At 39.0% G+C, this 113926-nt stretch overlaps 3 protein-coding genes across 3 annotated transcripts; 2 read left to right on the top strand and 1 right to left on the bottom strand.

The window, feature by feature from the left end:
* Positions 1 to 598: 598 nt before the first annotated feature.
* LOC137003129 (zinc finger protein 208-like) lies at positions 599 to 113653 on the bottom strand. Its single transcript, XM_067363174.1, has 9 exons — positions 113596 to 113653; positions 111412 to 112193; positions 104511 to 105098; positions 85216 to 85745; positions 84561 to 85167; positions 84246 to 84336; positions 81999 to 82196; positions 79153 to 79931; positions 599 to 6217 (listed from the first exon to the last, which is right to left on the bottom strand). Exons 1-9 carry the CDS (start codon positions 113651 to 113653, stop codon positions 4910 to 4912), a joined length of 4941 nt encoding a protein of 1646 aa, XP_067219275.1. The 3' UTR covers positions 599 to 4909.
* On the top strand, positions 31974 to 34249 carry LOC137013867 (zinc finger protein 239-like). The gene is made up of 2 exons (XM_067377898.1): positions 31974 to 32031; positions 33513 to 34249. The coding sequence occupies exons 1-2, from the start codon at positions 31974 to 31976 to the stop codon at positions 34247 to 34249; spliced, it is 795 nt and encodes a 264-aa protein (XP_067233999.1).
* LOC137017064 (oocyte zinc finger protein XlCOF6-like) lies at positions 42891 to 45434 on the top strand. Its single transcript, XM_067380989.1, has 3 exons — positions 42891 to 42948; positions 44567 to 45298; positions 45433 to 45434. Coding segments are annotated over exons 1-3 (792 nt in total).
* Positions 113654 to 113926: the final 273 nt, after the last annotated feature.

Genomic DNA, 113926 nt, shown 5'->3' with positions numbered 1-113926 from the left:
CAATACCACATGCACAAAATATAAAAAATACAAAACACTTAATACAAAACTTAAAATATTCACAAAACCTTTAAAAATAAAGATCACCAAAGCGGTATAGGCTTAGACTAATGCTCCAAGTGTAAAGCGCTTTTCACATTTATCAATATTATCATTTTTTGTATAGATATATTTAAAAAGTCTCACATCCATCTGCAAGATGTCTGTTAAATTGCGCTTCATCTGGAAAACAACGATTCCCAACAATTCCCCTCACAGATCTCAAACTTTGACTTTTTTATTTAGTTGATATTCAATAACAGTTCTCCAAACATCGACACACACACACACACACACACACACACACACACACTCAAACAATCGCTCAGGTCTGAATGAATTCAACACATTTTCCTCACATGTTTGCTGTTGTTTGTTTCAATAGAAAGACGTCAGAAAAGACGCACAAGTAGCGCTGTGCTCGATAACAACAATTTTGTACAATAATAAAAAGATACTGTTCACAACCACAAAACATTAACATAATCACACAAACATAACAAGAATTACACCCGCTTATCTGTTTCAGCTGCTCTCTTTCTGGTGGTTGTTGTGTAAAGCAATGGTGAGATTGAGACTAGATAATTAAAAAAAGAAAAGAAAAAACATGTTGGTTAAAGTTTGTTGCTCTTCATGGTGTGAATGAACATCAAAATGACTAGAACAAACTCTTTGAAATACAGTGGCAAGAAAAAGTATGTGAACAACTTGCAGAATCTGTTAATAATTGTAATAAAATAAAGGGGATCATACAAAAAAAAAAAAAAAAAAAACTTTTGTTGTTTTTCATTTATTACTGCCCTTTGGAAGCAACAGAAGATACGTTTTCTTCCGGGAAACATGTAAGTACAATTCAGACATTCAGAAGTTTTCACCCCGCCAACTCTTAATGCTCCACATACCTTTGAACTGGGTCAGTTTAATAAATTCAGCTGTTTTTTGTTTTATCTTATGGACTAAATATAATCATATTTTATATAAAATATCTTATTCAGCATAGTACTAAATAAAAAATAACATGCATTTTGAATCGTCTCTTTTATTTTGTTAAAATTATTCACATTTTCAGATTCTGCAAGAGGTTCACATACTTTTTCTTACAACTGTATATGATACTGGACATCAAGGGTGAAACTGTTAATAATGTAGACAGACAACAATCACATTCAATGTCCGTCATGTGCGTGGTTAAATATAATTTATTAGGCATTTTAAAAAACGAAATTTAAAAAAAAAATAGCAGGTTCAGTTTCACAGACTTAAGCTTTAGTTCAATTAGGATATTTAAGTAGCTTTTATAAATGTACGCAAAATAACATTACTGATGAGCATCTTGAGACAAAACAATGGCTCTAACATATTTTAAGTTTCTTTCAGTTAAAACAGCTCAAACATGCAATTTAGTCTAGGACTAGCTTAAGCCTTGTCTGTGAAAAAAAGGGGATTAAGCTCAAAAAGCAAATACCTTTCAGAACTCAAATTTTGAAATTATTCCTGGTTGAAGCAGAATCAGCAGGAAATAAAAATGGACAACAACATGTACAGTAGTCTAATGTGTTTAATCAATCATTACATGAAGTAAATACAAGTAAACATGAAAGCAAATGAGACAGATCTCTCTCTTACTGACTTCAGAGCCAAATCCAAAGAGAAGAAGACAAGAAACATGTCCAGTTTCAAAGATACATGAAAGTATATCTTGCATTTTTCATGAAAGAGTAGAAGTGGATGAGAAACTAAATGTTCTAATGAAAAACAATGAACAAATTAAAAATTACTGATTCAGATTCACGTCTCTCTTAAAAGTATTATGGCCTCTACTTCAGCAAAACTATTACTTTCCTTCATAAAAGAGTGATACAAATTCATTAAGAAAATTGACACAAACTCCTGAAGATGATCTTTGACGACTTTGGATGATGCTGACTCTATCGTAATTGCTCGGTCAATTATTCTTCTACTCTGAAATGAATTGAATGAAATGAATTGTATTTTTGAGGTCCCAATTATGCTCAAAAACTCAAAACTTTGCATACGCATCAGAAGCAGGGAAAATTGATATGGGTTTCAGAATTAGGTGTGGCAAAATGGCTTGATAGCGCCACCTACAAAATTTCAAAGTTTCACATACAGGTATGAAATTCATGGGAGCAAGATATGAGAAAAGACATTTTTGCAGTTTTTGCCATTTCCTCATAGAGATTTTATCAGATCAACGTCATATTTGGTCAGCCTAATCTAAAGGCTTTTGCGATGTTAAATTGCGAAGATCTTGAGTTTTCGCTGAAGGGCGTGTCCGTGGCTGCCTGACAAAATTTGATGTTTTGCCATGAAACAGGAAGCTATTGTAAGTCAGGCATATATAGTATATATTTATAGAGTTATAGCGCCACCTGTTGGCAGCAGGAAGTGTGGCACATCAAAATGACTTTGCCATATTTCTCCAATATTTACATGCTTAAATTCATGTTGCCCACTGTTGACTATTTTCCTAAGGCCTCCGGGTGGTGGTGGTCCCGGGTGCGAGGGCCCTTTCAATGCTGGGATGCTACAAAATCCTGCCACTCCACAGAGCGCCATGTACATTGTTTTACATTAAATTGATATTATATTTCTTTCAAATCGTTTTTAATGTACATACTGACTACACCCTGTGCTGCAAGATACATTACACAGCTTGAATAAAGTCTAAAAAGGCATATGTAATGTAACCCTGTCATCTTAAAACTCACCCATTGTGCAGCTCTTATATCAGGAGTCGAATCAAAATTGAGCTTGTGCTTATATAATGTGCGCGGCCGGTGTGGTAGGGTGACCAAACATCGGAGGATGAGGAAGAAAAACAGGATGAAGAGGAAAACAAGGATGAAGAAGAAAACTAAGATATATATTTTTTGTTAGTTTTTGTAAGTTTGTGAGAGCTATTTTGTTAAATTTGGATTGCTAATATAGCAGAGGTATTTTTAGGTATTTATTATTTTTTTCTAATACAGAAGAAACATTATTTCTATCATTATTTCATTCATTAAACTTGTCATAATAAAACATGTTGAGTAACCTCTGAGAAGCCTATCTGAATTTGTGTCTTTGGTTATAGGTAGTATTTTGTAATATAACAATTTTCTGTCCATACAGAGGAGGCATACTTTAAATGTATTGAAATTATAAGGCATCTTTGAGTAAACTTTGAGCATCATTTGAGTATCTCATTGCTGGGCCGAGTGTCCTGGTTTTCGGTAATCAAAATATGGTTTCAACATAAAGAACAAATTCAACTTTCTAAAATTCAAAACACAGAAATTCAGAATGTACTAAAAGTATGTCAGAGATCAATTCGGGGTCCCACAGGGAAGAGTAGAAGTTCTTGGAAAAGCTGAACATCCCATTTTGGCCAATTACAGAGCAGCAATAATTCTCAGCAGGCGAGATATTCAGGTGGCCTCTGCTAGGCCTATTTGTTTGAGTATAAAGTATATTTAGTATGGAAGTGATTAGTATGCATAACAGTTACACATAACTCTATAATCCACAATCAATATTGCTGTCTTACTCAACAAAGAGGCTATTTCTTCCTCTAAAATCAGAGATGATTCCCCTTCTGCTGATTATTATGGATAAAACTCAGGGGTTTACTGTGCATGTGTACTAACTCGATGCTGCTCTCGCTCACTTGTGACATGGCGGCGCCATCTAGAAGCAGAGCTGGGGACTGCAGCTCTGATATAGAAAGTTTAGTTTTTGTTTCCTGTGCTCTCTGCACTTGGGGCATTGGGGAAACTGGTGTCAACTTCACAAAGGAACTGATCACGAGATACATTTTCTTGTGAACAATTACTCTCTTGTTTGGAGGGGGAAAAATTACTCTCTCTTTGAGAGAGGAAACAACAAATACTTCATGAATGCTGTTGCTCTTTTATCCTGAACATAAAGACAAATTAGGTCAAATTAGTGCCTGCCGTTTCTTCCCTCCTTTACCCCCTTTCAGCATGAACCGAGTGCTAGTTCAGAGCTAGTGCTAGTGTCAGTTCGGAGTTGGTTCAACTGAAGAGCCATCTAAGAAGCGGTTTGCTGGAGAGCAGCACAGAGCCAGGATTTACGTCACTGTATACATCTCATATTTCACAGCAAAGCTAGCGCTGCAGCGCCAAACACAAACACACCAGGCTTGTTTGAGATTCATCAGCTTCCCACAGAGCAATCGGCGCATGATATCAAAGCACCGCGTGAATGATCCAAAAGCACATCTCGAACAAGGCTCATGGCTTTGCGAACTTACAAACCTACAACCTACAAAAACCTATGGGCATCCAAACATGGCACGCCATAATTTGTATATAGACAAGAGATAACAATCAAGCTGCTATTTCAAAAATGGCAGTCTCAAGTTTCTTGTTGGTCATGGTAACCTCGCCCCCAGCCCCTGATGCAAGCGGTTCTTACTACTAGCCCAGCAATGTTTTGGTGCTACTTACAAACCACTTTTCCTGGTTCGGGGCTGGTGCTTTGGGTGTCGAAAGACAAAGAACTGATTTGAAACAAGGCTCTGGCTCCGAACCAGCACTCAAACTGCCTTGGTGAAAAAGGGGTACCTGAGGGTTTTCTGGCTGGCATCTAGCTGTAGCCACTGCGTTTTGCCCTCAGCTGAGCTGACTTGGTTGGTTGCGGCTCAATCTGCTGAGGGTGAGAATTTCGGGGGGCTCTGAAGGCATATGGGGACTGCTGGAATAAGATGTTTAATGGGTGGAGCATGTGACTGCAGTCTCTTGCCTTCCTAGAAATCTCTCTCCATTCCCTGGCCTGTCTGCTCTGAATGCCAGTCAACAGAGAGTTTCATTCCGGCACACTTCAATAGGTTGTGACCTATTTGAGGTCATCTAATACTTTGGTGATGTGGTTTCTCCACTGCATGGATCTTCTTGTGTATCTTCAGGTGACTTTTAAAAGCAAAACTTGTTCCACACTGATCACACGTGTGCGGCTTCTCTCTGCTGTGTGTCCTCTCATGTTTTTTCAGAGTTGATGGCTGACTGAATCTCTTGTCACAGTTTGAACACTTGTGAGGTTTCTCTCCAGTGTGGATCCTCATGTGCAGCTCCAGGTAGCGTTTAACAGCGAAACTCATTCCACACTGATCACACGCATGCGGCTTCTCTGTGCTGTGGGTCATCTCGTGCGTTTTCAGTTGTTCTGACTGACTGAATCTCTTATCACAGTGTGAACACTTGTAAGGTTTTTCTCCAGTGTGGATCCTCTCGTGTTTTTTCAGATTTGCTGACTGACTGAAGCTCTTGTCGCAGTGTGAACACTTGTACGGTTTCTCTCCGGTGTGGATCCTCATGTGTACCTTCAGTTGAACATTAATAGCAAAACTCTTTCCGCACTGATCACACGTGTGCGGCTTCTCTCTGCTGTGGATCTTCTGATGTTTTTTCAGATTAGATGGCTGACTGAAGCTCTTGTCACAGTGTGAACACTTGTAAGGTTTCTCTCCAGTGTGAATCCTCTGGTGCAGTTTTAAAACGCTCACTGAAATAAAAGTCTTCCCACATTCAAAGCACACATGATCTCTTACACTAGTATGAATTTTCTCATGTACATGTAAATATGGCCGCCATGAAAAACTCTTCCCACATACAGAACATGAATATGGCTTCTCCTTCCTATGAACTGTTAGGTGTGTCCTCAAGGCTGATGCCCAAAGAAACGTCTTCCCACACTGATCACATGTGAACGGCTTCTCTCCAGTGTGGATATTCTTGTGCTCTTTAAGGTGTGCTAATTGTGTGAAACTCTTCCCGCATTGATCACATGGGAACGGTCTTTCTCCAGTGTGGATCCTCATGTGAACTCTAAGATTTTCTTTGCATGAGAATCTCTTTCCACACTGAGTGCATGTGAACGGCTTCTCTCCAGTATGAACTCTCATGTGGATCTCTAGATGTTGTTTGTTTGAGAATCTCTTTTCACACCAATTACAAGTGAACAGCTTCTCTCCGGTGTGAACTGTCATGTGAACTTTAAGACTTTCTTTGTACGGAAACCTCTTCCCGCATTGATCACATGTGAACGGCTTCTCTCCGGTGTGCACTCTCATGTGTTTCGTGAGGTGAGATGACCGCATGAAACTCTTCCCACATTGATGGCATACATTTGGGTTATCTCCGGTATGAACTCTCATGTGATTCTCAAAATTTTGTTTATACACAAATCTCTTTCCACAGTGAGTGCAAGTGAAACGTTTCTTGGTTCTTCTTTTCTTTAAAAATGTGTTTCTAGACTTTAAGCGACCCAAAGGTTTTTCTCCAGGTTTGATATGAAGTTCGTCCTCTATTTCAATCAGTTCTTTACTCTCCTCACTGTCTTCCATCAGGTCTGAAATGAAAGAGAAAGAAGAAAGAAGGAAGTCATATACACCTAGGATGGCTCAAGGCCGAGTAAAGCTTGGGGTAATTTTTATTTTAAAGTGAACTAATCCTTTAAAGACAGATTATCACAGCAGCCCAAAGAGGGCAGATACACTTGATATCACTGTCTAGACCAGTGTTCGCCAACCCTATTTCTGGAGGCACACCAACAGTCCACATTTTGGATGTGTCCCTCATCTGAGTCTCTACTGATGAGCTTGAGTTGATTCAGGTGTGTTTGATTAGGAAGAGTTGGAAATCGTGTAGTGTTGGTGTGCTTCCAGTAGGGATGGGCATTTTTCCAAAATATTGTATTCGAATATTTGGGCTCGTAAAAAACAAATATTTGAATATTTGTTTATTTAAATTACGTTAAATGAGAAAGATGTTATTTTTTATTTTCATCAAGATTTTGTAACCATTTCTGAACTAGCTTTCGATTAGGCAATAAACAACATGCTTTAATTATATATTAAGGTTTTATTTTAGTTGAAAGCATTAAATATGTGCAAACAAAAAATATAAGGAAAAAAAGCATTTAAGCTAAAGCAGCGCAAACGAGAAAAATGCTAATAAAGCAGACAGCGCCAAGTATCTTACAAAAAGTGACATACATAATACACTCGAGTGGGGCTGGGTATCGTTCTAAAATTTTCGATACCGAGACGATACCGATACCTTGACTTCGATACCGATACCTAAACGATACCTTTTTCGATACCAATTTTATAAAATCTGTTTAAACAAGATTACATAACCTCAAAAAAAATCTTTGGTTTTATATTTTAACTTTGTTGACTTTTTTTCAGACTCAAAGACTCATCTCCTGAGCCACTGCGGGGAATAAAAAAAAGCACAAATTAACAAAATTTACCCAACACAATAAATCAGTGCAAATAGTTTTAATAAAGTTTAGTTTTCAATGCAAAAAAGCATTTCTCCGCCCCTCTACTCGGCTCCATTCTGAGGTACCGAAATTTGGTACCGAATGACAAGACACTTTTCGATACTCTATGGTATCAAGGCAGTTCGATCGGTACCGAAAAAGTATGAGTTCGGTACCCAGCCCTACACTCGAGTCAGTATATGGTTATCATGTTCATATTGTTTCACATGTTCATGTTGAGATAAACAATAATATCCACATGTTTGGGTGAGAAAACGAGCTGCAGATAATACATAACGGTATGCCAAGCTAAGTTTCTAACAGCAGCACTTTGTGTTTTCTGTTTGTAAGTATATCTCCCTCGATGAAACTTAAAGTAAGCATATGTCCCAAATAATTCTGCTATCAGATAAGTTATCATTTTGGCTTACTCTGGGATAGCTTACAGCTGCGCTTACCTGTCGTGAATGTAGTGATGGACAGCTGTCTGTCCTCATTCAACGGGTGTTTTGATTTCATGTGCTTTCTCATTATGGTGTTGATATTATAACTCAGTTTCATTAATTCATTTGATCAAAAGTAATTCCAGTTTGTAAGATCATTTTCATCAAAGTAATTCCAAACTTTGTGAGACAGGCGACTACATTATGCGACAACCAAAAAAACAAAACTTGTTAAACACGCTCCACACCGCCACCCGGTGCATTTAGTTGATAACTGTCTCAATGCTTGAGACTTATCATGGATTCACTGCATTTATGGCCAGCAAAGCAACATAGTAAAATTTGAATAGTATTTTTTATTTTTCTAATATTAATTACAGATCGAATATTCAACTATTTGAGCCTCCAGGAACAGGGTTGGAAAACACTGGTCAAGACAGAGCTCAAGTGAGCAGAAGTCTTAGCAAAAACAATTCTCAGGATGAGAAGAGACCAAGCCAAACTCAACCTTACAGATTAAGCTTATCATAGTGGCCCACAAAGAGCCAAAAAACTAGATATGAGCCATGCCATCCATCCCAATGTCCATAATATCCATCCAAAATAATATGTGAGATTTAAATAAGTGTGTCTCATAGCATAGTATGTTGAAAAGAGTATGCCAAATGGTTCCAAATGGTCCACTATTCAATTCAATTCACATTTATTTGTATAGTGCCTTTCACAATACATATTCTTTCAATGCAGTTTTTCAAAAAATACATGTCAACATTACAATTTAGAGTAATCTGATATCAGAGTTGACTGTGTCCAAATTATGTAATTTCAGAAACGTACATATACAGTTCAGGCAGTTAGAGCCTGAAGGCCAGCCAATGACATTGTTGAGTTTGAATCACATGCTTCAGACACCGGTCACGCTGCAGGCATTCCTTATAGTGTCCACTATAGATGCAGTACGAGTTCCCATTCACAAGGGAACTTCTTTTATTTGTGAGATTTATTATTTAGTAACTACGAATCTGGTTTGCTTAAGTTTCTCAAACCTTGCTTTACTAATCATTTGTTGAAAACAAAAAAAACATTTGTACCAATTTCATGTTGCTGCTAAAATCTTTCTGACATGAATGTTGTTCAGCATCATGAATGAATGAAGAATAAACACCAACCTCTTCGTTCTTCAGTATCTTCAGTGTGTTTCATTCTGCAGGGTTCTGGATCACTCATGTTCTCACTGTCCTCTTTAATAAACTCAGTCTTTGCAGATTTCAGCTCTTCCTGATGATGTGATGTTTGTCTTCACTTGTAGGCCGATGGGAATATTGCAACATTTCTTGCTGAATTACTGTGGCAGAAGCTGATGTGATAAAATAAAATATATATCAGTTCCTGAAGTTGTTTTTATACTGTATGTCACATCTAAGACATCTAAGTAACTGATGTGAATGCGTAACTTCCCTCTCCTGCTTCTTCGTTAAAATATAGGCAGATATCTAGAAATAGAAAAAAAAATAATAATATAAACATCGTAATGAAATGCCTTCCAAATATAAACCCTGGTCAAAAATTTATTTAGTGTCAATTTACAGCAGAGTGTTTTCAGCAGTTTCTGTGTTAATATTGATGCATCTAAATAACTGTCATATACTTTGATTTAATTTACTACATTCATTGCACTAATGCTTAGATCTGACAATGATAATAAAAACCTCATCATAAACTCATGTTTTTGGCAGTATCTGTTCCAGTGTATTTTAACAATGTAACGTATTAGATTTTATTTGCTAAAGATGAAATAAAATGGCAGCAACAACAACGGATCGATTCCCATCAATTCCCCTCACAGATCTCAAACATTGACTTTTGACTTGACATTGAGTAACAGTTCTCACTCCAAACATTGAAACAACCACATAAAATCACTAGGTTTGGATGAATTCAACATATTTCCCTCACATCCTCGCTGCTGCTTCACTAAATTTCACTTAAGTAGGAAGACGCCAGAAAAAACGTAACACAAAATATGTATGTAAATTGTCGCTAAAACGAACTAAAGTGTGTTTGATGCTTGTGTAAATATGCGAAAACAAAGAACTGCTCTACTTACCGACTCTTCTTCTTCTTCTTCTTCTTCTTTATTGGCAGCTTGTACTCTCACATAGAGCATTAGTGCCATCTGCTGGGGTTTATGGATTCAGAGACTCATTTTACTTCTCTAGCGGGACTCGATGACGCTGCATTCCTTTCGCATTCCTCTGGGAGGAACGAGAGGGAACCCAAACACACAAATATCACGTGACGTGTATGAGCGGTTTTCAGATGATAGCCAATGAGCTGCGATCACGTGAATGTAGTTTCACTTTCACTTTAGGCTCATTTGTGTTTCCTGAAGTCACACGATCCGATACTGAAACAACATGAAAGTGAAATATTAAACTTCTGGTATATGCCTGAAATAAAAAGCAAAACAAAAGATGAGCTATTTTAATCTTACTGGAAATGTCATCATAGCAACAGCAGCAGACCTCATATGCAGCTGTAAACACTGTGACTTGTTTATTTTATTAGAAGCAACAATTTCCAAATTTGCAGAGTTTTTTTTTTTGCTTTAAAAAAACAATAATAATATTTTACTTGAACCACAGAATAAACAGCAACATGTTTAATTGTCCAAGAACAGAACAGCTCATGTCAATACAAACACATGATTCTGTACCTCATCAACATCAAGCCTGCATTAAATTCGAATCTGTTAATAATAATAATAATAATAATAATAATCTGTTCACCCAAAAATGAAAATTTGATGTTTATCTGCTTACCCCCAGGGCATCCAAGATGTAGGTGTCTTTGTTTCTTCAGTAGAACACAAATGATGATTTTTAACTCCAACCGTTGCTGTCTGTCAGTCAAATAATGCTAGTGGATGGGAACTTCTACAATAAGAGTAAATAAAACTTGCTTAGACACGTCCAAATTAAACCCTGCAGCTCGTGACGACACATTGACCCAGCTAACCAAAATACGTGACTGTTACGTAACTGCACCGTAATTTGGTGACCAAACTTTCCTCGTGGCGATGTAACTAGTTACGTTGTGGCAACCGGAAAAGTGAAATTCCCGGATACGTTGCCACAACGTAACTTTGTGAAGTTGCCAGTTAGTAACTGCGACGTCGTGGCAAAGTTGTGTATCAATAGTTGTGTGTTGGTCATCAGTTGGTAATTCTTATATTTATTTATTTTTCTATGGGCGGACATGCAGTAGTTTAACCTAATTTATGTCCTCATTTGCCCAAACTAATTTAAAGGCTATTCCAACAGCTGTGAACAATGAATGCAGAGCTCAAAATGAATTAAATTCATTTATTTTGAAAAACACGCAGAACATGACAAAATCCAAATAAAAATAATGAAATACACCCAAACTATAAATAAAAACATATCGCCTACAGCGAAACATAAAATAAAAGCATTCAAGAAGACGTTTTGCACTCAGTATAATTAAAAACATATGCTAGCGTAACATTTTGCCAACATATATTTCAGACGTTCAATCACAGAGGTAAAAATATTAACATAAAGTACTTAAGGTAGACTGTGGGTAATGGTACTTAACCAATCTGACGCAGTTGTTGAACTTTATTGCTATAAAACTGACGAGAAACACGGAGAAACGCCACTGCGGTAAAGTGGGCCGTGCGTCGAAAATACACGGTCAAGCCAGCCGCTCTTTTTTTTTTTAGTTTGCGCGTCTATTCCTGCACTTACGGTATGGGTGCTGGAAACGGTCTAAATGCATTTAAAGACGGCAGTTTCCTTTATACTCTTGCAGTTAACCGTAAAAAGGGCAATAACATAAAGAGACATCAGATAAGTTATTTTTATATAAAAATATATATATACTTTTATATACTTTATTTTATTGTAATTTAATGTTTGTATATGCTATATATCATATATTAATGTTAATGTTAATAGTAATGGTAATAATTATGAACCATTTATTAATTTTAATGTTTTATGTATATTATACAGTAATTATTATATAGTATGAATATAAATTAATGATAATATAAATATATATATATATATATATAGATATATATTATATATATATATATATATATATATATATATATATTGTAATTAGTACCTTTATAGGTTAGCTCATTTTGTCAACTGATATTTATTCAGGGTCACCCTGGCTATTACTGTACTCTTTTTCATATCATTTTACTGTACAGTTTGGGAGAAAATTAAAGTCAAACTCACCCCCACTATCAAAGTGCATTTTAGCACTTGCACTGTGGCCCATATTCAAACACTCATAAAAATATTTTCTTCATAGGTAAGCTCATTCTGTCAACTGATATTTATTCAGGGTCATGCTGGCTATTACCGTACTTATTTTCATACCATTTTACTGTACAGTTTGGGAGAAAATTAAAGTCAAACTCACCCACAATATCAAAATGCATTTTAGCACTTGCACCTTGGTCCATTTTCAAACACTAATAAAAATCTTTTCTTTATAGGTTAGCTCATTCTGTCAACGGATATTTATTCAGAGTCACACTGGCTATTTCTGTACTTATTTTCATACCATTTTACTGTACAGTTTGGGAGAAAATTAAAGTCAAACTCACCCATAATATCAAAGTGCATTCAAGCACTTGCACTGTAGCCCATATTCAAACACTCATAAAAATCTTTTCTTTATAGGTTAGCTCATTCTGTCAACTTATATTTATTCAGGGTCACACTGGCTATTACTGTACTTATTTTCATACCATTTTACTGTACAGTTTGGGAGAAAATTAAAGTCAAACTCACCCACAATATCAAAATGCATTTTAGCACTTGCACCTTGGTCCATTTTCAAACACTAATAAAAATCTTCTCTTTATAGGTTAGCTCATTCTGTCAACTGATATTTATTCAGAGCCACACTGGCTATTTCTGTACTTATTTTCATACAATTTTACTGTACAGTTTGGGAGAAAATTAAAGTCAAACTCACCCACAATATCAAAATGCATTTTAGCACTTGCACCTTGGTCCATTTTCAAACACTAATAAAAATCTTTTCTTTATAGGTTAGCTCATTCTGTCAACTGATATTTATTCAGGGTCACCCTGGCTATTACTGTACTCATTTTCATATCATTTTACTGTACAGTTTGGGAGAAAATTAAAGTCAAACTCACCCATAATATCAAAGTGCATTCAAGCACTTGCACTGTAGCCCATTTTCAAACACTCATAAAAATCTTTTCTTTATAGGTTAGCTCATTCTGTCCACTGATATTTATTCAGGGTCACGCTGGCTATTACCGTACTTATTTTCATACCATTTTACTGTACAGTTTGGGAGAAAATTAAAGTCAAACTCACCCACAATATCAAAATGCATTTTAGCACTTGCACCTTGGTCCATTTTCAAACACTAATAAAAATCTTTTCTTTATAGGTTAGCTCATTCTGTCAACTGATATTTATTCAGAGTCACACTGGCTATTTCTGTACTTATTTTCATACCATTTTACTGTACAGTTTGGGAGAAAATTAAAGTCAAACTCACCCATAATATCAAAGTGCATTCAAGCACTTGCACTGTAGCCCATATTCAAACACTCATAAAAATCTTTTCTTTATAGGTTAGCTCATTCTGTCAACTTATATTTATTCAGGGTCACACTGGCTATTACTGTACTTATTTTCATACCATTTTACTGTACAGTTTGGGAGAAAATTAAAGTCAAACTCACCCACAATATCAAAATGCATTTTAGCACTTGCACCTTGGTCCATTTTCAAACACTAATAAAAATCTTCTCTTTATAGGTTAGCTCATTCTGTCAACTGATATTTATTCAGAGCCACACTGGCTATTTCTGTACTTATTTTCATACCATTTTACTGTACAGTTTGGGAGAAAATTAAAGTCAAACTCACCCACAATATCAAAATGCATTTTAGCACTTGCACCTTGGTCCATTTTCAAACACTAATAAAAATCTTTTCTTTATAGGTTAGCTCATTCTGTCAACTGATATTTATTCAGGGTCACCCTGGCTATTACTGTACTCATTTTCATATCATTTTACTGTACAGTTTGGGAGAAAATTAAAGTCAAACTCACCCATAATATCAAAGTGCATTCAAGCACTTGCACTGTAGCCCATTTTCAAACACTCATAAAAATCTTTTCTTTATAGGTTAGCTCATTCTGTCCACTGATATTTATTCAGGGTCACGCTGGCTATTACTGTACTCATTTTCATATCATTTTACTTTACAGTTTGGGAGAAAATTAATGTTAAACTCACCCACAATATCAAAGTTAATTTTATCACTTCCACCGTGGTCCATTTTCAAACACTAATAAAAATCTTTTCTTTATAGGTTAGCTCATTCTGTCAACTGATATTTATTCAGAGTCACACTGGCTATTACTGTACTTATTTTCATACCATTTTTCTGTACAGTTTGGGAGAAAATTAAAGTCAAACTCACCTATAATATCTAAGTGCATTTTAGCACTTGCACTGTAGCCCATATTCAAACACTCATAAAAATATTTTCTTCATAGGTTAGCTAATTCTGTCAACTGATATTTATTCAGGGTCACCCTGGATATTACTGTGCTCATTGTTGTATCATTTTACTGTACAGTATGGGAGAAACTTAAAGGCAAACTCACCTCCAATATCAAAGTGCATTCTAGCACATATGGCCCAAATTCGAACACTAATAGGTTTGCTCATTCTGGCATATCATTTTACTGTAGAGTTTGGGAGAAAATTAAAGGCAAACTCACCTTCAAACATCAAAAGTCATTCTAGCACTTACATCATGTCTTATTTTCAAACACTCATAAAAATCTTTTCTTGATAGGTTTGCTCATTCTGTCAACTGATATTTATTCAGGGTCAACCTGACTATTACTGTACTTATTGTCATATATTTTTACTGTACAGTTTGGGAGAAAACTAAAGGTGAATTTACCCTAAATATCAAAGTGCCATCTAGTACATCTAGTGCCAACATATCCCATCAGATGGTTGATGTGCCAATTCATCAAGGGAGTCACCCATGAGCTGAAGGCTATTCTGCAGTCACACAGGGCCCCAAACCCATCTTGGAGATGTCTGTCATGACCACTTTCCTTCTGGAAACAGAGCCCAGCATTATCCTGTTCTAATAAAAATGGGACGATTTCAAGGGGACCAAGAACACAGTGGTGGCGAACTCTAAGAAGGTGCAGGCCTGTGTGCCACTCACGAGGTGGAACACGTCTTTCAACCAGTGCTGTAGTGGTTGCAAATGGCCTTGCCGCTTCTGAAATCTATTGAGGGGAAGAATAGACCCCAACTTGAAAAAGGCTGCCATGCTCCCGATTTTCTGTTCTGTTGCAAAAAAGAGAGGGCCGCATCTACACACTTCATAAAGTTATGCGGAGCTCTAGAGAGTATGAATGGAAGGAATTTAGGAATTCGTATACCACTCCCTCAAAGGCAAATCTCAAGAATGGCCTTTTGTGGGGGGCTTTCTAGATATGAAAGTCAAAGTCTTTCAGATTGACCAATATAAATTAATCTCATGAGGATCCGGTTCAGACGTCACAGATCAAGAATGGGCCTGAGACCGCCATCATTCTTTGGAACGAGGAAGTAGCAGCTGTAAAAGCCTGACTCTCTGCATTCTGAGGGAACTATCTCCACATCACCTTTTTCTAGCAGAGACTGCACTTTGGCTTGGAGGACATGAGACCTGTTGCCTGAGACTGAGGAGTAAATCATGCCCAAGAAGCGTGGTGGTCTGCGAGCGAAATGGAGCTAGTAGACTCGTTCTGTTATTTCTGATATCCAGCTCGACAGCATGGGGATGGCCTGCCATGCCCGGAGTTGAGTGGCGAATTATTAAAGTGCTACTGGCTGTGTTTCGCACTGAAGCAAGTAAGAGGCACCTGTCACAGCATTGAGAGGAGGGGAATGCTATTTTCGTGAGAATGCCAAAATTTTGCTTGATGTGTTACAGGCTGCATCTCATGCTGGAGTGGGAGAGCGGCACCTGTTATAGCATTGAGAGGAGGAGGAATGTTCTTTTCAATGACATTTGTCTTTTTGATGAACACAATCAGAGTTATATTAAAGGGTTAGTTCACCCAAAAATCACATTTGTTTCATGTCAAATTATGATATTTATGCAAAATCCAAGAGGTTTTTTCATCCTCCATTGAAAGCAACAAAGTTGCAACAGTCAAGGTCCAGAGTAGTAGTAATCTATTACTATTAAGTAGTAATAGCATCAATAAAATTGTCAACATGACTACAGTGTCACATGTCTGCTGTGTTGTGTTTCTTAGTTTGAACAGTCTGTTAATTATGTAATTAGTTTCCTCCAGTGTTCATTTACTCCCTTATTAGTTCCTTTGTTTGACTTCACCACCAGTACCACTCCAGTGCCAGAGGCCAGCCAACCACCACCAACGATGAACGATGTGACGGAGATGCTGTTTGAGCCCACCGCAGACAGTGGAGACCGGCCACCATGAGAGACACGCCCATACCAATGATAAGGACAGAGTGTTTTGTAGCTCAGACCACCTACAGAGTCTTACCAGGTGTGCAAGCTGGCAACACCATTCATCACTGAGTTAGTGATTGTGGAGTTTGAGGGCTGGGAAAAAAACTCTGCCCACAACACCACTGCTGTGGAAATGTGTATGTAAAACTCTGGCAAATATTTTGATGAACTGAAGGATTTGTTGAAGTGATCTTGATAGACTTGTTTGGAGAGGTGATTCTACCCTGTATTTCCAATGGGGCGCTATTCTGCCTCCCACCTGCGACTCCACCCTGGGGCCTCTTCCTGTCTGGTCTCTGGTGTACCATCTGTATCTCCAGCACCTGTATCTGTAGTGTCCCTTGTATTTCCTGAATTCCCACCCAGCCTCCCTCTCACACCTCTTCATTCAGCCAGTTCCTCAGCCCCACCATCACCTTCTACATCCTCCACATGCCAGCAAGAGATGCCAAGTGTCTTCAGGCCAACAGCTCCTTCTCGCACAGAAGATCCCCTGTTTCCACCTCCAGCCTCTGTGCCCACTGCTCCACTTCGGCCCTTCGACACTTCAGATCCACTATCGGCCATGTAGCTTATCTGGGTTCCCTCATCCCTCAGGCTCCCCATTGGTCAAGCATTGACCTGCCTACACCTACAGCTCCATCTGGCTCTACCTTCCCCCCAGCTCTGCCTCCATCCTCAGTCCCATCGACTGGGTGCTGCAAGAGTTAGAATGCACTTATATAGTGGAGTTTTGCCTTTAATTTGATCCAAAAATGTACAGTAAAATGACATGAAAATAATTACAGTAATAGCCAGTGCCATTCTGAGCAAATATCTATTGACAGAATGAGAAAACCTCTAAACAAAAGATTTTTATGAGTGTTTGAAATCGGGACATTATATGTGCTAGAATGAACTTTGATGTTTGGGGGTGTGTTTAACTTTAAATTTCTCCCAAACTGTACAGTAAATTGATAAAACAATGAGTACAGTAATAGTCAGGTTAACCCTTGTAGTGAACAGCACATTCTAGGGCCCAGTTTATGGCCGGGCCCCTCTCTATCTGTAACAGTGGACAAAGGTTTGCTACATTTTTATTGGATCTTGGTGGCCTAACACATACAAACTGTCCAACGCCATCAGATAAAGATGTAAGGACAACATCCAGACCTCTCTTAGAGGGCAAGAAGAAGACCTCTTGTACCAAGCCTTGGAAGGACAGGACTTCTCATTGGTCCATAGGCAGTTTCAGCCCTTCACCCATCTAGAGACTACTTCCTAAGGTTGGCCACAGACCCGCCATAAAAATTCCTCGGGACCTTAGCAGTAATGGGTGAAACAAAGAGAGATCACAAAGATCCATCCAAATCCATTCAAAACTATGTTTGAAAACCTTAGAACTGATGCAAACTACACATGTCACGGTGCACACAAAAACAAGAAGATAGGATCCAATTGCAGCGGTTGTTTATTGGGTAATCCAAGGTCGTATTCCAAAAACAGGCAAAGGTCAGAATCCAGAAAGGCAGTCCAAACAAAACAAGCACAAGCAAAAAAACAAGAAAACACAAGGAACAGAAGTGTGTGTAACATTAAACAACGAACCACAACCAAAGACAGAAACAGCTCACTATATATAGACAGACACTAATGACATGATACAAAACAGGTGAGTGCAATGATGTGAGATGATTAGTCCGGGAAGTGTGTATTGGGATATGTAGTCCATGTAACAGGTGGAAATAAGAGTCCGGGATGGAGTGCCCTCTAGTGGCTGAAAGGGCACTCTCACTGGTGATCATGACATTACCCCCCCTCAAAGGAGCGGCTACCAGACGCTCCACCAGACAAAACACAAAAAAAAAACTCAGGAGGGAGGTGGACAGGAGGAGGATCAGGGGGAGGGACGGCGGGCCAGATCCAGGGTGCCCCCACTGAAATCCAGGGCGGTGCTGGAGGAACTGACCAGGCTGGTACCGGCAGGTCTGGAGTCCCGGCTGTTTGCCAGGTCGGCGCTGGAGGAATTAACCAGGCGGGCACTGGCAGGTTTGGAGTCCCGGCTGATTGCCAGGGCGGCGCTGGAGGATTTGACCAGGCGGGAACTGGCAGGTCTGGAGTCCTGGCTGTTTGCAAAGGCGGCGCTGGAGGAACTGACCAGGCGGGCACTGGCAGGTCTGGAGTTCTGGCTGATTGCCAGGGTGGTGCTGGAGAAACTGACCAGGCAGATTTCAATGGTTCAGGCGGCCTGGGCAGAGGTAGCAGGGAAGAAGGCTTGGGCGGTGGTGGCAGAGCAGAAGGCTTGGACGACGGCGGCAGGACTGGCGGCCTGGGCGGCGGCGGTGGCGGCAGGGCTGGCGGCAGGGCAAGGCGCTTCGTTGGCGCCGGCAGGGCAAGGCGCTTCGTTGGCGCCGGCAGGGCAAGGCGCTTCGTTGGCGCCGGCAGGGCAAGGCGCTTCGTTGGCGCCGGCAGGGCAAGGCGCTTCGTTGGCGCCGGCAGGGCAAGGCGCTTCGTTGGCGCCGGCAGGGCAAGGCGCTTCGTTGGCGCCGGCAGGGCAAGGCGCTTCGTTGGCGCCGGCAGGGCAAGGCGCTTCGTTGGCGCCGGCAGGGCAAGGCGCTTCGTTGGCGCCGGCAGTGCAAGGCGCTTCGTTGGCGCCGGCAGGGCAAGGCGCTTCGTTGGCGCCGGCAGGGCAAGGCGCTTCGTTGGTGCCGGCAGGGCAAGGCGCTTGGAGAACCCACGAACAACCCCTAGAGTGGTCTCCAGGCCTTGTAGGACAGAGGAAGCCCTCTTCCTCCTTCTCCTCCGCTTATGAGGGTGAGGCGGTGGCTCACCCAAAATGGACTCACTGGCTGGAGCGAGCTCTGGAGCGGACTCGCTAGCTGGAACGGGCTCTGGAGCGGACTCACTGGCTGGAGCGGAATCACTGGCTGGAGCGGACTCACTGGCTGGAGCGGGCTCTGGAGTGAACTCACTGACTGGAGCAGACTCACTAACTGGAACGGGCTCTGGAGCGGACTCACTGACTGGAACGGGCTCTGGAGCGGACTCACTGACTGGAACGGGCTCTGGAGCGGACTCACTAACTGGAGCGGGCTCTGGAGTGGACTCACTGACTGGATCAGACTCTGGAGTGGACTCACTGACTGGAGCGGGCTCTGGAGTGGACTCGCTAGCTGGAACGGGCTCTGGAGCGGACTCACTGGCTGGAGCGGAATCACTGGCTGGAGCGGACTCACTGGCTGGAGCGGGCTCTGGAGTGAACTCACTGGCTGGAGCAGACTCACTAACTGGAACGGGCTCTGGAGCGGACTCACTGACTGGAACGGGCTCTGGAGCGGACTCACTGACTGGAACGGGCTCTGGAGCGGACTCACTAACTGGAGCGGGCTCTGGAGTGGACTCACTGACTGGATCGGGCTCTGGAGTGGACTCACTGGCTGGAGTGGACTCACTGGCTGGAGTGGACTCACTGGCTGGAGTGGACTCACTGGCTGGAGTGGACTCACTGGCTGGAGTGGACTCACTGGCTGGAGTGGACTCACTGGCTGGAGTGGACTCTGGAGCGGACTCACTGACTGGAGTGGACTCTGGAGCGGACTCACTGACTGGAGTGGACTCACTGACTGGAGCGGGCTCTGGGGTGGACTCACTGACTGGAGCGGGCTCTGGAGTGGACTCACTGACTGGAGCGGGCTCTGGAGTGGACTCACTGACTGGAGCGGGCTCTGGATTGGACTCACTGACTGGAGCGGGCTCTGGAGTGGACTCACTGACTGGAGCGGGCTCTGGAGTGGACTCACTGACTGGAGCGGGCTCTGGAGTGGACTCACTGACTGGAGCGGGCTCTGGAGTGGACTCACTGACTGGATCAGACTCTGGAGTGGACTCACTGACTGGAGCGGGCTCTGGAGTGGACTCACTGACTGGATCAGACTCTGGAGTGGACTCACTGGCTGGAGTGGACTCACTGGCTGGAGTGGACTCACTGGCTGGAGTGGACTCACTGGCTGGAGTGGACTCACTGGCTGGAGCGGACTCACTGGCTGGAGCGGACTCACTGGCTGGAGCGGACTCACTGGCTGGAGCGGACTCACTGGCTGGAGCGGACTCACTGACTGGAGCGGACTCACTGACTGGAGCGGACTCACTGACTGGAGCGGACTCACTGACTGGAGCGGACTCACTGACTGGAGTGGACTCACTGACTGGAGTGGACTCACTGACTGGAGTGGACTCACTGACTGGACAGGACTCTGGAGCGGACTCACTGACTGGAGTGGACTCACTGACTGGAGCGGGCTCTGGGGTGGACTCACTGACTGGAGCGGGCTCTGGAGTGGACTCACTGACTGGAGCGGGCTCTGGAGTGGACTCACTGACTGGAGCGGGCTCTGGATTGGACTCACTGACTGGAGCGGGCTCTGGAGTGGACTCACTGACTGGAGCGGGCTCTGGAGTGGACTCACTGACTGGAGCGGGCTCTGGAGTGGACTCACTGGCTGGAGTGGACTCACTGGCTGGAGTGGACTCACTGGCTGGAGTGGACTCACTGGCTGGAGACTTCTTCCTTCTCCTCCTCCTCCCTTTACCGGGGTGAAGCTGAAGCTCAGTGCCCACCTCCCCTGTGCCTTCTGAAACGGATTCATGGGCTGGAGCATGCACACTGCCTGGTTGACTCGGTGAGGTCCATTCTCTCCGATGGCGGAGATATGCGGCGAATCTCCAGAAATCTAAAATCCGTAGCCCTTCCATCTCACATTGAGGCAGAGGATCGTCAAGGCAGCAATTAAACACATCCTTCAAAGCCGCGTCATTGTAACCCAGCCCCACCGCCATCGTCCAAAAGACCTTGGCGAAGCATCCTACCTCCCATTCCTCTTGGCGTAGAGCCCTCAACGCCCGCAGTTGATCCAAACGCTCCCTGGTAGTGGCTGGAGGAAGGATTCGGAACCCCACACTGCTGGATCCTTGCATGGGTGGTTCGTTCTGTCACGGTGCACACAAAAACAAGAAGATAGGATCCAATTGCAGCGGTTGTTTATTGGGTAATCCAAGGTCGTATTCCAAAAACAGGCAAAGGTCAGAATCCAGAAAGGCAGTCCAAACAAAACAAGCACAAGCAAAAAAACAAGAAAACACAAGGAACAGAAGTGTGTGTAACATTAAACAACGAACCACAACCAAAGATAGAAACAGCTCACTATATATAGACAGACACTAATGACATGATACAAAACAGGTGAGTGCAATGATGTGAGATGATTAGTCCGGGAAGTGTGTATTGGGATATGTAGTCCATGTAACAGGTGGAAATAAGAGTCCGGGATGGAGTGCCCTCTAGTGGCTGAAAGGGCACTCTCACTGGTGATCATGACATTACCCCCCCTCAAAGGAGCGGCTACCAGACGCTCCACCAGACAAAACACAAAAACACAAAAAAACACTGTGCCTTCTGAAACGGATTCATGGGCTGGAGCATGCACACTGCCTGGTTGACTCGGTGAGGTCCATTCTCTCCGATGGCGGAGATATGCAGCGAATCTCCAGAAATCTAAAATCCGTAGCCCTTCCATCTCACATTGAGGCAGAGGATCGTCAAGGCAGCAATTAAACACATCCTTCAAAGCCGCGTCATTGTAACCCAGCCCCACCGCCATCGTCCAAAAGACCTTGGCGAAGCATCCTACCTCCCATTCCTCTTGGCGTAGAGCCCTCAACGCCCGCAGTTGATCCAAACGCTCCCTGGTAGTGGCTGGAGGAAGGATTCGGAACCCCACACTGCTGGATCCTTGCATGGGTGGTTCGTTCTGTCACGGTGCACACAAAAACAAGAAGATAGGATCCAATTGCAGCGGTTGTTTATTGGGTAATCCAAGGTCGTATTCCAAAAACAGGCAAAGGTCAGAATCCAGAAAGGCAGTCCAAACAAAACAAGCACAAGCAAAAAAACAAGAAAACACAAGGAACAGAAGTGTGTGTAACATTAAACAACGAACCACAACCAAAGATAGAAACAGCTCACTATATATAAACAGACACTAATGACATGATACAAAACAGGTGAGTGCAATGATGTGAGATGATTAGTCCGGGAAGTGTGTATTGGGATATGTAGTCCATGTAACAGGTGGAAATAAGAGTCCGGGATGGAGTGCCCTCTAGTGGCTGAAAGGGCACTCTCACTGGTGATCATGACATTACCCCCCCTCAAAGGAGCGGCTACCAGACGCTCCACCAGACAAAACACAAAAACACAAAAAAAAAAAACTCAGGAGGGAGGTGGACAGGAGGAGGATCAGGGGGAGGGACGGCGGGCCAGATCCAGGGTGCCCCCACTGAAATCCAGGGCGGTGCTGGAGGAACTGACCAGGCTGGTACCGGCAGGTCTGGAGTCCCGGCTGTTTGCCAGGTCGGCGCTGGAGGAATTAACCAGGCGGGCACTGGCAGGTTTGGAGTCCCGGCTGATTGCCAGGGCGGCGCTGGAGGATTTGACCAGGCGGGAACTGGCAGGTCTGGAGTCCTGGCTGTTTGCAAAGGCGGCGCTGGAGGAACTGACCAGGCGGGCACTGGCAGGTCTGGAGTTCTGGCTGATTGCCAGGGTGGTGCTGGAGAAACTGACCAGGCAGATTTCAATGGTTCAGGCGGCCTGGGCAGAGGTAGCAGGGCAGAAGGCTTGGGCGGTGGTGGCAGAGCAGAAGGCTTGGACGACGGCGGCAGGACTGGCGGCCTGGGCGGCGGCGGTGGCGGCAGGGCTGGCGGCAGGGCAAGGCGCTTCGTTGGCGCCGGCAGGGCAAGGCGCTTCGTTGGCGCCGGCAGGGCAAGGCGCTTCGTTGGCGCCGGCAGGGCAAGGCGCTTCGTTGGCGCCGGCAGGGCAAGGCGCTTCGTTGGTGCCGGCAGGGCAAGGCGCTTGGAGAACCCACGAACAACCCCTAGAGTGGTCTCCAGGCCTTGTAGGACAGAGGAAGCCCTCTTCCTCCTTCTCCTCCGCTTATGAGGGTGAGGCGGTGGCTCACCCAAAATGGACTCACTGGCTGGAGCGAGCTCTGGAGCGGACTCACTAGCTGGAACGGGCTCTGGAGCGGACTCACTGGCTGGAGCGGAATCACTGGCTGGAGCGGACTCACTGGCTGGAGCGGGCTCTGGAGTGAACTCACTGGCTGGAGCAGACTCACTAACTGGAACGGGCTCTGGAGCGGACTCACTGACTGGAACGGGCTCTGGAGCGGACTCACTGACTGGAACGGGCTCTGGAGCGGACTCACTGACTGGAGTGGACTCACTAACTGGAGCGGGCTCTGGAGTGGACTCACTGACTGGATCAGACTCTGGAGTGGACTCACTGACTGGAGCGGGCTCTGGAGTGGACTCACTGGCTGGAGTGGACTCACTGGCTGGAGTGGACTCACTGGCTGGAGTGGACTCACTGGCTGGAGTGGACTCACTGGCTGGAGTGGACTCACTGGCTGGAGTGGACTCACTGGCTGGAGTGGACTCTGGAGCGGACTCACTGACTGGAGTGGACTCTGGAGCGGACTCACTGACTGGAGTGGACTCACTGACTGGAGCGGGCTCTGGGGTGGACTCACTGACTGGAGCGGGCTCTGGAGTGGACTCACTGACTGGAGCGGGCTCTGGAGTGGACTCACTGACTGGAGCGGGCTCTGGATTGGACTCACTGACTGGAGCGGGCTCTGGAGTGGACTCACTGACTGGAGCGGGCTCTGGAGTGGACTCACTGACTGGATCAGACTCTGGAGTGGACTCACTGACTGGAGCGGGCTCTGGAGTGGACTCACTGGCTGGAGTGGACTCACTGGCTGGAGTGGACTCACTGGCTGGAGCGGACTCACTGGCTGGAGTGGACTCACTGGCTGGAGCGGACTCACTGGCTGGAGTGGACTCACTGGCTGGAGCGGACTCACTGGCTGGAGCGGACTCACTGGCTGGAGCGGACTCACTGGCTGGAGCGGACTCACTGGCTGGAGCGGACTCACTGGCTGGAGCGGACTCACTGACTGGAGTGGACTCACTGACTGGAGTGGACTCTGGAGCGGACTCACTGACTGGAGTGGACTCACTGACTGGAGCGGGCTCTGGGGTGGACTCACTGACTGGAGCGGGCTCTGGAGTGGACTCACTGACTGGAGCGGGCTCTGGAGTGGACTCACTGACTGGAGCGGGCTCTGGATTGGACTCACTGACTGGAGCGGGCTCTGGAGTGGACTCACTGACTGGAGCGGGCTCTGGAGTGGACTCACTGACTGGAGCGGGCTCTGGAGTGGACTCACTGACTGGAGCGGGCTCTGGAGTGGACTCACTGACTGGAGCGGGCTCTGGAGTGGACTCACTGACTGGAGTGGACTCACTGACTGGAGCGGGCTCTGGGGTGGACTCACTGACTGGAGCGGGCTCTGGATTGGACTCACTGACTGGAGCGGGCTCTGGATTGGACTCACTGACTGGAGCGGGCTCTGGAGTGGACTCACTGACTGGAGCGGGCTCTGGAGTGGACTCACTGACTGGAGCGGGCTCTGGAGTGGACTCACTGGCTGGAGTGGACTCACTGGCTGGAGTGGACTCACTGGCTGGAGTGGACTCACTGGCTGGAGTGGACTCACTGGCTGGAGTGGACTCACTGGCTGGAGACTTCTTCCTTCTCCTCCTCCTCCCTTTACCGGGGTGAAGCTGAAGCTCAGTGCCCACCTCCCCTGTGCCTTCTGAAACGGATTCATGGGCTGGAGCATGCACACTGCCTGGTTGACTCGGTGAGGTCCATTCTCTCCGATGGCGGAGATATGCGGCGAATCTCCAGAAATCTAAAATCCGTAGCCCTTCCATCTCACATTGAGGCAGAGGATCGTCAAGGCAGCAATTAAACACATCCTTCAAAGCCGCGTCATTGTAACCCAGCCCCACCGCCATCGTCCAAAAGACCTTGGCGAAGCATCCTACCTCCCATTCCTCTTGGCGTAGAGCCCTCAACGCCCGCAGTTGATCCAAACGCTCCCTGGTAGTGGCTGGAGGAAGGATTCGGAACCCCACACTGCTGGATCCTTGCATGGGTGGTTCGTTCTGTCACGGTGCACACAAAAACAAGAAGATAGGATCCAATTGCAGCGGTTGTTTATTGGGTAATCCAAGGTCGTATTCCAAAAACAGGCAAAGGTCAGAATCCAGAAAGGCAGTCCAAACAAAACAAGCACAAGCAAAAAAACAAGAAAACACAAGGAACAGAAGTGTGTGTAACATTAAACAACGAACCACAACCAAAGATAGAAACAGCTCACTATATATAGACAGACACTAATGACATGATACAAAACAGGTGAGTGCAATGATGTGAGATGATTAGTCCGGGAAGTGTGTATTGGGATATGTAGTCCATGTAACAGGTGGAAATAAGAGTCCGGGATGGAGTGCCCTCTAGTGGCTGAAAGGGCACTCTCACTGGTGATCATGACAACACATCCATTTCACGGAAATAAGTATTCTCAGTGACAGCTATTTGTAGTGCAACCTCTGATACAAATCCAGCTGTTAACGTACAATTGAATGACAGTTCAATCTTTTTCTATCTGTTTAGAATATTGCCAAATGTATTCTGGTGGTGGTTTGGAAAGTGAGAAATGCATAGGTAAACTTTAAAGACACTGTAAAGACTTCCAACTTTGTGCTTTATGCAAATGAGTTCCACAGGAGAAAGAAGGGTGGGCCACACTCTGTGTGTCCCCTCTGATGCCAACAGCCAATCACAGCACTCGAATGGAGAAGCGCCAAAATGCAATCTCCTCCTCATCAGAAAGGGATAAAGGGTACCCTCTCAACAGACACTCCTTGTTCTGAGTCTTCCATCGGGTGAGACACAACAGATATGCCGTTCTGAGTCTGTCCTGCATGGAGACAGACATTAACAGACACAACACCATTCTGAGCCTCTGGTCCATCCAGAAGAGACAACAACAGATCCTGTCGATCAAGTAACGAGTAACGACATCTGCAACAAGGTTAAGCTCAGGAGAGCAAACCTTCACTACAAGGTACCTTCGTCTGTGTGTTCCAGATTGTTAAGGACCTTCTGCACCTACACCAGGGCCTCATCTGCATGTTCCAGATTTTAGGACCCTTTGGTGCTTCAGGAGATCAGCATCCCACAGAGCTTCGTGTTCAAGACTGTTGAAACAGATTCTGGCTCCTCTCCCCACTGCATCGTCCCCCAGCACAACCAGTGGAGGACGTCAACGTCGTCGGACTCAACCAAGTGGCACGTATATATCATTTAACCAAACCTCTTTCCAGAGACCTTGGCATTGTTGTATATTATCAGTATATAATTTCCTAATTTCCATTAGATGTAATATAGCTGATGTTAGTTAATAACAAATAATCTTTCGTTTATTTGTTTGGTGCATAATAAGGTTCTCCACCTTATTATTTTCAGAGAAACACTTTATCTTTCCATAAGATAACGTAACTCTTCCATAGCCACACCCAACTTAATCACTTGTATTCTATGTATCTTATGCACTTTATTCCTTTATCATTCATAGTATTCATTTAGTAGTTGTGTTAGTTATTCTTGTTTATCTTTTTGTTAATAAAATTTATTTTATTACACTTGTGTCTTCCTTGTGTTGATAATACAGAAAAGGTTCTACAAGGTAGCAATATCACCAATCTTTCAGATAAATCAGCTGACCACTTTACATTAATTCTAAATGAATGAAAGCCCCTGCTGGGAGTGTTCTCATACTGCCAAGGTAAAACACCTTGACTGGTGCCCTGAACTAGGTAAAAAGGGGAAGTGGTCATCTGATGTACTCATAATCACCCCTTAAGTGACGTGTGGTCCTAAAATCACAACGTCAGCGGTGACGTGAATACCAATCCCTACTTTACTTCGTGTCCTTTGATGGACGAAGTAAAAATCACTAAACCCTGAATAAAAATTAATTGAAGGAATGAGCTAACCTATAAAGAAAAGATTTTTATGAGTGTTTGAAAATGGGTTACAGTGCAAGTGCTTGAATGCACTTTGATATTATGGGTGAGTTTGACTTTAATTTTCTCCCAAACTGTACAGTAAAATGATATGAAAATGAGTACAGTAATAGCCAGGGTGACCCTGAATAAATATCAGTTGACAGAATGAGCTAACCTATAAAGAAACGATTTTTATTAGTGTTTGAAAATGGACCAAGGTGCAAGTGCTAAAATGCATTTTGATATTGTGGGTGAGTTTGACTTTAATTTTCTCCCAAACTGTACAGTAAAATGGTATGAAAATAAGTACAGTAATAGCCAGTGTGACCCTGAATAAATATCAGTTGACAGAATGAGCTAACCTATAAAGAAAAGATTTTTATGAGTGTTTGAATATGGGCTACAGTGCAAGTGCTTGAAGGCACTTTGATATTATGGGTGAGTTTGACTTTAATTTTCTCCCAAACTGTACAGTAAAATGATATGAAAATGAGTACAGTAATAGCCAGTGTGACCCTGAATAAATATAAGTTGACAGAATGAGCTAACCTATAAAAAAAAGATTTTTATGAGTGTTTGAAAATGGACCAAGGTGGAAGTGTTAAAATGAACTTTGATATTGTGGGTGAGTTTGACTTTAATTTTCTCCCAAACTGTACAGTAAAATGATATGAAAATAAGTACAGTAATAGCCAGGGTGACCCTGAATAAATATCAGTTGACAGAATGAGCTAACCTATAAAGAAAAGATTTTTATGAGTGTTTGAAAATGGGCTACAGTGCAAGTGCTTGAATGCACTTTGATATTATGGGTGAGTTTGACTTTAATTTTCTCCCAAACTGTACAGTAAAATGATATGAAAAAGAGTACAGTAATAGCCAGGGTGACCCTGAATAAATATCAGTTGACAAAATGAGCTAACCTATAAAGGTACTAATTACAATATATATATATATATATATATATATATATATATATATATATATATATATATATATATATATATATATATATTGTATCATGAGATACCTTCCTCAGATCGATATATATATATATATATATATATATATATATATATATATATATATATATATATATTTATTTATTTATTTTTCTAGCTCAACTGTCACAGAATGGAAAGCACAGGATTGTGGGATATCAAAGGCAGCTAAGGATACATCTATGCTTCCTATATATATATATATATACTTATATACATTAATATTAACATTAATTAATATTCATACTATATAATAATTACTGTATAATATACATAAAACATTAAAATTAATAAATGGTTCATAATTATTACCATTACTATTAACATTAACATTAATATATGATATATAGCATATACAAACATTAAATTACAATAAAATAAAGTATATAAAAGTATATATATTTTTATATAAAAATAACTTATCTGATGTCTCTTTATGTTATTGCCCTTTTTACGGTTAACTGCAAGAGTATAAAGGAAACTGCCGTCTTTAAATGCATTTAGACCGTTTCCAGCACCCATACCGTAAGTGCAGGAATAGACGTGCAAACTAAAAAAAAGAGCGGCTGGCTTGACCGTGTATTTTCGACGCGCGGCCCACTTGACCGCAGTAGAAAAGCCGACGCTGTCCTCTCCAGCAGCTTGAATGTTTTCCCGGTTGCCATGGCAACTATAACGGCCACAAGCACTAACGTAAACATAACAATAAAAAAAAGGTTTTGCGTCTTTCCAAAGTTAACTTTATACATTTTTATAAAAGCCATTTATTCGTTGTCACCTCGGAAAAATAAATTCTTCTCAGAAAAATTAACTACTCTCTTGTCAACATACTGTGCGCGCGGCGCGCACTCCATTTGTGGAGGCGCGCGCTGTATGTCACTCACTATAAAAAGCAATCATTCGGACTTGGTGAAAAGAAACATTTTTTTTTCTTAAGGGACATTTCAGTCTTGTGTCTGAGGTTTAATTACACGTTTTAAATGGCAAATTCTGGTAATAATAACATATAAAGAACGCGTAAATTATGTTAATGAAATTACCAGCACATGACGTTGCTGTAACGTTGCCAGTAAGTCATGGAATGACCATTATATTACGAATAGAGTACGTATCTTGAACGTCCTTGGTAATCTTGTAACGTTAGGAGAACGTACTGACGACGTTGTGATATGGTAATTTGATGGCAATAATGTTACGGGCATACAACGTTGTAGTTACGTTACTAGTAAGTCATGGAATGACCATTATATTACAAATAGAGTACGTATCTGGAACGTCCTTGGTAATCTTATAACGTTAGGGGGTCGTACTGACGACGTTGTGAGATGGTAATCTGAAGGTAATGAAATTACTGGCATGCGACGTCGTAGTTACGTTGTCAGTTAGTAGGTCATGAAATTACCAAAAAGTACGAATACATTACGTAACTGTTACATCGTGTGTTAGCTGGGGATGTCCTAAGACACGAAACGATTGGTTTGTGCGAGAAATCAAACAGTATTTATATCATTTTTTACCTCTAATACACCACTATGTCCAACTGCATTCATCACTCGATTCCTTTGGTCTGATCGCGCTCTGACAGCGGCAGTGATGTCTCGCGCATATACTTGAATGAGAGCGAGACATTACTGCCGCTGTCAGAGCGCGATCAGACCAAACGAATCGAGTGATGAATGCAGTTGGACATAGTGGTGTATTAGAGGTAAAAAATGATATAAATACTGTTTGATTTCTCGCACAAACCAATCGTTTCGTGTCTTAGGACATCAATGTGTCGTCACGAGCTGCAGGGTTTAATTTGGACTTGTCTGTCATGTTTTATTTACTCTTATAGTCCAAGTTCCCACTGACTTGCATTATACCACTGACAGACAGCAACGGTTGGAGTTAAAAATCATCATTTGTGTTCTACTGAAGAAACAAAGACATCTACATCTTGAATGCCCTGGGGGTAAGCAGATAAACATCAAATTTTCATTTTTAGGTGAACTATCCCTTTAAAACTAGACAAAAGATTATGCAAAGAGTATGAATACAATATACAGACTAAGCAAAAGGGTATGTGAAAAAACATAATCATCCATACATCGTCTTATGAATTACTAATTCAGTGTGACTTTATTTCTGTCAGACATCTGCATCTAGCTAGTGGCATAATTTGGTTCTTCAAATGAATTAGTGGATTTTATCAAAAAAATGTCTTCATTAAATGTCTTCATTAAGTTGTCTGTTTTTGTGTTTATTTTAAACAGCAAATGTATCAATACTCAAAACACAAGTACTGATAGATGTGTTTAGTACCTTTCTGGACATTGACAGTGTTTAATTGTGTTCCGAAAATGAATTACAGAAATTTCATTTTTTTTCAACTAATCCTTTAATTACCAACCCTTGTGCTGGTCCACACCCATAAGCCCTTTGTTCATCTTCGGAAACATAAATTAGCAGTCAGATGAGACCAAACATGTTAGAAGACACTAGTAGATCAATAGTATGTAGTGAAGAAGCATGTGTGTCCTGTGAAGAAAACAGCACAGATTAAAGGTGTAAGAGACACAACAGTCCTCAATCAGCATAATGATGATTCCCTCGCATCTGATTCAGAGCATTAGCATACTGTGATAATGATGAAGGCCATTTGTTTAACTCTCATGAATACTTTTAAAGTGATAACTGCTGTACTAGGACAGTAAATAGGCCAGTTCTACCCATATTTCATGTCAATAGTTCCTATTTTCACTTCATTTATTATGCTGATGTCTTCAGATCTGCTGTAAATTGACACTTAAAGCTCATTTCATTGGTGTAAAATGACTGTGGGTGTTTGTTGGTTTCAAATGTACATGTTTTCACTGTTATACATAATGGGACTCAATTACACATCTCCTGAATGAGTGCAGAATCTCCCAATTAAAAACAGACTCAGATACAAATTCAGAAAAACAGAAACAAGCAATCTCTAAGCAGATGCATATGAAAATGAATATGATCATCAACATAAAACAGCTTATAAATAAAAACTACCTGATATTTTCAAGTGAAATGTTGATCCAGGAAGTTTCTGCAAGCTTTGAGGGTGGAAGTGATATATGACATATATGCTTTGATCATCATGCTTAATCTGATCCAGATGCAGTCTTTGAGAAAAGCTCAAAATGTTGCTTTTTATGAAACTTAAGCTATTTACATTCAAGTGTTAATAAAAATGACTGCTTAAAAGTAAAATAAAGATATTTGTTTGAAAGCAGAGGCTGTTCTTTATTATGATGTACTGCATGTTCAGATATTAATGCAACAACATATCCTGACGGCCATGAAAATTCAGTGAAAATGATCAAAAACGCTGGTGGAAAAAGAATTAATGAAGAAGAAGGATAATATGCTGCAAGCTAGCCATACAATTAATGTGTGAATTAGCATCAGTTACTTTATGACAGACAGATAACATAACATAAATGCTTAGATGTGACATTTACTATAAAATTATCATCAATGAAGCTCCTCCCACATCAATCACACCATCAGTGAAGCTCCTCCCACATCAGTTCTCCAATAAATGCTGAAATATTTCCATCAGACGAGCATCAGAGCATCAGGAAGAGCTGAAATCTGCAAAGACTGAGTTTATTAAAGAGGACAGTGAGAACATGAGTGATCCAGAACCCTGCAGAATGAAACACACTGAAGATACTGAAGAACAAAGAGGTTGGTGTTTATTCTTCATTTATTCATGATGCTGAACAACATTCATGTTAGAAAGATTCAAAAACACTTCTGCACATTTAGTTAGTCTTAAAGGATTAGTCCACTTTTAAATAAACTTTTCCTGATCATTTACTCCCCCTAATGTCATCCAAGATGTTCATGTCTTTCTTTCTTCAGTCAAAAAGAAATTAAGGTTTTTGGATGTTTTTCCATATAGTAGACTTGAATGGGCACCAAACAGTCGAAGGTCAAAATAAGTTTTATTGCAGCTTCAAATTGTTCTACACGATCCCAGACGAGAAATAATGAAAATAAAAGTCTTATCTAAAGAAACAATCACTCATTTTCTAAAAAAAAAAAAAGTTTTATACATTTTAACCATAAATGATCATCTTGAACTAGCTCTCTTCTTCTTCTCTATTTGAATTCCAGCAGTGTAGACACTGATAAGTGTATTACTGCCCTCCACAGGTCAAAGTTTGAACTAATTGTTATATACTATCGAACTAGCATATTGCATATCCTGTGGAGGGCAGTAATGAGCGATAGTTTGAAGTCCACTGAAGTCAACTATATGGAAAAAAAATCCTGGAATGTTTTCATCAAAAACTTAGAACGAAGAAAGAAGAAAGAAAGACATGAACATCTTGGATGACATGGGGGTGAGTAAATTATCAGAAAAAAAGTTTATTTAAAAGTGGACTAATCCTTTAAGAGCTCTGAAATAAAATAAACTATGAAACGGGTACAGAATTTTATTATGATTATTATTTTGATTTTGAATTAATGGTCTGTAAAGGGAAGTTTGACACACTTAGATAATGATTGTCAACATCAGGACACTAAATATTTTAGTTGTTTTATTTATATTAACATTTATTTAAATACACAGTTTTTGCAAAAGTGTTGGACATTTCTCAATATAGTTTACAATTTTTTAATCTTTGGAGTGAACAGGAAATACCAAACTGTCTCAAGCAAATTCACTTTCCAGAATGGCTGACAGTTTTAAGAAATGCTGTATTTTTCAAGGAAAATAATGCCAGAAGTAACAGGTTTGAGTGAAACATGTAAGACAAAGATAATGCTAATAGAAGTTGTTAATATAGTTAAGTTGTACACACACAAAACACACACATCAAAATAATCATAATTATCGTTATCAAAAAAATAGGATTTTTTTTTTTAAAATTTTGCACATCCCTAGACACTGTTGTATAAATGTTAATATTACGTTAGATAATTGTCATTATTCAGATATATTTAATAGTCCTCACTTCAGAAACATGCAATTTGTGCCTAAAATGTTTTGAAAGTAACTGAAAGATCAATGTTCCTCATTCATGCAATTAATTTATTAAACCAATCTAGAATGATCATAATATTTTATAGAAGTTGTCTATTACTGCTATTACATCAGGGCTCTCTTTCATATTTCTCTCTTTGAAATATTTTGGTGATTTTTTTTCCTTTGATTTCAGACCTGATGGAAGTGAAGGAGGAGAGTGAAGAACTGAATGAAGTGGAGGAGGAACATCATGACAAACCTGGAGAAAAACCTTTGAGTCGGTCAAAGACTAAAAACACACTTTTAAAGAAAAGAAGAGACAAGAAATCTGCAACCTGCACTCAGTGTGGAAAGCGTTTCACAACCAAACAAAGTCTTGAGGTTCACATGAGGATCCACACTGGAGAGAGGCCGTTCACATGTGATCAGTGTGGGAAGAGTTTCAGTCAATTATCAGACCTTAAAGATCACATGAGGATCCACACTGGACAAAAGTCATTCATGTGTGATCATTGTGGAAAAACATTTATACGGGCAACAAACCTGAAGGCACACCTGACAGTTCATACGAAGGAGAAGCCACATTCATGTTCTGTGTGTGGAAAGAGTTTTCCACTGCTGGGAAATTTACATAAACATCAGAAAATACACACTGGTGTGAGAGAGTACATGTGCTTTGAGTGTGAGAAGACTTTTATTTCAGCAAACTGTTTAAAAGTGCACCAGAGGATTCACACTGGAGAAAAACCTTACAAGTGTTCACACTGTGACAAGAGATTCAGTCAGTCATCACATCTGAAAACACATGAGAGGATCCACAGCAGAGAGAAGCCGCACACGTGTGATCAGTGTGGAAAGAGTTTCTCTTGTAAAAGTCAATTGAAGCTTCACATAAAGATCCATACAGTGGAGATACCACATCCTATTTGACACCTGATGTCACTTGTTGGAGTTTGGGTTTCTTGGCGCTGTCACCTTTGGCTTGCTTAGTCGGGGACACTTGACATTTGATATTCAACAGTGCTTTGATCTGCCTGCATTTACACCATTTTCTTTAAGAGCTGCTGTGCAGCCAAAATGATATACCAGTTATCACTGTAAAGCTGCTCTGACACAATCTGCATTGTGAAAAGCGCTATATAAATAAAGGTGACTTGACTTCTAACTATTTGGGAGAGGTTCGTCCAGTTATATTCTTTATTTACACATATTTGTTTGACTTTTGGTGTGAAACGATGATCTGTCAACAATTGTTCTCACATTTTTGCATAGTTTAGAGGCCTATAAATAGGTAAAGCAATGCTTTTCTTCAACATTTTTCTTTGAGCAGCTTACAGCAAACACTGAACCACTATTTCAATATCGAACAAGCAAGTTCATCAGCTTGAGTCTTGAAGGAAATGATGTGATATCTTACAGGTTACATGTCAAGCCTGAGCCATCTAGAGTTTCATGACCAAACTAGTGATTTATAACACAAATCATCTTCATGACATTAAAATAGATCATAATCGTGACACAGCAGTTGTTGATGGGATTAAAATGACTATTGAACTCATCATGAGCTTTGAGCTTCACTTTTCCTTTCTCATTTGTCTCTCATTTGAAGTCACTTGATTTAATGTTTCTTTTACACCTGATGGATGCCAAAAAAACTGCCCCCTGCTTTCAGTGTAAAAAACGTTTCAGATGTAAATCAAAGCTGAAGATTCACATGAGATTCACACTGGGAAGAAGCAGATCAGTGAAATCAAATCTGCCTTCTCATCCTGAAGAAAAACAATTTAACTGTGATCAGTGCGGTGAACATTGAGCATCAGTCCTGAAGAAACAACTGAAGATTCACACAAAGGAGAAGATTAATTCGTAATATTACAGTAGAGAAAAAACATGGCGCTATATGTTGGGGTGCTGTGTGTACATTAATGAGGAAAAAAAAAACATAAATGATTTTAGCAAATGGATGCAATATAACAAAGAGTGAAAAATTTAAGGGGTCTGAATACTTTCCGTACCCACTGTATATATATATATATAGCTCAAATTGAGTAAAGACCGTTTTTTACAATTTACCAGATTGTCCGACCTCCTCACTCACTTTCTTTAAAGCAAGATCCTTTTTTCTATAAAAGTATGAAGATGTACAGCAACAATGATTTTGTCTTCAATTGTTGTGTCGGATTTCTGACGCTTGCTACGTCATGTCACTACTAGAGCAAGCTCCTGGCGCGAAATTTCGCCAAAGTTCAGATTTTTCAACTTGCGTGATTCGCGTGAATCTCGTGTTATGCACGTCAAACGCCCAAAACTCTCAATTCGTGCCGCATCATTCGCGCCCTTCGCGCCGCTGGATCTATTCACGTCTTTGCATTGACTTAACATGTAAATCACTCGTGTTTAATGCTTCATTCGCGTCTGGTGCGAACGCACCATAACCGTGCTGAATCGTGCTGAATTCTGTTGCCTGGCTACCAGTTTCTTCATAAGCACTCTATTTGAGCGACGTAAACACAAATTAATGATACAATTAAAAGAAAAATCGAATCATTTGCTATAACACAGTCGTTATTAATAATAAGATGGTCGGTTTAGCCAGTCTGTCTGCTTCCTGACCTGGGCCATAGTTTGTCGTGTTTCAGTTCTAAGACTATGTGCCATATTAATAGAGAGAAGAGCAGTACCATCCCGGGAGGGATGAATACCATCTCTTTTCAACAGGTCATTTCTGCCCCAAAAACTTTTCCAATTGTCTATGAACCCTATATTATTCTGCGGACACCACTTAGACAGCCAGCCATTGAGTGATGATAATCTGCTAAGTATGTCATCACTCTGGCAAACAGAAAGGGGCCAGAGCAAATTACAGTGTCTGACATTGTCTACTCTGAGAGCTAAGTGTGGTAGATGGGTCGTGAAACCTGTAAGGCTTAACCTATAAACAAATTGTATTTTACTATTGCACTATTGTGGACAATGCACTACCACTTAATGTACATATTTGTAAAGAAAAAAACTGAGAAATTGTTCAAAAAGCAAAGAAAAATGTTGTAAATGCCTGTTTTAGAATTTAGGAGAATGCAAGATGGCGGCTCGTTTGTAGACGTGTGTTTGTTGCTCTGTCTTCTTATTCGTTTTATTTCTAAAACAAACGGCTCCACAATTTTATTATTGTGTTATTCAAGGTCAAGTTCAGTGCATTTAAATTTTTTTAAACATGAGACTATTTATACAAATATTTTATTTATACTGTGGCCTGTTACTGGGGACTTTTACGACTGGTGTGCCATTCGATAAGGAGGGCTGCTATAGTTACAATGCCGAGAACAACTGTGAGGGAACGTTTTTTTGGAGGGGTGTAACTTTGATTATAGAGGATTGCACCGGTGATAACGAGAAGAGTGATTGGGAGGTAGTGACGATGGGATGTGGACACAGCCAGCAGCCATATCACCCTGGGAAAACCAGGTAGCTGCTGGAAGAGGTGTTAGTGAGGCCAGCAGGGGGTGCTCACCCTGTGCTCTGTGTGGGTCCTAACGCCCCAGTATAGTGACCGGGACACTGTACTGTAACAAGCAACGTCCTTTGGATGAGACGTTAAACCGAGGTCCTAACTCTCTGTGGTCATTAAAAATCCCATGGCACTTCTCGTAAAAGAGTAGGGGTGTAACCCCCAGTGTCCTGGCCAAATTCACTCCATAGGCCCTTACCAATCACGGCCTCCTTATAATCCCCATCCCTTGAATTGGCTCTTTCACTCTCTCTCCTCTCCACCTACAGCTGGTGTGTGGTGAGCGCACTGGTGCCGTTGTACTGTGGCTGCCGTCACATCATCCAAGTGGATGCTGCACACTGGTGGGGGATGAGGAGAGACCCCTGATATGATTGTAAAGTGCTTTGGGTGTACAGATGTACATATGAAAGCGCTATATAAATGCATCATTCATTCATTCATTCACAGTGGCCGGGTCGGTTTACTGGGATGGCTGCGGGTTTGCTTAAGACATGGCACTCAGCTTCTCTGTAGAGGTCTTGTATCTGAACTCCAGGCCTCTTCTCAATTGACTTCGCGAGGTCTACGCTGCCTGTGGTCACAAGGAAACAGGAGTCTTTCACCCTACACATCATCGGTTGTTCGGAAAGATTCTTCAGTGGGCGCAGAGTGGAAAACATAGTTTTCCTTTTGCTTTTATTATCAGGAAACGTCCACCCAAATCCAGGTCTTGAGGTAATCCTACTTCAAACACCCAATGAGTGTAAATCTGCAAAAGGATTGAGGTTCCTACATCTGAATGTGCGGAGTTTGGTCAATAAAATTGACTTTTCACGAATTTGGCAGGATATGACTGATGCAGATGCACAAATTTTTACAGAGACATGGTTGAAAGCATCAGTTATTAATGATATGATCAATATTGATGCTTATAATATTTTTAGGTGTGATCGTGCAAAGAAGGGAGGAGTCGTCGCAATTTATGTTAACCCTTAAATGCATGACTGTTTCACCTATCATTTCGCCTTACATATTCATGTCTTTTTCGACCCAGATCTATATCTAACATGGAAGGATCTCTACCTGTCGTGATAATATAAAACTCTTCTGATAATAGAGTAACAATTGCAAAAGAATAAAATAAAGCATGTTTTGTTACCTTTTGGAGCTTGAAAGGGCTCATTCTGAGCAGATGTTTTATGCCATCATCACTGTCCTCGTTAGAGCTCATTTCCCAGTAAATTCAGCAAATAATGGGCTAGTTTTATGTTTGAGGTCACAAATATGAGCCCATTCGCGATCTCAAACGTATTCTCAAAACTATTTCATTTTCAACATCTTCAAAATCAATATTTCTATCACTAACAGCTTCACCAGATCAATCCAGTAACAGTTACAGTCATATTTGATTGCGTTCAGTACTTGCTCTGCAGTAAATCACTGAGCCATTTCATGTTGTTATTATTATTTCGTTTTCTGTTTGAATGAGTCGTCACTTCAGCATTGTGTATCAGACATTGCCACCTTGTGGAATAAAGGTGAATCGCACTTATTCCGTCATCTAAGATTAAATTATTGTTGTGCAGAAAAATATACGTACACTCACACACACCTCGGGTTGTTTGCGACCCTATACAATTTTTACAAAAAATGAATACAAAAATAGGCATTCTTTTATGATTTTATGATTTTTTTCTTGTTATATTCTTTATAATGAATTGATTAAGGAATACCAAGAAAGTTGATGTCTAACTTTAAAAAATGAACGAGGAGGAGGGTAGTGAATGACGTCCCGGGTCACAAAAGACCCGAGGTATGCATTTAAGGGTTAAATTATATTTGTCGGGGACCCCCCAAATTCCAAAAATGAATTCTTATGGGGGGTCCCTAATGACTTATGGAGGGTCCCTTTACTGGACTTCATTTTAACTAATGCATCTCAAAAGTTTACTGCAGTTGGTGTTTTTTGTAATGACATAAGTGATCATTGTGCTGTTGTATGTGTGAGAAACTGCAAGATTTCTAAGACTCCTCCACATTTTATTTATAAAATAATTTTTAAGCACTTTAATGAACAGGCTTTTATGCATGATCTGTATAATATTGATTTATTGATATTAATAATATTTATTATTTCATAAATGCCAGATATCAACCTAGCTTGGGATTATTTTAAAAAGGTTTTTCTAACAATATGTGATAAGCATGCTCCATGTAAACGTTTTAGGATAAGTGGCAAAGACAATCCTTGGTTCAGTGATACTCTCTCTACACTTATCAGACAGAGAAGTGTTGCCTGGGCCAAGGCAAAGAAATCAAATGATTTACTAGAATGGAGTTATTATAGAGCATTACGAAATTCATGTACTAAATCAATAAAATATACAAAACGTGATTATTATCTTTCTATGGTAAATAATCCTATTAAATTCTGGAAGCTAGTAAAATGTACTTCAGGAACGAGTTTATCAATTAAAGTTCCAGATCATTTAATTGTTAACCAAACTATTGTTAAGGGTAGAGAGAATATTGCTGAAACTTTTAATAGCTTTTTTTTTTTTCTGCAGGCTCAAGTCTACTGATTTAGGTGTCTCTACCTCTACAAAATTAGTTGTTCCTGATAAACATTGTCCCAGGCAGGTGTTTGATTTCTCTCCTATTACAACATCCCAGGTTTATAATGCTTTAGTGAAACTAGATGTCAAAAAATCTGCAGGGGTTGATAAAATTGAGCCTTATTTTCAAAAATGGCTGCTGGTGTTGTAGCAGAGCCATTTGCATCTATTTTTAATTTAAGTCTGATTTCAAATATTATACAGAGAGTGTGGAAGTCAGCATCAGTTATTCCATTATTAAAAAGAAGATCCTTCAGATCCTAACAATTATCGTCCTATTTCTAGATTACCAGTTTTAGCTAAAGTATTCAAATCATTGATAAACGATCAATTAAAACAATTTTGAACAGATAATAATATTCTTAATGATCACCAGTCAGGTTTTAGAGCAGTACCCTAACTGCAGCTCTGTTAGTTACTAATGACCTTATAAATTCCTGAGATTGTAAAAAGTCCTGTGCCGCATTATATGTCGACCTTTCAAAAGCTTTCGACTCTGTTGATCATAATTTATTGCTACAGAAACTTAGATCTATAGGTATTAGTGAAGCTGCTCTAAAATGGTTTGACAATTATCGATCTGAACGTATACTCAGTGTGTGAATTTAGAAAATTATAATTTTCCTTTTCTTCAAGTTAAAAAGGAGTTCCTCAAGGATCTATTTTATCTCCTATTCTGTTTTCTGTTTTTATCAATAGGTTTTGGAGGAGACTCCGCTAATGTACATCTATTTGCCGATGACACAATTATTTATACAGCAGCATCATCTGTAAACTAAGCTCAGTTGAATTCACACAATGCATTTAATGTTATACAATATCCGTTGACTAAATTAAAATTAGTTTTAACCCTTTAAGACCTGATAGAGGGTTTTTTTTCTTTTTCTGAGCAACACACACACAAGTAAAGACTCATAACTCCAAAACTGTAGCAAGGAAAGTCAAAAGGTATAGGTATCATTTGATATAACACTTTTTAAATTTTAAGAAAACATAAAATACATTACATTTGGACATTTTCTTGCTGAGAAACAGCTGATAAAAGACAAAAAAATAAATAAAAACAAAATATATATATATATATATATATATATATATATATATATATATATTAACATTTAATGTTCATATTGATAATTTGCTGAAGAAGCTTAAACCAAAATTGGGGTTCCTCTATCGTTTAAAAATTTGCTTTCCCTAAACTTTCTTTGAACTATGTGTGTTGCTGTTTTGACCAGGTCTCCCTGCTCTGTGGGCGTGGATTATAATGATGCCCCAAAATAGGCAGTTAAAAAAAGTTTATAATGATGCCCCAAAATAGGCAGTTAAAAAAATTTATAAAAAAAAAAAAATCTATGGGGTATTTTGATCTGAAACTTCACAGACACATTCAGGGGACACCTTAGACTTATATTACATCTTTTAAAAACATAATCTAGGGCACCTTTAACGCACCGCTGTACAGTTCAAAACAATGAACTAAGAGCACACAGACACCTCGCTCGATTAAAACTAGACAAAAGATTATGCAAAGAGTATGAATACAATATACAGACTAAGCAAAGGGGTATGTGAAAAAACATAATCATCCATACATTGTCTCAAACAGAATTAAACAGAACAAGTGTGACTTTATTTCTGTCAGACATCTGCATCTAGCTAATGGCATAATTTGGTTCTTCAAATGAATTAGTGGATTTTATTAAAATGTCTGCATTAAGTTGTCTGTTTTTGTGTTCATTTTAAACAGCAAATGTATCAATACTCAAAACACAAGTACTGATAGATGTGTTTAGTACCTTTCTGGACATTGACAGTGTTAAATTGCTGTCTATGGAGGAGTCATTTTGATTTAATCAAAAATATCTTAACTTGTGTTCCGAAAATTAATTGTGTTGTTCCACACCTATAAGCCCTTCGTTCATCTTCGGAAACATAAATTAGCAGTCAGATGAGACCAAACATGTTAGAAGACACTAGTAGATCAATAGTATGTAGTGAAGAAGCATGTGTGTCCTGTGAAGAAAACAGCACAGATTAGAGGTGTAAGAGACACAACAGTCCTCAATCAGCATAATGATGATTCCCTCGCATCTGATTCAGAGCATTAGCATACTGTGATAATGATGAAGGCCATTTGTTTAACTCTCATGAATACTTTTAAAGTGATAACTGCTGTACTAGGACAGTAAATAGGCCAGTTCTACCCATATTTCATGTCAATAGTTCCTGTTTTCACTTCATTTATTATGCTGATGTCTTCAGATCTGCTGTAAATTGACACTTACAGCTCATTTCGTTGGTGTAAAATGACTGTGGGCGTTTGTTGGTTTCAAATGTACATGTTAATGGGGCTCAATTACACATCTCCTGAATGAGTGTGTCATGATCACCAGTTAGCCACCAGAGGGCACTCCACCCCGGACAATTGCCTCACCACTTCAGAATTCATTTCCCATAACCCACTTCCTGGACTTGTTATCCCTTCATTGCACCCAGCTGTCTTGAGTTTTGTTATTAGTGTCTGTCTATTTATACTGAGTTTGTTTCTGCCATTGTTGTCGAGTTTTAGACTATTGTTACCGTCTTGTTTTGGTTTTCTTGTTTCATGTTTGGACTGTATTATGGTTTTTGACTCTTGCCTGGATGTACAACGATTTTGGATTACCCTGAATAAATGCTGCAACTGGTCTCTGTGCCTTCCATCTCCTGAATGAGTGCAGAATCTCCCAATTAAAAACAAACTCAGATGTGGAAGACACAGAAACAAGCAATCTCTAAGCAGATTCATATAACAATTAATATGATCATCAACATAAAAAAGCTTATAAATAAATAAAAAACGACCTAATATTTCCAAGTGAAATGTTGATTCAGGAAGTGATATAAGTTTCTGCAAGCTTTGGGGGTGGAAGGTGTTTTTTTTATTTTTATGAAACTTAAGCTATCTACATTCAAGTGTTAATAAAAATGACTGCTTGAAAGTAAAATAAAGATATTTGTTTGAAAGCAGAGGCTCTGTTCTTTATTATGATGTGTTGCATGTTCAGATATTAATGCAACAACATATCCTGACGGCCATGAAAATTCAGTGAAAATTATCAAAAACGCTGGTGGAAAAAGAATTAATGAAGAAGAAGAATAATATCCTGCAGGCTAGCCATACAATTATGGGTGAATTAGCATGAGTTACTTTATGACAGACAGATAACAAATTATTAGATGTGACATTTACTATAAAAACAAATCCAGTAACTGACATATTTTTGATTTTGGCAGATGAGCTCCACCCACACTGGAAATCATCATCAATGAAGCTCCTCCCACATCAAACACATCATCAGTGAAGCTCCTCCCACATCAGTTCTCCAATAAATGCTGGAATATTCCCATCAGACGAGCATCAGAGCATCAGGAAGAGCTGAAATCTGCAAAGACTGAGTTTATTAAAGAGGACAGTGAGAACATGAGTGATCCAGAACCCTGCAGAATGAAACACACTGAAGATACTGAAGAACAAAGAGGTTGGTGTTTATTCTTCATTTATTCATGATGCTGAACAACATTCATGTTAGAAAGATTCAAACACTTCTGCACATTTAGATAAACAGCAAAACAAGGTTTGAGAAATGTTCGTAGCAATTGTCAACATCAGGTTTTATTTTACATTTATTTTATATCTGCTTAAAAATATTCAACAATGTTACCAACAGACATGTTTCAAAAATAGTTTACATCAGTATTTTTTGTAGGCATGAACAGAAAACATCAAACTGTATGAAGTACATGAAGTTTCAGAATGTCTGTCAGGGTTGTAAGCATAAATTAACCAAAATCTGATTTAAAGTTACTGGAGAAAAACATATTTTTCATAAATTTAATAAGTTATTCACAGTTGTCGAGATTCTTCTTCTTACTGTAACTTTGGTAAGGGGGTTGATGAATGTGATCAACACTGTACAGTTTGTGTAAAATCTGAGACAATCAATTGAGATTATTTTCTTGTCCTCTCATCATGCTGTAGAAAGAGCCCAAATGATGTCACTTCCTCTGTGTCATAATTTTAAGAAATTCTCAGTTTTAAAAGGAGGAAAATTCAAAAGTCAGATGTAACATTGTTGAGGAGTTAAGTAATATTAATAAAAATTGTTAATTTAACAATAGTTAAAGTAATGTATTTATAGAGATTTGTAACTATTATTACTCACAATATGTATTTATAAGAACACAACATGCTATTAATATCTGAATTACTAAAATGTCATTGTAACTATAATATAATAACATTATACCAATGCTTATGCCAATCTTTATGCATCTAATGTACATTCATGGTAACATACGACTGACTAATTAATACTTACAGTGTATAATAAATTGTTATGATATGCTGGTGTAGAGATGAGGCTGATACGGATTTCCACAATTAACATAGAACTTTAATCAAACAAAGGCAAGGAACGCCAACATACACAGCAAATAACATTCAAGACGGACGAGGAGTGAAGGGAGTGAGTGCAATATAAAGGGAGTGCTAACAATAGAGTCCAGGTGCAGGTGATGAGTGATGATGAGGAACTGACGAGGGAAGTGAGTGCAGGTGTGGAGAACAGGAGGATATTGGGATATGGAGTCCAGGGAAACAAGGGATCTGTAACATAAATTATGAACACAAGAATTGAAAAAGCAAATGCATGACTTATAAGTAACAAAAAATATTATAAATTTAACTATAATCTTATAATGCAGTATAGGCCCTAATGAGTCTTTATAAATATGTTTATAAATTAATTCATTATACAGATGGTCTTCATAGAAAGTGTTACCAACACATTTGATAAAAAAAAAAAAAAATCTAAAAGCTAATGTCAAAATATGATAGTAATATATTTAATAGTTTTCACTACAGAAACATGAGATTTGTCTGTAATGTTTTAAATATAATAACTGGAAGATCAATGTACCTCATTCATGGAAAGTTTCAGGGACATATAATTAATTTATAGAAAGGTATCAAAGTTATTATTATATTTTATAGCAGTTTTCTGCTTTGTTACCTGAGAGTTCACTTTTATGCCTTTTCACTTTAAATTCTTTGTTTTTTTGACTGTTCTGAAAATGAAGTTTATTCTTTGATTTCAGACCTGATGGAAGAGAGCGAGGAGAGTGAAGAACTGAGTGAAGTGGAGGAGGAACATCATGACAAACCTGGAGAAAAACCTTTGAGTTGCTCAAAGACTAAAAAGACATTTTTAAAGGAAAGAAGAGCAGAGAAATCTACAACCTGCACTCAGTGTGGAAAGAGTTTCACAACCAAATGTCATCTTGAGATTCACATGAGAGTTCATACAGGAGAGAAGCCATTCACATGTGATCAGTGCGGAAAGAGATTCACGAACAAACGTAATCTTGAGCTTCACATGAGGATCCACACTGGAGAGAAGCCGTTCACATGTGATCAATGTGGGAAAACATTTATTGGGTCATCAGCCCTGAAGAAACACCTGACAGTTCATAGGAAGGAGAAGCCACATTCATGTTCTGTGTGTGGAAAGAGTTTTTCACGGTGGTCATATTTACATGCACATCAGAAAATACACACTGGTTTGAGAGAGTTCATGTGCTTTGAGTGTGGGAAGACTTTTATTAATGCAAAACATTTAAAACAGCACCAGAGAATTCATACTGGAGAAAAACCTTACAAGTGTTTATACTGTGACAAGAGATTCAGTCAGTTAACAAATCTAAAAACACATGAGAGGATCCACACTGGAGAGAAACCGCACACATGTGATCAGTGTGGAAAGAGTTTCACTGTTAAAAGTCACTTGAAGCGACACATGAAGATCCACACTGGAGAAAAACCTTACAAGTGTTCATACTGTGATTCAGTCAGTTAACATATCTGAAAGCACATGAGATGATCCACACTGGAGAAAAACCTTACTGTGATAAGAGATTCAGTTGGTCAGCAACTCTGTAAACACATGAGAGGATCAACACAGGAGAGAAACCACACACGTGTGATCAGTGTGGGAAGAGTTTCACTGTTAAAAGTCACCTGAAGCGTCACATGAGGATCCACACTGGAGAAAAACCTTTCAAGTGTTCATACTGTGACAAGAGATTCAATCAGTCAGGACATTTGAAAACACATGAGGGGATCCACACTGAAGAAAAAACATACTGTGACAAGAGATTCAGTCAGTCATCAACTCTGAAAAAACATGAGAGGATCCACAGTGGAGAGAAGTTGCACACGTGTGATCAGTGCGGAAAGAGTTTCTCTTGTAAAAGTCACCTGAAGCATCACATGAAGATCCATGAAGTGGAGAAACCACGTCACTACAGTCTGAGATCACGGTGAGTAGTTCATCTATATGAGCTGAGCAACAAACATTTCTGCCGATAATGGAGTTTCCAGTGCTCCTTTTCTCATCCTGTTCCTGTTTTTCCAGCAGCATCAGCCTGATCTGATCTTTCCTCTCAGGAACCTGATGAATTTGGATCTTCATCTGGAGACCCTCCTGAAACTACAACAGAACGATCAAGTCACAGTTAAAACACTGTATGGATTCTTCCCTTAAGATCAGCGTGACAAACTAATGGCTTACACTTAACAAACTGCCATATGTTTCAATATGTTAATGTAATTTACAACATAAACAACAATAAAACAACCTTGACAATATTGACTTTGCTGTCACTCCTCTTAATTTGTTCTGTTGGATGAACAGTTTAGGACCCTCGACCAGATTTGTTGAATGAGATAACCAGGAGTCAGAAGTGCAATTAATTGAAGAATTGACTAAAGAATAATTTGCAGTTTCGTCATATCTTTAATCTTTTTAAGCACAAAAGAGTGACTGAGTCTAATGTGCCGGAAAAGGTCAATAGTTTCTGTTTCGAGGTCTTCTAAGCTGTCTGGTACACGTATCCAAAGTATAATTTTTCAAAATAGTGCAGCAGTTTTAGTTATATCCAAGCAGTGCTGTCGGAGTTGTATATCCTCTTGGTATTGTCATTGTAGTAAATCTCAGGAACAAAACTTTTAGCCAATGCCACGACGATCCAACAACGTGTGTTCCGCATGCGAGCACATGTACACAGACTGACATCTGTCTCGAGTATGCAGCAAGCCATATATTGTATAAAATAATCCAGAAAAAGGCACAAATACGACTGAGATGCCAAATTCAGTGGCTGAAATGAGCTGCTGAGGTAACATGACGGCTCACAGACAGCAGCGCAATCTACCTGTCACTCAAGTGACCACGCCCTTAATTATGCAGAACTTTAAGGCTTAATATAATTTAAACGGATGAGCTATAAAAAAATTCACCCCCCTCAGAGTTGTCATGAAGGGCAAAATTCGCAGTATAGACCAAAACACAATTTGAACCAGACTTTAAACATGTTCTTTTCTGCTGTAAACTTGGCCGATTTAACATGATGGTCAATGAGATTTTGCTCACTTCTGCAGCCTGTCCCTAGCGGACAGTCGATGAATTGCAGTTTAATTCACTTCCTTATTGGCTTCACGAGAAACAGGGGGAGGTTGCTGCTTGGTAAATATGCGAAAACCGAGAACTGCTCCACTCACCTACTCTCTTCTTCTTCTTCTTCTTTATTGGCAGCTTGTACTAGAGCATTAGTGCCATCTGCTGGGGTTTATGGATTCAGAGACTAATTTTACTCCTCTATCGGGACTCGATAAGGCTGTATTCCTGTCGCATTCCTCTAGGAGGAACAAGAGGGAACCCAAACACACAAATATCACATGCATAAGCGGTTTTCAGATGATAGCCAATGAGCTGCGATCACGAAAATGTAGCTTCATTTTCACTTTAGGCTCATTTGTGTTTCCTGAAGTTACACGATCTGATAACTGAAAGTGAAATATTAAACCTCTGGTATATGTCTGAAATGAAACGCAAAACAAAAGAGGAGCTATTTTAATCTTACTGAAAATATCATAATAGCAACAGCATCAGACCTCTTCTTTTGATTTGCACATGCAGCTGTAAACGCATAGTGAAGTTTTTACTGTATTTTATTAGAAACAACAATTTCCAAATTTACAGATTTTTTTTTTTTTTGCTTTTAAAACACAATCATAATATTTTACTTGAACCTCAGAAAATCCAAATAAACAGCAACGTGTTTAATTGTCCAAGAACAGAACAGCTCATGTCAATACAAACACTGTTCCTGATTCTGTTCCTCATCAACATCGAGCCTGCATAAAATTCATCCGTTACTTTAGACAAACAGAAATATTTTGTCAAAGACAGATATTTATTTTTAATGTAAAATTCTGGCATGTTTAGCAATTAGACATAATGTATTTTTAACGCACCGCTGTACAGTTCAAAACAATGAACTAAGAGCACACAGACACCTCGCTCGATTAAAACTAGAAGGTTATTCAAAGAGTATGAATACAATATACAGACTAAGCAAAGGGGTATGTGAAAAAACATAATCATCCATACATTGTCTTAAACAGAATTACTAACCAGTTTGACTTTATTTCTTTCAGACATCTGCATCTAGCTAGTCGCATAATTTGGTTGTTCAAATGAATTTGTGGATGTTATTAAAACGTCTGCATTAAGTTGTCTGTTTTTGTGTTCATTTTAAACAGCAAATGTATCAATACTTAAAACATGAGTACTGACAGATGTCCTTTTTGGACCTTGACAGGGGTAGTTAAATTGCTGTCTTGAAAAGTCATTTTAATCTAATCAAAAATATCTTAATTTGTGTTCCGAAAATTAATTACAAACCCTTTATAATTATTACCAACACTTGAGTCGTTCCACACCCATAAGCCCTTCATTCATCTTTGGAAACATAAATTAACTTCAGCTCAATTCTGTTCAGTTTATAAGCAGTCAGATGAGACCAAACATGTTAGAAGACACTAGTAGATCAATAGTATGTAGTGAAGAAGCATGTGTGTCCTGTGAAGAAAACAGCACAGATTAGAGGTGTAAGAGACTCAACAGTCCTCAATCAGCATAAAGATGATTCCCTCGCATCTGATTCAGAGCATTAGCATACTGTGATGATGATGATGAAGGCCATTTATTTAATTCACATGAATACTTTTAAAGTGATAACTGCTGTACTAGGACAGTAAATAGGCCAGTTCTGCTCATATTTCATGTCAATAGTTCCCGTTTTCACCTCGTTTATTATGCTGATGTCTTCAGATCTGCTGTAAATTGACACTTTTTTCATTGGTGTAAAATGACTGTGGGTGTTTGTTGGTTTCAAATGTACATGTTTTCACTGTTATACACAATGGGGCTCAATTACACATCTCCTAAATGAGTGCAGAATCTCCCAATTAAGTTTCTGCAAGCTTAGGGGGTGGAAGTGATATACAACATATATTCTTTGATCATCATGCTTAATCTGATCCAGATGCAGTCTTTGAGAAAAGCTCAAAATGTTGCTTTTTATGAAACTCAAGCAACCTACATGCAAGTGTTAATAGAAATGAAAGCTTGAAAGTAAAATAAAGATATTTGTTTGAAAGCAGAGGCTCTGTTCTTTATTATGATGTATTGCATGTTCAGATATTAATGCAACAACATATCCTGACGACCATGAGATTCAAACACATTTAGATTTTGAGAAATCTTCATAGTAATTGTAAACATGTTTTATTTTACTTTTATTTTATATCTGCTTAACAATATTCAACGTTACCAACAGACATGTTTCAAAAATAGTTTACATCAGTATTTTTTAAGGAATAAACTGAAAACATTAAACTGTATCAAGTACATGACGTTTCAGAATGTCTGTCATAAATTTAATATGTTATTTATAGTTGTCGAGATTATTCTTCTTACAGTAACTTTGGTAAGAGGGTTGATGAAAAACTGTACAGTTTGTGTAAAATCTGAGACAATGGATTGAGATTATTTTCTTGTCCTCTCATCATGCTTTAGAAAGAGCCCAAATGATGTCATAATTTTAAGAAATTCTCTGTTTTAAAAGGAGGAAAATTCAAAAGTCAGATGTAACAGGGTTGAGGAGTTAAGTAATGTTAATAAAAATTGTTAATTTAACAATAGTTAAAGTAACATATTTATAGAGATTTGTAACTATTATTACTCACAATAAGTATTTATAAGAACACAACATGCTATTAATATCTGAATTACTAAAATGTCATTGTAAATATAATAACATTATAGCAATGCAGGTTGCATCTTTATAAGTACATTCATGGAAACATACGACTGACTAATTCATACTTATAAATCAGTGTATAATAAATTATGAACACAAGAATTGAAAAAGCAAATGCATGACTTGTAAGTAACAATAAAATAATATAAATGTAGCTATAACTGTTCTTATAATGCATTACAGGTCGTAATGAGTCTTTATAAATATGTTTATAAATTAATTAATTATACAGATGGTCTTCATAGAAAGTGTTACCTACAGATTTGGTAAAAACAAATATCAATCTAAAAGTTGATGTCAAAATATGACAGAAATATATTTAATAGTTTTCACTACAGAAACATGAGATTTGTCTGTAATGTTTTAAATATAATAACTGGAAGATCAATGTACCTCATTCATGGAAAGTTTCAGGGACATATAATTAATTTATAAAAAGGCATTAAAGTTATTATTATATTTTCTAGCAGTTTTCTGCTTTGTTACCTGAGAGTTCACTTTTATGCCTTTTCACTTTATTTCTTTGTTTTTTGAATGTTCTGAAAATGAAGTTTATTCTTTGATTTCAGATCTGATGGAGGAGAGCGAGGAGAGTGAAGAACTGAGTGAAGTGGAGGAGGAACATCATGACAAACCTGGAGAAAAACCTTTGAGTTGCTCAAAGACTAAAAAGACATTTATAAAGGAAAGAAGAGCCGAGAAATCAACAACCATCATCAGACCTAAAGAAACACTTGACAGTTCATAGGAAGGAGAAGCCACATTCATGTTCTGTGTGTGGAAAGAGTTTTTCACGGTGGTCATATTTACATGCACATCAGAAAATTCATACTAGTGTGAGAGAGTTCATGTGCTTTGAGTGTGGGAAGAGTTTTATTTATGAAACCAGTTTAAAACAGCACCAGAGAATTCACACTGAAGAACAACCTTACAAGTGTTCACACTGTGACAAGAGATTCAGTCATTCATCAACTCTGAAAAAACATGAGAGGATCCACAGTGGAGAGAAGTTGCACACGTGTGATCAGTGCGGAAAGAGTTTCTCTTGTAAAAGTCACCTGAAGCATCACATGAAGATCCATGAAGTGGAGAAACCACGTCACTACAGTCTGAGATCACGGTGAGCAGTTCATCTATATGTGCTGAGCAACAAACATTTCTGCCGATAATGGAGTTTCCAGTGCTCCTTTTCTCATCCTGTTCCTGTTTTTCCAGCAGCATCAGCCTGAGCTGATCTTTCCTCTCAGGAACCTGATGAATTTGGATCTTCAGCTGGACACTCTCCTGAAACTACAACAGAATGATCAAATCACTGTTAAAACACACTGTATGGATTCTTCCCTTAAGATCAGCGTGACAAACTAATGGCTTACACTTAACAAACTGCCATATGTTTCTATTGTTAAAGTAATTTACAACATAAACAACAATAAAACAACCTTGACAATATTGACTTTGCTGTCACTGTCACGTGAAAAGAAGACTGGATGCAATAGCAAGTTAATCACTTTAATAGTGCTTCACGCCAGGTTAGTCAGATATATTCACACAGTACAGTCACAACACAGACAGCAGGAGAGATGGTAACACAGGGACTGGATGGGCGCTGGTGTCCGTGGTGAGTGGTGCTCCGTGGTGAGAATCCGTGAGATGAGATGAACAAGGTAAATCCAGAACGAGTATCCAGGGGAACAGACAGGAAACAGCAACGAGAACTCCAACTCCAGGAAACAAGAAACACGGTAACACAAGACAACACCAGGACTCCAAAACAACGATCTGACAAACATGAGACGAAAGACAAGGCGTTAAATAGGCAAGATCTAATAACCACCAGCTGCCGCTGATCAGTAATCAGCGGCGACGCCCACACAGAACAATAGGTGACACACCCCACAACCCACACACAGACAACAGAATGACACAGTGGATCTGCGAACCGTGACAGTACCCCTCCTCCTAGGAACGCCTCTCGGCGTTCCCACCACTCCTTACCTGTTGATTGTAATCATCAATAAGGGAGTGATCCAGAATGTCCCTCGCAGGTACCCAACTTCTCTCCTCCGGACCGTAACCTTCCCAGTCCACCAAGTACTGGAATCCGCGTCCCCTCCGCCTCGAGTCCAGAATACGATTAACCGAATAAGTTGGTTCCCCGTCTACGAGACGCGGCAGTGGAGGAACCGGAGCAGGCGGATTAAGTGGTGAATGATCAATCATAGAGAGTTGTTGGCTCCAGGAGGAAGGATTCTTGGACGCCAAACATCGCAACATTCGCTCTAAATCCTGGTTGGCTCTCTCGGTCTGACCATTGGTCTGGGGATGGAACCCAGAGGAAAGACTAACCGTTGCCCCCAGTAACTTACAAAACTCTTGCCAGAATTTGGACACAAATTGGGGACCCCTGTCAGAAACCACATCCACCGGGAGGCCATGTAGCCGGAAGACATGATCAATGACAGTAACCGCTGTCTCCTTAGCAGAGGGTAATTTGGCTAAGGGTATAAAATGGGTCACCTTCGAGAACCGGTCCACAACGGTCAAAACAACCGTATACCCTTGGGAGGGTGGGAGGGCGGTCACAAAATCTAGCGCGATATGGGACCAGGGTCTCGAAGGGACAGACAGCGGTTGGAGTAACCCATCTGGAGGGCGGTTGGAAGTTTTACCAGTAGCACAGACCGAGCAAGCCAAAACAAAATTGCGAATGTCGCGAGCCATACCTGGCCACCAGAATCGTTGCTTGACCAAAAATCTGGTTCGATTAACCCCTGGATGGCAAGCCACGTTAGAACAATGACCCCACTTGATGACGCAGGACCTTAACTCATCCAGCACAAACAAACGGTTCGGTGGGCATGCGGGCGGAGGCGTTACCCCTTCTAAGGCCGCCAGGACCTTCGATTCGATCTCCCATGTAAGAGTGGAGACCACTAATGTCTCGGGAAGAATACACTCGGGAGTAGACGGGCGTTCGGAGGGATCAAAAATGCGAGAAAGAGAATCGGGTTTGATGTTCTTGGAGCCCGGGCGGTACGATAGAGTAAAATCAAAACGACCGAAAAAAAATGCCCACCGAGCCTGCCTGGAATTGAGTCTTTTAGCCGATCGTATATACTCTAAATTCTTATGATCAGTCCAAACGATAAATTATGATATTACCAATATCATAATTGCGTTCAGCGGGAGACAAACGATGAGAATAATACGCGCAAGGGTGCATCTTGTTATCTGAGGGAGAACGCTGGGAGAGAACTGCACCTACCCCCACCTCTGACGCGTCGACCTCCACCACGAACTGACGCGAAGGATCAGGGGCTATCAGAATGGGGGCCGAAACGAAGCGGCCCTTCAGTTTGGCAAATGCAGCCTCGGCTGCATCTGACCACCTGAAGGTCGTTCTGGAGGAGGTCAAAGCGGTCAGAGGTGCGGCTAGTTGGCTGAAATTGCGAATAAAACGCCGGTAAAAATTGGCGAACCCCAGAAACCGCTGTAGGGCCTTACGGGAATCTGGACTTGGCCAATCCACCACAGCCTTAACCTTGTCAGGATCCATGCGAATTCCCTCAGACGAGACGATGTACCCTAGGAAAGAAACAGATTGTGCATGAAATTCGCATTTCTCCGCCTTGACAAAAAGCCCATTCTCTAACAGCCGCTGAAGCACTCGTCTGACGTGTTGAACATGCTCCTGGAGAGACGATGAAAAAATCAATATGTCGTCCAGGTAGACATATATGAACTGGTCAACCATGTCTCTCAACACGTCATTGACGAGTGCCTGGAAGACCGCGGGCGAGTTGGACAGCCCGAAGGGCATGACCAAGTATTCAAAGTGCCCTCTAGGGGTGTTAAAAGCGGTCTTCCACTCATCCCCCTCCCTGATGCGGACCAAATGATATGCGTTTCTTAAGTCCAATTTAGTGAAAATGGACGCTCCTTGCAACCTCTCGAAGGCTGAAGACATCAACGGCAAAGGATAAGTATTCTTTACCGTGATGTTGTTCAGCTCCCGGTAATCAATACAAGGTCGCAAAGACCCGTCCTTCTTCCCCACAAAAAAGAACCCCGCCCCCGCTGGAGATGAGGAAGGGCGGATGAACTTGGCTGCCAGGGAATCAGAAATATATTTCTCCATGGCCTCCCTCTCGGGAACAGATAGAGAGTACAACTTGCCTTTAGGCGGAGACTTACCCGGAACTAAGTCTATTGCACAATCGTAGGGACAATGCGGAGGGAGAGAAGCAGCTCGGGACTTACTGAACACCTCCTTCAGGTCAAGGTACTCCTTGGGCACGTTAGACAGATCCACCGCCTCATCCTGCAAAACAGAAACAGACACCGTGGGACAAGCAGACAAAAGACAAGACTTGTGACACTGGGTGCTCCATTCAGTGATGGTTCCGAGTTGCCAGTCGATGTGAGGGTTGTGTTTGGTGAGCCAGGGGTGTCCAAGAACGACAGGTGCGTGAGGGGTGTCCATGAGGAGGAACTGTGCTTCTTCTGAATGGTTACCAGAAGTGACGAGGGTGATGTAATCCGTAGTGTGGGAGAGACTGGAAAGAGACTGTCCATTGAGTGCGTTGACTGAAATGGAGTGCTCAAGGGATGATGTAGGAATTCCATGTTGTCGTGCAAACGTGATGTCCATGAAACTGCCCTCCGCCCCAGAATCCAAAAGTGCGCTACAGGTGATGTCGTGTGTAGCCCATCTCAGTCTAACCGGGAGGAGGGTCGATGGCGAGGACTTCTCGGCGGAGATCCCGCCCGATAGTAGCCTCGAGTTTACTATCGGGCTTGGTCTTTTACCGGGCAGTTCTTGATGATGTGTCCCGATGTCCCGCAGTATAAGCAAAGACCAAGGGACCTCCGCCGCTCCCGCTCCTCCCGAGAAAGCCGAGCTCTCCCTACCTGCATGGGCTCAGGATCGGGTGCTGGGCTAACCGCATCCACCGGGCTGACAGGAAGACCGCTGTGCCTCTCTCCGGATTCCACTAGTGACTCCACTCGTCGGAGGCGAGAATCAACTCGAAGCGCCAGCTCAACAAGCCCGTTGAATGTCTCTGGAAGGTCCAACGTGTATATCTCCCGGTGGATACGATCAGCCAGCCCATGCAGGAACACGTCCCACTGCGCCTCCTCGTTCCACCGACACTCTGCCGCGAGGGTGCGGAACTCGATGGCATAGTCAGCGACCGTGCGGTTGCCCTGCTTGAGAGCGGTGAGTTTGCGGGCGGCCTCCTTTCCCGCAACCGCACGGTCGAACACCCTCCTCATCTCGGCGGCAAGTGCCGTGAACGAGGAGCAGCACGGGTCCTGGTTTTCCCAAACCGCCGTTCCCCATAGCGCCGCCTTCCCGGTGAGCAGGGTCAGAACAAACGCCACCTTGGACTCCTCCCTCTCAAAGGTGCGTGGCTGCAGGGTGAAATGGAGAGAACATTTATTCAAAAACGCTCGACAAAAATCTGGCTCACCAGCATAGTTCTGAGGAACGGGAAGCCGGGGCTCCGACAGGTCTCTTTGTACGGGTGTTGGTGGGGGAACGGACGGTGGGGCTGGCGCAGTGGGAGCGCGAAGTTGTTGTAGCTGCTGGGAGAGCTCGGACACCTGTGTTACCAGCGCCTGGACGGCGCGTCCGGTGGATGAAAGACTCTCCTGCTGCTGGTCCATACGATTAACAGCATGACTGATGAACTCCGTGAAAGCTGCTGAACTCGCTGCATCCATAGTAGATGGTCAGATCGTTCTGTCACGTGAAAAGAAGACTGGATGCAATAGCAAGTTAATCACTTTAATAGTGCTTCACGCCAGGTTAGTCAGATATATTCACACAGTACAGTCACAACACAGACAGCAGGAGAGATGGTAACACAGGGACTGGATGGGCGCTGGTGTCCGTGGTGAGTGGTGCTCCGTGGTGAGAATCCGTGAGATGAGATGAACAAGGTAAATCCAGAACGAGTATCCAGGGGAACAGACAGGAAACAGCAACGAGAACTCCAACTCCAGGAAACAAGAAACACGGTAACACAAGACAACACCAGGACTCCAAAACAACGATCTGACAAACATGAGACGAAAGACAAGGCGTTAAATAGGCAAGATCTAATAACCACCGGCTGCCGCTGATCAGTAATCAGTGGCGACGCCCACACAGAACAATAGGTGACACACCCCACAACCCACACACAGACAACAGAATGACACAGTGGATCTGCGAACCGTGACAGTCACTCCTCTTAATTTGTTCTGGATGAATAGTTTAGGACCCTCGACCAGATATGTTGAATGAAAGACCAGAAGTCAGAAGTGCAATTAATTGAAGAATTGACTGAAGAATAGTTGCAGTTTCATCATTTCTTTAATCTTTTTATGCACAAAGGAGCAACAGAGTCTAAAATGCTGCAAAAGGCAGAGTCAATAGTTCTGTTGCAACATCGAGGTCTTCTAAGATGTCTGGTATGCTGAGGAGATGAAACTGACCAGTAAGATTAATTATAAACCAAACTTTAGTGGTAGAAGTGATAGTTCTACTATATTTGTAGCAGGGAGTCAGCTTTGCAGCCTTGGCTAAATGTATACATGAGACTAGATAATGATCTGATAATGATCAGCATCAATATTGATTCCATGTGACAATATTAGATCTAAACTATGATTATGACAATGAGTGGGTCCTGACAAGTGTTGTCTAACTCCAATAGAGTTTAAAATATCTCTAAATTCCAATCCCAGTGTGTCTTTTTCATTATCTATATGGATATTAAAATCACCAATAAAGACTTTATACGCAGCCAGTACTAACTCTGATAGAAAAGCAGCATATTCTTTGATAAAGTCTGTATGGTGCCCTGGTGAAGTCTGTATACAGAAGCCAGCACAAATGTCAAACGGGATTCATCACATACACTAGATAGCATTACATAAAGCACCATCACTTCAAAAAAATTCTATTTGAAACTAAACCGCTGAGTAATACTGAAGATATAGCTATAAATTACATCAACACCTTCCCCTTTGCCTTTCAGACGAGGCTCGTGTTTATCACAGTAACCTTGAGGGATGGAATCATTTAAAGTAATGGAATCGTCTGGTTATAGCCAGGTTTCTGTCAAACACAGCACATCTAGTTTATAGTCTGTAATCATATCATTTACAAAGTGATTTTTTAAAAGGGATTTAATATTAAGCAAACTAAGCTATATAATTTGCTTATCTGTATTATATCTGTTTTTTTATTCAACATCAATTAACTTTTTACACTTAAATGGGTTTGAGAGTTTTTTTGTATTTACTAATTCTGGGAACAGACACGGTCTCTGTGATGATATCTAGATGAAAGAGTGTTTGGATTTATCTGACTTCTGCGATGTGAAACAGCTAGCAGATGGTTGGTTTAGTGAGACTGTCTGCTTCCTGACCTGGCCGTAGTTTGTCATGTTTCTGCTCCAAGACTATGTGCCATATTAATAGAGAGAAGAGCAGCACCATCCCAGGAAAGATAAATACCATCTCTTTTCAACATGTCAGATCTTCCCAAAAACTTCCAGTTGTCTATGAACCCTATATTATTCTGCAGACACCACTTAGACAGCCAGCCATTGAGTGATGATAGTCTGCTAAGTATTTCATCACTCTGACAAACAGGAAGGGGGCCAGAGCAAATTACAATACCTGATATTGTCTACTCTGAGAGCTAAGTGCGGTAGTGGGTCATGAAACCTGTAAGGCCTAACCAGTTTGGAAAAGCCCTTCAATTGTCAAAGCCCTTTAATATGGCGGCCATGATTATTTTCACTCCGAAGTGCCTTTCAGAGGGCGATATATCCCGCTTGGAATGCATGGAGAGTCTCAGTCACCGTCTCATCCCGTTTGTTTTGATTGTCATGTGCTTCTTTGTTTTCAGTTCCCGCCACTCATTATTCACCATGGACACTAATCACCCTCACAGCTGTTTGTTATTTACATTGTGTATTTAAGTTCCTTCCTGCCTTCAGTTAATTGTCCAGGATTGTTTGTTGTTACTTGTTTGCTGATGCCTGTGCTTCCATTCCTTGAGATTAAACTACGTTGTGTTACTTGTATCTACTGTCCTCGTCTTCCTTGGAGTGAACCCATAATATACAGTATGTTAGAGTACAAGCCAAGCCATGAAGTGGAATGATACAAAACATTTCTGAAGAACTGAAGGTCCCAATGAGCAAGCTTGAATGACTTGAGGCTGAAAGTGATGCCAAAGGTGCTTCAACAAAGTATTGAGCAAAGGCTGTGAATACTGAAATACATGTTATTATTTTTGTTATTTATTTTTAATAAATTTGCAAAGATTTCAAACAATCACATTATGGGGTATTGTTTGTAGAATTTTGAGGGAAATAATGAATTGAATCCCTTTTGGGAAATGGCTGTAACATAACAAAATTGGGCTGGGTTGAGCGGGGTTAGTTTTACCTACAGTCACCAAACTCTACAGTCACCAAACTCACCAAACCCCACAGTCACCAAACTCACCAAACCCCACAGTCACCAAACTCACCAAACAAACTCATATATTGTTCTCATCCAGCCGGACAACTTTCTAATTTACAGTCATTAGCTCTGATCAACAGGAAGTCTGCTATTTTGGTTTGAATGTGGATTTTTTTTTAAATAGAGCTATGAATTTTAAACTACTACTTAGAGGGTTTATACGATTCAGACTAAAGATTTTAATGTGGTGCTTAGACATTAAAGATGTTAAACTGAGAAATGGATAATGGATATCTCAAATGTGCTGCCATGGCAAGAGGTTAAATAATACATCTCAAAACTGTGAGAGTCTCATATCTTCTAAACAATACACAATACATTAATTTCTATATAAAACAATACAAATCTTAGAAATAAATAATTTGAATGGACTGATAAAGGGAGCTGTAAAGTATTTTTGTTGAAGTACAATGTCATTTTTACCATAATAATGTACCAAATCGAACTCGTATAAATATTACAGTGGTATAGAAAAATACTATACATACATTTATAGGTCAAATCAAACTCCTAACCTCCTGTGCCCATTCTGTGATGTCAAATAACTTCCCTCTGCAAAGGACCATGGGGGCCCAAAGTGTCCATCAGTTGTACCCTATGAAATCCTTCATTTCGAAGGGCCCTTTCAAGAGGCCAGTTTTGAATACTTCGGTTTGGAAAAGCCCTTCAATCGTCAAAGCCCTTCAATATGTCAAAGCCCTTCAATATGGCGGCCATGATTATTTTCACTCCGAAGTGCCTTTCAGAGGGCAATATATCCGGTTTGGAACACACAGAGTTTCACAGTCACTGTCTTGTCCCTTTTGTTTTGATTGTCATGTGCTTCTTTGTTTTCAGTTACCGCCACTCATTATTCACCATGGACACTAATCACCCTCACAGCTGATTGGTATTGTTTGATGTTATTTGTTTGCTGTCACCTGTGCTTCCATTCCTTGAGATTAAACTAGGTTGTGTTACTTGTATTACTTGTCCTCGTATTCCTTGGAGTGGACCCGTTGGAGTGTGTTAGAGCACAAACCAAGCCATGAAGTGGAATGATACAAACATTTCTGAAGAACTGAAAGTCCCAATGAGCAAGTTTGAAAGACCTGAGGCTGAAAGTGGTGCCAAAGGTGCTTCAACAAAGTATTGAGCAAAGACTGTGAATAATGAAATACATGTGATTGATTTCAAACAATCTTCTCTCACATTGTTATTATGGGGTATTGTTTGTAGAATTTTGAGGAAAATAATGAATTTAATCCCTTTTGGGAAAAGGCTGTAACATAACAAAATTGGGCTGGGCTGGGTTAGTTTTACCTACAGTCACCAAACTCGGAAGTCAGGAAGTCCACTATTTTGGTTTGAATATGGATTTTTTGAAAAATCGGGCTATGAATTTTCTTTTTCTTTTCTTTAAAAATGTCTTTTTAGTTTTTGAGCGACTCAAAGGTTTTTCTCTAGGTTTGTCATGATGTTCCTCCTCCACTTCACTCGGTTCTTCACTCTCATCCATCAAGTCTGAAATCAAAAGAAACAGTTTAATTGCATTGTAACAGTGCATAAAAATAATTAAAAGAGCGAAATATGAGATTAAATGACATTTTGCATTAATATTTTATGCATTGTTATAATTTAATTAAAACTTTACAATGATCTACCAGTTATTATTGTTACAGAGACAAATCCGATGTTTCTGTATATATCAATAAATATATATTTGATCAATGACACTTAACTAATGTAATTATTTAACAATAATTACGCTGTATTGTCCAAGTGTTAGTTCTAAAAACTAAAATAATGTAATTTATTACTTACCCTCATGTTGTTCTACACTGGCTTTGTTCATCTTTGAAACACAATGCTACTGAACTTCTCAAGATCCATTAAAACATATTTAAAACAGTTCATGTCACTACAGTGGCACAGCCATAATATTATAAAGCAAAGAGAATACTTTTTGTATAAACTAAATAACGACTTTTCAACAATATCTAGTGTTAGCCGCTTTCAAAACACTGCTTTGAAGTTTTAACAATCTTTTGTTTTGAATCAGTTGTTCAGAGCGCCAAAGTTTTGTTTCTTTTTGGTGTCACTCAAGGTTAAAACACTGTAGTAACATGAACTGTTTTAAATATGTTTTTAGTAACTTGATCTTGAGAGGTTTGGAGACATTGCTGGAAATGCAGGCCTCGCTGAGCCATCGGATTGCATTAAAAATATATTAATTTGTGTTCCGAAGATGAACAAATGTCTCACAGTTGTAGAAGGACATGAGGGTGATTAATAATAAATTACATAATTTTCATTTTTGTGTGAACTAACCCTTTACGATGTGTGACTTCAGTTACTTCACATAATATTTATCATACCATAATATTTTATAATAATATAATATTTTTATAGTTTTAATGATGTGCAAAGCTGACATTATAAAGTATTTCGCTTAATTTAAAAAAAAAAAAAAAAAAAACATCTCGAGAGTCCAAACACATCACTGTGTCACAACCGCACTGCCTGCACCATCAGATACAGACACTTATGCCATGCCCACTCGTTCACAATCACCAGAATTCTGATCACCTGTGCATCATCACCAGAGCCACATATAAGCACGCCACACTCAACCACTCACTGTCTGGTCTTGGCATTCATCTTCTCCTTGCTCTCAGGACGAGCACTGCAATGGGTGCAGTCCTTGTGGGAATCGAATGCTCCGGTCACTGGCTCTGTCTCTGCCTTCTGTTCTCATTTAAAGGAAGTCTTTGGTCAACACGCTGCCGAACTGTCTGTCCATGATCAACTCTTCAACATTCGACAAGGAAAGAGAGAGACCTCTAGTTCATATGCTTTACGTTTCCGCACGTTGGCATGTATTAGCGGTTGGAATGAAACCACCCTCATCACTGCATTCCGCCACGGCCTCTGAGATGAGGTAAGTAGAGTATCATATACACTGTGTCAGAATAATGATTTATTACCCTGATTTATGGCCCTAATTTATGACCCAGATTTTCTGTGTGTTGTCACTCAAGCTGGCTGGACAGTGGATGTCAAATATGTTTTATGAGGGCTGTGAGCCTTGATTGGCAGGTCAGTGGTTGTCAATGGTTGTTTTTTAAGGGTTGAATTTGTGGCTGTTGTCCCCTCAAGAGTGTCAATGAGATATAGAGTGAGTTGGATTTATAGTTAGATATATGGGTAAATTTATGGAGGTTGTATCTCAGCCCAGATTTGGCATTTTTATGACATTTTGGTGAATCCTGGGTAACTGGCTCCTTTCAGTCTGTTGGGAACTGATGGTGACCATGTTTTTCCTTTGATTGTGGGGTGGAAGTCACCCAAGCAAATTTCACACCTTAGTGTTAAAATCAGTGCTGTTTGGGGTCAATGGGGTATATGTTAATTGAGTCAGAAAATCTGAGTCAAGACATTAAGGATGTATTACCCCTACTACACACTGGCTATATTTATTTAAAATTACATGTCTGGGCATGTTCTTTTTTAGAACAACTGTGTGTGTGTGTGTGTGTGTGTGTGTGTGTGTGTGTGTGTGTGTGTGTGTGTGTGTGTGTGTGTGTTGGCACCATAGGATGATGAGTAATACCAAAACTATAGATTAATGTTAGTTCCTAAGACAAAGAATCAGAAATATTCATCAAGCCAAAGAGTCCTCATTAACCACACACCCCAGAATAGGTGTTGTTTGGGAGATGTTCTTTCTGGAGCATCTGTATCTGTGTTTCCAAACTCACCGATATGATCTATGTTAAAAAGACAAAAGAATGAAAAACATTTATTTAACTCACAGTGAAGGTGATTCTGAGTCAATCCTCTGTGTTTGTGTTAATGGTTTTACGACATTGCTTAGATGTCTTCATCAAAACCTTTCTGGTGATTCACTGGGCTCTCACACAAAAATATCTGATTTAGTGCTGATTTAGTCTACATAACATTATTCAATTCAATTCACATTTATTTGTATAGTGCTTTTCACAATATGCATTGTTTCAGAGCAGCTTTACAGGGAGTGCATGTCAACGTTTCAATAATCTGGTATCAGAGTGTGCAAGTTGTGCAATTTCAGAAATGTATATACAAATCACCCAGTTAGCTAACAATTTATTAATTTAAACAATGTATTAAATTATGGAAGAAACAATGTGCTTACTGAAGTTATGAAAATATGTTAACGAATGATTAGGATATATAGAAAAATTTAGCACTGGTGCATGCTGATCCAGAGTTTGGGGTCCTTGCAGGGGGTTGGGGTCATAGCTCCACAGGAGTTGAGGCATCTGAAGTCTTCTTCAGATCTGAATGTGTCTTTACTTTTGATACATTTGAAAAGTTTTAGTTTTAATAGTTAGTGTGTGTGTGTGTGTGTGTGTGTGTGTGTGTGTGTGTGTGTGTGTGTGTGTGTGTGTGTGTGTGTGTGTTGCAAAAGAACAAATACATACAAATACAGTAAAATAAGACACACAATTTTAAACGTTTAAATATTTACACATTTGTTTGCCACAAAAGCAAGACATGTTGTCTATTTTCTTTAAACTTTTTACTTTTCTTTTATTTTTTAATTTCTTTTAAAACAGTCTGATGACCCGCATTTTTATAACTAATGTAGCTGAGTGGTTTCCTCACACGAGCAAAAACTAATCTAGGTGTTATCTTTGTGAGGGCAGAACACAAAAGTTTGTGTTGAGTGATCAAGATTCATACTAAAAGAAAACTGTGAGTATGCTTAAACATGTAATTATACAATATTCTCAATTATACAACATTTTCAATAGGAATATTATGTTTTCATGTTGTCAAGTTTAGCTTGTTTGTTTTTTACTATCAATTTTTTAACTTCAACATACAGCACAAGATTAAAGAGATGAGTGTAGAATGTTTCAACTATTACCATCATCTTTGACCCCAAATAAACAGGTGTTTTTCTCTATATGTGTGTGTGTGTGTGTGTGTGTGTGTGTGTGTGTGTGTGTGTGTGTGTGTGTGCGTGCATGCATATGTGCGTGTGTGTTGCAAAAGAACAAAAACACATTTACTTCAAATTTCTGAGTTAAATAAGTGATTTTAATCATTTAAACATTTATACATCTGTTTGCCATAGAAAGCAAGGCATGTTTAAACAAAACTTTTACTTTATTTATTCTTTAATTTCTTTTAAAACAGTCTGATGACCAGCATTTTTTATTACTAATGTAGCCAAGTGGTTTCCTCACACGAGTAAAAACTCTTTGAATTTGTTTGTGACAAATACATAATTCCCACTTAGAAAACTTTTTTAAATGTATGGATGAACCTTTTTTCTTTTGACAAAACTACATTTAAAATTATTTACTTGAGGTGTTTAACAACCACAAGGGAATCATGTTGATCATTAAGTTTTAAGCATATAGTACAAACTTGCAAGGCTCAAGAAAACTCTTCTAGGTGTGATCTTTTTGAGGTCGAAACACAAAACTTTTTGTTGGGTGATCCAGACAAAGCTTTATACTTAAAGAAAATACTATGGAAGTCATTTTCAAACTGAAAGTATGCTTCAACATGTTAATATATAACTCAATTATACAACATTTTCAATAGGGATATTATGGTTTCATGTTGCTTTTTAAGTTTAGTTTGTTTGTTTGTTTTTTACTAACACTTTTTAACTTCAACTTCCAGCACAAAATAAAGAAAGTAGCTTAGTATGTTTCAGCTATTTCCATTTTCTTTGACCCTCAAATAAACAGGTAACGGAATGTTCAATGAAAGTGACAATATACAGTTAGATATTTTTCTGTGTGTGTAAATAGTTGTGCTAAAATCTATGTGTGTATTTTTACACATGGACATATTTTATCAGGGCTATGTCACACCGCTGTGATGCAAAGTTCCACACTTCTGCAAAAGCTATAGATAATTTTCAAACATAATCTTTATATAGAATTAAATGTATCCAAAACACCAAAAAAGAGGAAATCACTAAGAAAAGAGGGTACAGCACACATTGAAAAGTATAGTTATAATAAAAATACAGAAACACATTCGTGAGCAGTTGTGAAAATTTGTAAATGTAGTTTTGCAAATTTTTATCACTCTCCTAGTTTTAGTCATCTTGTTCAGATAGCAGATGACACTGTTCACATTATGTTTGTTAGACTGTGTTTTGTTTTTTGCTGTCACATTCAGAATAGGAATAAAAATGAAGAATTTAAGTGATAATCTTTCTGATTGAGAGTGTTTGATTAAATTGATGTTTCTTTTAGTGCAACTTTCCAGCTATCTATGATATGGGATCACATGAAGCATTAACACGAAAAGTAAGTCTTGCTGTTTCACACTTAAGTACACTATCACTTACACTAAGCAACGCCATGAAAGCTGCACATTCATTAAAGTTTGAGGTTGTTCAACAGCTTTTCACACTCTGGTAAAACTCAAAGATAAAATTAAAAAATATATGCACAAATCACCATGTAAATTCAAGTGTCAAATCACTAAGAAAAGGGTACAACATACAAGAGAAGCACCATTTATAATAAATACAGAAAACACAAAAAGCCATTCGTGAGCAATTTCTAAGGTTGTTACAAGTTTGTAAATCTGGTTTTGTAAATGACGTTTTTATTATTCCACTAAATTTAGTCATCTTGTTCAGATAGCAGATGACACTATTCGCATTGTATTGGTTGGGATGTGTTTTTGTTTTAGGTGAAGACAAACCAGTGTAAGTGCTTTTCCTCACATGGGAAAGCATGTGTGATGAAACTTTTTAAATGTATGACTGAACTTTCTTATTTGACAAACCAGCATTTCAAATTATTTTCCTAAGTTGTTTAATGTCTGCAGAATAATTTCTTTCAACATCCCGCTTGAGGTGAAAGATTATAGTATGTTTTCAACTATTATCACCATCTTCTCTGTCTCAAATAAAGCTACTGTATGCGCTGAAAATCTTTGTACATTTTTGCTCTTCTGTCAGGTTTGTTAGAGGGACTATGCTGCAAACACATTAAGAGCCATAAAGTTACATGTCCTTGTAAAGGCTATATATAAAATCAAACAATCTTTATACAGGTATTATATTTGCATAAAAGTACATTCAAGAGACTAATTTACTATGAACTTGTGTAAGGCATATAGGAAAAAAACAATTAGCTATAAAGAATACAGAAATCCTCTCTCCTGGTCTATTGTGAAAGTTTATGTTGTTTTGTAAATGACATTTTTCCACTAGTCGATGATGTTGTTTACATTTTGTTTCTTTGTTTTTGTATGTTTGTACAGTTTGTAAAGACTACTCTCAGAATGTGGTCAAACATGTTCACAGGAGTTAATGAAAACATTATCGAATACATCATAAAGAGAATTAAATGGCTTCTTCTAGTTCTTCGACATGACACTGCTTAAGACTAAACCAATGATATTTCTTTTAGGTCATCTTTCTGGTCTGTCTGCAATGTGGGGTCACAAGACACAACGCCCCAACATGAAAAGTGAGTCTTGCTGTTTTTCTCTTATACAGTTATTACACTTCAAACTTTTCTAACTATTACACTTAAAGCTGTCAGTTTCATGGCACAGTCATAGATACACAGTTCTTTTGTGTTTGTCTTTAAGTAAATTAATTACACTTGATAAGTAGTAGTTTTAAGTGAAGGGTGGGATAATTCAAGCCCCTTTTTATTCTGTCAACACCAATAATTTGACACCAGTGTTTTTTGGTGTCTGTCCTTTAGATCTGATCCAGAAAACAGACATTGTGTTTTTTGTCTATACCATTTGTTATTCTTTTTATGAAAACGTGATAAGCAGTTTTTGTCCTCAGCACCAAAATACTAAAATGTTAATAGTTATAACTAGTGAATATGCAAGTGAACTGTTTTTACTGAGATAATTTACAGTTATATGTGAAACAAACTCAGTCTCAGTCAGTTGGATTCTTGTTTCTATTGAACATTGTTATTGTACCGCATGTTTAACAATGCTGGTGTTCTCGGCCTCATCCAACTTCACACAAGTCACAAGGTTTTTCCCAGCAGTCAACTGACTCTGAAACCAGCTCAAATATTAGGATGTAACAGTTTGGAGACATTTGTGTTTATTATGCTTCTTCGATTTGTTTGCACTTTTCCTGAAACACACAGCTTTCGAAATTGTTTACCAATTTTTAATATCAACATTTTCAGCGTATTGCTGTGTGCTTGTATTGTTTGTTTGTGTGTGTGTGTGTGTTTGTGTGTGTGTGTCTGCTTTCCTTACACTCCTTAACAACTTTGAAAAACAATTTTTTTCCTTGAATCTGGTGTAATGTTAGTGAACTCTAGGTGTTCTTAGCTTGTTTGTCCATGTACGTTCCCCATGAATTTGCATGACTTAATAAAATAATGGTTTAAATCTTCGTATTCGTCATCCGAGTTTTTAAATAGCGCTGAAATAGATTTTTTTGTAGATAGATCTAATGTCCCTGACTTCTAAGAATCTATATGTTATAGAAATAATAATGGTTTATTCAGATTGCAGAATACTGTTTAAAAGTGTTTGTATATTTTGAAAAACACTAAAATTACCAATATGTAGTGTTATATTAATTTAAATATTATAATTTAGTATTTAATATGACAATGTTACTAAAAGTCTTAAACTGAACATCTTACCATTATCTTCAGTATAGATGTTAACTTAAAGTTGCCATAGAATGAAATTCCATCCTATCTACATGTTATGGATCTTATTGTGAACAATTTTGTTTGTTTTGTTTTGATCATTTTATTTCGTTTTTTAATCAAAATATCATAAGTAGATTGAATGAGTGAGTAAACTTCTCTCTGGTGATGTATGCAGGACTTTTACATTTTGCTATTTCTGTTGCACATTGTGTCGTAAATTTTATATCATTATTTATGACTTCCTGATTACAAACCCCCATACACCCTGCACAACAGGGGGCAAGGGCGGTCCCCAATCGGCTGTCCTGATGAGTTCTACAGAGAGCTCAGTTATTGCAAAAAAACTGGGTTTCCTAACCGATCTGTGTGAGGGAGCTGGTGCTGCAACCTATAGACAACTGTACCAACGTGGACTGCTGTGCTACTGCAAACATCTCTTTGAGCAAAATTTGAGGGAACATTGTCTGATTGTCAGATGGACCGCCAAAATCAATTTCAACATTCCTGTCTGTCTGAGCCTGACGCTTCTTCGACTCACACTTTGGGGGATCAGACCCAAAAACCTAAATTTCAAACCGTGAATGCGGAAGACCTACATTTAAGGACTGACTCACAGGAGATTCCAGGAACTATTAGAATCTTTCAGCATCGAATAGGGGACAAAGTTTATACCATCCACCAAGTTGAGTTCTGAAAAATCCATCTTCAACGCAGCAGATTTCTGAAATGTCTACGCAAAAGCTAATGGAGAACGACCCACCTTTGAGTTCTGATGAGGCTGTGCATCGACACCCACGTGCCAGTGTGCCACGGGCAATGAGTGCCCTCTAAAAGGGATCTTGGACTGTATGTTTAAAGATTATTTCAGAGGACAGATGGTTAGCTTGATGCACCAGATCATCAATGCTGCATTTGATTCGAATAAGGACTGTGAGGGGGGTACCAAACGTGTAACAAATCTCAAAAAGTTAATGGATGTCGTAAGAGCCCTGACAAATTTCATGGTATTCTGATGTCTTGAGCATGTGTGTTTACACCAAAGAGCCAATCTGTGTAATAATAAGAAAAGTTCTGGATGTGATGTCTGGATGTACTGAAGAGTTAGGAGTTACTGTGATTCTCTGTATGTGTACAATTGTTACAGATGTTTGTGTCTCACTGTGTTCAAACAATGCTGTTGATACTATCATCGGCAAAATTGTTGAAACACTGGTCAATTACACCCTAGACCGAAACATGATAGCCTGCCGAGATTTTCTTATATGTTTAGACCACTTGTAATTTCATGATTACTGTTTTACTTGTGTACGTAATGTCATTCTTCAAACTTCAATGTATATTCAACATTGTTGAAATAAAAGTTTGAATCACTTGTTGTTATTTACGACCATGTCTGAGTTCATTAAAAACAGTATGACAAAACTTGCAATCCTGGTTCTATATGAGGCAAAAAACGAAATAAAATGATCAAAACAAAACAAACAAAATTGTTCACAATAAGATCCATAACATGTAGATAGGATGGAATTTCATTCTATGGCAACTTTAAGTTAACATCTATACTGAAGATAATGGTAAGATGTTCAGTTTAAGACTTTTAGTAACATTGTCATATTAAATACTAAATTATAATATTTAAATTAATATAACACTACATATTGGTAATTTTAGTGTTTTTCAAAATATACAAACACTTTTAAACAGTATTCTGCAATCTGAATAAACCATTATTATTTCTATAACATATAGATTCTTAGAAGTCAGGGACATTAGATCTATCTACAAAAAAATCTATTTCAGCGCTATTTAAAAACTCGGATGACGAATACGAAGATTTAAACCATTATTTTATTAAGTCATGCAAATTCATGGGGAACGTACATGGACAAACAAGCTAAGAACACCTAGAGTTCACTAACATTACACCAGATTCAAGGAAAAAAATTGTTTTTCAAAGTTGTTAAGGAGTGTAAGGAAAGCAGACACACACACACAAACACACACACACACACAAACAAACAATACAAGCACACAGCAATACGCTGAAAATGTTGATATTAAAAATTGGTAAACAATTTCGAAAGCTGTGTGTTTCAGGAAAAGTGCAAACAAATCGAAGAAGCATAATAAACACAAATGTCTCCAAACTGTTACATCCTAATATTTGAGCTGGTTTCAGAGTCAGTTGACTGCTGGGAAAAACCTTGTGACTTGTGTGAAGTTGGATGAGGCCGAGAACACCAGCATTGTTAAACATGCGGTACAATAACAATGTTCAATAGAAACAAGAATCCAACTGACTGAGACTGAGTTTGTTTCACATATAACTGTAAATTATCTCAGTAAAAACAGTTCACTTGCATATTCACTAGTTATAACTATTAACATTTTAGTATTTTGGTGCTGAGGACAAAAACTGCTTATCACGTTTTCATAAAAAGAATAACAAATGGTATAGACAAAAAACACAATGTCTGTTTTCTGGATCAGATCTAAAGGACAGACACCAAAAAACACTGGTGTCAAATTATTGGTGTTGACAGAATAAAAAGGGGCTTGAATTATCCCACCCTTCACTTAAAACTACTACTTATCAAGTGTAATTAATTTACTTAAAGACAAACACAAAAGAACTGTGTATCTATGACTGTGCCATGAAACTGACAGCTTTAAGTGTAATAGTTAGAAAAGTTTGAAGTGTAATAACTGTATAAGAGAAAAACAGCAAGACTCACTTTTCATGTTGGGGCGTTGTGTCTTGTGACCCCACATTGCAGACAGACCAGAAAGATGACCTAAAAGAAATATCATTGGTTTAGTCTTAAGCAGTGTCATGTCGAAGAACTAGAAGAAGCCATTTAATTCTCTTTATGATGTATTCGATAATGTTTTCATTAACTCCTGTGAACATGTTTGACCACATTCTGAGAGTAGTCTTTACAAACTGTACAAACATACAAAAACAAAGAAACAAAATGTAAACAACATCATCGACTAGTGGAAAAATGTCATTTACAAAACAACATAAACTTTCACAATAGACCAGGAGAGAGGATTTCTGTATTCTTTATAGCTAATTGTTTTTTTCCTATATGCCTTACACAAGTTCATAGTAAATTAGTCTCTTGAATGTACTTTTATGCAAATATAATACCTGTATAAAGATTGTTTGATTTTATATATAGCCTTTACAAGGACATGTAACTTTATGGCTCTTAATGTGTTTGCAGCATAGTCCCTCTAACAAACCTGACAGAAGAGCAAAAATGTACAAAGATTTTCAGCGCATACAGTAGCTTTATTTGAGACAGAGAAGATGGTGATAATAGTTGAAAACATACTATAATCTTTCACCTCAAGCGGGATGTTGAAAGAAATTATTCTGCAGACATTAAACAACTTAGGAAAATAATTTGAAATGCTGGTTTGTCAAATAAGAAAGTTCAGTCATACATTTAAAAAGTTTCATCACACATGCTTTCCCATGTGAGGAAAAGCACTTACACTGGTTTGTCTTCACCTAAAACAAAAACACATCCCAACCAATACAATGCGAATAGTGTCATCTGCTATCTGAACAAGATGACTAAATTTAGTGGAATAATAAAAACGTCATTTACAAAACCAGATTTACAAACTTGTAACAACCTTAGAAATTGCTCACGAATGGCTTTTTGTGTTTTCTGTATTTATTATAAATGGTGCTTCTCTTGTATGTTGTACCCTTTTCTTAGTGATTTGACACTTGAATTTACATGGTGATTTGTGCATATATTTTTTAATTTTATCTTTGAGTTTTACCAGAGTGTGAAAAGCTGTTGAACAACCTCAAACTTTAATGAATGTGCAGCTTTCATGGCGTTGCTTAGTGTAAGTGATAGTGTACTTAAGTGTGAAACAGCAAGACTTACTTTTCGTGTTAATGCTTCATGTGATCCCATATCATAGATAGCTGGAAAGTTGCACTAAAAGAAACATCAATTTAATCAAACACTCTCAATCAGAAAGATTATCACTTAAATTCTTCATTTTTATTCCTATTCTGAATGTGACAGCAAAAAACAAAACACAGTCTAACAAACATAATGTGAACAGTGTCATCTGCTATCTGAACAAGATGACTAAAACTAGGAGAGTGATAAAAATTTGCAAAACTACATTTACAAATTTTCACAACTGCTCACGAATGTGTTTCTGTATTTTTATTATAACTATACTTTTCAATGTGTGCTGTACCCTCTTTTCTTAGTGATTTCCTCTTTTTTGGTGTTTTGGATACATTTAATTCTATATAAAGATTATGTTTGAAAATTATCTATAGCTTTTGCAGAAGTGTGGAACTTTGCATCACAGCGGTGTGACATAGCCCTGATAAAATATGTCCATGTGTAAAAATACACACATAGATTTTAGCACAACTATTTACACACACAGAAAAATATCTAACTGTATATTGTCACTTTCATTGAACATTCCGTTACCTGTTTATTTGAGGGTCAAAGAAAATGGAAATAGCTGAAACATACTAAGCTACTTTCTTTATTTTGTGCTGGAAGTTGAAGTTAAAAAGTGTTAGTAAAAAACAAACAAACAAACTAAACTTTAAAAGCAACATGAAACCATAATATCCCTATTGAAAATGTTGTATAATTGAGTTATATATTAACATGTTGAAGCATACTTTCAGTTTGAAAATGACTTCCATAGTATTTTCTTTAAGTATAAAGCTTTGTCTGGATCACCCAACAAAAAGTTTTGTGTTTCGACCTCAAAAAGATCACACCTAGAAGAGTTTTCTTGAGCCTTGCAAGTTTGTACTATATGCTTAAAACTTAATGATCAACATGATTCCCTTGTGGTTGTTAAACACCTCAAGTAAATAATTTTAAATGTAGTTTTGTCAAAAGAAAAAAGGTTCATCCATACATTTAAAAAAGTTTTCTAAGTGGGAATTATGTATTTGTCACAAACAAATTCAAAGAGTTTTTACTCGTGTGAGGAAACCACTTGGCTACATTAGTAATAAAAAATGCTGGTCATCAGACTGTTTTAAAAGAAATTAAAGAATAAATAAAGTAAAAGTTTTGTTTAAACATGCCTTGCTTTCTATGGCAAACAGATGTATAAATGTTTAAATGATTAAAATCACTTATTTAACTCAGAAATTTGAAGTAAATGTGTTTTTGTTCTTTTGCAACACACACGCACATATGCATGCACGCACACACACACACACACACACACACACACACACACACACACACACACACACACACACACACACACATATAGAGAAAAACACCTGTTTATTTGGGGTCAAAGATGATGGTAATAGTTGAAACATTCTACACTCATCTCTTTAATCTTGTGCTGTATGTTGAAGTTAAAAAATTGATAGTAAAAAACAAACAAGCTAAACTTGACAACATGAAAACATAATATTCCTATTGAAAATGTTGTATAATTGAGAATATTGTATAATTACATGTTTAAGCATACTCACAGTTTTCTTTTAGTATGAATCTTGATCACTCAACACAAACTTTTGTGTTCTGCCCTCACAAAGATAACACCTAGATTAGTTTTTGCTCGTGTGAGGAAACCACTCAGCTACATTAGTTATAAAAATGCGGGTCATCAGACTGTTTTAAAAGAAATTAAAAAATAAAAGAAAAGTAAAAAGTTTAAAGAAAATAGACAACATGTCTTGCTTTTGTGGCAAACAAATGTGTAAATATTTAAACGTTTAAAATTGTGTGTCTTATTTTACTGTATTTGTATGTATTTGTTCTTTTGCAACACACACACACACACACACACACACACACACACACACACACACACACACACACACACACACACTAACTATTAAAACTAAAACTTTTCAAATGTATCAAAAGTAAAGACACATTCAGATCTGAAGAAGACTTCAGATGCCTCAACTCCTGTGGAGCTATGACCCCAACCCCCTGCAAGGACCCCAAACTCTGGATCAGCATGCACCAGTGCTAAATTTTTCTATATATCCTAATCATTCGTTAACATATTTTCATAACTTCAGTAAGCACATTGTTTCTTCCATAATTTAATACATTGTTTAAATTAATAAATTGTTAGCTAACTGGGTGATTTGTATATACATTTCTGAAATTGCACAACTTGCACACTCTGATACCAGATTATTGAAACGTTGACATGCACTCCCTGTAAAGCTGCTCTGAAACAATGCATATTGTGAAAAGCACTATACAAATAAATGTGAATTGAATTGAATAATGTTATGTAGACTAAATCAGCACTAAATCAGATATTTTTGTGTGAGAGCCCAGTGAATCACCAGAAAGGTTTTGATGAAGACATCTAAGCAATGTCGTAAAACCATTAACACAAACACAGAGGATTGACTCAGAATCACCTTCACTGTGAGTTAAATAAATGTTTTTCATTCTTTTGTCTTTTTAACATAGATCATATCGGTGAGTTTGGAAACACAGATACAGATGCTCCAGAAAGAACATCTCCCAAACAACACCTATTCTGGGGTGTGTGGTTAATGAGGACTCTTTGGCTTGATGAATATTTCTGATTCTTTGTCTTAGGAACTAACATTAATCTATAGTTTTGGTATTACTCATCATCCTATGGTGCCAACACACACACACACACACACACACACACACACACACACACACACACACACACACACACACACACACACACACACACACACACACACACACAGTTGTTCTAAAAAAGAACATGCCCAGACATGTAATTTTAAATAAATATAGCCAGTGTGTAGTAGGGGTAATACATCCTTAATGTCTTGACTCAGATTTTCTGACTCAATTAACATATACCCCATTGACCCCAAACAGCACTGATTTTAACACTAAGGTGTGAAATTTGCTTGGGTGACTTCCACCCCACAATCAAAGGAAAAACATGGTCACCATCAGTTCCCAACAGACTGAAAGGAGCCAGTTACCCAGGATTCACCAAAATGTCATAAAAATGCCAAATCTGGGCTGAGATACAACCTCCATAAATTTACCCATATATCTAACTATAAATCCAACTCACTCTATATCTCATTGACACTCTTGAGGGGACAACAGCCACAAATTCAACCCTTAAAAAACAACCATTGACAACCACTGACCTGCCAATCAAGGCTCACAGCCCTCATAAAACATATTTGACATCCACTGTCCAGCCAGCTTGAGTGACAACACACAGAAAATCTGGGTCATAAATTAGGGCCATAAATCAGGGTAATAAATCATTATTCTGACACAGTGTATATGATACTCTACTGAGGTAAAACAACTAATCGTAGTTTAATAAAGATTCCATGGGTCTTGAGTTATTAATCCAGAAAACTGTCCGAGTATCACAACGTCTATCAGCCTGTGGTATCACCGCGCCCGCTGCCAATCCTCTGCCCATCCAACCATCTGTCGCACCTCCAGCACCAGAACCCATGCAGATTGACACTCAACATCTCACCACTACAGAACGCCAACGCCGCATTAACCAACAGTTGTGTTTGTATTGTGGGGGAGATGGACACAGGATTTCCACCTGCCCAGTGCGACCTCCACGCCCAGCGGTGAGTACAATTCATCTTACTCATCTTACTAAGACCCTTGTGTATGTTAATAATTCTCCCTCCTCCATTTCAGCACAAGCCCTCATCGACTCCGGGTCGGCTGGGAACTTTATCAGTCAGCAAACCCTCCAAAGACTGAATGCACGTCACCAACGCTGCCCAGTCAACCTCAGATACAGGGAAAGCCGCTGGGCCGAGGTCATGTCCACCATTTCTCCCCCACACTTACTCTCCGCATCGGTCATCTGCATGAGGAGACCATCACATTCATGGTGCTGGAGGAGTCAACCGCTGATATCATCCTGGGACGCCCATGGTTAAACCTGCATCAACCCCACATTCACTGGTCCTCTGGCGAAATCCTCAAATGGGGTGAAAACTGCTTCCAGAGCTGTATAACTTGTCCAATCAAAGTCAAACCCAAATCCTCTCCACTCTACCAACAGCTTCCAGTGCAGTCTACATCTGTGGAAAGTCCTGACTTTCCTGACACCCACGTCAAAGTAACCATCCCTCCTGCTTACCGGGCGTTCCAGGATGTCTTCAGTAAGCAGTTGGCTACCAAACTTCCACCTCATCAGCCATGGGACTGCGCCATTGACCTCCTGCCTGGGGATACCTTACCCAAAGGCTGCATCTATCCACTGTCCATCCCAGAGCAGCAGGCCATGGATGAGTACGTGCACGAAGCGCTCCAACAAGGGTTTATAAGACCATCTACCTCCCCTGCCGCTTCGAGCTTCTTCTTTGTGGCAAAAAAGAACGGAGGTTTGCGGCCGTGTATTGATTATCATCATCTCAACTCCCAAACAACTAAATTCAGTTATCCCTTCCTCTGGTCCCTGCAGCCCTTGAGCAACTCCGAGGTGCCACCATCTTCTCCAAGCTCGACTTAAGAAGCGCCTATAACCTCATTCGCATTCGGAAGGGTGACGAGTGGAGGACCGCCTTCATCACCCCTTCCGGCACTACGAGTACCGGGTGATGCCGTATGGGTTGTCCAACTCACCTTCCGTCTTCCAGAAATATATGAACGAAGTCTTCCGTGAATTCCTGAACAAGTTCATCATTGTCTACATAGATGATAGTCCTCCAAAAACGTTGTGAGCATCACCTGTATCTCAAGTTGGAGAAGTGTGAGTTCCATACCACCTCAGTCCAGTTTCTAGGATACATTATTGACAACCACGGCATCAAGATGGACCAGAGGAAGGTGGACACCATTCTTCACTGGCTGTTACCCAACACCATCAAAGAACTACAGAGATTCCTGGGATTTGCCAACTTCTACCAACACTTTATCCACAACTACAGTCTACTCAGCTCACCTCTCACCTCCCTGTTAAAGAACCGGCCCAAGTCTCTGTCCTGGAACACCTCTGCCAAGGAAGCCTTCCATCAGTTGAAGCTTGCCTTCCAGTCCACTCCGATCCTGGTCCATTCACCAGTTCATCGTGGAGGTCGATGACTCCTCTACCGGGGTCGGAGCGGTGCTGTCACAGCGGCAGGGGGAACCCTTACGACTCCATCCATGCGCCTTCTTCTCGAAGAAGCTATCCCCGGCAGAGCAGAATTATGATATTGGTAATCGGGAAATCCTGGCTATCAAGCTCGCCCTGGAGGAATGGAGACATCGGCTGGAGGGAGCTAAACACCCCTTTGATGTAATCACCGACCTTGAATATCTGAGAGATGCCAAACAGCTCAACCACAGATGGGCCTTATTCTTCACCCGCTTTAACTTCAAGGTCACATATCGTCCTGGAGATCAAAACAACAGAGCTGATTCTCTATCTCAACTATATCAAGCGGATCCTGAACCTGAAAACCCCGAGACCATTCTCCCTCGAGCCATGCTCGTCAGTCCCATTCAGTGGGCCATCCATCAACAGATCCAACTGGAGAACATCCAAAACCCTGCTCCGCCGGGAGGTCCAGAGGGGCACCTGTATGTGCCACCTAACCATCGCCTTCCCCTCTTGGACTTAGTTCATTCTTCACCGGGCTCTGGACACCCAGGCAGGAGAAGGACCCTCTCGCTCCTACGTCAGCATTACTGGTGGCTCTCCATGTCTCAGGATATCTCCTGATACGTCAGTCTGCATCATTCCGGATACTCCTAGGAGATTGCCTGAGGGGAAGCTAGTGCCTCTGCCCATCCCTGAACGCCCTTGGACTCACATTGGGGTGGATTTCATGACGGATCTACCCCTTTCTCAAGGATTCGCCTGTGTCTTGGTCGTCGTGAACCGCTTCTCGAAGTCATGCAAGCTCATTCCCCTCAAAGGGTTGCCTACCGCTCTGGAAACGGCAGAGGCACTCTTCCAACACGTCTTCCGTCACTTTGGGCTCCCTGAGGACATCATATCCGACCGTGGACCCCAGTTCATATCCCGAGTCTGGTCAGCCTTCTTCCGTCTCCTAGGAGTATCCGTCAGCCTATCCTCTGGGTACCATCCTCAAACTAATGGCAAGACTGAGCGCAAGATCCAGGAAATCGGGAGATTCCTGAGGGTTTACTGCCATCAGAACCAGGATTGTTGGAGTCAATATCTACCCTGGGCCGAGTACGCCCAGAACTCCCTCCGGCAGTCCACCACAGGGCTCACCCCGTTCCAGTGCGTCCTGGGATATCAGCCTCCTCTCTTCCCATGGTCGGATGAGCCCTCGGAGGTCCCAGCGGTAGATCATTGGTTCCGACAGAGCGAGAGGGTCTGGGACTCAGCTCACGTGCAACTCCAGCAGGCAGTCTGGAGACACAAGGCACAAGCTGACGTCAGGAGAGGACCCACACCGCAATACCAACCTGGGCAAAAGGTTTGGTTATCCACCCTGGACATCCGTCTCCGGCTGCCCTGCCGTAAGTTGAGTCCCCGCTACATTGGACCTTTCACCATCGAGAGGCAGCTTAATGAAGTGACATACCGACTCAACCTCCCTGCACAGTACCGCATATCACCATCATTCCACGTATCACTACTAACTATGCTAAAATATTACACTGCTCAACTGAAAGATGACTGAAAAGCGCGAGTTGTGACATAATAGGCCGTCAACAGTAGATGCTCAAAGATGTGCCAAATACTGTCCACAACGACAAAAACATCAACATAATCACACACACAAAACACAAAGAGTACACTGCACTTATCTTTATTTCAACTGCTCTCTTTCTGCTGGTTGTGTAAAGCTGTGGTGAGATGGTAGCTTTACAAAAAAGTTCATTTAAGGAAGTACACATATTATGATCAAGTATTTTTTTAAGTATGTAGTAAGTGTGATATCAATGTACTAGTAAACTTGTAAATGTTCTGCTTGAAACTAAATTTGCCTGATTTAGTACAATAAAACATAGTATATAAAAAGCATAAGTGTTACAGTAGTAAACTTTATGTGCACAACCTTGTTTCTCAATTGTACTGAATCTGTACTACTGAGACACAGGAGACAGGTAAGTAGCAAAGGAAGTCCTTGAGGTAAGCATAGAGGTAAGTCCTTTGATGCGAACGAGACGGGACAATGTGAGGATGTGTGTGAGTGTCTTTTGTACTGGTGCTGATTAGTGAGTTGATGAGGAGATGGAGTGCGCTGTGATTGGTGGGTGTTGGAGCCCGGCATGTCTGTGACAATATAATTTTTGCACTTTAATTATACTGCTATGTTTCTATATATGTATTACATTTTAAATGCTTGAAATATGTCTTTAACTGTACTTTAAATTTAAAAACATTTTATTCTAGCGTCATGGATCCTTTTAATCAACACTTGAATGAAGGTAATTGATCTGACTTCATGAAGCCTCATGGTGTAAATGAACATCAAACTGACTAGAACAAACTCTTTGAAATGTATATACATCGTAAATGAACATCAAACTGACTAGAACAAACTCTTTGAAATGTATATACAGGATATCAATGGTGAAATAATAATGTAGACAGACAACAATCTCATTCAATGACAGTCATGTGTGTGGTGAAATATGATTTATTATGCATTAGTAGAAGAGAAGCAAAGTGTCCAGTTTCAAGGCTATATGAAAGTATATCTTACATTTGAATGGAAGAGTAGAAGTGGAAGAGAAACTAGATGTTTTAATGAAAAACAATAAAGAACGATATAATAAATATCAGATTGTCTTTCTATGCCTCTTCTTCAGCACCCTGAATATGAGCACAACAAACAAAAACAAATACTAGTTTCCTTTTTAAAAGAGAACTGAGTGATACAAAAGCATTAGGAACATTAACACAAACTGCTGAAGATGAACTTTGGATGATGTTTCTTTGTCACTCATGGACACAACCTCTTTGTTCTTCAGTATTGTGAAGTTTCATCTGTAGGTTCTGGATCACTGGATCTCTCTGTCCTCTCCTTCCAGATGATTTCTGGTGGTTCTTCATAAAAACAACAGGCATACAGACATGAACAGATATCAGATCAACCAACAAAATGTCATGTCACTCACTGTGGCTGTAAAGAAACTAATGAGTAAATGGATGAATGAATGAATGAATGAATGAATGAATGAATGAGGCACTTATATACTGAACACACAAACTGCTTCACATTCACATCCACATCAGTTGTCTCTTCACACCACCATCAGCTATAGGTGGAGAGGAAAGATCTGACTGACTCACACAGAAAATACTTTGTTGATGATAAAGATTAACAACTTACTGTGATTTCAGACTGTGATCTGGTTTCTCCACTGCATGGATCTTCATGTGTCGCTTCAGTTGACTTTTAAAAGTGAAACTCTTTCCACATTGATCACACGTGTGCGGCTTCTCTCCAGTGTGGATCCTCTCATGTGCTTTCAGAGTTGTTGACCGACTGAATCTCTTGTCACAGTGTGAACACTTGTAAGGTTTTTCACCGGTGTGAATTCTCTGGTGACGTTTTAAACGGTTTGCTGTAATAAAAGTCTTCTCACACTCAAAGCACATGTACTCTCTCACACCAGTGTGTATTTTCTGATGTTCCTGTAAACTTTGCAGCAGTGAAAAACTCTTTCCACACACAGAACATGAATGTGGCTTCTCCTTCGTATGAACTCTAAGGTGTGTCTTCAGGTTTATTGACCGAGTAAATGTTTTACCACATTGATCACATGTGAACGGTTTCTCTCCGGTGTGGATCCTCATGTGAGCATTAAGGGATGATGATTGATTGAAGCTCTTTCCACACTGATCGCATGTGAACGGCTTCTCTCCTGTGTGGATCCTCATGTGAGCATTAAGGGATGATGATTGACTGAATCTCCTTCCGCACTGATTACATGTGAATGGTCTTTCACCAGTATGAACTCTCATGTGAACATCAAGATGTTGTTTGGTTGAGAAACTCTTTCCACACTGAGTGCAGGTTGTAGATTTCTCAGCTCTTTCCTTTAAAAATGTCTTTTTAGTCTTTGAGCGACTCAAAGGTTTTTCTCCAGGTTTGTCATGATGTTTCTCCTCCACTTCACTCAGTTCTTCACTCTCATTGCTCTCTTCCACCAGTTCTGAAATCAAAGAATAAAAGTTTAATTTCATTTTCAGTACATCAAAATAATAATAATAAAAAAATTGCAGTGTAGGCTCAACTGAATTAGATTCCTGAGTGTTGATTCAGAATTCAATGGGATATTCTGTTTGAATGAATCATCTGCAAGATTCATTTGTGTCTGGTTCACCCTCAAATTCTACACACTAGACAACTGCTATAAAATATTACTATCACTGTGATGTCTTTTTAACTGTGACATACAGGAAGTGACATGATCTGGTCTCCTTCTACAGCATGATGGGAGCACAAGAAAATAATCCCAATCCATCATATTTAGTTTGTACAGTGTTAACCGCATTCATCAACCCTGTTACCAAAGTTACTCAAAGAAGAATAATCTATATAACTTCTATATCAGGAACTATAAATCAGATTTTGCTTAATTTAATTTTACAACCCTGTCAGCCATTCTGGAAAGTTTATTTACTTGACACAGTTTGGCATTTACTGTTTATTCCTGAAAAAAAAAAAAAAAATCATTGTAACTATATTAAAAAATTGTGGCATCATGAAAAGTATGTGAACCCCTTGCAGAATCTATGAAAATTAGAATTATTTTAGTAAAATAAGAGGGATAATTCAAAATGCACGTTATTTTTTGTTTAGTACTGTCCTGAGTAAGATATTTTACATAATAGGTGTTTGCATTTTAGTTCACAAGACAAAAAAAAAAAATAGCTGAATTTATTAAAATAACCCCATTCATAAGTTTGTGAACCACTGATTCTCAATACTGTGTGTGGTTACCTGATGATCCACGACTGTTTTTATGTTTTGTGATGGTTGTTCATGAGTCTCTTGTTTGTCCTGAGCAGTTAAACTGAGCTCTGTTCTTCAGAAAAATCCTCCAGCTCCTGCAGATTCATCAGTTTTCAAGCATTTTTGCAAATTTGAACCCTTTCCAGCAGTGACTGTAGGATTTTGAGATTCATCTTTTCACACTGAGGACAACTGAGGGACTCAAACTCAACTTTTAAAAAAGGTTCAAACATTCACTGATGACTTTTGAAATTCAAATATCAAGGTAAATTGTACTTCATTTTTCTGCCGGGAAACATGCAAGTATCTTCTGTTGGTTCCGAAGGGCAGTACTAAATGAAAAACAATGATATTTAAACAAAATAAGAAAAATTGTGACATCTTCATCTTATTCAAAAGTTTCACCCCTCGGCTCTTAATGCGTTGTATTTCCTTCTGGAGCATCAGTGAATGTTTGAACCTTTTTTAATAGTTGTGTTTGAGTCCCTCAATTGTCCTCAGTATGAAAACACAGATCTCAAAATCCTACAGTCACTGCTGGAAAGGATTCAAATATGCAAAAATGCTTGAAAACTGATGAATCTGCAGGAGCCGGAGGATTTTTCTGAAGAACAGCTCAGTTTAACTGCTCAGGACAAACAAGAGACTCATGAACAACCATCACAAAACATAGAAACAGTCGTGGATCATCAGGTAACCACACACAGTATTGAGAATCAGTGGTTCACATACTTATGAATGGGGTTATTTTAATAAATTCAGCTATTGTTTTGTCTTGTGAACTAAAATGCAAACATCTTTTATGTAAAATATCTTACTCAGGACAGTACTAAACAAAAAATAACATGCATTTTTTTATTATCCCTCTTATTTTATTAAAATAATTCTAATTTTTAACAGACTCTGCAAGGGGTTCACATACCTTTTCATGCCACTGTATTTACTTGACACAGTTTGGCATTTACTGTTTATTCAATGATATAACTATATCAATGATGTAACTATATTAAAAAAATATGGTTACATTGCAAATTGTGAACCAGAAATAAATTAAGCAGTAAACTAATTTCAAACAATATTTAGTATTATTTAATATTTAACGTTTTTCAAACCTCCGTTTATTCAACATTTGTTTAAAAGAAAAAAAAAACCCAGATCATTCTGTTTCATAGTTTAACTGTTTATCTAACCGTAATGAAGTGTCTGAATCTTTCTAACATGAATGTTGTTCAGCATCATGAATAAATGAAGAATAAACACCAACCTCTTTGTTCTTCAGTATCTTCAGTGTGTTTCATTCTGCAGGGTTCTGGATCACTCATGTTCTCACTGTCCTCTTTAATAAACTCAGTCTTTGCAGATTTCAGCTCTTCCTGATGCTCTGATGCTCGTCTGATGGGAATATCCCAGCATTTATTGGTTAACTGATGTGGGAGGAGCTTTTTTTCAAGTGTCAGTTTATCTGAAGATATCAGCATAATGTGTTTTCAGCAGTTTCTCTGTTGATATTGATGATCCTCAGACTATCAACACTCATTCAACAAGACATTCAGATCATTAGCAGATCATCTCACTTTATTCTGAGTGTTTGCTGTTAGAAACTGATTTGAGTCAGGATATATGAGAAAAGACTATAAAACTGCTCTATTGAAAGATAATGATTGAAAGGGAAGGTGTGAAGAGTAACACAATAGGCCGTCAACAGTAGATGCTCAAAATTGTGCCAAATACTGTCCACAATGACAAAACATCAACATAATCACACACACAAAACACAAAGAGTACACTGCACTTATCTTTATTTCAGCTGCTCTCTTTCTGCTGTAAAGCTTTAAAGCTGTGGTGAGATGGAGACAGTTCCTTACGAAAAAGTTAATTTAATGAAGTACACTTAAATTATGTTCAAGTATATATTTTTTTGTATGTAGTAAGTGTGATATCAATGTACTAGTAAACTTGTAAATGTCCTGCTTGAAACTAAATTTGCCTGATTTAGTATATGTTAAAGTGTTACAGTAGTAATCTTTAAGTGCACAACTAGTTCACAACCATGTTTCTCTATTGTACTAAATCTGTACAAGTGAACTTACATATATTAGTAGTTTACTATGTTAATACTTCAAGGACATTTGCTTTATTAAAATACACTTTGAAGTATACTCTCAGTAAACTATTTAGGCTAGTTACTAGTTTATACTGCAATAAGGTTTTAACAACATCACACTTATAGTTTGCAATTGATATATCATGTTTGCACTTATACTGCTATTTTTATTTTTTTATTTTATTGCTTTATACCACACTTGATCTGCATCTGCTTGGTCTTTCTCCCGAGATCTCGCGCTGCTGCTGCCACACATCACAGGGGTTGAGGTGCCTGTTTCTTAACTGATGACTGAGACTACAAATAATCTACCTATTATTGAGATTTTGATCTAACAGTTCCTATTTAGGTATTACATTTTTATGCTTGAATTATGCCTTTAAGTGTACTAAATAAAATTTAAAAACATTTTATTCTAGCTTCATGGATCCTTTTTATCAACACTTGAATGAGGGTATTTGTTCTGACTTCATGAAGCCTCATGGTGTGAATGAACATCAAACTGACTAGGACATTTGCTTTATTAAAATGCACTTTGAAGTATACTCTCAGTAAACTATTTAGTTACTAGTTTATACTGCAATAAGGTTTTAAGGTAACAACATCACACTTATAGTTTGCAATTGATATATCATGTTTGCACTTAATACTGCTATTTTTAATTTTTATTTTATTGCTTTATACCACACTTGATCTGCGTCTGCTTGGTCTTTCTCCCAAGATCTCGCGCTGCTGCTGCCACACATCACAGGGGTTGAGGCGCCTGTTTCTTAACTGATGACTGGGATTACAAATATTCTACCTATTATTGAGATTTTGATCTAACAGTTCCTATTTAGGTATTACATTTTTATGCTTGAATTATGCCTTTAAGTGTACTAAATAAAATTTAAAAACATTTTATTCTAGCTTCATGGATCCTTTTTATCAACACTTGAATGAGGGTATTTGTTCTGACTTCATGAAGCCTCATGGTGTGAATGAACATCAAACTGACTAGAACAAACTCTTTGAAATGTATATACAGGATATCAATGGTGAAATAATAATGTAGACAGACAACAATCTCATTCAATGACAGTCATGTATGTGGTGAAATATGATTTATTATGCATTAGTAGAAGAGAAGCAAAGTGTCCAGTTTCAAGGCTATATGAAAGTATATCTTACATTTGAATGGAAGAGTAGAAGTGGAAGAGAAACTAGATGTTTTAATGAAAAACAATAAAGAACGATACAAAAAATATCAGATTGTCTTCCTATTCCTCCTCTTCTTCAGCTCCCTGAATATGAGAGCACAATAACACTTATTTAGTTTAGTATTAAAAAAATACTAGTCAACACAATTAACACAAACTGCTGAAGATGAACTTTGGATGATGTTTCTTTGTCACTCATGGACACAACCTCTTTGTTCTTCAGTATCGTGAAGTTTCATCTGCAGGTTCTGGATCACTGGATCTCTCTGTCCTCTCCTTCCAGATGCTTTCTGGTGGTTCTTCATAAAAACAACAGGCATACAGACATGTACGGATATCAGATCAACCAACAAAATGTCATGTCACTCACTGTGGCTGTAAAGAAACTAATGAGTAAATGGATGAATGAATGAATGAATGAATGAGGCATTTATATACTGAACACACAAAGTGCTTCACATTCACATCGGGTGTCTCTTCACACCACCATCAGCTACAGGTGGAGAGGAGAGATCTGACTGACACACAGAAAAGGTTTCTCCACTGCATGGATCTTCATGTGTCGCTTCAGGTGACTTTTAATAGTGAAACTCTTTCCACACTGATCACACGTGTGTGGCTTCTCTCTGCTGTGGATCCTCTCATGTCTTTTCAGATTTGATGACACACTGAATCTCTTGTCACAGTGTGAACACTGGTAAGGTTTTTCTCCAGTGTGAATTCTCTGGTGCAGTTTTAAATCACTGGCTGAAATGAAAGTCTTCTCACACTCAAAGCACATGTACTCTCTCACACCAGTGTGTTTTTTCTGATGTCTCTGTAAATTTCCCAGCTGTGAAAAACTCTTTCCACACACAGAACATGAATGTGGCTTCTCCTTCGTATGAACTGTCAGGTGTTTCTTCAGGCCTGATGACCCAAGAAATGATTTCCCACACTGATCACATGCGAACGGCTTCTCTCCAGTGTGGATCCTCTTGTGCATATTAAGATATTGTTTTTTTGAAAATTTCGTTCCACATTGATCACACTTGAACGGCTTCTCTCCGGTGTGGATCCTCACGTGAACCTCAAGAATATGTTTGTATGGGAAACTCTTCCCACACTGATCACATGTGAATGGCTTCTCTCTCAAGTGGTTCTCAAGGTTTGCTGATTGTGTTAAACTGGTTCCACACTTCTTCTCTCCAGTGTGGATCCTCTCATGTCTTTTCAGATTTGTTGACTGACTGAATCTCTTGTCACAGTGTGAACACTCATAAGGTTTTTCTCCAGTGTGGATCATCTCATGTTTTTTCAGATCTGATGACTGACTGAATCTCTTGTCACAGTGTGAACACTTGTAAGGTTTTTCTCCAGTGTGAATTCTCTGGTGACGTTTTAAATGTTCAGCTGTACTAAAAGTCTTCTCACACTCAAAACACATGTACTCTCTCACACCAGTGTGTATTTTCTGATGTGTATGTAAATTTCCCAGCAGTGAAAAACTCTTTCCACACACAGAACATGAATGTGGCTTCTCCTTCGTATGAACTGCCAGGTGTGAACTCAGGCTTGATGCCTTATGAAAAGTTCGGCCGCATTGATCACATGTGAACGGCTTTTCTCCGGTGTGGATTCTCATGTGAAGCTTAAGGACTGATGATTGTGTGAATCTCTTTCCACATTGATCACATGTGAACGGTCTCTCTCCAGTATGAACTCTCATGTGACTCTGAAGATGTTTGGTTGAGAAACTCTTTCCACACTGAGTGCAGGTTGTAGATTTCTTGGCTCTTCTTTTCTTTAAAAATGTCTTTTTAGTCTTTGAGTGACTCAAAGGTTTTTCTCCAGGTTTGACATGATTCTCCTTCACTTCACTCAGTTCTTCACTCTCCTCCATCAGCTCTGAAATGAAAAAAATATGTTGGTTTACTGAAAAAAATATAAATATTATTCAAACAGAGAAATATTAAGTGAAATGACATAAGTGATGTAGCCTAATATACAACTGCAATAAAATATTATGATCATTTTGATGCATGTTTCTGTAGTGAGAACTATCAATTATATTTGATCAATGACATAATTATCTAATGCGATTAACCCCCAGTTTCACAGAAAAGGCTTAAAGTCCCTGTAAAGTCATTTTAAAGTATGTGTTTTGAGCTTATCACACCACAGAAAAATGTGTTATTAACCACCCAGCCAAATTTGAATGATTAAAAAAATCTGCAAGTAAATGAAATGTTTTCAAAATCTCGAAAAAATAGGCAGCGCTCTCTGCTCTCAAACGCTGGGGGCATGTCCGCTGTCAGCGCTGAAACCACACCCACTCACGAGAGCTGCTGTCTCAACTTACTTGTCTAATGAGTCAAACATACTGATGCATATAAACAAAAGAATCACGTTTGAGGGTTGCACATTTTAGTAGAGTTACTGTGGACTACCTACTAATTATAACATACGCAAACTCGGTAACTTACACTCATTGGTGGGCACGTAGCCTACTGCCGGACTGTTGTCGAGTCGACAAATGACGGTGCCGCGAGACGGGAGGAAATAAGAAGACCGAGCTGTATTGTATATTATAAGTATATTATAACAACCAACTTATATGCATTTGCGTGACGAAGGCATTACTAGCTAAATGTACAAAGGGCTGTATGAGCGTAATGACACTCGAGACCATAGGCTCGAGACACAGCGTTTGAACCGCTGTAGAGGCGGCGCCACACTCTGTGCATCATCGACAGTTATATAGTGTTAGGGGCGGGGCTATGCTCGGGGGACGATGTGCGTCATTAGACCCCCGTTTTAGCTCCGCCCAAAAAATCGCGAGCAGAGACTTGGTGAAAAACTGTTTAACGCTCTAACTTCACAATTAAGCATTACTCAATTCACACACTTTGTAATGTGTTTTAGCAATACATTTGTAACATTTATAAAGTTTTTAGAAAGAATTCTCAGAATTGACTTTACAGGGACTTTAAACAAGTTCAAGATTAAAATGTTTTTTTTTTTTTTTCTGGTGGACTTTCAATAAATGCCACTTAAATATCCTAATTGAACTAAGGTTTAATCCTCTCTGTGAACAGACCATTAACATTAAAATATACAATCCTGCCATATTTTGACAAAAAACAGTTAGATTGCTGTTTAATTCATTGTACTAAAGACTTTTTAATAAGTAAGGGCCGGTCAAATTATTTTTTCCTTCCATACACATGTGAATGTGGGACATAAGAAACACAATATCAAGCAAATTTCCCTGCATTTCAGTTTAAGTTTACTGTGTCCGTAAAAGCATTTCTTAAAATTGTGACACCCAGGAAGTGACATCATCTAGGCTCTTTCTACAGCATGATGGGAGGAGAATAAAATAATCCCAGTATTCAACATTTGAAGTGGATCATCAAAGTTGTCCTAAAACCTTCCATTTTGATCCACTTCATATGTTGACTACTGTATATTCACATACCTAGAAATATTAGATAATATGCTTGTCAATGTTTACTAATAAACACCAACCTCTTTGTTCTTCAGTGTGTTTCATTCTGCAGGGTTCTGGATCACTCATGTTCTCACTGTCGTCTTTAATAAACTCAGTCTTTGCAGATTTCAGCTCTTCCTGATACTCTGATGCTCGTCTGATGGGAATATCCCAGCATTTATTGCTGAATTAGAACTCCAATGATGACGTAATTGTTGTGGGAGAAGCTTCACTTATGTGCAGATGCAGCAGATTTGCTGAAATCAACAATACATCATTTATGTTTGAACTAATTTACAAGTAGTAAAATAGTAATGCTGCGTTCACACCGAACACGTCTGGGGCGTCAAATTTGCGCCAGACACGTCTAGTTGGACGCTTGAACATTGTGAAGTCAGACGTGTGTCTAAACAAAGTGTGTTCAGACGTGAATTTGCATCATGGGAGACTATTTGCGACTATACAACTTGCCAGATTGTCCGACTCACTCAATCACCTTCTTTCACGCAAGATCCTTTTTATTTTGGTTTCTATAAAAGTTTGAAGATAAACAGCGAAGATGATTTTGTCCTTCATTGTTGTTTTGGATTTCTGCATCAGCTCGCTACGTCACGTCACTACTAGAGCAAGCTCCTGATTGGTTAACGCTGTGCGAATTCTCACCAAAGTTCAGATTTTTCAACTTGCGTGCTACACGCATCAAACGCCCAAAACGCTCAATTCACGCTGTAAATTCGTGTCTTTGCATTGACTTAACATGTAAATCACTCACGCTTAAAGGGTTAGTTCACACAAAAATGAAAATTATGTCATTTATTACTTACCTTCATGTCGTTCCACACCCGTAAGACCTTCATTCATCTTCTGAACACAAAACACAAAGATGTTTTTGTTGAAATCCGATGGCTCAGTGAGACCTTCATAGGGAGTAATGTCACTTCCTCTCTCAAGATCCATTAATGTACTAAAAACACATTTAAATCAGTTCATGTGAGTACAGTGGTTCAATATTAATATTATAAAGCAACAAGAATATTTTTGGTGTGGCAAAAAAACTAAATAACGACTTAGTGATGGCCAATTTCAAAACACTGCTTCAGCATCGGAGTATTATGAATCAGTGTGTCGAATCATGAATCGGATCGCAGTTCAAACCCGCCAAACGGCTGAAATCACGTGACTTTGGTGCTCCAAACAGAAGATTTGACACACTGATTCACTGTGCTCCGAATCTTCCTGAACCATTGTTTTGAATTCGGCCATCACTAAATAAGTTGTTATTTTGCATTTTTTTGGCGCACCAAAAATATTCTTGTGGCTTTATAACATTAATATTGAACCACTGTACTCACATGAACTGATTTAAATATGTTTTTAGTACCTTTATGGATCTTGAGAGAGGAAATGTCATTGCTCCCTATGAAAGCCTCACTGAGCCATCGGATTTGAACTAAAATATCTTAATTTGTGTTCTGAAGATTAAAGAAGGTCTTTCGGGTGTGAAACGACATGAGGGTGAGTAATAAATGACATAATTTTTATTTTTGGGTGAACTAACCCTTTAACGCTTCATTCGACGCTCAATTTGCGCGTCAACGGCTGATTTGATGCCGATTTGCGCCGCACTAGACACTTGATTCGCGCCGCAGGACGTCTAGAGGTGCCTTTACATTGACTTGACATGTAAATCAGATGCCCCAGTTATGTTCAGTGTGAACGCAGCATAAAGCAGACATCTTTGAAGATCCCATAGCCTTCTGGTTTATAGCAGCTCTAGAATTCAACACTGTGTTCAACTCACGCCACATTTACTTGGTTTGCTTCTTAATTATTAAAACCAGGTGATTGTTTGATGAAACATTGATACAATTTTTACAAAATTAAATTCACTTTAAAGAAAGTCTTTCATTAAAACTTAATGAAGTGGTCAAAATCATGTCTGACCCACTCCATGTCTCCCGACATAAATCTCATGATAGTCTATCTTACTCGTGCTCTTCACATTTCATTTCATAATCAACATAGATTAAATAAAAAATAATATTACAATATTTAAACTAATATATATATATATATATATATATATATATATATATATATATATATATAAAATGAAGTTATTCAGTACACTTCAATCAAATTGTGATGCATCTGTGAATATTAAACTACAAAAAAACTAATAGAAATGTTTTGTTTTTTTAACTATTAATATGGTTGTTTTTATTCATTTAATTAATTCGCATTATTTTAAAAATATTTGAGTGATCAAAAATGTGAAAAGTATTATATTTTGTTTACGTACTATATTCTATAAGGTACAAGTCAAATGTTTGGACATGAATGGGAAAGTGTGTCCATACTTTTGACTGGTACTGTACTATAATTTACACATTAAGAAATAATATCGATATTACCCCAGGCTCAACTTACAAATATAAAGTGTTACCTCTTTGTAAATCATTATATTACTATATTAAAAATAACAGCATCAACACAAGGAGCACTTCAATTTAAAATGCTCATTTAGTGACACCGATTTATTTGACTCACATCTGTGGAAATTCACACATTTCTATCCATATTTATTAATTCTGCCCCCGTAATATTAAAGATTAAGATATCTTTCTATAAATATTGAAAATAATATACTGTAACTATAAATAACAGTTTGAATGAAGAAATTAAAGAATGAACAGAAATTTGATGACACCCATCTTCATTCATATCTACAGATAAATAACTATACTAGAGCACACAATATCTAAATACACGTTGGTTTACTAATAACTACATTCAGAGCAATGAAGTAAAGAAATAATTAACATGATGTAGTTTTATGAAACAGACAGTGATAAAAAAAAATATATATAAATATTTAAACAGGCTTAGTAAGCCAAAACAAAATAGAAAAAGTTTCCAGTGTCTATTTGATTTTAAATGTCCCCCATGGCTCATTATATCGGCTCAGTAGGCTATTAAGTAACTATCTGTTCTGAAATGTATCCATATAAAGTAACTACAACAGATTTGATCTACCAAATCTGAGAAAAACAGTTGGTAACATCGCAGCATCAACACAGAGATAAGTTTGCATCAATTCCCCTCATTCAGTAACAGCAACATTATCACTGGAAACATTGAAACAAACATTCACACAATCGAACTGAATGAACTTCTGATTTCCTCACAAGCTCGTCGTGATTATTTAAGTCATTAAACACACAAACAGCGCTGTACTGTTGCAAACAAAAACTGTGTGAAGAGCATTTTACAATAGTTTAAATGTGCAAAACACTATGAACTGCTCACCTCTCTTCAGAAGACTCGATGCTGTACGAGCGCGCGCCGCGCGCGCTAGTGGTGACGTCATCGCCGCGAGGCTACGTCACATATCGTCAGCAGGGTTGTAGAAAAACTTCCAGCTACTCAAAAACCACCCACCCAAATTATTTTAAAGCTTTAAATCTATTCTGTGAATAAATTGTAATGTCTATACCTGTTTATACATGTGACATTTTTGCTCCTTTCTCTTCTTTTTTTTAATTTATTAAAAAAATAATTTTTTTTTTTAAATTCTTTTTAAACATTTAATTCATTTCTCATAACATTTAATTTGATTATATATATATATATATATATATATATATATATATATATATATATATATATATATATATACATATACAGTCCAAAAGTTTGGAACCACTAAGATTTTTAATGTTTTTAAAAGAAGTTTCATCTGCTCACCAAGGCTACATTTATTTAATTAAAAATACAGTAAAAACAGTAATATTGTGAAATATTATTACAATTTAAAATAACTGTTTTCTATTTGAATATATTTGACAAAGTAATTTATTCCTGTGATCAAAGCTGAATTTTCAGCATTACTCCAGTCTTCAGTGTCACATGATCCTTCAGAAATCATTCTAATATGCTGATCTGCTGCTCAAGAAACATTTAATGTATACAATTGTACAAAATATTTGTGTACAATATTTTTTTCAGGATTATTTGATGAATAGTGATATATATTCTTATCAGCCTGACTCTTTTCTTTCCCTGTTTCTTCCTGTTTTCCCTCACCTGGTCTTCATGGATGCAAGGGCAGAACGGAGACTGGTTGTTATGGTTTCATCACACATCTGGTTTTAATGTACACAATGTATATGTGTGTGTGTTTCTTGGAAAGCAGCCAAGAAAGGGTCCCTGCTTTTTAGGCCTTACTGGAGCCCAAGGCAGGCAGGGGCACTGGACCAGATGTTGACCATATTTAGACTTGTTTTTTCTATATGTACCACATTCCTATATCATGAAAGTATATTCTCATTGGACAATTGTTACACCACCCCCTGAACATGTTTACAAGCCCTGTACTGAAGTAAGTCTGGGAGGTTTCTGGGATTGGCTTCATGTTCATGACTCTTTCCCATAGGCCTATGCATTCAATGAGTGAAAAAGACAAACTGAGAATGAGGCACGAATCGGGACCATAAATGTAAGATTAAATAACTTTGCAAATAGAAAGATAAATAGTGTTTATCTGAAATCTAATCTTTTGTAACATTATAAATGTCTTTACTGCCACTTTTGATTGATTTAATGCTTTCTTGCTGAATAAAAGTATTCATTTCTTTAATTTCTTTTCAAAAAAATAAAAATAAAAATTCTTACTGACCCCAAACTTTTGAACGGTAGTGTATAATGCTACAGAAGCTTTGTATTTCAGATAAATGCTGTTCTTTTGAACTTTCTATTCATCAAGGAATCCTGAAAAAAAAGTACACAACTGTTTTCAACATTGAAAATAATCATAAATGTTTCTTGAGCAGCAAATCAGCATATTAGAATGATTTCTGAAGGATCATGTGACACTGAAGACTGGAGTAACGATGCTGAAAATTCAGCTTTGCATCACAGGAATAAATTACTTCGTCAAATATATTTAAATAGTACACAGTTATTTTAAATTGTAATAATATTTCACAATATTACTGTTTTTTACTATATTTTTAATTCAATAAATGTAGCCTTGGTGAGCAGACGAAACTTCTTTTAAAAACATTAAAAATCTTAGTGGTTCCAAACTTTTGGACTGTACTGTATATATATATATAAAAATTCCAGGATTTTTCTCCATATAGTGGACTTCACTGGGGTTCAGTGGGTTGAAGGTCCAAATATCAGTTTCAAAGCAGCTTCAAAGAGCTCGACATGATCCCAGACGAGGAATAAGAGTTTTATCTAGAGAAACCATTGGTCATTTTCTTTAAAAAAAAGTGTGTCTTGGTCATCGTGGACCGCTTCTCGAAGTCATGCAAGCTCATTCCCCTCAAAGGGTTGCCTACCGCTCTGGAAACGGCAGAGGCACTCTTCCAACACGTCTTCCGTCACTTTGGGCTCCCTGAGGACATTGTATCCGACCGTGGACCCCAGTTCATATCCCGAGTCTTGTCAGCCTTCTTCTGTCCCCTATCCGTCAGCCTATCCTCCGGGTACCATCCTCAAACTAATGGCCAGACTGAGCGCAAGATCCAGGAAATCAGAAGATTCCTGAGGGTTTACTGCCATCGGAACCAGGATTGTTGGAGTCAATATCTACCCTGGGCCGAGTACGCCCAGAACTCCCTCCGGCAGTCCACCACAGGGCTCACGGAGCCCTCGGAGGTCCCAGCGGTAGATCATTGGTTCCGACAGAGTGAGAGGGTCTGGGACTCAGCTCACGTGCAACTCCAGCAGGCAGTCTGGAGACACAAGGCACAAGCTGACGTCAGGAGAGGACCCACACCGCAATACCAACCTGGGCAAAAGGTTTGGTTATCCACCCAGGACATCCGTCTCCGGCTGCCCTGCCGTAAGTTGAGTCCTCGCTACATTGGACCTTTCACCATCGAGAGGCAGCTTAATGAAGTGACTCATTTCCACCAGGACCACCCTGACCGACCCGCTCCTCGAGGCCGTGGTAGACCCCATTGCTGCCAACCATCGCAGATGTCCTCCCTGTCTACAAAGGAAAGTAAACTGTTATCATCCATTTAGTGTTCTACGTGTCCGATACCTCTGTTTAATAAACTGTTTCACATTGCACTTACCTCTGTGTCCTCGTCTGTGTCTGACACACTGCATGATGAAGCCTATAGAATGCAGTCAGAATAACGTACTCGTTTACTAACGTGACCTCGGTTCCCTGAGATACGGAACGAGTACTGCGTATGGGGAAAGGTCTCCGTTTTTCCCCGTCACTGAAGCCTTTTTAAATAACGCAGTGTAACTGCACCGTCATTGGTTCACTCATAGACAAGTTGTTGAACCAATGGCGGCGCGGCATAGCTGCGCGACCTATGGCGAGAAAGCGCGAACTTTCCCGCTGAAATGGGCGTGGTTAAGTGCTATATAAGCAGGCGTTTCGCCATAGGATTTCAGTGCCAATCGACTGAAGTGACGACTCTGAGCCGCAGCCTCGTGGCACGGCAAGTAACGCAGTACTCGTTCCGTATCTCAGGGAACCGAGGTTACGTTAGTAACCGAGTGCGTTCCCTTTCGATACTTCTCCTGTACTGCGTATGGGGAACGAATTCAACCGTGCCATGCCACGGCAGGAAACGTCAAAACTTCTTTCGGACGCCGGGAGGGGACCAGGGAAACAAGCAAGAAGGCAAAGCCGCCGTATCCCTTGTTACACTACAAGGAAATGAATCCTGTAACGGCGTGAGGCGGAACTCATAAGGGGCCGCCAATCACACTGAAAGAACCCGAGCTTGTAAGGTTGGGACATCAAGATGGTAGAACCTGACAAAAGTGGACGGCGAAGACCAGCCGGCCACCTCACAGATGTCTTATATGGAAACTCCGTTGGACCAAGCCCATGAGGAAGCCATTCCCCTAGTGGAATGAGCTCTCACTCCTATGGGGCATTCAGCACCCAGGGAGGAGTAACACAGATTAATGGCGTCGACTATCCAACGTGAGAGACGTTGTTTTGAGACCGGAGACCCCTTGGTGCGGCCACCAAAACAAACAAGGAGCTGATCCGACTGCCTGAAAGGCTGAGATCGCTCCACATAGGTTCACAATGTCCTGACAGGGCAGAGTAATTCCAGCTCTCGTTCATCCGTAGAGGAAGGAAGAGCGGAAAGTGAGATGACCTGAGCTCTAAACGGAGTTGTCAACGTAGCCATGCCTGGGTTTCAGAATGACCTTAGAAATTTCAAAACTAAATTCATGTATTTACAGTAAAAGAATAAAGAAATAGCCTAACTCTAGACTTATATGCTATTTACGTTTGGGCAATATAATAATAATAATATCTCAGCAAAGACCGAACATATTTATTTGTCTCGGCACACCACCGCTAACAGTAACACAGTAGCACAGCGCATCAAAGCTTGCTGTTGTCTTGGCTACCTTACAAACGGCGATGGAAACAACAGTGAATTCTTCCCCCTTTTGTGGTAATTTAGCACTAGTTTCTGTGGTATTCTGCTTGCATTTTTGGGCTTCAGTTGGATGCTTTATTTTTATCTTTAGTCAATTGAGTTTAGTTCTAAAAAAAGCAAAGGCGAAATAGTAAATAATCTGCGCCGGGGCCCATCATAGGGTGGGGGTTGCGGGAGTGTCCCGTACGCCCATGATGTAATGGTAATACATCGCTTACAATGGGTTCATGTTAACTACTGTATGATTATCAGACGATTTTAATGTGTTAATGTTTCAACTATAGCTATGTAACAATCTGATAAACTGCAATTGTGCCGTTTGTATCCATTAACATGCTCATAAACATTACAAAAAGAAATGTCATGCCATAAGCTATACAATTACGAAAAAAAAAAAAACAAAATGTTATCCCAATAATCAACATTTTGTTATTCAACAAGTGCTAGGCTATTAAGATAAAAAGTTTCTGCTGTAGAGTTTGCGCCTAATCTGACTCTCCACAATGGACTACACAATGCATATGAATATTGTATAGGCTAGGCCTATTTGTATTTTGACTGCAGTTAAGAGCAAAATGACGAGAACATGTTTAACATTGGAAGTTTAAGATTCTTTATTAAATATTACTTTGTGCAAAACATATAGGCATCTGTACACTGTACTTCTATAACATCATAACATAAATCATTAAATTATAGTTCAGATGAACCGTACAAACCCAATCTTGTTTTTTGCTATTTATTTAGGCCTATTTATTTATATCAGCAGATCTGTGTTGATTCAGTTCATTTCAGTAACTGCTGATGTTGCAAACTGTGGTTAAGCTGTAAAGCAGCTCGAAAGAATTGACCAAGATATGTAACATTATGGTTCCGTATATTATTAGAACAATAACTGTACATAATCTGCCATCCAAATAAAATAAAAATGTTAAAGAAAAACAAACAAAAACAACAAACCGATTGTGTTCCATTTATATATCAATGTATATTTTTTACATTATCTTGTGTGTATAAAAAGCACCCAACCTAACAGTGCTTGACAAGTTTGAGATGGGGGAAGGGCGCTTTGTGTAAAATGTTTGTCACCAAAGCCATTAATCCAGAGGGCGGGAGACTCAAAATATTAGCCTATGCGCGTGACAGACCTTTTTGCAATCTTGGTTCTTTTTGTTAATTTTAACATCCTGATCTGATCATATGAAATAAGCTGACGAAATACACAATTGTTAGACTCTGTTATGAGTATTTGCAGTAAGTTTCTTTATTTGTTTGTATTATGGAGATTTGCAGTGTTTTGCAGTGTTTCACGCTCCACTCCAGAAGTTTGAATGGGATCAACCCTCCCCCCGCGTGTTTGCCAGCGTCTGCTGCTGCCGAGCAGAGTATGTGCGAAGTTTTGACTGGAGCGAGGAGGGATTTTGTAAACGTCGGAGCGTCGTGTTTTTTTTTTTTGTTGTTTGTTTGTTTTTTTAAATCTGCAAGAAATGTTTGGCATGTGGTAGGAAAAAAAAAGTTTGCACAATAAGCCACTACGCAAATGTGTGTCTAAGTAGACCAGCTAAAATATATTGTTCGACCAAAAACATCTTATCAATTATTTAAGTAATAAAGACATGTAATAAAGTAATAAATAAATTTAATTAAAACAGAAAGACTTCTATTGCTTCAGCCTTATTCAAAGGCCGCGGAAACATGGTTTCGTTTCCATTCCACACCCGACGTTCATGGTTTTCTTCCTATTTATTAAATATAGGCAACTGGTTGATGAAACATTGATTGAAATTAAGATACAATTTCTACAAAACGAAATTCACTTTAAAGAAATACTTACTATAAAACAAAACTTAATGAAGTGGTCAAACTTATGTCTGACCCGCTGCATTTGTCTTCCGACATAGCGCATCCGTCATGCTATTCCCTTTTCATAATGAACATAGGTGGAATTTATTCATTTAAAAATAATAGGCAATAGCCCAATATTTAAATATAAATATGAAACTAAATTGGTTAAATTTTTATCCGTCTGGCCGACGAAAGCGCCGGCGCGTTCTGATGGATTTTTTCCTCATGACAGCTGAAACAAAAACAGGCCTTCCGTCATTTTTGGCGATAGCTTACAGATTGATGCAAGACTACGAATGGTCTACTTTTATTTTTGTACGCTCACAATAACAACAAAACCTTGTACTTTTGTTTTGAATAATAAAATAAAATAAAAAAAAAAACAGGCTGCGCTTTCAACTGTGTCTCTGCGAGAATCTGAAACGTCTCAAAAGTGAACTTAAACTCAGCAATAATTGTACCCAAAAAGAAAGAAATATCTCAATTCGATAAGGCTATAGGTCTGTGTTAAATAAGAGGCGATCTATCTGCAGGAATGTGTTGTTTCTGAAATCATGGCCAGTGCTCGTTGCTGCTGTTATCAGTTCTCTTGGCGCTCGTGCACACGCAGTTTTCACACAGACAATCGAGCGTTTCGGTCTGGTAAAAGCACAAAACAAAATGCACACAACGTGTCCTTGCTCTTGATGTACAATCACAGATGAACACCTTTGGTTTTAATGAGTAAATTTGCCTAAATATTTATTCCTGCCAGTATTTTAGTCTGCGACATCAAAATCACTAAACATAACATAGCATATATAATAGCCCAAAAAAATAAATATATATATATATAATAATAATAATCAAGAACAATTTAAAAAATCAAGAACAATAGCAGTAAATAAGAATTATTGCTATTAATGCGGTCTTAATGCTGGACCGTTCTGAATGAAAATATTAAAGAATGAAAATATTAAATTTATAATCCGTGTGTGTGCTCCTAATAAAAAAAAAAAAATATATATATATATATATATATATATATATATATATATATATATATATATATATATATGCCAAATGACTGTTTAATGACAATAGCATGCAGTAAGACTTTGTGTAAAGGTCTTTCTTTTAATTTTTGATGCATAGAGTAGCCTAAGACTATCCCACGTTTTGAAATTATCTCTCACTTTAAATTTCTAATGGTTTTTAAGGATGTTAAAAGGTTATACTGTAATGTTGTTGTTTTACTTCGTCCTTTCATCTCCGTTTACAAACCGACATTTTATCATTACAGTCACTTTCCAATCCGTCCCTTTGCGCCACCTGGCGGTAGTTTTTTACACGCGACTGAATTTCAGTTAAAGCCGCGGCGGTAATACCCATTTTGGTTGTCCACCTACTGTAAGTGTCACGGTTCACACAGAAACAAGAAGGTAGATCGAATTGCAGCAGAAGCATTTATTAAAGGGTAATCCAAAGACGTAATCCAAAGAACAGGCAAGGGTCAAAATCCATGAAGAAAGTCCAAACAAACAGGTACAAAACAACACAAAGAAAACCAAACACGAGAATCAGAAGAACACGTAACATACACAACGAACCACAACCAAGGACAGAAACAGCTCACTATAAATAGACAGACACTAATGACATGATACAAAACAGGTGAGTGCAATGACGTGAGAGGATTAGTCCGGGAAGTGTGTATTGGGATATGTAGTCCATGTAACAGGTGGAAATGAGAGTCCGGGATGGAGTGCCCTCTAGTGGCTGAAAGGGCACTCTCACTGGTGATCATGACAGTAAGGGGACGAGGTGGATTTAATCGCCTAGAACCCCTTAAGAAACGGATTACAAGACCGTTTCCCCCCACTGATTGGCCAGCAATAGGAGCATGGAACGCTGCGATGGCTGCCACGTAAACTTTAAGCGTTGAAGGGGCGCGCCCTATATCAATACGCTCTAGGAGAAAAGACAGTATGAAGGATACGTCACTCTCCACAGGGTCTATGTTGCGTGAGGAACACCATTCAACAAAGACCGACCATTTTCGAGCGTAGAGGCGTCTCGTGGACGGGGCTCTCACCTGAGAAATGGTATTTAGAACGTCCTCGGGGAGGTTAGTCGGCTCCCATCGAGGGACCAGTGGTGTAGAGCCCAGAGCTCTGGCTGTGGGTGCCAGATCGTTCTGTTTGCCTGAGAGAGTAGATCCCGTCTCAGGGGAATCGGCCAGGGGGCTCTCGTGGAGAGCTTGAACAGCTCCGAGGACCAGACTTGGCTCCTCCAGAGTGGGGCCACCAGAAGGACTCTGTGTTGGTCTTCTCTGATGCGCCTGATGACCTGAGGGATCAGTGTGATCGGAGGAAAAGCATAAAGGAGCGTGCTGGGCCATGCGTGGGCCAGAGCATCGACCTTCTTCGAGAAAAATGTTGGGCAGTGAGAGTTGTCTTCTGAGGTGAAGAGATCTATGTCTGCTTTCCCGAAGAACTCCCAAATCGTGAGAACCGTCTGGGGGTGGAGCATCCACTCGTCTGAGGGGATGTTGCTCAGTGACAACATGTCCGCGCCCAGATTGGTCTTGCCAGGAATATGAGTCGCTCTGAGTGACTGAAGTCTTGGCAGAGCCCATATCAGAAGACGTTTCGCCAGAGCGCACAAGCGCCTGACGAGAGACCTCCCTGATGGTTTATGTACGACACCACTGTCATGCTGTCTGATTGGACTAAGACATGGCGTCCTGTCAAGTGAGCCTGAAAAGATTGAAGGGCTTTCATCACTGCTAGCATCTTTAGACAGTTGATATGTAGACGGCTTTCCTCGTGACTCCACAAGCCGAAGGCCGGTCTGCCCTCGCATACAGTGCCCCAACCCGAGTTGGAGGCGTCCGTTGAGAGCACCGTCATTCGTGAGATCGCCTGCAGGGGTACTCCAAGACTGAACCAGGCAGGGTTCAACCAAGGTTTCAGGGCTAGAAGACAGGCCCGATTGACCTTGAGACATAGGCGGCTGTGCCGCCAGGCGTTTGGAGGAACCCGGAACTTCAACCAGTACTGCAGAGGCCGCATCCGAAGAAGGCCGAGCTGTAGCACCGGGGAGGCGGAAGCCATCAACCCTAGCAACCTCTGGAAAAGCTTCAGAGGGAGATAGGCTTTGTTCTTGACTAAGGCCGCGAGCTGCTGAATCGCCAGAGCGTGATCTGACGAGACTACTGCCGTTATACGGACTGGGTCTAAGACTGACCCCAGAAACGAAATTTGTTGGCTGGGGCACAGCGAGCTCTTGGCTAAGTTGACCCTGAGACCCAGGCATTGCAGATGGCTGAGGAGCACGGATCTGTGGTGTTCCAGCTCGGCTCGCGAACGGGCTAGAATGAGCCAGTCGGCGAGATAATTTAGAACCCGGATTCCCATTTGTCTCAGAGGGGAAAGCGCCGCGTTCATGCACTTGGTGAAAGTGCGAGGAGCCAGAGACAGACCGAAGGGCAGGACCGTATATTGGTACGCCACCCCCTCGAATGCGAATCTCAAGAATCTGGATGTGAAAATACGCATTCTTCAGGTCCAGCAAACAGAACCAGTCCTCGGGGCAAATGTGCGTGAGGATCTGCTTCAGCGTCAGCATTTTGAACTTCCGTCTCATGAGGGAGCGATTCAAAAGTCTGAGATCTAGGATGGGTCTGAGACCGTCATCCTTCTTGGGGACCAGGAAGTAGCGGCTGTAGAAGCCCGACTCGCGCTCCGCAGGGGGAACTATTTCCACAGCTCCCTTTCTTAGCATTGTCATAACCTCGGCACGGAGGACGTGAGCGTTGTCCGGGTTCACCAAGGTTTGAAGCACCCCGCCGAAGCGAGGGGGCCGTCGTGCAAATTGGAGCGAGTAGCCCTGAGTTACGATCCCCAGGATCCATTCTGACACATCGGGGATGGCTTGCTAAGCCTCGGCCCGAGTGACATGGGGTTGAATGACATCGGATGGCAGGCCGCCGGAGAGGGGGCCACACACCGAGAGAGGAGGAAGAGGAAATTTGCTCTCTTTTTGATGAAGTAAAATAGTGTTTTGAGTGGGCGCAACAGGTGTGGGCCCTGCTACAGCATGAAGCATGTTTCCCACGCCCGGAATTAAATGAGGCGGAGGGGAAACTGCACGCAGGAGCTTTTGGGGTGGTCCGGTCGCAATGAGACAATCCCCCATCCTCTTCCTTTTTGAGAGATCAGGACGTCTTCAGAGTCACCGGGTCCAGCACAATCTTGGGACGGGGTCCCTGGCGTCTCGAGAAGGGAGGGCGCTTCGCAGGGCGCGAGCGCTGGTGGTGCTCCTTAGGTGGCTCCTTAGGTGGCGCTGCCTGGACGGCGGGTGGTGTTGGCTTGTTCTGCTGAGCCGGCGCAGTCCTGGGGCGGCTGGAAGCAGAAGCGGAGCTGGAGTGCTTGGGCAGAAAGTGTCTCATAGCTGAGGGGCCCACTCGAGGTCCAGCTCTTCCACGGCTCTGGACAGGATACGGAATAATTCGGCATCCATGTAAGTAGAAGTAGAAGTCGTTGCTGAAGGAGAAAACACTGAAATCCTATGGCGAAACGTCTGCTTATATAGCACTTAACCACGCCCATTTCGGCGGGAAAGTTTGCGCAGCTATGCCGCGCTGCCATTGGTTCAACAACTTGTCTATGAGTGAACCAATGACGGTGCAGTTACACTGCGTTATTGAAAAAGGCTTCAGTGACGGGGAAAAAGGGAGATCTTTCCCCATATGCAGTACGAGTGAAGTATCGAAAGGGAACTGTATAATTCAAGTTATGAAAGCAAAAAATATCCCTGTATGGGTTTTTGTTTTTATATTTATAATATGTGATGTAGTTCAGTAATTTTAACAAGCTAGAGTTCTGTTTTTCTCGAATACCATGTGAACACTGTCTATGAGGGTCATTGCAAGGGTAAAATTGATTATAACACTTCAACAAACAAGTTAATATAATGAGCTGCATTTTAGACAACATTGATTGTTTTTTTCTGTTTTGCCAACAAAAATGTTCAAACAAAGCCAGATCTCAGAGATTTGCCAGATTTTACCATCTCGTTCCTGAATTAATCTGATTAAATTTTGAGCGAATCAATGATCCATACAATAAACCATATCTGCCCTAAATAGTAATGAAAATTAGTAATGTCACATACTATTTAGGATGGATAGTATGCACAATGAGACACATGCAGAAAAGGGTAAAGGGTGTTGCTCTTTGTATTGTCATGAAATACACTGAAGAAAAATAAGTAACATTAAATTGTATTTATAATTACTATAAAATTTAACTATAAACTAGAAATTAAATGTATACCACAGCTTATTAATGAGGCAGTAACATATGATAGATACGACCGAACAAGATATTAATATTCTATTCTATTAATAACCGTTCAATGTGTAAAAGTATTATGATATTAAAGGCTCCAAATACAGAGCAGGAAAGCACAAAAATAGAAAATATATAGATTTTTGGTCCGATACGCGGTAGAAAGATGACATGATTTAGAAACAAAAATAAACTACAGCTAGACAAAGTTTTTTATACAAAACCACAGACCTTTTTACCTACAAATAAAATATAATAATACACTGATCTTGGAGGGAGTTTTATCTTATTAATTTGTGATGCACTGTTAGAATGCTGAATGAAGAATGACTGAGGAAAGATGATTTTCCATTAACTTAACATTATTCATTTAACAATATTCATTGATTCAACTTATTCATTTTGTACCTCACATTATATTGAATGGCTTCAGAAGTCTTGGAATATAGTGCACAGAAACGCATCATGAATGAATGAAGAATAAACACCAACCTCTTCGTTCTTCAGTATCTTCAGTGTGTTTCATTCTGCAGGGTTCTGGATCACTCATGTTCTCACTGTCCTCTTTAATAAACTCAGTCTTTGCAGATTTCAGCTCTTCCTGATGCTCGTCTGATGGGAATATTCCAGCATTTATTGGAGAACTGATGTGGGAGGAGCTTCACTGATGATGTGAGTGATGTGGGAGGAGCTTCATTGATGATGTGATTGCTGTGGGAGGAGCTTCACTGATGATGTAATTGCAAGACAATACTGTTATCTGAAGACATCAGCATAATAAATGAGGTGAAAACAGGAACTATTGACATGAAATAAAGAGTGTTTATATAGGCCTATGCTAAAATATTAAACTGCTCTACTGAAAGATGACTGAAAAGCGCGAGTTGTGACATAATAGGCCGTCAACAGTAGATGCTCAAAGATGTGCATCCACAACGACAAAACATCAACATAATCACACACACAAAACACAAAGAGTACACTGCACTTATCTTTATTTCAGCTGCTCTCTTTCTGCTGGTTGTGTAAAGCTGTGGTGAGATGGTAGCTTTACAAAAAAGTTAATTTAAGGAAGTACACTTATATTATGATCAAGTATTTTTTTAAGTTTGTAGTAAGTGTGATATCAATGTACTAGTAAACTTGTAAATGTTCTGCTTGAAGCTAAATTTGCCTGATTTAGTATATAAAAAGCATATGTTTTATTGTACTAAGTGTTAAACTTTAAGTGCACAACCTTGTTTCTCAATTGTACTGAATCTGTACTACTGAGACACAGGAGACAGGTAAGTAGCAAAGGAAGTCCTTGAGGTAAGCATAGAGGTAAGTCCTTTGATGCAAACGAGACGGGACAATGTGAGGATGTGTGTGAGTGTCTTTTGTACTGGTGCTGATTAGTGAGTTGATGAGGAGATGGAGTGCGCTGTGATTGGTGGGTGTTGGAGCCCGGCGTGTCTGTGACAATATAATTTTTGCACTTTAATTATACTGCTATGTTTCTATATATGTATTACATTTTAAATGCTTGAAATATGTCTTTAACTGTACTTTAAATTTAAAAACATTTTATTCTAGCGTCATGGATCCTTTTTATCAACACTTGAATGAGGGTAATTATTCTGACTTCATGAAGCCTCATGGTGTGAATGAACATCAAACTGACTACAACAAACTCTTTGAAATGTATATACAGGATATCAATGGTGAAATAATAATGTAGACAGACAACAATCTCATTCAATGACAGTCATGTATGTGGTGAAATATGATTTATTATGCATTAGTAGAAGAGAAGCAAAGTGTCCAGTGTTCCAGCACCCTGAATATGAGCACAACAAACAAAAACAAAAACTAGTTTCCTTTTTAAAAGAGAACTGAGTGATACAAAAGCATTAGGAACATTAACACAAACTGCTGAAGATGAACTTTGGATGATGTTTCTTTGTCACTCATTGACACAACCTCTTTGTTCTTCAGTATCGTGAAGTTTCATCTGCAGGTTCTGGATCACTGGATCTCTCTGCCCTCTCCTTCCAGATGCTTTCTGGTGGTTCTTTATAAAAACAACAGGCATACAGACATGAGCAGATATCAGATCAACCAACAAAATGTCATGTCACTCACTGTGGCTGTAAAGAAACTAATGAGTAAATGGATGAATGAATGAATGAATGAATGAATGAATGAATGAATGAGGCATTTATATACTGAACACACAAAGTGCTTCACGATCACACCAGGGGTCTCTTCACAGCACCATCAGCTATAGGTGGAGAGGAGAGATCTGACTGACTCACACAGAAAAGACTTTGTTGATGATAAAGATGAACAACTTACTGTGATCTTAGACTGTGGTGATGTGGTTTCTTCACTTCATGGATCTTCATGTGTCGCTTCAGGTAACTTTTAAAAGAGAAACTCTTTCCACACTGATCACACGTGTGCGGCTTCTCTCCAGTGTGGATCCTCTCATGTGCTTTCAGATGTGATGAACAACTGAATCTCTTGTCACAGTGTGAACACTTGTAAGGTTTTTCTCCAGTGTGGATCCTCTCATGTGTTTTCAGATCTGATGACTGATTGAATCTCTTGTCACAGTGTGAACACTTGTAAGGTTTTTCTCCAGTGTGGATCCTCTGGTGACGTTTTAAATGTTCAGCTGTAATAAAAGTCTTCTCACACTCAAAGCACATGTACTCTCTCACACCAGTGTGTGTTTTCTGATGTTCCTGTAAACTTTGCAGCCGTGAAAAACTCTTTTCACACACAGAACATGAATGTGGCTTCTCCTTCGTATGAACTCTAAGGTGTCTCTTCAGGTTTATTGAGCCAATAAATGTTTTGCCACAGTGATCACATGTGAACGGCTTCTCTCCTGTGTGGATCCTCATGTGAACATTAAAGTTTGATGAATGACTGAATCTCTTTCCGCACTGATTACATGTGAACGGCTTCTCTCCGGTATGAACTCTCATGTGAACATCAAGATGTTGTTTGGTTGAGAAACTCTTTCCACACTGAGTGCAGGTTGTAGATTTCTCAGCTCTTTCCTTTAAAAATGTCTTTTTAGTCTTTGAGCGACTCAAAGGTTTTTCTCCAGGTTTGTCATGATGTTCCTCCTCCACTTCACTCAGTTCTTCACTCTCATTGCTCTCTTCCATCAGGTCTGAAATCAAAGAATAAAAGTTTAATTTAATTTTCAGTACCTCAAAATAATAATAATAATAATAAAATAAATATGAAAAGGACATAAAAATGAGCTATTGTAAGGGTACACAGTTCAATTTAGCTCAAAGAGAATTATTAGTTAATTTATAGGGAATTTTACAGTCACTTATTTTATGACTGAGCAACTGAATCGTCCTGCATTCATTTGAACAGGCCATAACGGTAACACTTTAGAGTACTGATCCTTCATTAATGAATAACTACACAGGAACAAATAATTAATGCATTATTAACACTATAGTAACTACTATTAACTAACAATAAACTCTGATGAATGAATTAGTAAGTAATAGTGCTCAGTTGAAGGTGGTAGTTCACTATTAACTAATCAGTAACTACTGTTTTTTCATTCCTCCCAGAGAATATACAGGTTCATAATTAACATGAATGATGCATAATGTATAATTAATTCTAAAGTAAAGGCCTTGGTAACCCACTAGTAATGACTGAAGTGTTACTAAATACTTAAGAAGGAATTACTAATTATTTGGATCAGAATTCTAAAGTGAAAAACATGATAAATCTCTAGTAACTACTGAAGTCTTTGTAAATTTTTCATTCAAACCAATCCGTCTTTTACAAACTGCTTGAGGTTGACATCTCTTTCCTCAGCTAGACTCAACTGAATTAGATTCCTGAGTGTTGATTCAGAATTCAATGGGATATTCTGTTTGAATGAATCATCTGCAAGATTCATTTGTATCTGGTTCACCCTCAAATTCTACACACTAGACAACTGCTATAAAATATTACTATCACTTTGATGTCTTTTTAACTGTGACATACAGGAAGTGACATGATCTGGTCTCTTTCTACAGCATGATGGGAGCACAAGAAAATAATCTCAATCCACCGTATTTAGTTTGTACAGTGTTAACCGCATTCATCAACCCTGTTACCAAAGTTACTCAAAGAAGAATAATCTATATAACTTCTATAAGAGAAATACAACTTTATCAGGAACTATAAATCAGATTTTGCTTAATTTAAGCTTACAACCCTGTCAGCCATTCTGGAAAGTTTATTTACTTGACACAGTTTGGCATTTACTGATTATTCCTAAAAAAAAATCAATGTAACTATATTAAAAAATTATGGTTACCTTGCAAATTGTGAACCAGATATAATTTAAGCAGTAAACTAATTTCAAACAATATTTAGTATTATTTAACATTTAAAGTTTCTCAAACCTCCCTTTATTCAACATTTGTTTAAAAAGAAAAACAGATCATTCTGTTTCGTAGTTAAACTATTTATCTAAATGTACAGAAGTGTTTGAATCTTTCTATCATGAATGTTGTTCAGCATCATGAATAAATGAAGAATAAACACCAACCTCTTTGTTCTTCAGTATCTTCAGTGTGTTTCATTCTGCAGGGTTCTGGATCACTCATGTTCTCACTGTCCTCTTTAATAAACTCAGTCTTTGCAGATTTCATCTCTTCCTGATGCTCCGATGTTTGTCTGATGGGAATATTCCAGCATTTATTGATGAACTGCAGTGGGTGGAGCTTCACTGATGATGTGTGCGATGAGGGAGGAGCTTCACTGATTATGTAATTGCAGTGGGAGGAGCTTCATTGTTGATGATGAATTGCAGTGTGGGAGAAGCTGATCTGCCAAAATGGAAAATATATCATTAACTGAGTTTGTTTTTAAATATAATATATAAATATAAATAATGGTCAGAAAAAGAGTTGAAAGCATAAAGACAGAAATAAATGTACATATCTGTAGCCAACAAACACCTCCAGTCTGTTGAAAGCAATGAAATGAGCTTTAAGTGTCAATTTACAGCAGATCTGAAGACATCAGCATAATAAATGAGGTGAAAACAGGAAATATTGACATGAAATAAAGAGTGTTTTCAGCAGTTTCTCTGTTAATATTGATGATTCTCAGACTATCAACACGCATTCAACGAGACATTCAGATCATTAGCAGATCATCTCACTTTATTCTGAGTGTTTGCTGATAGAAACTGATTTGAGTCAGGATATATGCTAAAAGACTATAAAACTGCTCTATTGAAAGATAATGATTGAAAGGGAAGGTGTGAATAGTAGAGGTGCAATGGTTCAAAATGCTCACGGTTCGGTTCGTATCGCGGTTTTAGGGTCACGGTTCTGGTACTGTTCGGTATGTGCCATGTTCAGGGAAAATAGGACTACTGTCAAATAAAAATAAGGAAAATAAGAACAAATAACCAAACTACAAGCAACATCACAAATAAATACAATAGAGCAAATATTCAAATAAAATAAACTGTGATTTCAAATAAAATAAACTGATTTCTAACAGTAGTTTTCAGGTACAGAAAATGGATAAAGTAATCAAATATAAAATAACGCTACATATTAACTTCACTGTATAAATTAAATATTATCATTATTTAGTTACAAAAGCTATTCATTCAAGAGCAATGAGTGTTTTTGTCATTTGTTATTTGATTTAACATTAAAAACGCTTTTTTACTTTAAAAAAGTTCACAGATGCAGTTAAACAACTCTCATTGGGACATTTGCCTGGCGTTGATGGAATAACCACAGATTTCCATTGTCATTTCTGTAACATTTTGGGGCAGTATTTTTATGAAGTAACAAAAGAGTCTTTTGAAAATGGTTGTCTTCCAAGCAGTTGAAAATTTTTGATTAAATGTTTGATGAACAGGTTAAAATGCTTTCTGGACACATTTATGATAATCATACTAACTGTGTACCCAAACTGTCTCTTATGGATAATTTGTTTCTTTAAAGAGATGCAACTGCTTTTGGTGACAAGTTTATTTCTTGGATAAAACTGTTATATTGTGATGTTTCTGGTTGAGTGTCTCAATTCTTGGAAAAAGAGGAATTAGACAGGGGTGCCCACTTTCTGGTCAATTATATACTATTGCCTTTGAACCATTATTAAGGAGAAAGAGTATAGATGTTAAAAATGTTTTTATTACCAAATGATTCTAAAATGGTAGATATAATGGTAGGAAATTCCAAATGTACTTGATGGGGATGTGATCTCTTCATCTTGCCATGCGTTTTTTTAGAATAAATACGCTCCTTTTTGCCAGGAGTTTATAGAGAAGTTATAAGAAAACATCTGAATGTACAGACTGATGATATCCCTCAAAAACTATTAATTTGTTTTGCTTATGACAGCAGTATGTTGGAAGTCTCTATTTAGGTCTTACATTTTAAATGCTTGAAATATATCTTTAACTGTACTTTAAATTTAAAAACATTTTATTCTAGCGTCATGGATCCTTTTAATCAACACTTGAATGAGGGTAATTGTTCTGACTTCATGAAGCCTCATGGTGTGAATGAACATCAAACTGACTAGAACAAACTCTTTGAAATGTATATACAGGATATCAATGGTGAAATAATAATGTAGACAGACAACAATCTCATTCAATGACAGTCATGTATGTGGTGAAATATGATTTATTATGCATTAGTAGAAGAGAAGCAAAGTGTCCAGTTTCAAGGCTATATGAAAGTATATCTTACATTTGAATGGAAGAGTAGAAGTGGAAGAGAAACTAGATGTTTTAATGAAAAACAATGAAGAACAAGTTAAAATTAATATCAGATTAAATTAATATCAGATTCACTGAGTTCATTTAAAAACAAACAAACAAAAAAAACTACTACTTTCCTTCATAAAAGAGAACTTGATATGTTCAGTATGATATGAAAGTGATACAAATCCATTAGGAACATTAACATAAATTCCTGAAGATGAGCTTTGGATGATGTTTCTTTGTCGTATCTCTCACTGCAGCTGATCAGGACAGATTTCTATGGAAGAGATGCTTTATCGTGTTTGGTTAAATCTCTTGTCTTAGTTTTGTTTTTTCCCAGTGTGAATTTTCTGCTGCTCTTTCAATTCATCATCTGTAGTAAAGGACTACCTGCTCTTAAACACACACCACCATGTCGTTTCTGCTGTAATATTATGAATTAATCTTCTCCTTTGCGTGAATCTTCATGTGTTTCTTCAGGACTGATGCTCAATGTTCACCGCACTGATCACAGTTAAATGGTCTTTCTTCAGAATGAGAAGGCAGATGTGATTTCACTGATTCGCTTCTAACCAGTGTGAACTCTCATGTGAATCTTCAGCATTGATTTACATGTGGATCGTTTTTACAATGAGGGCAGGTGACTTTTGGCTTCTGTAGTTCCTTTCTTGTTCACGTCCATCAGGTCTAAAAGCAACATAGAAAAGCTCTAGAAAAAATATTCAATTCACTTGGGTTTTATGTGCTTTAACCCTTTTAAAACTGGACAACCAAGCTGTCTTCATGTTCCCGTAGCTCTTCAACCATTTGCACTATTGTAATAAATAAAATGGCTGCAGACAGTAGACAACAGGGCTGGGTATTGACACAATTTTCAGGATTATATTTGATTTCTATTCACATGCTTGCAATTTTATTTATTTTTTTCATTCGATTTGATTCAATATTGATTATTTTGGATGTACATCAGATACAATATGTGGCAAATTTTCTAGAGGAAAAAACATCTCTCAATGAATGCTGTAAACTCCACATTGGAGTCAGTTGGTACAACATTACTATAATATTGAAGGTTAAAATTTAACTTTTTTATATACAAACACTTAAATTACACTCAATAGTGTTTTTTATGACAAATAAAGTTTAGGATTACATATTCATATTTCAACTTTTTTTCAAATCTGTTACATTTTTTTTTTTAAATCGTGGCCGTCATTACTAATTTATTCAAACATGCATTAAATATTTAATAACAGTAAAAAATCATATCTTCAAATCATATATCAAAAGTAACAAAGCACAAAGATTATAGTGATTTATTGGATGGGAGGCGCTACATATTCTGCTCATTCATCAACTGAAAACAGACTAATCGATTCTTGGGATTTAAAAATCGATATCTGTTTGTAAAAATGGGAATCGATTAAAATCGAGAAACTGATATATTTTACCCAGCCCTATTAGACAACGTGGGCTTTTCAGTAATTTATGGGTTATTATGGTGATTTGCCTTTCTTTTGGGGAAAGTGGGTGGAAGGAGGATTTGAGCGGAGAGAAATGGAGTGTGGCATTTAGGGAGTTTTGGATTGCATTAATAATAGAAGAAACAAACACAAACATGGCGAAGAAGTAAACAGAATGATTTTTGATCAAACTGGGGAGGAGGCGAGACTCTTTCACATTTGGTGTGTGTATCTGATTCTGTATTGTGTGTCTGTGCGGTAAATGTATGCCTACAAATATGCAGGCATATGTAGTATATGTATGAAAAAGAAAGAAAAATCTCCTGAATGAAAACTGTGCAACCAAGTGTCACAAAAGGACTTGTATATGTAATATAGTTGAATTTTCAAGTTTGAAGTGTTAAATTCTTTTGATCATCATTTTCTCTCTATTTTTCTAAATAAAAATCAGAAAATGTATTCCCTTTTTTTGTCTTTTTACAAACTCAACATACATATTAATGGTCCATAACTAATTTATTGAAAGCCATTTGTTTTCTGAAAAAAAAAAAGTGCTTGAAGATTGCACATTGTGTGAGAATTTATAAAATAAATGAATAAATGTGAAAACTGGCTTTTTTAGCTTTAGGTTTAAAGGGTTAATTCATCATATTTTAATTGTGGACCTGAAACAATGTAAATTTGGTGATCATCAGCATGTTCTTCAGTATCATGATGAATGAATGAGGAATGAAAAATAAACTCCAACCTCTTTGTTCTTTAGTATCATGAAGTTTCATCTGCAGGTTCTGGATCACTGGATCTCTCCTTCCAGATGCTTTCTGGTAGTTCTGACAAAAACAAATACGTTACCTTCCAACAGACACGATATGAGATTAACCTGTCCTGTCACTCACTGTGGCTGTAAACAAACTATTAATGAATGAGGCATTTATATACTGAACACACAAAGAGGAGAGATCTGACTGACTCTCTCTCACACACACAGAAAAGACTTTGTTGATGATAAAGATGAACAACTTACAGTGATTTCAGACTGTGGTCATGTGGTTTCTCCACTGCATGGATCTTCATGTGTCGCTTCAGGTCATATTTAATAGTGAAACTCTTTCCACACTGATCACACGTGTGCGGCTTCTCTCCAGTGTGGATCCTCTCATGTCTTTTCAAATATGATGACTGATTGAATCTCTTGTCACAGTGTGAACACTTGTAAGGTTTTTCTCCAGTGTGGATCATCTCATGTCTTTTCAGATCTGATGACTGATTGAATCTCTTGTCACAGTGTGAACACTTGTAAGGTTTTTCTCCAGTGTGGATCCTCTGGTGACGTTTTAAACAGTCTGTTGTAATAAAAGTCTTCTCACACTCAAAGCACATGTACTCTCTCACACCACTGTGTGTTTTCTGATGTCTCTGTAAATTTTGCAGCAGTGAAAAACTCTTTCCACACACAGAACATGAATGTGGCTTCTCCTTTGTATGAACTCTAAGGTGTGTCTTCAGGTTTATTGACTCAATAAATGTTTTGCCACAATGATCACATGTGAACGGCTTCTCTCCAGTGTGGATCCTCATGTGAACATTAAGGGATGATGATTGATTGAAACTCTTCCCACATTGATCACATGTGAACAGCTTCTCTCCAGTGTGGATCCTCTTGTGAATCTTAAGATCATATTTAGTTTTGAAACTCTTTCCACACTGAGTGCAGGTTGCAGATTTCTTGGCTCTTCTTTTCTTTAAAAATGTCTTTTTAGTCTTTGATCGACTCAAAGGTTTTTCTCCAGGTTTGTCATGATGTTCCTCCTCCACTTCACTCAGTTCTTCACTCTCCTCCTTCACTACCATCAGCTCTGAAATCAAAGAAAGAAGTGTAATTTTCAGTACATCAAAATAATAATAATAATAATAATAATAAAAGAAATATGAAAAGGACATAAAATGAACTATTGTAAGGGTACACAGTTCAATTTAGCTCAAAGAGAATTATTAGTTAATTTATAGGGAATTTTACAGTCACTTATTTTATGACTGCGCAACTGAATCGTCCTGCATTCATTTGAACAGGCCATAACGGTAACACTTTAGAGTACTGATCCTTCATTAATGAATAACTACACAGGAACAAATAATTAATGCATTATTAACACTATAGTAACTACTATTAACTAACAATAAACTCTGATTAATGAATTAGTAAGTAATAATGCTCAGTTAAAGGTGGTAGTTCACTATTAACTAATCAGTAACTACTGTTTTTTCATTCCTCCCAGAGAACTACTATATACAGGTTCATAATTAACATGAATGATGCATAATGTATAATTAATTCTAAAGTAAAGGCCTTGGTAACCCACTAGTAATGACTGAAGTGTTACTAAATACTTAAGAAGGAATTACTAATTATTTGGATCAGAATTCTAAAGTGAAAAACATGATAAATCTCTAGTAACTACTGAAGTCTTTGTAAACTTTTCATTCAAACCAATCCGTCTTTTACAAACTGCTTGAGGTTGACATCTCCTTCCTCAGCTAGACTCAACTGAATTAGATTCCTGAGTGTTGATTCAGAATTCAATGGGATATTCTGTTTGAATGAATCATCTGCAAGATTCATTTGTATCTGGTTCACCCTCAAATTCTACACACTAGACAACTGCTATAAAATATTACTATCACTTTGATGCCTTTTTAACTGTGACATCCAGGAAGTGACATGATCTGGTCTCTTTCTACAGCATGATGGGAGCACAAGAAAATAATCTCAATCCACCGTATTTAGTTTGTACAGTGTTAACCGCATTCATCAACCCTGTTACCAAAGTTACTCAAAGAAGAATAATCTATATAACTTCTATATCAGGAACTATAAATCAGATTTTGCTTAATTTAATTTTAAAACCCTGTCAGCCATTCTGGAAAGTGTATTTACTTGACACAGTTTGGCATTTACTGTTTATTCCTGAAAAAAAAATAAAAATAAAAAAATCAATGTAACTATATTAAAAAATTATGGTTACCTTGCAAATTGTGAACCAGATATAAATTAAACAGTAAACTAATTTCAAACAATATTTAGTATTATTTAATATTTAAAGTTTCTCAAACCTCCCTTTATTCACCATTTGTTTAAAAAGAAAAAACAAACTATGAAACAGAATGATCTAACTGTTTATCTAAATGTGCAGAAGTGTTTGAATCTTTCTAGCATGAATGTTGTTCAGCATCATGAATAAATGAAGAATAAACACCAACCTCTTTGTTCTTCAGTATCTTCAGTGTGTTTCATTCTGCAGGTTTCTGGATCACTCATGTTCTCACTGTCCTCTTTAATAAACTCAGTCTTTGCAGATTTCAGCTCTTCCTGATGCTCTGATGCTCGTCTGATGGGAATATTCCTTTTATTGGGGAATTGCAGTGGGAGGAGCTTCACTGATGATGTGAGCGATGTGGGAGGAGCTTCATTGATGATGTGAGTGATGAGGGAGGAGCTTCACTGATGATGTGAGCGATGTGGGAGGAGCTTCATTGATGATGATGAATTACAGTGTGGGAGAAGCTGATCTGCCAAAATGGAAAATATATC

Source organism: Chanodichthys erythropterus, chromosome 3 (assembly GCF_024489055.1).
Source record: "Chanodichthys erythropterus isolate Z2021 chromosome 3, ASM2448905v1, whole genome shotgun sequence".
In the NCBI taxonomy this organism is placed as follows: domain Eukaryota; kingdom Metazoa; phylum Chordata; class Actinopteri; order Cypriniformes; family Xenocyprididae; genus Chanodichthys; species Chanodichthys erythropterus.
This window is presented reverse-complemented; position numbering and strand designations above follow the sequence as displayed.

Coding starts and splice junctions, on each gene's coding strand:
- LOC137013867 (XM_067377898.1), top strand. CDS start 31,974: ATGAGTGATCCAGAACCCTGCAGAATGAAACACACTGAAGATACTGAA. Junction 32,032..33,512: donor AGATACTGAAGAACAAAGAG/GTTGGTGTTTAT, acceptor CTTTGATTTCAG/ACCTGATGGAAGTGAAGGAG.
- LOC137017064 (XM_067380989.1), top strand. CDS start 42,891: ATGAGTGATCCAGAACCCTGCAGAATGAAACACACTGAAGATACTGAA. Junction 42,949..44,566: donor AGATACTGAAGAACAAAGAG/GTTGGTGTTTAT, acceptor CTTTGATTTCAG/ACCTGATGGAAGAGAGCGAG.
- LOC137003129 (XM_067363174.1), bottom strand. CDS start 113,653: ATGAGTGATCCAGAAACCTGCAGAATGAAACACACTGAAGATACTGAA. Junction 85,746..104,510: donor AAAGTTACCTGAAGCGACAC/ATGAAGATCCAT, acceptor CTTCAGAGTCAC/ATGAGAGTTCATACTGGAGA. Junction 6,218..79,152: donor AAAGTCAACTGAAGCGACAC/ATGAAGATCCAT, acceptor TTTGAGAATCAC/ATGAGAGTTCATACCGGAGA.